General features: G+C 43.4%; 5 protein-coding genes across 8 annotated transcripts; all 5 read right to left on the bottom strand.

Moving 5' to 3' along the window:
• Nucleotides 1-35,529: 35,529 nt before the first annotated feature.
• LOC139477903 (protein eiger-like) lies at nucleotides 35,530-43,235 on the bottom strand. Of its 3 annotated transcripts, none has more exons than XM_071260338.1 (8): nucleotides 42,747-43,235; nucleotides 40,852-40,969; nucleotides 40,456-40,472; nucleotides 40,021-40,126; nucleotides 39,375-39,443; nucleotides 38,706-38,836; nucleotides 37,433-37,580; nucleotides 35,530-36,954 (listed from the first exon to the last, which is right to left on the bottom strand). In XM_071260338.1, the coding sequence occupies exons 1-8, from the start codon at nucleotides 43,131-43,133 to the stop codon at nucleotides 36,812-36,814; spliced, it is 1,119 nt and encodes a 372-aa protein (XP_071116439.1). In that variant the 5' UTR covers nucleotides 43,134-43,235; the 3' UTR covers nucleotides 35,530-36,811. The 3 variants fall into 3 exon arrangements, with proteins under 3 accessions (XP_071116439.1, XP_071116440.1, XP_071116441.1); XM_071260339.1 differs by having other exon boundaries at nucleotides 40,021-40,120; XM_071260340.1 differs by lacking the exon at nucleotides 39,375-39,443.
• Nucleotides 43,236-50,310: 7,075 nt separating this feature from the next.
• Nucleotides 50,311-66,970, bottom strand: LOC139477905 (tumor necrosis factor ligand superfamily member 13B-like). 2 transcript variants are annotated; one of them, XM_071260342.1, is made up of 8 exons: nucleotides 66,579-66,970; nucleotides 65,042-65,198; nucleotides 64,346-64,399; nucleotides 63,553-63,569; nucleotides 62,752-62,803; nucleotides 59,850-59,971; nucleotides 55,302-55,449; nucleotides 50,311-54,119 (listed from the first exon to the last, which is right to left on the bottom strand). In XM_071260342.1, the coding sequence occupies exons 1-8, from the start codon at nucleotides 66,885-66,887 to the stop codon at nucleotides 53,989-53,991; spliced, it is 990 nt and encodes a 329-aa protein (XP_071116443.1). In that variant the 5' UTR covers nucleotides 66,888-66,970; the 3' UTR covers nucleotides 50,311-53,988. The 2 variants fall into 2 exon arrangements, with proteins under 2 accessions (XP_071116443.1, XP_071116444.1); XM_071260343.1 differs by lacking the exon at nucleotides 64,346-64,399.
• A 30,331-nt stretch (nucleotides 66,971-97,301) lies between these two features.
• Nucleotides 97,302-113,067, bottom strand: LOC139477896 (kelch repeat and BTB domain-containing protein 8-like). Its single transcript, XM_071260329.1, has 7 exons — nucleotides 113,010-113,067; nucleotides 107,127-108,172; nucleotides 105,353-105,545; nucleotides 104,234-104,431; nucleotides 103,277-103,377; nucleotides 99,309-99,446; nucleotides 97,302-97,495 (listed from the first exon to the last, which is right to left on the bottom strand). The coding sequence occupies exons 2-7, from the start codon at nucleotides 108,154-108,156 to the stop codon at nucleotides 97,302-97,304; spliced, it is 1,854 nt and encodes a 617-aa protein (XP_071116430.1). The 5' UTR covers nucleotides 108,157-108,172; nucleotides 113,010-113,067.
• A 4,709-nt stretch (nucleotides 113,068-117,776) lies between these two features.
• On the bottom strand, nucleotides 117,777-128,356 carry LOC139477895 (ankyrin repeat domain-containing protein 50-like). Its single transcript, XM_071260327.1, has 2 exons — nucleotides 128,218-128,356; nucleotides 117,777-120,923 (listed from the first exon to the last, which is right to left on the bottom strand). Exon 2 carries the CDS (start codon nucleotides 120,885-120,887, stop codon nucleotides 118,683-118,685), a length of 2,205 nt encoding a protein of 734 aa, XP_071116428.1. The 5' UTR covers nucleotides 120,888-120,923; nucleotides 128,218-128,356; the 3' UTR covers nucleotides 117,777-118,682.
• A 1,980-nt stretch (nucleotides 128,357-130,336) lies between these two features.
• On the bottom strand, nucleotides 130,337-134,157 carry LOC139477885 (uncharacterized; the record flags this gene model as incomplete). Its single annotated transcript, XM_071260316.1, has 5 exons — nucleotides 130,337-130,435; nucleotides 132,085-132,343; nucleotides 133,073-133,085; nucleotides 133,749-133,903; nucleotides 134,087-134,157. Coding segments are annotated over 5 exons (597 nt in total), but the record flags the coding sequence as incomplete, so codon positions are not given.
• Nucleotides 134,158-144,179: the final 10,022 nt, after the last annotated feature.

The following is a 144,179-nucleotide window of genomic DNA, read 5'->3' as shown; positions in this document are numbered from 1 at the left end:
AATATTTGACAACACTAATCAACTTCCGATATTCTACAAGAAGCCTTAGATGAAGCATCAACGTTCAGTGTGTCAACATGATATCGGCATGTATATTGTGTTTGTTTGTTTGTTTGTTTGTTGTTTAACGCCGCACTCAGCAATATTCCAGCTATAAGAAGGCGGTCTGTAAATAATTGAGTTTGGTCCAGACAATCCAGTGTTTGACAGTATGAGCATCGATTCACGCAATTAGGATACGATAACATGTATCAAACAAGTCAGTGAGTCTGACTACCCGATCCGCTAGTCACCTCACAGACAAGCATAGTCGCCTTTTATGGCAAGCATGGGTTGCTGAAGCCCTATTCTACCCCGGATCTTCACGGGTACAGCCAAGGGTGCTTTATAATGGGACGTATTCCCCCACCAGGAGATAGGGGATCTTATGGGTGAACAATCAAAATTTGACTTTTCATTATATTTTAAAACTACAGTATCTTCTGTTGCAAAAATACAATTTGCAAGCTTCAATTCATATTATTACAGAGATACATGACATCATACATTTGGATTCATTTACAGACATAACTGTTTATGCAATAATTGAAGTTTTTAGTCATTGAATTAGTCTGATGAATTGTTTGTAGATCTGTATGCTGAAAGGTTTTGAAATAATGTGTTTATTACATTACGCACTAACGAGAGACAAATCAGATATTATTGTGCAGTCCACATACATGGCGATCTTCAATGAAGTAAGTTGACGTCTTTGTGACGTCACAGCACAATTGTATACAAGCACATATACGGTCCCCTTTCTCCGGTGGGTCCCACATTAACGCAGTGCAGCTTCCCTCGGCAGTGCATGTATCAGCGCGTGATATCTCACCGACAACCCGCACAGCATCCTACAATGTCGGCGACCCTGATGGACCAGGAAGTGTCACTCTGCATCTGCTATCTCTGTATTTGCATCTGTGTCAACCAAGCCACTCTTGACGCCAGGCTTTGTTCAACATGCTCTTTGTGCACAAGAGTAAACGGGAAACACCCGCGCCACAGAGACGTGGTTAGATAGACGGACGGACGAATGGATGGATGACGGAAGGATGGATGGATGGATGGATGGATGGATGGATGGATGGATGGATTGATGGATGGATGGATGGATGGATGGATGGACGGACGGACGGACGGACGGACGGACGGATGGATGGACGGACGGATTGATGGACGGACGGATGGACGGATGGATGGATGGATTGATGGACGGACGGATTGATGGACGGACGGACGGATTGATGGAAGGACGGATGGATGGACGGATGGATGGATGGACGGACGGACGGGCGGATGGATGGATGGATGGATGGATGGATGGATGGATGGACGGACGGACGGACGGATTGATGGACGGACGGACGGATGATGGATGGATGGATTGACGGACAGATGGATGGATGGATGTTACCTCTCCTTCTGATATCGGCCCAAGCCAATCTGTTAAATCACCCCAAATCCTCGATATATGGGGGCATCCACATTATATGTGAATTATTGTTTCTGGTTATTGAAAAATGTGCAAAGGTTTGAATCTATGTATAATTATAACATTATGAATGATTTTGAGTTGGGTCCTTTTTATACTTATTATGCCTCAAAGTACGGTTGACCAATCAGAGAGCAGAACTACTAACCCCATATGAGTCCGTATAGCGTCAGCAAAATCCCAAGATGGTTGTTGCTGACCTAATATGCGACTGTTTACCGTCAGTAACAGCCATCTTGGATTTTCAACAACCCACCACACGTATTTCACATAGACATTATGGTACAGAAATTCGCTATTCGACACTGTTTTCTATTATTTATATCATTAATTGTGATGACATTAATTTTAAAAGAAACCATGTTTGTGATTGAATTTAAAAAAATTATAGAGAAAAAAAGTTGACAAAGGAGGTCACTGATTTACAAAAAACAACGTCTTAGAACATACGAGGAGCGTTCAATAAATTTTGCAACTTGGGCAGTTGATTTTACACAAACAATGTCAACTTGTGGCAGGTGTGACACTAGTCATAACATCAGGTTGACACGTGTCATAACAAGTTCCAGACACAAAAATAGGGGTGGTCACAATCATTGAATCTCTCAAACATGAACAACGCGCTGTAATAAAGTTCCTTATCAAGGAGGGATGCAAAGCAAAAGAAATCCATGATCGCATGTGTAAAGTGATGGGTAAGGATGCTCCTGACTATTCCACAGTTTGCCGTTGGTCTCTACAGTTTAAAAGGGGTAGGGAGTCCATAGACAATGACCCAAGGTCAGGCAGCCTTCAGACGCCACCCAACCGGAAACCATTGCTGCTATAGAAAGAAGAATTTTGTCTGACCGACGAGTGAAAGTATCTGAACTTTCTAGGGAATTCCAAATATCAGTTGGAACTGTTGGAACCATTATTCATGAGTAGCTTGGTATGTCCAAGATGGGTACCTAGAAACCTCGGAGATCAAGATCGCCATCAGAGAGCTGAAAGTTGTCAAAACCTCCTGGATCTCTATACTGCTGATGAAGTCGGATTTCTTTCTCGTCTAGTGACAGGTGATGAAACTTCCATCCATCACTGGGACCCAGACACTAAATTGGAATCCATGCTATGGAAGCATCCCAATTCCCCGCCTCCGAGGAAGTTTCGCACTCAACCATCGGCTGGCAAGGTAATGGCCACTATATTTTGGGATGCAAGAGGCATATTACTGATTGATCACATGCCACCAAAAACAACAATCAATGGACAGTATTATGCTAATGAATTGAAAGAATTGCGAAAATCTATTCGCCAGAAACGTCGTGGGATGTTAACACGCGGTATTCTACCTTTACATGACAACGCTCCGGTTCACAGGTCGAGAATTGCACAGGCCGCCATATGTGAATGTGGATTCGAACAGTTAAATCTCCCACCCTACAGCCGTGACTTAGCCCCCAGTGACTATTTCCTGTTCCGGCAAATGAAATCTGCCCCACGTGGAAGACGCTTCCAGGATGACGAGGACATAAAGACTGCCACTGAGGCGTGGTTAGAGGGCCAGTCTGCGGATTTCTATAAAAGTGGTAGTAATTGCTTGAGGACAATTGGATGACATTCTGATGACATGCGATAATTCTATACATTTTCATACATAATACTTGCTTAAACGTTCACATTTCGTGCATTATGTATTCCATTTGTAACGTTTGTGTTGATATCAACGCGTTGTTGTCGGACACATATGTACTGGTCCTGTCATTTATACCGGTTGCAAGAGTACGTTTTCATTTTGACACCACGTGCGATAAAGATCTGGATAGTGTAATCTTTCAGAATAATTTATTCGTTATGGTGTTATTAGTGCACAAAGTTTGTTTTTCCCAACTGGCTGCCTTTGGAACCAGGATTCGCCAGATTTGGAACATCCTCCAATGTTTGTTCGAGATGGATCTTCCCTCCCCGAAAAATGGCTGGGTCTCTAGTTGCTCATGCCTCTCCCAATATTTTTCTGCTATCCTAATATGACACCGTATACGGCAACTAAGGATATCATAACTAATATTATCCTAACTCCAGTATTATTCAACATATCTAGACCGCCTCCGAGGTCTAGTGGTCCCTTTTCCTGGCGAGCAGTCGGTGAGGGGTTCGATCCCCGGCCGCGTCATACCAAAAGAGGTAAAAAGATGGTACTTGTTGTCACCCTGCCTGAACCTCGGCATTAAGGGGCTAAAACAAGGACTGGTCGGCTCACGGACTGTACTGTGTCTAAGGGGGGTATCCATGTTAAACTGCGGCATGGTATCTCAGTAGGCTAGCACTATAAAATGGGCATCCGGACTAATAAAATCAGCCACACGCAAACACCAAAACACTTTCGATATTCAACAGAAATCTCTGCCAAACATAGAGTCGATTGTACGATTCCGACTATGTTATGAGCATATATTTAATAAATCACTCTCAAATTGATGGACTTTTTTCATGTTTCACATTTTACACGCATAATTTCACCTTCAAAGGCAATTGCAACATTTTCAGATAATTCTGGTATAAAATTGGCCTAGTGGCTAAAGCATTCGCTCGTCACGCCGAAGACCCGTGATCGATTCCCCACATGGGTACAATGTGTGAAGCCATTCGCAGGTGTCCGCCGCCATGATATTGCTGGAATATTGCTAAAAGCGGCGGAAAGCCAAACTCACTCACTTGGGAGAAGCTTCATCACATTCTTCACTGGAGGATAACATGTTTTATTATCCATATGGGAACGGAGATGCTGGGATTTTTTTTTCTGTACACCCCCCCCCCCCCCCCCCCCCCCCCCTTAATGCCGATGTTGTTTACGATGATTGAATACACGAAACATAAAGACTTATTAAGATTTGTTTATTAAATCTAATTGAATAAATCGTCTGCCATACCTGCATCTTATGGTGGCCGAGAGGGGACATCGCTTTCTCGCTTTCTCGCTCTATCGCTTTATCGCTTTCTCGCTCTATCGCCTACTCGCTTTATCGCTTTATCGCTTTCTCGCTCTCTCGCTCTATCGCTTTCTCGCCCTATCGCTTCTTCTAATGACTAACCATAGTCATATGAAGGAATCGGGTGTTCTTTAACTTCTTTTGAATAGTATGTGCTGTAAATCTTGAAATTAACGTTAATTATAAATGCAAAAAAATTACCGTAGACATAATTACCGTATTCGATAATAAGTGCCCAGGGCGCTCTCAAGAATAATATTTTGGCGAAAAAAAAAGTTGAGTTGAAAGATAAATTTCATGGTTTATGCTGACAGCCTGAAATGTTTATGTACGACAGACATTTTTTTCCCGAATTTAATTGCCCATAATTAAGTGTGCATATAACGCACGAGTGTGTATTATACGCGAATAAATAAGTCTGGTGTACATTAATCAATCGCAAGGGGTGCTAATTGGGATTGTTCACTAGCCGATATTTTATCAAATGTCGCCGTGGGCGTTGATTAGAGCGGGGCGCTTATTACTTTCGAATAAGGTAATTATACTTTGCATTTATGTCTCAGAAATGACTGTTGATAAGACAGCCTCACTGAACACTTTGAATAGCCGAAATACCAACTTGAATATAAAACCAATCAACTATTTCCACATTACGGTTACTGAGAACAATATGTCATCCAAAAACTAGAAATTACATAAAGGACATCCGGTAGTATGAACCATTGCTTGGGTGAGAACTTCCACTTTGATGACATCTACTCCGCAAACAGAATAAACGTTGATATAAGCGTTGTTTTTATGAAAACACTATTGCTTTTTAGGAAGTACGTACTACTCAGCGCTATTGAGCGGTGTTATTTGCTATTTGTTTTGATAACTTGGCCTGGGGGCGGGGGATCCAATAGCTAAATAGAGTCATAAATCAATCAAATTAAACATAATTTGAAATGCGACTGGAAAAATCTCAGCTCTCTTTTATGATTAAAACCCATATACATAACATATCACAATGATAGCTGATTTAATATATGTTATAGATAATCATAGTAATGCATTTCATATTGTTATCAACCTTAACTATGTGGCCACACTAATTATGTCTCTCCATATGTGTAGTTTACACAAGTTCACATATCAACTGTGGTAACGCCACAGCGATGGGGGCAGTGGGATAGCCTAGTGGTTACAGCGTTCGATCGTCACGCCGAAGACCCAGTTCGATTCCCCACATGGGTACAATTTGTGAAGCCCATTTCTGGTGTTACCCGTGATATAACTGGATTATTGTTAAAAGCGACGTGAAACCATTCTCACTCACTCACTCACAGCGGTGTTTATCAAATTACTATATGCAAGTACATATATTTGTAGATTTGCACAAGACAAGAAACACAATTCAAGTCAAACATACATCAAATGTCAAAAAGAACATTTACGGACAACCTTATGACACACTGTAAATCATATACTACCGAAAACAAGTTATAGAACACCCACAATTATAAGATTGTATTTTCTGCAAAACAATCAGCCATGACTAATTAACCATAGTCTTCTTAACTTCTTTTGAAAAGTATATATTTAGATTTTAACCTGATTTATTTAGAGCGTATTGCCATGATCTGCCACGCGCTTTCGGCGTGATGGTCACATACAACTAAATAGGGCCATAAATAAATCAATTACATTTTACGCAAAAATCGGTGGATTGTTTTAAAATCACCTACGTCTGTACAGTTAAATTATGTTTTAAGTAAATAGTGAGAAAAGTTCAACATTACCTCCCAATTGCAGCAGATATCACATGCGGCCCCTGTAGTAGCAAAGGGGGGATACTGCTTAACCGCGAGAAAGCGATAAAGCGATAAAGCGATAGAGCGATAAAGCGATACAGCGATAGAGCGAGAAAGCGATAAAGCGATAAAGCGATAAAGCGATAGAGCGATAAAGCGAGAAAGCGAGAAAGCGATAGAGCGAGAAAGCGATGTCCCTTCTCGGCCACCATAGCATCTGTCATAGTTGTCCCCGATAAAAGGTAACGATCTTGTGAAGATTGACGGAAAATTGCTTTAAAGGGTAGTGAACATAATACAGACTTTGTGGTGAAAACGGACATGGGTGAGCAACAAGCCCCTCGTTATAGACTTGGCGTGATTCCTGAAACCGTGACTTCAATGTCTGCCACGCCCCAACATTCTGGTCTAAATCAACCATTTTTGGATGATTTGGTGGATACAGATTTCTTGGATGACCCAAATAACATTCCTGAAGTTCCATAAACAAGCAGAAAAATAATTTGTTGATGTACATGATGGCGACATTGACAAATTTCTGTCAGAAAATGAAAATGCAAACACTATAAAAAACAACAAATGTGCTCAACATGCGAGTTGTCAGACGGTTCTTTTTGGGAAAAAAATGAAGGAGCAACGCCCATCCCGCCAACTGAACTTAACACGATCATGTACCGAGTACCAGCCAAGTTCACGCATTGGATTCAGGGGCAGTTTAGATTGTCACTTAGGACGCAAAAATTATGCCTTCTCACTTACCGATTCAGTTGAATTTTCAAAACTGAGGGATGTCATCAAGTCAAAAACAAATTCACGGAAAAAACAGGGGTAACTTACCTTACAGAGCGGAAGGTATTTCCAACAAGAGAAATAAGACAACCACGAGATGCAGGCCAGCTTGGCACAATCACATCTGAGTCCATATTAAACACTCTATGGTGGTACAATACAATCATTTTTGTCGGCCCACGGTCTTTAACTCCAAACAGAAGAATGACTTGGAGGGGATGTTCAGTTGAAACGAGATTCAGATCATTATGAATTCCTCGAGTATGTTGAACGGCAATCCAAAACCAGAACCGGAGACGTCCCCGTGGGTGTTACTGCTGTGACACCCAGGGCCTGAGCCCAACCTGATGACCCCTCGTGTTGTCCAGTCGACGTGTATTAGGGGTTCCGCGACTAGAGACCCAGCAATGTTTCGGGGAGGGAAGATCCATTCTATCTCGCCACAAACACTAGAGGGTGTTCTAAATGTCGCCAAACCTGTTTCAAAAGGCAGAGAGTTGGGGAAAAAACAAACTTGATGCACTTGTGAAAAATATGGCGTCCAAAGCCAACGTTTCATCCGACAAACGCATTAGTAATCACAGCGCTAGGAAACACATGATAAACCGATATCTCTTACAATGTTGGAAATTTTAAGTTATTTGTAAAGAGAATATTTATGTGACACGATAATCAGAAATGGTTGTAGCCGGGTCATGACTAACAAATGTCAGCATTGCCTGTCAGGCACAGTCACGGGACCACCATAATATCCAGGGCTCGGAAAATATGTGGTATCAAAATGTATCACAGATACTAGAACATCATTCCAATAACTTCCGCTTGATAATTTGTCAGAGGTCATATATTTGGCACAGGTCAGTGGTCGAACAAATCAATCACAATAACAAACTGTGGACGCAGAACAGGTTTGATCGATAAGTGATGGATTTTCTCCATTATATCGAATTGATTGACGGTTTCTTTAAACAAGACAGCATGTAGTGTAATCCGATGGAAACCTTTGTCACGTGACCCCGTAACAATATACCAGGTAACACACATCCGTTCAGGTTGCCTAGACGACTTAAAGATAGCACATGGAAAACGAGAATGTTATTATGTCACCACCAAGAATTTAGAATTTAGTATAAACATTTAAAAATTTGTTAAACGAAACCGGAAAAGCAGATGCCCAATTTGTCACTATTCCTTTTAATGCCAAACATTGATCACGTAAGGTGATTCGTGTGTCATTAAATCCGACTGTGGTCTGAGCTACTCACGTATGTGGGGGACATCCTGTATGTAGACATCCTAAGTAACGGACGCCGTATACCGCCACAATCAGGAAGTTGTATTTATCTGGATTAATATACTGTTGTTGCAATAGTACGATATCCGATATGGCAGGTTGTTCCGTTATTCCAGAATAAACCAATCAGGAAGCGCGGCTTGTTCTGTTAACCAAGAATAAACCAATCAGGAAGCACGGCTTGATCCGTTAAACCAGAATTAACCAATCAGGAAGCGCGGCTTGTTCTGTTAACCCAGAATAAACCAATGAGGAAGGTCACCAAGTTTTGTTGTGTGCCTTCAACACATGAATTGTTGTATTTATTACTGTTAGAACAACTCTAGCTATAGACTACTGAAGGTGGAAATATGTACTGATACTCATCATAGAGGCCAGCATCTCTGAACGTTGCGGTTGAACCTTTCTTTTAAAGCCCGATCGTCTGTCAAACTAAACCTACCGCTCAGTTGTCCCCTGAGAGGGTACGTAAGACAACATAACAGTCATTACATTCCTAACACTCTTTTAATCTTCGGACATTTGTTTGAATTAATCTTGATGACAACCGCCAGCAACTAGAGAGATAGTGTAAATCCTGCTGGGGTACCATGCTGCTAGAGGGATGGTGTAAATCCTGCTGGGGTACCGTGTAGCTAGAGAGATGGTGTAAATCCTGCTGGGGTACCGTATAGCTAGAGGGATGGTGTAAATCTTGCTAAGGTATAATGCTGCTCGAGGGATGGTGTAAATCAAGCTGGGTACCAAGCAGATGGAGGGATGGTGTAACTCCTGCTGGGGTACCGTATAGCTAGGGGGATGGTGTAAATCCTGCTGGGGTGCCGTATAGCTAGAGGGATGGTGTAAATCCTGCTGGGGTACCGTATAGCTAGGGGGATGGTGTAAATCCTGCTGGAGTACCGTATAGCTAGGGGGATGGTGTAAATCCTGCTGGGGTACCGTATAGCTAGGGGGATGGTGTAAATCCTACTTGGGTGTCGTATAGCTAGAGGGATGGTGTAAATCCTGCTGGGGTACAGTATAGCTAGAGGGATGGTGTAAATCCAACTGGGGTACCATGCTGCTGGAGGGATGGTGTAAATCATGCATGGGTACCCTGCAGCTAGAGGGATCGTTTAAATCGTGCTGGGGTACCTTATACCTAGAGAGATGATGTAAATCCTACTTGGGCACCATATAGCTAGAGGGATGGAGTAAATCCTGCTGGAGTACCGAGTAGCTAGAGGGATGGTGTAAATCCTGTTAGGGTACCACGTTGTTAGAGGGATGGTGTAACTCCTGCTGGGGTACAATATGGCTAGAGGGATGGTGTAAATCCTGCTGGGGTACCGTGTAGCTAGAGGGATGGTGTAAATCCTGCTGGGGTACCGTATAGCTGGAGGGATGGTGTAAATCCTGCTGGGGTACAATATGGCTAGAGGGATGGTGTAAATCCTGCTGGGGTACAATATGGCTAGAGGGATGGTGTAAATCCTGCTGGGGTACCATATGGCTAGAGGGATGGTGTAAATCCTGCTGGGGTACAATATGGCTAGAGGGATGGTGTAAATCCTGCTGGGGTACCATATTGCTAGAGGGATGGTGTAAATCCTGCTGGGGTACCATATAGCTAGAGGGATGGTGTAAATCCTGCTAGGGTACCATATAGCTAGAGGGATGGTGTAAATCCTGCTAGGGTACCATATAGCTAGAGGGATGGTGTAAATCCTGCTGGGGTACCATATTGCTAGAGGGATGGTGTAAATCCTGCTGGGGTACCATATAGCTAGAGGGATGGTGTAAATCCTGCTGGGGTACCATATAGCTAGAGGGATTGTGTAAATCCTGCTGGGTTGCCATATAGCTGGAGGGATGGTGTAAATCCTGCTGGGGTACCGCATAGTTAGAGGGGTGGAGTAAATCCTGCTGGGGTACCATATGGCTAGAGGGATGGTGTAAATCAAGCTGGGTTGCCATATAGCTGGAGGGATGGAGTAAATCCTGTTGAGGTACCATATGGCTAGAGGGATGGTGTAAATCCTGCTTGGGTACAATATGGCTAGAGGGATGGTCTAAATCCTGCTGGGGTACCATATGGCTAGAGGGATGGTGTAAATCCTGCTGGGGTACAATATGGCTAGAGGGATGGTGTAAATCCTGCTGGGGTACCATATGGCTAGAGGGATGGTGTAAATCCTGCTGGGGTACCATATAGCTAGAGGGATGGTGTAAATCCTGCTGGGGTACCGTGTAGCTAGAGGGATGGTGTAAATCCTGCTGGGGTACCGTATAGCTAGAGGGATGGTGTTAATCCTGCTGGGGTACCGTGTAGCTAGAGGGATGGTGTAAATCCTGCTTGGGTACCGTATAGCTGGAGGGATGGTGTATACTGCTAGGGTACCGTGTAGCTAGAGGGATGGTGTAAATCCTGCTGGGGTACCGTATAGCTGGAGGGATGGTGTAAATCCTGCTGGGGTACCATATGGCTAGAGGGATGGTGTAAATCCTGCTGGGGTACAATATGGCTAGAGGGATGGTGTGAATCCTGCTGGGGTACCATATGGCTAGAGGGATGGTGTGAATCCTGCTGGGGTACTGCATAGTTAGAGGGGTGGAGTAAATCCTGCTGGGTTGCCATATAGCTGGAGGGATGGTGTAAATCCTGCTGGGGTACCATATGGCTAGAGGGATGGTGTAAATCCTGCTGGGGTACCATATGGCTAGAGGGATGGTGTAAATCCTGCTGGCGTACCATATGGCTAGAGGGATGGTGTGACGTAGATGACTTTAAGGGCATGTCTCATCACATCCACTCCTGTGCACAGCTTACGGGCCACAGATCAGGCGACGTCAAGCAACGTCGGCCGCGAAGCGTGATGGGTGACCGTGCTCGCCCCTGACCCCAGAGAGTTTCAATGGTTACGGTCCTGCCCTCACTGAAGCACATGTAACACATGTAACACGTGCGGTGCTCGCCCCTGACCCCAGAGAGTTTCTATGGTTACGGTCCTGCCCCACACTGAAGCACATGTAACATATGTAACACGTGTGGTGCTCGCCAGTCTGACCCCAGAGAGTTTCCAGGGTTACGGTCCTGCCCACGCTGAAGCACATGTAACACGTGTTGTGCTCACCAGTCTGAACCCAGAGAGTTTCCAGGGTTACGGTCCTGCCCACACTGAAGCACATGTAACGCATGTGGCGTCCCTTTGGACACGTGACTTTGTTCGAAATGTGCCTCTGTTGACACAGCAGTGAGTGGGTACCCGGTAGGATGGGATGGTAATATGACTGTTAACCTTTCAGTCCCTGACAGCCACCATCGTTTATATAATCCCCAGGGAGCTGAGAATGAATATATCGCGTGCACCCTTATGCACTGAGGGTAATCATGTGTTAGTGCTAACAGCATGATTATGCATGGAGAATAGCGCCATATAGAAATGGATTATTATTATTGCTCAAAATGCCGTGAAAAGAAAAGGAAAATATACCTCTGAGTTGAGTTATTTTTTCCATTGACAATATCTTACCGATATGACACCCATGCAATAAACTGTACCGGCCTCCTTATGGTTTTAGTTTTTTTAAATATAATTTAAAAACTATTAAAACTGCAGAAAATTCCAGTTCGCCTAATACACAACTGCTGATGGGGGTCTTAGACATGATGTCTTTGAAAGAATCTGCTTATTTTCCGGCACAATCAGAATACCATTTCAAACATGGTAGGGAGTGTGTGGTTGCAAATTCATTTCTTTCCCTTGTCATTAAACAATTTATTTTTACACAAAATTACCTAGCCACAGATTACTTTTTACAAACTGTAACTGGGATGAATGGTGGTTACATAGAATCAAATTTGGCAATTCTCGTTCAGGTATCATGTAGTTTTGTTGAACATAAACCACCAAATATCTACGTGATGTTCCTTTTATGTCAATAAAATTTCCGAATGAATTAATCTCCAGTAAGTTTCATTACAGTGGATGCGCATCCCCGCACCGAAACAGGATCTGCGCGTGTATACATTAAACAGCAACAGTCGACCGAATATAAGGTGAAGCACAACAATCACCGACCACGTGAAAACGAAACTTACGACTGTAGAATTCTGGAAATTCCGACTGCATACAGGAAGTGTTCATATTTAACTAGTGTGAATCTGAGGGGAATCCCCTAAGCTGTGTGGAAGCGTGGCGGTGGACAAGGGCCTACTCACCTACCCGGAAGGTGAAGAGCAACTGGGGGTGTCGGAACCCTAGTTGCGGTACTCTTGTCCCCCACAAAAGGACAACTCGACATCGCTTGGCACAGATACCCCGAAATTAAGCATGGATTGTACATTTCGGAATGGATCATGACTGAGAATACTGACTGATGCTGCTGTCGCATTGAGATGTCGAATCTGTCTGTCTGTCCCAAATATCCTGCTTTGGTACCATGCAGCTAGAGGGGAGGTTTAAATCATGCTTTGGTACCATGCAGCTACAGGGGTGGTTTAAATCATGCTTTGGTACCATGCAGCTAGAGGGGAGGTTTAAATCATGCTTGGGTATCATGCAGCTAAATGGGTGGTTTAAATTATGCTTTGGTACCATGCAGCTAGAGGGGAGGTTTAAATCATGCTTGGGTATCATGCAGCTACAGGGGTGGTTTAAATCATGCTTTGGTACCATGCAGCTAGAGGGGAGGTTTAAATCATGCTTGGGTATCATGCAGCTACAGGGGTGGTTTAAATCATGCTTGGGTACCATGCAGCTCCATGGGTGGTTTAAATCCTGCTGGGGTATCATGCAGCTACAGGGGAGGTTTAAATCATGCTTGGGTATCATGCAGCTACAGGGGAGGTTTAAATCATGCTTGGGTATCATGCAGCTACAGGGGAGGTTTAAATCATGCTTGGGTATCATGCAGCTACAGGGGAGGTTTAAATCATGCTTGGGTATCATGCAGCTACAGAGGTGGTTTAAATCATGCTTGGGTATCATGCAGCTACAGGGGTGGTTTAAATTATGCTTGGGTATCATGCAGCTACAGAGGTGGTTTAAATCATGCTTGGGTATCATGCAGCTACAGGGGAGGTTTAAATCATGCTTGAGTATCATGCAGCTACAGGGGTGGTTTAATCCTCCTTGTGTATCATGCAGCTACAGGGGAGGTTTAAATCCTGCTTGGGTATCATGCAGCTACAGGGGAGGTTTAAATCCTGCTTGGGTATCATGCAGCTACAGGGGAGGTTTAAATCATGCTTGGGTATCATGCAGCTACAGGGGAGGTTTAAATCATGCTTGGGTATCATGCAGCTACAGGGGAGGTTTAAATTATGCTTGGGTATCATGCAGCTACAGGGGTGGTTTAAATCATGCTTGGGTATCATGCAGCTACATGGGTTGTTTAAATCATGCTTGGGTATCATGCAGCTACAGTGGAGGTTTAAATCATGCTTGGGTATCATGCAGCTACAGGGGAGGTTTAAATCATGCTTGGGTATTCTGCAGCTACAGGGGAGGTTTAAATTATGCTTGGGTATCATGCAGCTACAGGGGTGGTTTAAATCATGCTTGGGTATCATGCAGCTACAGGGCTGGTTTAAATCATGCTTGGGTATCGAGCAGCTACAGGGGAGGTTTAAATTATGCTTGGGTATCATGCAGCTACAGGGGAGGTTTAAATCATGCTTGGGTATCATGCAGCTACAGGGGTGGTTTAAATCATGCTTGGGTATCATGCAGCTACAGGGGAGGTTTAAATCATGCTTGGGTATCGAGCAGCTACAGGGGAGGTTTAAATCATGCTTGGGTATCATGCAGCTACAAGGGATGTTTAAATCATGCTTGGGTATCATGCAGCTACATGGGAGGTTTAAATCATGCTTGGGTATCATGCAGCTACAGGGGAGGTTTAAATCCTGCTTGGGTATCATGCAGCTACACAGGAGGTTTAAATCATGCTTCGGTATCATGCAGCTACAGGGGAGGTTTAAATCATGCTTGGGTATCATGCAGCTACAGGGGAGGTTTAAATTATGCTTGGGTATCATGGTGCTACAGGGGTGGTTTAAATCATGCTTGGGTATCATGCAGCTACAGGGGAGGTTTAAATCATGCTTGGGTATCATGCAGCTACAGGGGTTGTTTAAATCATGCTTGGGTATCATGCAGCTACAGGGGAGGTTTAAATCATGCTTGGGTATCGAGCAGCTACAGGGGAGGTTTAAATTATGCTTGGGTATCATGCAGCTACAGGGGTGGTTTAAAACATGCTTGGGTATCATGCAGCTTAAAGGGAGGTTTAAATCTTGCTTGGGTATCATGCAGCTACAGGGGAGGTTTAAATCATGCTTGGGTATCATGCAGCTACAGGGGTTGTTTAAATCATGCTTGGGTATCATGCAGCTACATGGGAGGTTTAAATCATGCTTCGGTATCATGCAGCTACAGGGGAGGTTTAAATCATGCTTGGGTATCATGCAGCTACAGGGGAGGTTTAAATCATGCTTGGGTATCATGCAGCTACAGGGGTGGTTTAAATCATGCTTGGGATTCATGCAGCTACAGGGGTGGTTTAAATCCTCCTTGTGTATCATGCAGCTACAAGGGAGGTTTAAACCCTGATGGGGTATCATGCTGTTAAAGGGAAGGTTTAACTCCTTCTGTGTTATCATGGAGCAATGGGGTGTGGTTTAAATCCTGCTGGGGTACCATGCAGCTACAGGGATGGTGCAAATCCTGCCAGGGTATCATGCAGCTACAGGGATGGTGTAAATCCTGCTGGGGTACCATGCAGCTACAGGGGTGGTTTAAATCATGTTTGGGCATCATGCAGCAACAGGGGAGGTTTAAATCATGCTTGGGTATCATGCAACTACATGGGTGGTTTAAATCATGCTTAGGTATCATGCAGCTACAAGGGAGGTTTAAATCATGCTTTGGTACCATGCGGCTCCATGGGTGGTTTAAATCCTGCTGGGGTATCATGCAGCTGCAGGGGTGGTTTAAATCATGATTGTGTATCATGCAGCTACAAGGGAGGTTTAAACCCTGCTGGGGTATCATGCTCTTAAAGGGAAAGTTTAAACCCTGCTGGGGTATCATGCAGCAATGGGGTGTGGTTTAAATCCTGCTGGGGTGCCATGCAGCTACAGGGGAGGTTTAAATCCTGCTTGGGTATCATGCAGCTACAGGGGAGGTTTAAATCATGCTTGGGTATCATGCAGCTACAGGGGTGGTTTAAATCATGCTTGGATATCATGCAGCTACAGGGGAGGTTTAAATCCTGCTTGGGTATCATGCAGCTACAGGGGAGGTTTAAATCCTGCTTGGGTATCATGCAGCTACAAGGGAGGTTTAAACCCTGCTTGGGTATCATGCAGCTACAGGGGTTGTTTAAATTCTGCTTGGGTACCATGCAGCCACAGGGGAGGTTTGAATTATGCTTGGGTATCAAACAGCTACAGTGGAGGTTTAAATGATGCTTGGGTATCATGCAGCTACAGGGGAGGTTTAAATCATGCTTGGGTATCATGCAGCTACAGGGGAGGTTTAAATCATGCTTGGGTATCATGCAGCTACAGGGGAGGTTTAAATCATGCTTGGGTATCATGCAGCTACAGGGGTGGTTTAAATCATGCTTGGGATTCAGGCAGCTACAGGGGTGGTTTAAATCCTCCTTGTTTATCATGCAGCTACAAGGGAGGTTTAAACCCTGATGGGGTATCATGCTGTTAAAGGGAAGGTTTAACTCCTTCTGTGCTATCATGGAGCAATGGGGTGTGGTTTAAATCCTGCTGGGGTACCATGCAGCTACAGGGATGGTGTAAATCCTGCCAGGGTATCATGCAGCTACAGGGATGGTGTAAATCCTGCTGGGGTACCATGCAGCTACAGGGGTGGTTTAAATCATGTTTGGGCATCATGCAGCAACAGGGGAGGTTTAAATCATGCTTGGGTATCATGCAACTACATAGGTGGTTTAAATCATGCTTAGGTATCATGCAGCTACAAGGGAGGTTTAAATGATGCTTTGGTACCATGCGGCTCCATGGGTGGTTTAAATCCTGCTGGGGTATCATGCAGCTGCAGGGGTGGTTTAAATCATGATTGTGTATCATGCAGCTACAAGGGAGGTTTAAACCCTGCTGGGGTATCATACTCTTAAAGGGAAGGTTTAAACCCTGCTGGGGTATCATGCAGCAATGGGGTGTGGTTTAAATCCTGCTGGGGTGCCATGCAGCTACAGGGGAGGTTTAAATCCTGCTTGGGTATCATGCAGCTACAGGGGAGGTTTAAATCATGCTTGGGTATCATGCAGCTACAGGGGTGGTTTAAATCATGCTTGGATATCATGCAGCTACAGAGGAGGTTTAAATCCTGCTTGGGTATCATGCAGCTACAGGGGAGGTTTAAACCCTGCTTGGGTATCATGCAGCTACAGGGGAGGTTTAACTCCTGTTGGGTTTTCATGCAGCTACAGGGGTGGTGTAAATCCTGCTGGGGTACCATGCAGCTACAGGGGAGGTTTAAATTATGCTTGGGTATCAAGCAGCTACAGGGGTGGTTTAAATCATGCTTGGGTATCATGCAGCTACAGGGTTGGTTTAAATCATGCTTGGGTATCATGCAGCAACAGGTGTGGTTTAAATCCTGCTGGGGTACAATGCAGCAACACGGGTGGTGTAAATCCTGCTGGGGTACCATGCAGCTCCATGGGAGGTTTAAATTATGCTTGGGTATCAAGCAGCTACAGGGGTGGTTTAAATCCTACTTGGGTATCATGCAGCTACAGGGTTGGTTTAAATCATGCTTGGGTATCATGCAGCTACAGGGGTGGTGTAAATCCTGCTGGGGTACCATGCAGCTACAGGGGAGGTTTAAATTATGCTTGGGTATCAAGCAGCTACAAGGGAGGTTTAAATCATGCTTGGGTATCATGCAGCTACAGGGTTGGTTTAAATCATGCTTGGGTATCATGCAGCTTCAGGGTTGGTTTAAATCAAGCTTGGGTATCAAGCAGCTACAGGGTTGGTTTAAATCATGCTTTGGTATCATGCAGCTACAGGGGAGGTTTAAATCATGCTTGGGTATCATGCAGCTACAGGGGAGGTTTAAATCCTGCTTGGGTATCATGCAGCTACAGGGATGGTTGAAATCCTGTTTCGGTATCATGCAGCTACAGGGGAGGTTTAAATCCTGTTCCGGTATCATGCAGCTAAAGGGGAGGTTTAAATCATGCTTGGGTATCATGCAGCTACATGGGAGGTTTAAACCCTGCTGGGGTATCATGCAGTTAAAGGGAAGGTTTAACTCCTGGTGGGTTATCATGCGGCTACAGGGGTTGTTTAAATCATGCTTGGGTATCATGCAGCTACAGGGGAGGTTTAAGTGATGCTTGGGCACCATGCAGCTACAGGGGAGGTTTAAATCATGCTTGGGTATCAAGCAGCTACAGGGGAGGTTTAAATCATGCTTGGGTATTATGCAGCTACAGGGTTGGTTTAAATCATGCTTGGGTATCATGCAGCTACAGGGGAGGTTTAAATCCTGCTTGGGTATCATGCAGCTACAGGGGAGGTTTAAATCATACTTGGGTATCATGCGGCTACAGGGGTTGTTTAAATCATGCTTGGGTATCATGCAGCTACAGGGGAGGTTTAAGTGATGCTTGGGCACCATGCAGCTACAGGGGTTGTTTAAATCATGCTTGGGTATCATACAGCTACAGGGGAGGTTTAAATCATGCTTGGGTATTCTGCAGCTACAGGGGAGGTTTAAATTATGCTTGGGTATCATGCTCCTACAGGGGAGGTTTAAATCCTGCTTGGGTATCATGCAGCTACAGGGGAGGGTTAAACCGTGCTTGGGTATCATGCAGCTACAGGGGTGGTTTAAATCCTGCTGGGGTACAATGCAGCAACAGGGGTGGTATAAATCATGCTTGGGTATCATGCGGCTACAGTTGTGGTTTAAATCATGATTGGGTACCATTAGACTACTGGGGTAGTTTAAATCCTGCTTGGGTATCATGCAGCTTTAAGGGAGTTTTAAATCATGCTAGGGTATCATGCAGCTACAGGGTTGGTTTAAATCCTGCTTCGGTACCATGCAGCTACAGGGGTGGTTTAAATCATGCTTGGGTATCATGCAGCTACAGGGGAGGTTTAAATCCTGCTTGGGTATCATACAGCTACAAGGGAGTTTTAAACCGTGCTGGGGTATCATGCGGCTACATGGATGGTTTGAATCATGCTGGGGTATCATGCAGCTACAGGGGAGGTTTAAATCATGCTTGGGTATCATGGTTCTACAGGGGTGGTTTAAATCATGCTTGGGTATCATGCAGCTACAGGGGAGGTTTAAATTATGCTTGGGTATCATGGTGCTACAGGGGAGGTTTAAATCATGCTTGGGTATCATGCAGCTAAATGGGTGGTTTGAATCATGCTGGGGTATCATGCAGCTACAGGGGAGGTTTAAATCATGCTTGGGTATCATGCAGCTACAGGGGAGGTTTAAATCATGCTTGGGTATTCTGCAGCTACAGGGGAAGTTTAAATTATGCTTGGGTATCATGCAGCTACAGGGGTGGTTTAAATCATGCTTGGGTATCATGCAGCTACAGGGGTGGTTTAAATCATGCTTGGGTATCATGCAGCTACAGGGGTGGTTTAAATCATGCTTGGGTATCATGCAGCTACGGGGGAGGTTTAAATCATGCTTGGGTATTATGCAGCTACAGGGGTTGTTTAAATCATGCTTGGGTATCATGCAGCTACAGGGGTGGTTTAAATCATGCTTGGGTATCATGCAGCTACAGGGGAGGTTTAAATTATGCTTGGGTATCATGCAGCTACAGTGGAGGTTTAAATCATGCTTCGGTATCATGCAGCTACATGGGAGGTTTAAATCATGCTTGGGTATCGAGCAGCTACAGGGGAGGTTTAAATCCTGCTTGGGTATCATGCAGCTACAAGGGTTGTTTAAATCATGCTTGGGTATCATGCAGCTACATGGGAGGTTTAAATCATGCTTGGGTATCATGCAGCTACAGGGGAGGTTTAAATCCTGCTTGGGTATCATGCAGCTACAGGGGAGGTTTAAATCATGCTTGGGTATCATGCAGCTACAGGGGAGGTTTAAATCATGCTTGGGTATCATGCAGCTACAGGGGAGGTTTAAATTATGCTTCGGTATCATGTTGCTACAGGGGTGGTTTAAATCATGCTTGGGTATCATGCAGCTACAGGGGAGGTTTAAATGATGCTTGGGTATCATGCAGCTAAAGGTGTTGTTTAAATCATGCTTGGGTATCATGCAGCTACAGGGGAGGTTTAAATCATGCTTGGGAATCGAGCAGCTACAGGGGAGGTTTAAATTATGCTTGGGTATCATGCAGCTACAGGGGAGGTTTAAATCATGCTTGGGTATCATGCAGCTACAGGGGAGGTTTAAATCATGCTTGGGTATCATGCAGCTACAGGGGTTGTTTAAATCATGCTTGGGTATCGAGCAGCTACAGGGGAGGTTTAAATTATGCTTGGGTATCATGCAGCTACAGGGGAGGTTTAAATTATGCTTAGGTATCATGTAGCTACAGGGGAGGTTTAAATCATGCTTGGGTATCATGCAGCTACAGGGGAGGTTTAAATCATGCTTGGGTATCATGCAGCTACAGGGGAGGTTTAAATCATGCTTGGGTATCGAGCAGCTACAGGGGAGGTTTAAATCATGCTTGGGTATCATGCAGCTACAAGGGAGGTTTAAATCATGCTTGGGTATCATCCAGCTACATGGGAGGTTTAAATCATGCTTGGGTATCATGCAGCTACATGGGAGGTTTAAATCATGCTTGGGTATCATGCAGCTACAGGGGAGGTTTAAATCATGCTTGGGTATCATGCAGCTACAGGGGAGGTTTAAATCATGCTTGGGTATCATGCAGCTACAGGGGAGGTTTAAATTCTGCTTGGGTATCATGGTGCTACAGGGGTGGTTTAAATCATGCTTGGGTATCATGCAGCTACAGGGGAGGTTTAAATCATGCTTGGGTATCATGCAGCTACAGGGGTTGTTTAAATCATGCTTGGGTATCATGCAGCTACAGGGGAGGTTTAAATCATGCTTGGGTATCGAGCAGCTACAGGGGAGGTTTAAATTATGCTTGGGTATCATGCAGCTACAGGGGAGGTTTAAAACATGCTTGGGTATCATGCAGCTACAGGGGAGGTTTAAATCTTGCTTGGGTATCGAGCAGCTACAGGGGAGGTTTAAATCATGCTTGGGTATCATGCAGCTACAGGGGTTGTTTAAATCATGCTTGGGTATCATGCAGCTACATGGGAGGTTTAAATCATGCTTGGGTATCATGCAGCTACAGGGGAGGTTTAAATCATGCTTGGGTATCATGCAGCTACAGGGTTGGTTTAAATCATGCTTGGGTATCATGCAGCTACAGGGGTGGTTTAAATCATGCTTGGGATTCAGGCAGCTACAGGGGTGGTTTAAATCCTCCTTGTGTATCATGCAGCTACAAGGGAGGTTTAAACCCTGATGGGGTATCATGCTGTTAAAGGGAAGGTTTAACTCCTTCTGTGTTATCATGGAGCAATGGGGTGTGGTTTAAATCCTGCTGGGGTACCATGCAGCTACAGGGATGGTGTAAATCCTGCCAGGGTATCATGCAGCTACAGGGATGGTGTAAATCCTGCTGGGGTACCATGCAGCTACAGGGGTGGTTTAAATCATTTTTGGGCATCATGCAGCAACAGGGGAGGTTTAAATCATCCTTGGGTATCATGCAACTACATGGGTGGTTTAAATCATGCTTAGGTATCATGCAGCTACAAGGGAGGTTTAAATCATGCTTTGGTACCATGCGACTCCATGGGTGGTTTAAATCCTGCTGGAGTATCATGCAGCTGCAGGGGTGGTTTAAATCATGATTGTGTATCATGCAGCTACAAGGGAGGTTTAAACCCTGCTGGGGTATCTTGCTCTTAAAGGGAAGGTTTAAACCCTGCTGGGGTATCATGCAGCAATGGAGTGTGGTTTAAATCCTCCTGGGGTGCCATGCAGCTACAGGGGAGGTTTAAATCCTGCTTGGGTATCATGCAGCTACAGGGGAGGTTTAAATCATGCTTGGGTATCATGCAGCTACAGGGGTGGTTTAAATCATGCTTGGGTATCATGCAGCTACAGGGGTGGTTTAAATCATGCTTGGGTATCATGCAGCTACGGGGGAGGTTTAAATCATGCTTGGGTATTATGCAGCTACAGGGGTTGTTTAAATCATGCTTGGGTATCATGCAGCTACAGGGGTGGTTTAAATCATGCTTGGGTATCATGCAGCTACAGGGGAGGTTTAAATTATGCTTGGGTATCATGCAGCTACAGTGGAGGTTTAAATCATGCTTCGGTATCATGCAGCTACAGGGGAGGTTTAAATCATGCTTGGGTATCGAGCAGCTACAGTGGAGGTTTAAATCATGCTTGGGTATCATGCAGCTACAAGGGTTGTTTAAATCATGCTTGGGTATCATGCAGCTACATGGGAGGTTTAAATCATGCTTGGGTATCATGCAGCTACAGGGGAGGTTTAAATCATGCTTGGGTATCATGCAGCTACAGGGGAGGTTTAAATCATGCTTGGGTATCATGCAGCTACAGGGGAGGTTTAAATTATGCTTGGGTATCATGGTGCTACAGGGGTGGTTTAAATCATGCTTGGGTATCATGCAGCTACAGGGGAGGTTTAAATGATGCTTGGGTATCATGCAGCTAAAGGTGTTGTTTAAATCATGCTTGGGTATCATGCAGCTACAGGGGAGGTTTAAATCATGCTTGGGTATCGAGCAGCTACAGGGGAGGTTTAAATTATGCTTGGGTATCATGCAGCTACAGGGGAGGTTTAAATCATGCTTGGGTATCATGCAGCTACAGGGGAGGTTTAAATCATGCTTGGGTATCATGCAGCTACAGGGGTTGTTTAAATCATGCTTGGGTATCGAGCAGCTACAGGGGAGGTTTAAATTATGCTTGGGTATCACGCAGCTACAGGGGAGGTTTAAATTATGCTTGGGTATCATGCAGCTACAGGGGAGGTTTAAATCATGCTTGGGTATCATGCAGCTACAGGGGAGGTTTAAATCATGCTTGGGTATCATGCAGCTACAGGGGAGGTTTAAATCATGCTTAGGTATCGAGCAGCTACAGGGGAGGTTTAAATCATGCTTGGGTATCATGCAGCTACAAGGGAGGTTTAAATCATGCTTGGGTATCATGCAGCTACATGGGAGGTTTAAATCATGCTTGGGTATCATGCAGCTAGAGGGGAGGTTTAAATCCTGCTTGGGTATCATGCAGCTACAGGGGAGGTTTAAATCATGCTTGGGTATCATGCAGCTACAGGGGAGGTTTAAATCATGCTTGGGTATCATGCAGCTACAGGGGAGGTTTAAATTATGCTTGGGTATCATGGTGCTACAGGGGTGGTTTAAATCATGCTTGGGTATCATGCAGCTACAGGGGAGGTTTAAATCATGCTTGGGTATCATGCAGCTACAGGGGTTGTTTAAGTCATGCTTGGGTATCATGCAGCTACAGGGGAGGTTTAAATCATGCTTGGGTATCGAGCAGCTACAGGGGAGGTTTAAATCATGCTTGGGTATCATGCAGCTACAGGGGAGGTTTAACTCCTGTTGGGTTTTCATGCAGCTACAGGGGTGGTGTAAATCCTGCTGGGGCACCATGCAGCTACAGGGGAGGTTTAAATTATGCTTGGGTATCAAGCAGCTACAGGGGAGGTTTAAATCATGCTTGGGTATCATGCAGCTACAGGGTTGGTTTAAATCAAGCTTGGGTATCAAACAGCTACAGGGTTGGTTTAAATCATGCTTTGGTATCATGCAGCTACAGGGGAGGTTTAAATCATGGTTGGGTATCATGCAGCTACAGGGGAGGTTTAAATCCTGCTTGGGTATCATGCGGCTACAATGATGGTTGAAATCCTGTTTCGGTATCATGCAGCTACAGGGGGGGTTTAAATCCTGTTCCGGTATCATGCAGCTAAAGGGGAGGTTTAAATCATGCTTGGGTATCATGCAGCTACATGGGAGGTTTAAACCCTGCTGGGGTATCATGCAGTTAAAGGGAAGGTTTAACTCCTGTTGGGTTATCATGCAGCAACAGGGGTGGTTTAAATCCTGCTGGGGTACCATGCGGCTCAATGGGAGGTTTAAATTATGCCGGGGTATCATACAGCTACAGGGAAGGTTTCAATCATGCTTGGGTATCATGCAGCAACAGGTGTGGTTTAAATCCTGCTGGGGTACAATGTAGCAACAGGGGTGGTGTAAATCCTGCTGGGGTACCATGCAGCTCCATGGGAGGTTTAAATTATGCTTGGGTATCAAGCAGCTACAGGGTTGGTTTAAATCATGCTTGGGTATCATGCAGCTACAGGGGTGGTGTAAATCCAGCTGGGGTACCATGCAGCTACAGGGGAGGTTTAAATTATGCTTGGGTATCAAGCAGCTACAAGGGAGGTTTAAATCATGCTTGGGTATCATGCAGCTACAGGGTTGGTTTAAATCATGCTTGGGTATCATGCAGCTACAGGGTTGGTTTAAATCAAGCTTGGGTATCAAGCAGCTACAGGGTTGGTTTAAATCATGCTTTGGTATCATGCAGCTACAGGGGAGGTTTAAATCATGCTTGGGTATCATGCAGCTACAGGGGACGTTTAAATCCTGCTTGGGTATCATGCAGCTACAGGGATGGTTGAAATCCTGTTTCGGTATCATGCAGCTACAGGGGAGGTTTAAATCCTGTTCCGGTATCATGCAGCTAAAGGGGAGGTTTAAATCATGCTTGGGTATCATGCAGCTACATGGGAGGTTTAAACCCTGCTGGGGTATCATGCAGTTAAAGGGAAGGTTTAACTCCTGTTGGGTTATCATGCAGCAACAGGGGTGGTTTAAATCCTGCTGGGGTACCATGCGGCTCAATGGGAGGTTTAAATTATGCCGGGGTATCATACAGCTACAGGGAAGGTTTCAATCATGCTTGGGTATCATGCAGCAACAGGTGTGGTTTAAATCCTGCTGGGGTACAATGCAGCAACAGGGGTGGTGTAAATCCTGCTGGGGTACCATGCAGCTCCATGGGAGGTTTAGATTATGCTTGGGTATCAAGCAGCTACAGGGGAGGTTTAAATCATGCTTGGGTATTATGCAGCTACATGGGAGGTTTAAATCCTGCTTGGGTATCATGCAGCTACAGGGGAGGTTTAAATTCTGCTTCGGTATCATGCAGCTACAGGGGAGGTTTAAATCATACTTGGGTATCATGCGGCTACAGGGGTTGTTTAAATCATGCTTGGGTATCATGCAGCTACAGGGGAGGTTTAAGTGATGCTTGGGCACCATGCAGCTACAGGGGAGGTTTAAATCATGCTTGGGTATCATACAGCTACAGGGGAGGTTTAAATCATGCTTGGGTATTCTGCAGCTACAGGGGAGGTTTAAATTATGCTTGGGTATCATGCTCCTACAGGGGAGGTTTAAATCCTGCTTGGGTATCATGTAGCTACAGGGGAGGGTTAAACCGTGCTTGGGTATCATGCAGCTACAGGGGTGGTTTAAATCCTGCTGGGGTACAATGCAGCAACAGGGGTGGTATAAATCATGCTTGGGTATCATGCGGCTACAGGGGTGGTTTAAATAATGCTTGGGTACCATTAGACTACTGGGGTAGTTTAAATCCTGCTTGGGTATCATGCAGCTTTAAGGGAGTTTTAAACCATGCTAGGGTATCATGCAGCTACAGGGTTGGTTTAAATCCTGCTTCGGTACCATGCAGCTACAGGGGTGGTTTAAATCATGCTTGGGTAGCATGCAGCTACAGGGGAGGTTTAAATCCTGCTTGGGTATCATGCAGCTACAAGGGAGTTTTAAACCGTGCTGGGGTATCATGCGGCTACAGGGATGGTTTAAATCTTGCTGGGGTATCATGCAGCTACAGGGTTGGTTTAAATCCTTCTTCGGTACCATGCAGCTACAGGGGTGGTTTAAATGATGCTTGGGTATCATGCAGCTACAGTGGAGGTTTAAATCATGCTTGGGTATCATGCGGCTACAGGGATGGTTTGAATCTTGCTGGGGTATCATGCAGCTACAGGGGTGGTTTAAATCATGTTTGGGTATCATGCAGCTACAGGGGTGGTTTAAATCATGCTTGGGTATCATGGTTCTACAGGGGTGGTTTAAATCATGCTTGGGTATCATGTAGCTACAGGGGTTGGTTTAAATCATGCTTGGGTATCATGCAGCTACAGGGGTGGTTTAAATCATGCTTGGGTATCATGGTTCTACAGGGGTGGTTTAAATCATGCTTGGGTATTCTGCAGCTACAGGGGAGGTTTAAATTATGCTTGCGTATCATGGTGCTACAGGGGAGGTTTAAATCATGCTTGGGTATCATGCAGCTAAATGTGTGGTTTGAATCTTGCTGGGGTATCATGCAGCTACAGGGGAGGTTTAAATCATGCTTGGGTATCATGCAGCTACAGGGGAGGTTTAAATCATGCTTGGGTATCATGCAGCTACAGGGGAGGTTTAAATCATGCTTGGGTATCATGCAGCTACAGGGGAGGTTTAAATCATGCTTGGGTATTATGCAGCTACAGGGGTGGGTTAAACCCTGCTGGGGTATCATGCAGCTACAGGGGAGGTTTAAACCCTGCTGGGTAACCATGCAGCTACAGGGGAGGTTTAGATCATGCTTGGGTATCATGCAGCTACAGGGGTGGTTTACATCTTGCTTGGGTACCATGCAGCTACAGGGGAGGGTTAAACCCTGCTGGGGTATCATGCAGCTACAGGGGTGGTTTAAACCCTGCTGGGTAACCATGCAGCTACAGGGGTGGTTTACATCTTGCTGGGGTACCATGCAGCTACAGGGAAGGTTTAAACCCTGCTGGGTAACCATGCAGCTACAGGGGTGGTTCAACTCCTACAGGGGTACCATGCAGCTACAGGGGAGATTTAAATCCTGCAGGAGTAACAAGTAGAGGAATGGATGGTGTAAATCCTGCAGAAGTACCAAGTATATGGAGGGAAGGTGTAAATCCTGCAGAGTACCAAGTAGATGGAGGGATGGTGTAAATCCTTCAGGAGTACCAAGCAGATGGAAGGATGGTGTAAATCCTGCAGAGTACCAAGCAGATGGAGGGATGGTGTAAATCCTGCAGAGTACCAAGCAGATGGAGGGATGGTGTAAATCCTGCAGGAGTACCAAGCAGATGGGGGGATGGTGTAAATCCTGCAGAGTACCAAGCAGATGGGGGGATGGTGTAAATCCTGCAGAGTACCAAGCAGATGGAGGGATGGTGTAAATCCTGCAGATTACCAAGCAGATGGGGGGATGGTGTAAATCCTGCAGTAGTACCAAGCAGATGGAGGGATGGTGTTAATCCTGCAGAGTACCAAGCAGATGGAAGGATGGTGTAAATTCTGCTGGGGTACCAAGCAGATGGAGGGATGTTGTAAATCCTGCAGGAGTACCAAGCAGATGGAGGGATGGTGTAAATCCTGCTGGGGTACCAAGCAGATGGAGGGATGGTGTAAATCCTGCTGGGGTACCACATCACTTATAATGTGTGTTTATGTGAGATGCAGCACTGACAAATGAGAAGTTAGGAAGTTCCTGCAGATATCTCGACAAAATCCAAAATTATCGTAACAAATAATACGTTTATTAGGATCTTTGGTGATCACCAGAACACGTTTTCTTGATACAAACACTACCGGCGGATGAGGATTCCGTCGTTATATTCTTACTCTATGACAAACTGCCTTTGTAAGTAATGAATTCAGTGGATCTGTATACCGATCACGTTTACAGATATTGAATGTCTATTTGTGAAGTTTGTGCATGGATATTAAATAAATCACTTAATTATCATTAGACGAATCATTGCACGTGTCGTTGTGGGGAGTGTGAAGGGGTACTCGGGTGTATAGTCCACGGAACGCAGCTACGTTTAGTGCCTTTACTGAAGATACACCACATGTAGTCCTGAAGGACATGTTTGCGCATTATCAATATAAACTGAAAAATGCATTTTACTGAAAACTGCTTTGACCTGTTAAATCGAATATTGGTGATTGAAATACTGACATGAACTGATAAAAATGTCAACAATATATTTGATATGTTCTCGAAATAAAAAAGCTAAATGTGCCACACCGTACACATTATAATCCGTATGTAGTCCATGTGTATTTTGGTTTCACAGAGCTGGATAAATGGATTTTCATAAACTAACAACTTAACCACACATGATGATACCCAAGCCATCAAAAACGCATAATCAGCAAATATTCAAATGTTCTGATAAGCAACGTCAATATATATCACCATCCATCAATTAAAGCATTTGTCAGTAGGCCAATAGGACTGTGACTATCTCGGTTACACAGCCCTTGGTATAACAAGGTGGGCGGGACACGCCAACAGGCCCGGTCACGTTTATAAATCAAATAAACGAGTTTAGAATAAGATGATTTCATTACACTGGAATTTGGCATTAAAATCAGCTTCATTGTCAACAAAATGAGGTGCGCACAATAATCTCGCAAACAATACCCTACTTAAATTCGAAATTCATACAAATTAACTTGGCGCAATCAAAATAAATATTTGAAGCAAACATTTCAAACCTCCACTGACAATTAAAAACTTATATAAAATAAAACTTAAAGCATTGACTGGAAAATTAGATTTCGCGTTATTTGTTCTTAAATAGTTTTATAAAGCAGAACAGCCGTTGACGGAGGGGTGGTTTCAAAGTACGACATCGGAACGAAACGTCATTTATATACCAATGCTCCTAAGTATTGTCGCCCCGAGGTATATGCGTCTCAGTATAGGGGTGATATTAATTATGAGCATTGGTATATTTAAAAGGTGGACGCGAAACCAAGGTTCCGAAACTGGATCCCAGTTGGAAAATCCCAGACAAGAGCCACACAGATATTCATGACAAACATACATAAATAAAGATGATGAAAATGATGAACCCTGCTTCTGAGAACAAATATATCAATAGTTTTAGTTTTGCGAAGACAGAAAAATCCAAGAACCTACCTTTTGAGCTCTCAGTTTCGAACAGCCATAACATGCTCTAAATATTTCGATATATGCGGAACTTTATAATATCGTTAGGAAAGTCCAGAACAGTTCTGATTGGCTGGTGACGTCACTGTTCCGTTTCAAGGTGGGAATAACATGCGTTCGGCTTTTCCCAGAGCTATGAATAGATCGGGATTACCAGATATCTATAAAATTGCCTGACGTAGCATCGGAAATACTTTTCCCAGAAGATTTAATCATTCCTGAGACGCAGGAGGAGCGGAGAAGGTAGGACAAGTTTGTCTCTGAAAATATTATTTCTAGCGGTTCGATACATGTATTTCACTGATATCAAAAGTGCTGATTCAGGGAAACAGTAAACTCGCTATGTACACTGTGGCTATCGTTTTTACTAAATTTTAAAACATTTAAAAAATATTTGTAAAATATCTTAAATATTGTGAATATAGTGTGTCTAGTATTTTTTCAGTTTTTCGTGTACAATATGCATACAACTTTATTGATGTGTGTATTATGACATGTTAGATGTGGCATTACATTTTATATGAGGCTGAATAGTTTTTGAAATAGTTTTGTGTGTAGTTGGCATGTGTTCCTGATCAAGACACGCCCACATCAAACAATGGAGTTTGTGAACAAGGAATGATGAGTAATTAGTTTTGACTTCAATCTCATGTGTGATAAATGTTATAACGACGATACCTGCACATGCCAGATCGTAAGATATACGTTCAGGTGTAGATGCATACCTCTATGTAACACGTGTGACGTAAAAGATTATATACGGATTGAAATATCTAGGGTGCTTTTTTGCCATCCCATTTTGACCTCTTATAATCTTCTTGTAAATCTGTACATGAGGTTAAAGTGGTTCACGGGGTCACTCACGGCAGGGGTGTTTGTAACATCTCAGCAATAACCGTATTTCTTGTACAAGCACAATTACCTTCATCCCAACCCAAACCCCAGACGTATAGCACAACCGTAAAGAGGGTCTGATTCTTCTGAAGCTCAGTCACTCTACATATAGAGACCAGCCACCACACGAGCCACGCCCATGTCGACAGGCTGTATATCAACTGTAGTGTGTCGCCACAAGGTGCGCGACGAGGTCTATGCCTGCTATATATAGACCTCACAATAATACAGGGGCATAGTTCATCTTATCTGACAATTTGTATCAGCTATTGCTTCTATTTTACGTCCACCCTCTTCTGTACTTGTGTATACGTGGCCCTGCTGTTTGTGTTGACACACAGTCAGTGTTTAGCTCAGGTCTCCAAGCTGCGCTGGGATACATCTGCCAGACCGTCTAGTCATTCTAGGCTGGGGCCGTCGCTATCTGAACACCCCTCAATGTCACATGGGTCATGTGACGTCATCACCACCCGTCAGCTGGGTCACGAGGTCTGGTGCTCTACTCATGACCCACCTGTCTGTTGACGGTTGAAGGTCGTCGTCATGCCGCCAGCTCACGGTGTGTGCGTTTCAATGGTTGCAGTGTTACTAACTGTGAGAATTGACTTCACAATAGAGTTCCGAGAAAATTACTGAAAGTGTTTTCTCCCTGGGCATTTAGAAGGTTGGGAGATTTCGCGTTAATACATGCATAAAATCGTGGTGTGTCGACTTGTACTTTCTCCTCTCCCTCACACAGTCTCATGTACACGACACCTCAGTTCAGGAAACACTTAACGCAACAACCTTTCTGTAAAGTACACAACTAAAGTAACAGTTTATACTTTCATACTGCTGTATGTATTGTACACAACCAAAGTAACAGTTCATACCTTCATACTGCTGTATGTACTGTACACAACTAAAGTAACAGTTTATACCTTCATACTGCTGTATGTACTGTACACAACCAAAGTAACAGTTCATACCTTCATACTGGTGTATGTACTGTACACAGCTAAAGTAACAGTTCATACCTTCATACTGCTGTATGTACTGTACACAACTAAAGTAACAGTTCATACCTTCATAATACTGTATGTACTGTACACAACTAAAGTAACAGTTCATACCTTCATAATACTGTATGTACTGTACACAACCAAAGTAACAGTTCATACCTTCATACTGCTGTATGTACCGTACACAGCTAAAGTAACAGTTCATACCTTCATACTGCTGTATGTACTGTACACAACCAAAGTAACAGTTCATACCTTCTTACTGCTGTATGTACTGTACACAACCAAAGTAACAGTTCATACCTTCATACTGCTGTATGTACTGTACACAGCTAAAGTAACAGTTTATACCTTCATACTGCTGTATGTACTGTACACAACCAAAGTAACAGTTCATACCTTCATTCTGCTGTATGTACTGTACACAGCTAAAGTAACAGTTCATACCTTCATACTGCTGTATGTACTGTACACAGCTAAAGTAACAGTTCATACCTTCATACTGCTGTATGTATTGTACACAACCAAAGTAACAGTTCATACCTTCATACTGTTGTATGTACTGTACACAACCAAAGTAACAGTTTATACCTTCATACTCCTGTATGTACTGTACACAACTAAAGTAACAGTTCATACCTTCATAATACTGTATGTATTGTACACAACTATAGTAACAGTTCATACCTTCATACTGCTGTATGTACTGTACACAACTAAAGTAACAGTTTATACTTTCATACTGCTGTATGTATTGTACACAACCAAAGTAACAGTTTATACCTTCATACTGCTGTATGTACTGTACACAACTATAGTAACAGTTCATACCTTCATACTGCTGTATGTACTGTACACAACCAAAGTAACAGTTCATACCTTCATACTGCTGTATGTACTGTACACAACTAAAGTAACAGTTCATACCTTCATAATACTGTATGTATTGTACACAACTAAAGTAACAGTTTATACCTTCATACTGCTGTATGTACTGTACACAACTAAAGTAACAGTTCATACCTTCATAATACTGTATGTATTGTACACAACTATAGTAACAGTTCATACCTTCATACTGCTGTATGTACTGTACACAACCAAAGTAACAGTTCATACCTTCATACTGCTGTATGTACTGTACACAACTCTAGTAACAGTTCATACCTTCATACTGCTGTATGTACTGTACACAACTAAAGTAACAGTTTATACTTTCATACTGCTGTATGTATTGTACACAACTATAGTAACAGTTCATACCTTCATACTGCTGTATGTATTGTACACAACAAAAGTAACAGTTCATACCTTCATACTGCTGTATGTACTGTACATAACTATAGTAACAGTTTATACCTTCATACTGCTGTATGTATTGTACACAACTAAAGTAACAGTTCATACCTTCATACTGCTGTATGTACTGTACACAACTCTAGTAACAGTTCATACCTTCATACTGCTGTATGTACTGTACACAACAAAAGTAACAGTTCATACCTTCATACTGCTGTATGTACTGTACATAACTATAGTAACAGTTTATACCTTCATACTGCTGTATGTACTGTACACAACTAAAGTAACAGTTCATACCTTCATACTGCTGTATGTACTGTACACAACTCTAGTAACAGTTCATACCTTCATACTGCTGTATGTACTGTACACAACTCTAGTAACAGTTCATACCTTCATACTGCTGTATGTACTGTACACAACCAAAGTAACAGTTCATACCTTCATACTGCTGTATGTACTGTACACAACTAAAGTAACAGTTCATACCTTCATAATACTGTATGTATTGTACACAACTAAAGTAACAGTTTATACCTTCATACTGCTGTATGTACTGTACACAACTAAAGTAACAGTTCATACCTTCATAATACTGTATGTATTGTACACAACTATAGTAACAGTTCATACCTTCATACTGCTGTATGTACTGTACACAACCAAAGTAACAGTTCATACCTTCATACTGCTGTATGTACTGTACACAACTCTAGTAACAGTTCATACCTTCATACTGCTGTATGTACTGTACACAACTAAAGTAACAGTTTATACTTTCATACTGCTGTATGTACTGTACACAGCTAAAGTAACAGTTCATACCTTCATACTGCTGTATGCACTGTACGCAACTTGATACACTTCATATCCTGACGTTTCCAACAAGAACACATTTCGTGAACGATGTTTATACCTTTTTTTACATACTTTCTGAAAGTAAACAAGGGTGTGCCACTAACGTTGCTATATCCACCACTACACATTTTGACTCATAATAATACCTACATGGAATATTTCTTAAGAAACATAAATGAGATTAAAAAAGTTCATTTCATTACCACATTGATTAACATGCAAGGAAATAATAATAGTCACTTCAATATACTACACCTATTCCGTCACACCCCACACAAGATGATGGTCAGTGTATGGAACTGGACAGACTCCTGTTGAGATGGGCTCATTACAGAAGATCAAGTCTAGTGTACCCCCACAGGTGTGGGTTGGTTTGCTGATATACTGGGCGAATGTAAACTGCTCCATGAGGTTGGATAGTGCATTGTTGTTCACGGACAGGCTGGTACATATTGAAGTCCCCAGTGATAACAATCCTACACTGATTGAGTTTTTGGCATTTAAAGGAGAATTCATAAATTTCTAAAAGTTCAACTTGTTGCAATTTCCAAAAAAATTAAATAGCAAAAGGCACCAGTTGAGCATGTACCTGACAGACTTGCAAAGTGAAAATAAAAAGAACGGTTTATGAGTTATGCTCCGGAAACGAACCCTACCCTCACAGAGCCTAAGTCCATCTCGTTGCCATGGAAACGTAAAAAAATAAAAAATTCTTAAATGTCTAAATAGCAAAAGGCACCAGTTCAGCATGTACCTGACAAACCTGCAAGGTTTCATGAACAATTTTTGAACGGTTTATGAGTTATGCTCCGGAAACGAACCCTACCCTCACAGAACCTAAGTCCATCTTGTTGCCATGGAAACGTAAAAAATATAAAAAATTAAAATTTATAAATAGCAAAAGGCACCAGTTCAGTATGTATACTTGACAGACCTGCAAAGTTATGCTCCGGAAACGAAACTTCGTTGGGCTGAGGATAATTATTTGTTAGGAAACATTACTTTTCGGAATATCAAATGGTCCCCATACTCCTACTCCGTTAGACTACCCTCCAGCAGCCCCCTCTGTCAGCGTTGTATGACATGTATTCACATAATGTTCACCACTACGTTACCTTAACCAATGGATAATAGACAATGGTAATTCTCTGGCGTTGTATGACATGTATTCACATAATGTTCACCACTACATTACCTTGCTCAATGGATAATAGAGACTGATAATTCTCTGCGTTGTATGACATGTATTCACATAATGTTCACCACTACATTACCTTGCTCAATGGATAATAGAGACTGGTAATTCTCTGCATTGTATGACATGTATTCACATAATGTTCACCACTACGTTACCTTAACCAATGGATAATAGACAATGGTAATTCTCTGGCGTTGTATGACATGTATTCACATAATGTTCACCACTACATTACCTTGCTCAATGGATAATAGAGACTGATAATTCTCTGCATTGTATGACATGTATTCACATAATGTTCACCACTACATTACCTTAACCAATGGATAATAGAGACTGGTAATTCTCTGCATTGTATGACATGTATTCACATAATGTTCACCACTACATTACCTTAACCAATGGATAATAGAGACTGGTAATTCTCTGGCGTTGTATGACATGTATTCACATAATGTTCACCACTACATTACCTTAACCAATGGATGATAGAGACTGGTAATTCTCTGGCGTTGTATGACATGTATTCACATAATGTTCACCACTACATTACCTTGCTCAATGGATAATAGAGACTGGTAATTCTCTGCATTGTATGACATGTATTCACATAATGTTCACCACTACATTACCTTAACCAATGGATAATAGAGACTGGTAATTCTCTGGCGTTGTATGACATGTATTCACATAATGTTCACCACTACATTACCTTAACCAATGGATGATAGAGACTGGTAATTCTCTGGCGTTGTATGACATGTATTCACATAATGTTCACCACTACATTACCTTAACCAATGGATATTAGAGACTGATAATTCCCTGGCATTGTATGACATGTATTCACATAATGTTCACCAGTACATTACCTTGCCCAATGGATAAAATAGAGACTGGTAATTCCCTGGCATTGTATGGCATGTATTCACATAATGTTCACCACTACATTACCTTGCCCAATGGATGATAGAGACTGGTAATTCTCTGCGTTGTATGAAATGTATTCACATAATCTTCACCACTACATTATCTTAACCAATGGATACTAGAGACTGGTAATTCCCTGGCGTTGTATGACATGTATTCACATAATGTTCACCACTACATTACCTTGCTCAATGGATCATAGAGACTGGTAATTCCCTGGCGTTGTATGACATGTATTCACATAATGTTCACCACAACATTACCTTGCCCAATGGATAAAAGAGACTGATAATTCTCTGTAGTTGACGTTTTATATACTATGTTGAACATTAATACACCAACATGGGTGTCTTCTTGATATACAAGGACATAATTAAATAGTGCAATCAGTGTAATATTTCGGTGTATAGAAGATATGTCGCGCAGCTTGTTGTGTCAGTCATCACATCGATTGACCTGGAAACCTTGATTCATCTGTGTCGAGATAAGATAAATGCTACTTATCAAGTCAGGCCAAGTAGTAATGTTTTGTCTCATTGGTTGAGGTCGGAAACAATCAAGTTTTTCCAAGTTGTCCTTCAGTCAAAAAAACTGATTGTAATTATTCAGATAAAAATAATATGTATTCCATAAATACACAATATATTCACACGTTCGCACACGCACACGCACACGCACACGCACACATACACACATACACACTCACACTCAGGCACACACTCACACACATACACACACGCACACGCACACGCGCACGCACACACACACACACACACACACACACACACACGTCTACATAACAATAAACGAAGTACAATTTTCTTAGGTTTTATTAATAACAAAATATTTACAACAAAAACATTAGAGATGTATAGCCGACAGCTTCCTTCCCTAACTCCCCAGACAAGCACACGGCACTACACTATACCAACAGGGAGAGACAACACGCCATGACCATACTGTATTTGTCCATACTTGAGAGGAGAATAGTCGGTATTTTCATTTACATATTTACATAAAACTGTATACTGTTGCCAAGTGCCTTGTATGAACTCGGGACGATGATCCCTTTTAAAGTCTGACTCACAATTCAATATTTCAGAACTCCCGCCAAATGACTGTATGATATATGTACCTCCTCTGATATATGTATTAACAATGACTGTATGACATATGCACCTACTCTGATATATGTATTAACAATGACTGTATGACAGTTCTATGAAAATACTGACACGTCAATAAGCATTAGGTCAGGCATGACTATCTACAAGTATGCACATCAATATCATTCTTAGAGTCAGTTCACAGTGAACATCGTTAGAATAGTAAGTGTTCAATGCATTATGTAAGCGAGAAGTTACTTATATATTATACCGACAGTAGTACTGGTTAGTCCCTGGCGTTGACGTTTCATGGTTAATTAATTATTAGAAAATCATGTCAATGTGATTTTACATACAAGATGGATGTGAAGCTTGACGTGGAGAATGTCGGGTATATCACTCGTTCTACCTCTGTTTGTGGTTATCTTAGGGACGGGTGTACCACACTGAGTGACAAAGTGCACGTTATGACATTAATGAAAACAGTACAAAGTGTATGTTTTCCTTTAAGGTAGAACGAGAACGTCAAGATGGAGTAGAACTGTTGCATCACTCGTTTTATGAGTTGCTATGCAACATGCACGAGCCCTTATCAGCCTCTGTTGCTGCAGGGATGGGTGAGGTAATTACATCATTTAGAGTATATGTGCAATATAAATGCCTGAAGCAGGAATGAGTGTCAGTTAATCCACTGCTCGTCTACTGTGTGGAGGGATTGAATGTCAGGAGGGAGGAACCAGGAACACCTCAAACACTATGAGCGGAATGTACACAATGATACGAAGTCATGTTTAATGTATATACAGAGATTCTGAAATGTGACAACTATATACACGAATGATTGTTATATTTACAATGCAGATGGAATTGGCACGGTCAGTACAGATGGTGATGATGATGATGATGATGATGATGATGATGATGATGATGATGATGATTAAGATGACGCTCAAATGATTCTACAGTTCAATGCACACAGCGGGGTTCTGGCTAAGATCGGGATTTCTTCTTCTTTGACCCCGGAAGTAGTTGCACCAGACCAAAGAATGTAGAGTCGGCTGAGAGGTCAAGGACGGTGTTATCATAAAGGAGATCCACCGATATCTTGTCCCCCTTTTCCAGATATGTCACACCTGGAATATTTACAAAAAAATCAAATTCATTATTGAATTATTATTTGAAATGTTTTGTAAAAGAGTCGGGACAAACAAAATGGCTGCATATCTTCGCATATAGTTTATGCACTCTGCATGATTAATATCTCACGCGACACGAATACTAACAATAAATATATCCCAATGTCTTCCCAAGTCATTATCAATGATATCATGCTGTGAGATAAGTGTACAGATGTGTGTGTAACATCCTGTGGAGGGAGGCCTTTTTGTGCTGAGACTTTGGTCAGGATATTTACGGTAACACTGCGTTAAAACACAGCATTGTTTTTCTAAGAAAGGGGGAGCCGATACACTTTTCTGCAAACAGAACATGACATGACTTCTTGTAAACCCAGTGGCAAAATGGTACTGTCCAGTATTTTCTTGAAAATAGATATTATTCTGGAAAATTCAAAACTCCAAAAAGCAAATTGTAGCTCGTTGATGGTGTTACCTGAATTGCTACAAGTCCGGTACTTGGAGTTGTAGGTCTTCCCTGCCGTCATGTTGATATAGTCGACGCCCTCCATACACTTGAACAGACGCTGGTCGTTCTTCATAATGGCTTGACTCTGTTTCAGCTTACTGTCGTAAAACAGAATCTGGAAACAAACAAAATATTTTAATGTCTTTTTATTTTTTAAGTTTATTAATAAACGGCATTGTGTCTTCGCAAATACACACATGTAAAACTGTAAATATTGTATAACACTAAGTGGTTGTGCCATCTTTAAGTTAAGTAGAGACTGCGGGTTAGAAGGCAAGTAACATATATCCGCCAGTATGATCCGCTGGTTTGAATTTAGATGGACATACATCATATTACTTTGAGGAAAAATATGTTTTGGAATAGGTATGTTGTAGTTGATCACAATAATAAATAAAAGCAACAAATCTCTTTACATATTCATAATCTCTTTCAAAAGCAGAGTCCTTTGTACGATTCCGACCATATCACGAGCATGTGTTTGTGAATCACTATCAAATAGTGATGATACCAGTGTTGGCAAAGAGGTGAGCGTATCTTGCACCACGGGTGGCACCCGACACAATAAACAAGCAACCATAAACACCAGTTACTGGCAGTATGTAATTTACTGACAAAATATATTAATAAATATTATTGTTATGTCGATCTAAGACGCTTCTCGCTTCACGGTTCACGAGTTCTAAACCACGTTTTTCATTACTTGTGCGTGTGGTTACAGCAAGAGTGTTACTGATGCAGTAACTGCCTGACGTTACTGTACAGTCAGTCACACGGTGTCTTATGTTACTGGGTGTTACTGCGGCTTTCTATCATTCAACACCTGGCTTGGATGATCATCGAGTGAAGTAGGTATAACCTACCACTCATATCACCAGCAGCTTCGCTCAACTCCTAGATGTCACTGTTTGAAGAAGTTCAGCAAACTCGCAGTGTTCATTGGAGAATATGTCGTTCCACTTGATCATTTGATACAAAACGACTTTGAATGGTGCTTATTAATGTAAATACGAATGTTGTTCCTTGGTATAAACACAATCGCGTGCCCCAATCTACAATTACTGAGTCTTGTTCCGTTGTTTTCCAAATGATGCATGCCTATGTTACACATACGATGTTAATGGACATTTTGAAGTTAGTTTAAAACACTGACACTCCATACTCCACACTCCATACTACACACTCCACACTCCATCTCACACCTGTAACTCTCTCACGTGACACTCACACTAGCACTCACACTGCTATATAACAGGTAAAGGCCGCTCTCCGTGATGGTGAACTTCCCATTCTCGTCCTGCGTAGCTGGCATGTGGATATGGCGGTTCTTCTCTACCCAGTCGGCGGGATGGAAGAACTTCATACTCCCAGCTTTACATGGAGAAAAAAGCATGATATGTTAGAACAAAAACGAAAATGATTTTTAAAGGGAAAAAAACGTAAATTATTCCAGTTTAATTCGGAGACAAAAAGCTACATGGGTCAACACATTGATGGAAAACAAAACTTATTCATGCACGGTGACATTGTTATGAATGCTTACGAAGTAAACATTAAATCTCATCTCATCTCATCCCATCTAACCTTCGGGGTTTATTCATGGAAATACAATGTATATACAAATTTCGTTTCGTTTAGTGGAAAGATATATCAAACTTCAAACATTGAAAGTTATATCGGTGCAACTTTTCTGCAAATTAATGTGCAAATAGAAACATCTGTAAGTATACCCACATAAGTAAAACAACCCGTATCACCATGACATTCCAATGTTTACAAATATCTGCTAGCATTGTCAAGAACAGGATAAAACGATAACAAGCATAGGCCATTGTTTGGTTCATTAACACAACGTAAATGAACAAATGACTTTTACTTTTACATGATGGAGAAGTTAAGAAGAAATTACATTTCATTTCAAGAGTTCGGTTTCTGCAGGCCCGACCGCCCCATTTCGCCACATTAATGCACATTGTATCTGCAACGAAAGGAAATGACTCTACTTCAGACTAATTGTTTACTAATTTGTTTATTTTTATCTAAAAACACACAACTCAATGAATCGCTAAGTGATCCTTCAACACTGTTGTGCGATGAGAGTCCGCGGTCTTCATGACTCATGTATTTATAAAGAAGAGGTTTGCGGGTGGAAATAGGTCGGTCGACGCTACAAAAAGTATTTACATTCGAGTGATATTCATGTCTAGAATATCACAAATGAGGTGTAAATTGTACAAAGGTAACACTCAAGTTGGACAGACTAATCGTGATAAATACACTTGAAGCAACAACACTGTTTGTTGTAAGTCACATCATGTCATGAATATTAAAGAATAAAAAATAAATAGAAAAATAAAAAAAATTAAAAAATAAAAATATTAAAGAATGTCAAGTTGAATGGAGGATATATTTTATGAGAACAGACATATATTGGAGAACTCAGTGTTAATTGCAGACTTAAAAGTTCAATAGAGTTTATCAAATTGGAATAATGAACCAGAATGCAAGACGTTAAAAAACATTAAAGTACAATGGTAATATATAGTCACACTGACCAGTTCCAAATTCCTCTTCCTTTCTGTCTGTCCAGAACTTGGGTGTGTAGTGGGCGGCTCTGATGGACGCCTTAGACCTGGACCTGGACTTGGACTTGGACTTGGACTGTAAAATGACACTCAGTTACTAGTACTTCTTACTGTAGTACTTATGGAGATAGAGCACCTGACACTGTACTGTTAACACGAAACATTAATATGTCTTCAACTTTTAATTTAAGAAGCTCCAAATTTAATAATGAAAGAAAAATATAATTATCAGCGTATTCTGGACATGTTATTATTAACAATCAAAATGTTGATAATAATTGAAGACATATATTTCAGTACAGCAGCAACAGTACCATATTATATAATATAATGATGATGTAATTAATATCGTTTTAACTACTACTATGTCCTCAGACAAGTGTTAGCAAATTATGAAGGACTCACTTTTCCCCGCCGTTTAGCTGACAAGAAAAGAAAAAAAAAACATTAACAGTTATCAATAAAATAAACATTACTGATCAAATAATATAACAAAAAGGCAAATATTGTTTTTTACATTTTGATTAAAATAATGATTATTTTAATAACATTTAAGTTGTCAAACCATCGATGAGAAATTATACTCGTAATATAGATATAAATCAGAAGATTATATGTACTTTAAAAATGTCACGCGACAATTCTGTCAATACACAGCTGACTACAGAGGACTAGTATGACCAGTCGACTGCTCGGTCATTTAACATTGGCTGTATGCCATATGTGTTGAGTTGTTGAGCAGAGATAAAATGTCGAGACGCTCTCTGTCAAACATAGTCTCACAGACAATTAAACACTTACGTTTTCTGGACTTGCGTCGAGGAGCGGCCGTAGTATCTGCCGCACGTGCAACACGATGTAATAGTGGCAAGCCGCCCGCTTCGACGTCATTGGCGTCTGCCTCAACCACGTCGTTGACCTGAAATGGTCATAGACATAGATTCGGTTTAAGTCTGCATGAAGGCTTTAGGCGTGGTCTGTCCACTTTTTCTTGAAGCCACCATCTGGGGACTTTGTACATCAATATGTCTGACTGAAGAGTGTAGCCCCCGCACCTGGTCTCGATGTGAAAACGCAGGGAGTATATTCATGTAATTGTAATCTAAGTATAGATATATCACAGAATACACGACTAAAAGACAGACAGACAGACAGACAGACAGACAGACAGGCATTCATACATGCGTATGCATGTTTGTATGTATGCCTTTGTGTGTAAATGTGCTTGTGTATGTATGTGTGTGTGTGTGTGTGTGCATGTGTATATGTTTATGTGTGTATGTGTGTGATGTGTATAAGTGTGTGTGCGTGTGTGTGTTTATGTGTATGTATGTGTGTGTGTGTGTGTGTGTGTGTGTGTGTGCATGTGTATATGTGTATGTGTATATGTGTGTGATGTGTATAAGTGTGTGTGCGTGTGTGTGTTTATGTGTATGTATATGTGTGTGTGTGTGTGTGTGTGCATGTGTATATGTTTATGTGTGTATGTGTGTGATGTGTATAAGTGTGTGTGCGTGTGTGTGTTTATGTGTATGTATGTGGGTGTGGGTGCCTGTATGTCAGTGTGTGCCTGTGTGTGCATATATGTTTATGGTTGTGTATGTGTGTGTGTCTGTGTGTGCCTGTGTGTGTATATATGTTTATGTGTGTGAAGTGTGTGTGTACTTATTAGTAAGCAGTCATGGTATGAATAAATACACATTTTTCTTAACTCATATCCTAGTTTGTGGGGTAATCGCATCGGTAAAGCTAGCTACATTGTGAGGTATGCCACACATAGACCGATACTGACAGCCTGGTATTTCACATTTGACATCAGTGATCGAAATAGACTTCGGCCCGTAGGCCCGTGGCCGACAGATGTTTTGTCGGGCTGATAGATTTAAATGTTAGCAGGCGATTGCAGTTTATTTAAGTATTTATTGATTTAGCATTATTTGAGTAATGTGGTAAACGTAACTTTCATATTTATAAACTGTAGGATTAGACCTTTCAAATGGTGTATGACATGTAGTCACAAAGATATTTTTCAAACTGATAATTTCCTGATAAATGTAGGCTTCATCTAAAACCACTGAGTCGCTGGGAACACGGTGTGATAGCAGTGGAAGCTTCTGGTTGACTGGTTGTGTTTTGTAATTGATATTGCAAAAGTATGCCTCAGCTAAAATGTTTGGGCCAACATTTTTCTTTTCCACTGGGCCTACAGCTTTTGAAATGTACTGGCCCTTAAGGCTCTCGTGTTACTCTGCTGAGTTTCAGACACTGTTTGACACACATTGCAAACCAGCGTGAGCTACATCGGCCCCACATACTTATGACAACCGACCCTCGGTAATGTTTGTCTACAGTTTGAGTACAGTTTGAGTACAGTCTGCGTACAGTTTGTGTACAGTTTGTGTACATGTTCATCCACACTGTACAGTTGACACCGTACCCCGCTACCAGAGAGCTGCTCTAAGCGTGCTCCTTGACACCAGGAAGTGCACTGGCCTAGCGAGATTTAGTTGCCTGAACAAAAAGTAAGGCTTCGGCTGAACTCGCAAAGAGACACGGTGAAACTAATTCCTGGAAATACGAGCCCAGGGGGACATTATACTCGCCTGAGTTGCCTCCCCTTTGTTGATAAACACAAGATAAACAGAGACAATAAACAGACAGAACATATCGCGAAATGTTTGAGAAATATAACCTACCTGCTGAAAGTGATTTGTCAGTATCTCTTGTGGACTCAAGACATCCTCCTCCTCCTGGTCAACTTTGAGTAGATGTTTTAATGACTGTAATTCTTGTAACAATATTTTATCCTCTGCACTTAAGCCGCAGGTGTTAATCTCTCTAAAGTTTGCACGTGCAGCAACGAGAAGTCCCAGAACAGCAATAAGAAGAGTCAATGGTAGCAGAAAGTTCTGCAACCTGGCGTGGGCACACCTGCACCGACACTGACCGATACTGGACTTACAGACAGGCTGACGTCCATCCCCAGTCACAGGAGACGCAGTCCGGCTAATGGAAGAAGTCTCTGTAGAACTGGGAGACATTTTGACAGTTGCACCAGTATTTGAGCCCACTGGAACCCCCATTGTCAATCAGACATCGAGACCAGCGCTGCTTCGGGAACGGCTGTGTATGACGGTAATATTCCAACTTGTTTGTATATACAGCTGTAAACAGCCTTCCGGGAAACGGCCGTCTTCCGTGGATCGTCGACCCCCAAATATGGAAAAGGGGCGGAGTCACGGAGGTTAATGTAATGCAATCTCATGCAAGTGTAACTTCATATGGGTTACGCATATCAGCTGACAAATCGATCGGAGGTCACAACATCAATGTCAGAAAATTAAAGGTGCATATATACATTCTTGCATCGTGGGTCATTGCGACCTGCTGATGAATAGTAAACATTTTTATATCAATTAATGACAGTAATTAAGACCCTTTACTGTCATTCATGGGTAACAGTTGTTGCGTATGTATTTTAGAGATTTGCAATCTACTATCTTTAATCTCGAAATCGGTTCTGTCGAATCGAGGATTTCCGAATATCATACCTGAGCTCACGCTGCATCTTCTTGCCCCTTTTGTGTCGATATAACGGATAACACGAACCTATTTTATCTCTCTTATTCTGGGTTATGGAGAGGTACATGGGGAAACAGTTACTGGAACCGCACATACTTCCCTGTCTCGACCACAGCGGGGTGGTGGCCTATTGGTTCAAGTGTTCGCTCGTCACGCCGAAGTCCTGGGTTCGATTCGTCACATTTGTTAAATTTATTAAGCCCATTTCTGGAGTCCCTAGCTGTGATGTTGCTGAGATATGGATGAAAGCGGCGTAAAACCATACTCACCCACACGAACCGCGCCATGCCGAGTGCAATGTCCCAGGAGACATGCCGACCTATACTGTGCAATGTCCCAGGAGACATGCCGACCTATACTGTGCAATGTCCCAGGAGACATGCCGACCTATACTGTGCAATGTCCGAGGAGACATGCCGACCTATACCGTGCAATGTCCCAGGAGCCATGCCGACCTGTACCGTGCAATGTCCCAGGAGCCAAGCCGACCTATACCGTGCAATGTCCCAGGAGCCAAGCCGACCTATACCGTGCAATGTCCCAGGAGCCATGCCGACCTATACCGTGCAATGTCCCAAGAGCCATGCCGACCTATACCGTGCAATGTCCCAGGAGCCAAGCCGACCTATACCGTGCAATGTCCCAGGAGCCAAGCCGACCTATACCGTGCAATGTCCCAGGAGCCATGCCGACCTATACCGTGCAATGTCCCAGATTCCAAGCCAGCTAAATGTTATTCAGACCATCTATAGGGCGTCTGTTAATCTTCGCCATACTTGTGGTATTGACTCAGAAGTCCATCCATGGTACGACCCAGAATATATAGAGGGCTTAATGAAAGCATCTTCCCGAGGCAAGGGAGTTAATTGTCTAATAAAGTCCAGTTTCCACCCTTGCCGAACTAGGCTGCAATTACGGAGTTATATTTTGGCTGGACTAACGAGTCTATGTAGAGTTCAATCAAAATCACTCAACGAACTTGACATCCGGTTCGTAAACAACATGCATTTTAACGTACAGAGTCTTTTCATGTTTTTAACCAAGGTGCTCACGTGATTTGATGCACTTCGCAAAGTAAGACCCGTGTATATCTTGATTATTGATCAGATCGTCTTGACTGGGCGCCGCAATTTTGTTTGAAGCAAATGCAAGTAATATGAGAGGTGGATCTGACTGGGCATTCGGAGAGACATAGTAATAGCCACTGGTGGCGCTACAATCGAGCCCTGAAATTCCAGCCTAGTTTGGCAAGGGTGGAAACTGGACTTTTACAGTCAGTTAACTCCCTTGTCTCGGGAAGATGTCATGAAAATGATAATAATCAAATTCTTCGGAATAGGCCCGTATACAGCCCCAGATCTATCCAGGCCAACAAATTTGATCTTGTCGTTTTTGATAAATCCAATGAAATCATTTATTGAATGTTCTGTCCCTTTTGACATTAAGGTGATTGACAAGATTCAGGGGAAATATGCAGACCTCGCTTTCGAAATTTCACGCTTGTATCCCAAGTACCAAGTTGGTACCCGGGTTTGGTGCCAGGAAAACAGCCCTTCTGACAATCTGGGTAATGTGGAAAGCTGCAGTCTTGGGGAGTCTTCACATTTTTTCAAAGGTTCTGGGTGGGTTCGACGAGGCAGTGCTTCCTTGGAGAAGTCCCATTCGCTGTCTGGGGTGCGTGTAGAGGGGGCAAGGGACCTGAGCTGATGATGAGCCTAACCAGCCTGACTGTGCCAGGGTCACCCAAACCCTCTTTGTTGCATTTATTTATTTTAATCTGGAAATAATAAAACTAATAATGATACGGTTGCTTGTACCGGGCAGAACTCCATACAACGTGTGCCCAAAGCACAACGTGCACAGCGTTTACTCACAACACCTGAAGAGGTAGGTTTTTAAGAAACACTTGAACTGAAATATTGACACACCATGATATAACTGAAACATTGACACACCATGATATAACTGAAATACTGACACACCGTGATATAACTGAAATACTGACACACCGTGATATAACTGAAATACTGACACACCGTGCTATAACTGAAATACTGACACACCGTGATATAACTGAAATACTGACACACCGTGATATAACTGAAATACTGACACACCGTGATATAACTGAAATACTGACACACCATGATATAACTGAAATACTGACACACCGTGATATAACTGAAATACTGACACACCGTGATATAACTGAAATACTGACACACCGTGCTATAACTGAAATACTGACACACCATGATATAACTGAAATACTGACACACCATGATATAACTGAAATACTGACACACAATGATATAACTGAAATACTGACACACCGTGATATAACTGAAATACTGACACACCGTGATATAACTGAAATACTGACACACCATGATATAACTGAAATACTGACACACCATGATATAACTGAAATACTGACACACCGTGATATAACTGAAATATTGACACACCCTCCTATAACTGAAACACTGACACACCGTGATATAACTGAAACACTGACACACCGTGATATAACTGAAATACTGACACACCCTCCTATAACTGAAACACTGACACACCGTGATATAACTGAAATACTGACACACCGTGATATAACTGAAACACTGACACACCGTGATATAACTGAAATACTGACACACCCTCCTATAACTGAAACACTGACACACCGTGATATAACTGAAATACTGACACACTGTGATATAACTGAAATACTGACACACCGTGATATAACTGAAATACTGACACACCGTGATATAACTGAAATACTGACACACCGTGATATAACTGAAATACTGACACACCGTGATATAACTGAAACACTGACACACCATGATATAACTGAAATACTGACACACCGTGATATAACTGAAACACTGACACACCGTGATATAACTGAAATACTGACACACCGTGCTATAACTGAAATAATGACACCATGCTATAACTGAAATACTGACACACCGTGATATAACTGAAATACTGACACACCGTGATATAACTGAAATACTGACACCGTGATATATAGCTACAATACGGGTGTTACCGCTGACCCATTGCTTCAGATTTTTAATGAATGAGCTGTCAAGAAACCAGATATGGGAGACAAATTGACTGTTATACTTTTTTACCTCCAAATTTGATTATTGTTGCAACTAACATTAGTTTTAATCACGCCATCTGTGTTATCAATTATCAAAGTAATATTAACTGAAAAAAACTACCCAACCTAGGGACACATTTTGGGGGTCAATCTTACTATGTTACTATGGTTACATGAAACAAATTATTTTTCGTTGGGCCTTAGACACGGCAACAAAAAAGTAAAGGATGGTCTCATTTCAGGACAATGTCTACTCGATTCCTGAAAGAGGGAAGTGATAAAGAAAGATGCATGGTGATTTTCTGAGAACTGTTCGGCTTGCCGCCCCCTTTGTTGTATTTGTATTTGTGGCGTGTGAAGCAGATCACCAAATGAGAACAATTTGTCCGACCTCCACGCCAAGCAGACGCAGACAGGAAGTAACGGATCCACTGACACACATAGGATACCACACTGGGTACACAATACCCTGGAACACCCGTACCCTGGGTACACAATACCCGTGAACACCCGTACCCTGGGTACACAATACCCGTGAACACCCGTACTCTGGGTACACAATACCCGTGAACACCCGTACCCTGGGTACACAATACCCGTGAACACCCGTACCCTGGGTACACAATACCCGTGAACACCCGTACCCTGGGTACACCATACCCGTGAACACCCGTACCCTGGGTACACCATACCCGTGAACACCCGTACCCTAGGTACACAATACCCGTGAACACCCGTACCCTGGGTACACAATACCTGTGAACACCTGTACACTGGGTACACAATACCCGTGAACACCCGTACCCTGGGGACACAATACCCTGGAACACCCGTACCCTGGGTACACAATACCTGTGAACACCTGTACACTGGGTACACAATACCCGTGAACACCCGTACCCTGGGGACACAATACCCTGGAACACCCGTACCCTGGGTACACAATACCCTGGAACACCCGTACCCTGGGTACACAATACCCTGGAACACCCGTACCCTGGGTACACAATATCCCGGAACACCCGGTACAAGGTTAGGTGAAATGGGGTTTAACGTCTCGTCCAAGATTATTTCACTTATATAGCGACGTCCCGGCACAAGGACAAGCACATAAGAGTTGTTGCTTCATAGAAAGAGCAAGACAGGTGTGTTAACGACAAAAGACAAAAGACATTACAAGGAAGCAGATATGAATGATCCGTTATCTTATACTGTTAGTTTGTTTACCACCGCACTCGGCAATATTCCGGCTATATGACGTCAATTGTGTGATAGGCAATTCTTAGAAGTTGACGGACGACAAAGAACGTAATTATTGGAAAACAGCTTTTTTGTGATGACGACGTTTAAGGTTTAGATCCGTATTCCGTTGTAAAGGAACGTGTTATACATACATTGTATACTTTGTATAAGACATCAACATGTACATAATCAAACTGGGTCAGATAATCCAGTGATGGATATTATGAGCAATGATGCACGACGCGGGGGACAATGACTGGCTGTCGACTAAGTCCCTGAACCTGACAATTCGACTCATTTAGTCGCCTTTTGTGTTTCCCCGGGGACGCTTTTGCAGTAACTGTTTGGATAATGTTTATCTTTGCATTATGCGGCTAGATGAACGAACTGTTGATCAAGCCTGGAGTAGACACACCAAACATGCTTTGTGTCGGCAATACTCGGTGCGATAGACAAGATTAGAGTGAGTGAGTGAGTATGGTTTTACGCCGCTTTTAGCAATATTCCAGCAATACCATGTCGGGAATCGAACCCGGGTCTTCGGCGTGATGAGCGAACGCTTTAACCGCTAGGCTACCCGACCGCCCCGACAGGATTAGAACAAGTATGTATAGGTCAGACCACGAGGACCCAGTGTCAAATCGTTGAGACAGGTCCTCGTGGTTTTTAAGCATGTCAACGATTAGACACTGGGGTCCGAGTGGCCTAGCATACTTAAACCATGTCCAACATCTTGCACGTAACATGCTTCAAAAACATTGCTTTGTTAAAGTTATTTTGACAGATATTCAGGAACTCTATGGTCAGCTGTGAGAACACGGAGAGTCGGCCCTGCATGAAGCACGTGGAATATGTCCCCCGCGCCTTTCGCACGTGCACCTCGCGCTTTGTCCAAATGGGTTATGAAATGTATATCCCGGGGCAAGTATACCATTCAGTTTGGACCAAATCGAGCACATTTATCAATCACATAAATATTACTTGCCCATGTTGATGGGCCCATTATGAGCAGATATAGCCCTCGTCAAGATTATAGTAATTTCTTTTCTATCTTTTTGTTTCGTTGAACGAAAAGCTATCAAATCCCAAGAACATACACATACCAGAATGCCTAGAGTAACATACTGTATAAACATTACATATTACATACAGGACAGGCTTTGGACACTTTAAGACACCATGACTTTGCGTTGTGATTCTTTTATCAAGAAGATATTGATGCCGAAAATACGAAAGAAGGTGTCTATGGTCCCTCTGTCTGTCCTTTACGACCTCAGTTCGTTGGATGTGGGGAGGTGATTCACGACAAAATATAATCAAGTTTCAACAGTTTATTACAGAAAAATAAACAACACGAAAAAAAACTGTAACAAAATATAAATATGAACTCAACAACAATTACAAATCAGTCAATACTATTCCTAACTAAAATTTACATTATTAAGCCAAAAATCCTACTTACTTATACCTTAATAAAAACTCAAAAGCAGCCTAAAGCAAACAAACAAACCCCTCACTAACCCACTTTAATCCCTACAGCATCCTTAACACAGTCTACGAAGACAAACAAACCACACTTCCAAACCTCCAAACACAATCAGTCAATGTAGCTACATCACATAGCTTACATTATTTCCTAATTAAATCCACCCGTCCAACCCAGCTTTATATCAGTTTACCCATGAATTCTAAAGTTGCCACATAATTTAGATCTTTATTGCCTAAAATCACTAGGGATTGGGGGTGTGTGGTCTCCCTCACCTGTAGTGATCTTCCCGATCATGCAAAACAATGAGCATTCACGCCTATCTCTTATATACTCGCAAGGACACGTAACCTGCGGGTCAACACGTCTAAACGGTGCAGCCACTGGCTAATCCCGTCTGTCACCAACCAATCGGAGCGCTCTTACCATACGACCCACGACTGAGAGCACTAAATCGGCATGCAGCCGACAAACGCACGTGCCCGCACGTGGGGCAAGATCTGAAACGTGCTGTCCCAAGCGAACTACATTTCGGTAAGGAGCTATTAACCACGTAAATGCTACCATCTATCCTACATAATCAGAGGAAATTTCAATATTTCTACACATAAAACATATTATCTAGCAGTGCTTCTGCAGCGGAGAACAATGACCTAGAACGTATAACTAGTTCTAGGTGAAACAATGCGTGAATTAAAATATCTGTACGTAAAGGAATTTTGTGTGAAACCAACAAACAACCAACAAATGGTATACAATCAACACTTGTATTACACAATTAACTAGGTTTACAAATCAATACAAATTACTGCACAGTAATTACAATGGCAGTACACAATAGAGTGGTGGTGCAATATTTAATGTCGGTATGTAATATGATGGCAGTGGTCAGTATCAAATACAAATACACTGATGATGGCAACAGTCAGTGACAATAGTCAGTATTCACCCAGCAGTGACAGCGGTCACGCGTCCGAGATAGGCCTCGACTGGGAGTCCGGAGTGGTAATTGATCTTCAAGCGAAATCTGGTCTTGATGTAATGTCAGATGAAATGTGAGCTGATACATGCACGCGCCCGCTCTACTTTTATTGTCTAACTAGCGTCCATCATTTTCTGCACAGTGCTAGACCAGTCCAGTGTCATTATTCATCACGGAGTATTTCACGTTTCTATAACGCTATTCCGGAAAGTTACAGATAATTCTAGCATCAAAATATAATAACTTCCTGACCACTGCTTACATTAAGCAGTGCTACTTATCAAACTAGCAACTAATCGTTGTCCAAATACAATGTAATGAACTTCTACTGAATCTAAACAGAAACAATGCAATACTAGTATATTTACAATCATTGTTTTACAATAAATTACACTGCCACATAACATTACATATATAAAAAAACATTTGTATTTGCCACGCCATACACCACTATCTCCACACCATAACCGGACCAAGGACATTAGCAGGCAAGAAAAACGAACACAATGTAGAATCGGCGAAAGCTTTTCATACAGATAACTATTTCCCAACGGGTACACCGAATGTGGTGTGCCTGGAGGCTTTTCATGATGGACATGAAAATATAGAGTATTTCCTACGTGCTGTAACCTCCACAAACAGTACATTCAACATACAAAGCTACACCTGTGATTCTCATTCAAGGATCTCACTGAACCGTAAATGTAAATATTGAGCCAGCAATTATGTTTTTACGTAAACCGTTCTTGTGCAAAGCATTCGTGTCTATTTGGAGAACACTGTCACAATACAGATGTAGTCTTCATATCGCGATCAACAAAAGGGGGTATACGACAAGTTCATTGTGCACGAGGAAGCACTCAAGGACGACAGATTGTCATTTCCAAGAAACGTCCTTTTTTACTTTGACAATTCATTATACAACCTTTTTCTCAACCCGTCACGTGACTAAACGGTGGCTGGGCGTGGGACATTTAGCTCTACCAGCAGGTCAAGTCATTAAATACCACTTTGCAAGGTAATGCGACTTCGTGTATCAAATTAGCAGGCACGAGTACTCCAATTACCCAGTCAGTATCAATTTAACTCACGGAACTAAACCGCGGACTCAGACCCTGGCGCTTTACTCGTCTCTGAACTCGTCACAGAACATAAACCACATACTTTACTTTGAAAACATTGACAACATGGTACCTCTTGTGTTGCCCCTGACATATTACAGGTCTATTCCCAGCCACAAGTGGCACCTGTACCTGTCTGCTTTGTGCAGGTCACCTTCGCACCAGTATTTCACATACAAAGCCATGTGTTGACTTCATAGCGATTTAAAGGCTTTATGGTTAAATGATTATGCATCGGGTTTTTAATGGATCATAAATATAACGCTTTAAATCATGGCCTCGCGGTGCGCAGAATGCATTCTATATACAAAAGGAATGACTGCTAGAGCTTTAAGTACAGAGCTATCCATATACACATAGGTATGTCATAGTAAACGTGCAAACGGTCTGTCTGTCGTCTAAGCTCAAAGGCTTAAGGATTGAACGTATCTCAGTCTTGTGTAAGAGTTTAAATATTGCATCATAGCTCAACATTATATTGCAGGGAGCCGAAGGCAATATTAAGCCTACTTTAGTTGACATGGATAAACAGTGCGTCATGAAACACGACAACATGTTTCCGGTTATTTAATAAGTGCATAAAAGTGGGGAATATTTCATGAAAAAGGTTTATTGTCACACGATTCACAGTACAAGTAGCATGTACAAGCGTCAGTTCTATGTGTGAAAAATATTTCAGCAAATACATGTACATAATTGAAACATACAATATAACATCCACATTCAATGTCAACAAATCGTTCATGTTTGAGATACTTGAGAATAGCCCTGTGTCCCTGAGTTCAAAGCAAATGGTAGTTTGTGTTCATGATTAAATGCAAAAGAACTTTGTTCGCTTTTAACGCTGATCTTCCTACTTTAAAACCTCGCTAATCAGGACCTCGTTGTTTTCAGTCCTTGGCCGTCACGTGACCAGTCACATAGTTAGGTCCCAATAAAGTGTCAATATGCCTTAACTCTAGGACTGTTCAGAGGCGTTGGGGTAGCCTAGTGGTTAAAGCGTTCCCTCGTCACACCGAAGACCCGGGGTCGAATCCCCACATGGGTACAAAATATGAAACCCATTTCTGGTGTTGCTCGCCGTGATATTGCAGTAATGTTGCTTAAAGCGGCGTAAACCCATACTCATTCACTCACTGTTATTTTCCAAGTTGTAAGGAAAGAGTTTGGATTGACGAGGTTTGAGAGTGTTCACCTTCGTTTCTCTAGTCTTGTTGATTAGAGAAGGTGTCGTGTTTTTCAGACGGGTAAAATGAATGTAAAACTGCAAGTTTTATATTCAGATATTAAGCTGGGTTACACTTTAATTGCGATTAGTGACTATTTAGTTTTCGTGGTGAAAACGTGTTTTGTTTGGTTGTTGTTTAACGCCGCTCTCAGCAATATTCCAGCTATATAACGGGGGTCTGTAAATAATCGAGTCTGGACCAGATAATCCAGTGATTAATATCATGAACATCGATCCACGCAATTGGGATGATGACATGCATCAACCAAGTCAGCGAGCCTGACCACCCGATCCCGTTAGTCGCCTCCAACTACAAGCGTTGTCGCCTTTTACGGCAAGCATGGGTTGCTGAGGACCTAGAAAACGTGTTTTGAGAACTGTTGCATGAACAATGAGTTAGTAACAATGTATGATTAATTACCTCGACCAAACACAGGATGGGAACATGACTCGTGTCCCTGTTTAATTATCTTTGTACACGTCTCTATCCTCTTACAAAACAGGAAGAACAGTGTTCCGCAAATCAACAATACACGTTCACACATGACTCGCACAATACTTTTCTCTAGGAAGAGTATATTTTGATCACCATATGCGACAACATCAAAAGTATATACATACAAAAAAAATCGCGCATGCGTAGACAAACACTCTCTCTAAAACGTCTACAGGTCTAATTTCGAGATTTCCTGATAGGCGTAAAAATAACCTGAGGCTCGAGGAGATCCGGGTAGAGAATACATTTTCAGTAATCTATACTAAGAGGCGACTAACGGGATCGGATGGTCAGACTCGCTGACTTGGTTGATGCAGTCATCGTATCCCTATTGGTAGAGGGGGCACGGGTGGTCCAGTTGTCTAAGGCGCCGCGATTCGCTCTGCAGAGTTGCGTCCCTTGGGCACGCCAGAAACCTATGATTGTGGATTCGAATCCCTGTTCGCCCCGATTATATTTCTAGATTTGTCAGCACCATACCTGTGCTCGTGGGTTTCACCGAAGTGGTAAACGTCTGAGACCTGCATCACTTCGGGCTTTCCTCCCACATTAAGCTGACACGCCGTGATATAACAGGAATACTGTTAAAAGCGGCGTTAAACCCAACTCACTCACTCACTCTTAAATGCTGATGTTTTAAACAAATAGTCTGGTTGTTTGTCTCCTGAGAGATCTGTCTGTAATTAGTTCGGGTCTATGGCGGGTATCAGTTGCACTAAGCCGATGAATGTCGACCCTTCGTTGATGTCGATGTTGGTGTTTGGGTAGAGATTCACCATCCGCAGGTCGTCGCCCTTGGAGAGATACGTGATGCCTACAACGAACAGGAAAGAAATAGTCAGTTATCCTACAGTGGTCTCTCACACATCCAGTGATCACGGAGGACGAAGTGATACTCAGTCCTGGGATAGAATACATCCGCGACGGAACTTCTATTTTCAGTAACTGAAAACTCGACAAAACCAGTATCCGCAGTACGGTTCAGACTTCATCATAAGTATTTGTCTGTGAATCACGCCTGTTTAGTTATTGAAAACACGGTGCTTTGATGGGGGGTTGAGGTGAGGTGAAATGGGGTTTAACATCGCGTCCAAGATTATTGCACTTATATAGCGACGACCATGCACGTGTGTGTGTGTGTGTGTGTGTGTGTAAACCCGTGAAGATCCGGGGTAGAATAGCTCTTCAGCAACCCATTCTTGCCGTAAAAGGCGACTATGCTTGTCGTAGGAGGCGACTAACGGGATCGGGTGGTCAGGCTCGCTGACTTGGTTGAAGCATATTATTGATCCCAATTGCGTGGATAGATGCTCATGATATTAATCACTGGCTTATCTGGTCCAGACTCGATTATTTACAGACCCCCGTCATACAGCTGGAATATTGCTGAGTGCGGCGTTAAACAACAAACCAAATCATAACGTGTGTGTGTGAGCGTGTGTGTGTGTGTGTGTGTGCGTGCGTGCGTGCGTGTGTGTGTGTGTGTGTGTGTGTGTATGGCTGCTTGTACCAGTCCGGACTCGTGCCGAATTGTAGTGCTAGCCCATTGAGATACCATGGCGCAGGTTAATATGAACACCCCACTCAGACATAGTAGAGTCCGAGCGCCAGACAGGGTAACAACAAGTGCCATCGTTTAACGTTTATTGGTCTGGCGCAGCCAGGGATCGAGCCCCAGACCTTCCGCTTTCCGGGCGAACGCTGTACCACTAGACCACGGAGGATGCCGGATGGCCGGGTGAAGAATCTGCGGGTCGTAATGAATATAGGACGCCAAGGCTGTTTAAACACAAAAGACTGTTTTCTGTTGGTCGTGCACATGGTCAACACTCCAGGCTGGAGGCTGCCATTTTGTTACATATGGAAATTGGAGAATGGTGAAGGAAACGAAATAGGGTATAATTAAAGTTAAACTAAGCAACGAAACGAAATATAAGACATTAGGCATTAAAAGGCTTTCTGACACTTATTGTAAAGTTATTTCCAGTTCACAAACCTGATACACTGCATGTTTTGAACTTAAAGTTCTGCGTCCTCTCCTTGCTGTGATCGATGTAATCCACGCCATCGAAACACTTAAACAGCTCCACGTCATTCCTCGTCACCAGCAGCCCCTCGCGGTACTTGGTGTCATTGAACAGCACCTGGATAACAGGCAGTGAGGTTGTGTCAGAGAGGTTGTGTCAGAGAGGTTGTGTCAGTGAGGTTGTGTCAGTGAGGTTGTGTCAGAGGTTGTGTCAGTGAGGTTGTGTCATCTAGGTTGTGTCAGTGAGGTTGTGTCATCTAGGTTGTGTCGGTGAGGTTGTGTCAGAGAGGTTGTGTCAGTGAGGTTGTGTCAGAAAGGTTGTGTATGAGGGGTTGTGTCAGTGAGGTTGTGTATGAGAGGTTGTGTCAGTGAGGTTGTGTCAGAGAGGTTGTGTATGAGGGGTTGTGTCAGTGAGGTTGTGTTAGAAAGGTTGTGTCAGTGAGGTAGTGTCAGAGAGGTTGTGTCAGAGAGGTTGTCACAGTGAGGTTGTGTCAGAGAGGTTGTGTCAGAGAGGATGTGTCAGAGAGGTTGTGTCAGTGAGGTTGTGTCAGAGAGGTTGTGTCAGAGAGGTTGTACTTAATCAATATTTCAATGTCGCAATACTTGAAGACGTTAATGTTCATATGATAGAACTGGCCATTTATCGCCACATTACGTGTGACCGACCTCGAGTTGGAATTAAGGATATTATCAAGAACAGTAATAAAGTTTGAAACAAATCTTTATAATATTTTAAATATGTTTGCCGGATTTCTTCATGTGATGTTGATATTAGTAGTCTGGGAACTGCACAAGTTGAAATGAACATTTCTAGTGAATTTCAAAACAGTTTCAAAGACATTTGCCCATTTGTCGCGAAGTGTGCGGGTCAAGTGGGACAGGTCCCCAACCATATCGCGCTGTTACAGGTGAGACACTATTGCCGATATCCTGATATTCCTTGTACATCATATCTCTGTCACCTACTGATTACAGCTGAATAACAAGAAAACAGCCTTATCACCATCCCCGCCACGGGACACAATTGGATTGTTTTTTAGTTCATATGAGAAGTGTATTGAAAAGTAGGGATATTATTTTGAAAATATAATTAAAAACACTTTTACAATTATTGGTTTTGTTTATTAGGCTTAGAACTTTTTGCAGATGCCTCGTATGGTAAAGAATATTATGAAGTTAATTTTGAAAAGCATGGAGTAAGGACCTGGAGCCTCTTTAAATACAAGGCGCAAGGAACAACATAATCTTGATGGCAGCAATTGTCGAACTCAGCCTTCGTACGTATCTCATATAAGCTTGCAAAGTTCATTCATGTAACTTCAGTAGTTTCTGAGAAAACTTGCCTCCATTGGAGACACTATGCACCAAGTGAAACAGGGAAAACAGATTTTTAGAAACACCAAAACATCAAAAGGCTCCACAGTTCAGCATGTTCAAAATGGCATTATAACATAGTAAAAGATGTCCGAGGAATGCTCCGGAAACGAATGCTTCACGTATTTGAGTTTAATTCCAGTTTGTTGCAAAAAAAACCACAAAAGACTCAACAGTTCAACATGTATTTGATGCATCAACAAAGTCTCATCATGAAATAGTAAACGGCTTCCGAGTTATACACCGGAAACGTGAGTGAGTGAGAAAGTCAATATTTATCGTCACATCGGCAGTATTTCAGTCATATCGTGACGAGCCGGAAACGTGACGGACGGACGAACGGAAGGAAGGGCGGACATCAGCCATTCCTTTACACACACACACCCAAAACACCCCCCCCCCCCCCAACCCCCCCAACCCCCCCCCCCCCCCCCCCCCCCCCCCCCCCCCCCCCCCCCCAACCCGGGATGTCAATGCTACTCGGAGAGTGACAGAGCAACGTTTATTCCTCGAGAAGTCCTTTCCTCGAGAATTAATCCTAATTCCTTGGAAATGAATCTCGTGACCTATAATGCAGCGGCAATTATTAACGTGAGTGTGTGCATGAATGGTCTACGCGGGGCGGGCGGATTGAATGCAGGACTTGTTGGAAACATCACGTAACACACCACGTGACAATGACACTGTCACCCGTTTTTAAAAGGGAATCAGCTGATCAGGCATCAGGAACACTGTCTCCTGGTGTTTGAGGAAAACTCTATCTGATCAGGTAAAAATATAAAACACACACACACACAAACACACACACACACACACACAAACACACAAACACACACACAAACACACACACACACACACACACAAAATCACACACACAAAAATCACACACACACAAACACACACAACTCACACACACAAACACACATAAACACACACACAAACACAAACACGCACAAACCAACACACACGCACGCACACACGCACATACACACACATACATATATTTATACACACACATATACACACACGCACAAACATACGTTCAGACGAACGCACAAACCACATACGCACAGACACGCACACACATATAAAGACACACGGATGCAAATATACATATTCACACACGAACACGAACGCACACACCACATGCGCACAGACATGCACACATATAAACAAACATACACGCACAGAGATACAAATATACATATGCACACACGCACAAACACACGCGAACGCACACAACACATACACACAGACACGCATACACATAAACAAACACACAAACACACACGCACAAAAGCACACGCGAACGCAAACATCACACACGCACAGGTACCAGACACGCACACACACACGCACACACACGCACACGCCTTACACCGTAACGGATATAAAAGATTATAAAAGTAACATTATCAATGTCTGTATCTAGGACAGTGACCCGGTTAGGGCGCCTACGGTGGCAGTCTATCCCCTGGCTGGGCGGTGACAAAAGCGAGCGTCTGACACCTCTGGCACAATTATCGAATCCCCGGGAATCACCTCACGAAGTAACCATGGAAGCCTCAGACTGACGGCAGGAAACTTATCTTATCTTATCTGTAGATCTTATCTAATCTCGAGTGGTCTGTATAATCAAATGTTTTTTCATGAATGTGTTTTTTTAAACAGGCCACGTCGATGGCCAAATGAGATAAACAGGCTAATTTACCGAACTGTCCAAAGACTCTATTTATTTCAAACATCAAACTTAATGTGGCTGTAGCTGTGAGTGAGTGAGTGAGTGAGTGAGTGAGTGAGTGAGTATGGTTTTACTCCGCTTTCAGCAACAATCCATCAATATCACAGCTGGAAACACCAGAAATGGGATTCACACATTGTACTTATATGAGGAATCGAACCCGGGTCTTAAGCGTGACGGACTCGTGAAGATACGGGGTAGAATAGGTCTTCAGCAACCCATGCTTGACGTAAAAGGCAACTATGCTTGTCGTAAAAGGCGACTAACGGGATCGGGTGGTCAGGCTCGCTGACTTGGTTGATGCATGTCATCGATCCCAAATGCGCGGATCGATGCTCATGATATCAATCATTGGACTGTCTGGTCCAGACTCGATTATTTACAGACCGCCGTCATATAGCTGGAATATTGCTGAGTGCGGCGTTAAACAACAAACCAACCAACTTAAGCGTGACGAGCGAACGCTTTAACTACTAGGCTACCCCTAACAAGAACCACAATCCTATGCTCACGGGTTCGAATCCCAGACTCGCCGTGATGGTTCCTGGTTTGTCAGCACCATGGTTTTCAGTAAAGGGGTTAACGTTTCCTCCCATGTCAAGCTGAGATGTCGTGATATGACTGAAACACTGTTCACGATCATTAACTCACCTCGGCGATAACTGCACCTTCAGTCAAACCCGCGAGCATAGGTGCTGACTGGACGCGGTACCTAATCAGGCCGATTTGATCTCACGAGCAGCGGATCCTAGTACATCTGCGGGAGGTAACTCTTCACAACAAATAGCAGCTCGCTGAACCACGCGGCAAATAACAGTCTACGTTCGCGATACATAATTGATTCTTACAGATTTTCAAAGACTTTCTGAAAAAGTTCTTCAGGAGATAGGTCCCTGTGATTTACAAAAGAGGGTTTTTGTCTAGTGTTTGTTTGTTTGTTGTTTTACGCCGCAATATTCCAGCTATTTGACGGCGGTATGTAAATAATCAAGTCTGGACCAGATAATCCAGTGATTGATAACATGAGCATCGATCCACATGCTTCAACCAAGTCAGCGAGCCTGACCACCCGATCCCGTTAGTCGCCTCCTACGACAAGCATGATTTGTCTTGTGAACAGTTAACAGCTATAACACTAGTAGATTATATGATTTGGTTTTCTAAATGTATGTTCACCATCAAGTTTATGTTAATACCATATATTTTGTTTTCGATACTTCGACATTTTCGCGTGGATCAGATTGGGTGGACAGGCTAATTGACATGGCTGGATGCGCGTCCCCATACCCCGACGGCGTGGCCGTTATTCATACTATCAATCACTGGATTGTCTGGTTTTACTCGATCATTCATACGTCATTGTCATAATAAGAAACAAACAAGGGAGCAGAACGAATACTCACACTGGTGTAGACGAGGTACACGCCGCTCTCGACAACAGACACACTATTGTCACGTGACATTGCCGCCGGCGTGACATGCGCATTGACCCAGCGTGCTGGATGTAGCGACCCGATGGTCTGGCCTGGATACAGAAGGAGGGGGTTGTTAGGCGTTGTCCTCAGGCCAATTACATCCACAACATTAACTCACCGTGAGGTGTGCAACGTGCACCATTACTCCAGCTACATTCTGTGGGGAATCGAACCAGGTCTTCGGCACGACCACAGAACGCCTTGACCACTAGACTAAAGTACTGTCGTATATGCTAGAAAACTACTTTTCTGGCTCCATGTAATAAATACGAGTCATAGGACTATAAAAAGAGCATATATCAAAATAACGCGAATTGACCTAATCTAGCCTGTCCTAACTGACACTGTGATTACCCTTAAATTGTACTTTTACGGGTAAAATGATGATAAACTTATAATCGTGTGATGTCATGCATGTATGAAATGACCTATAACCCGAGGTAATTACCTCACACCTGTCTCGAGGTGATGACCTCACACCCTCCCGTGCATTCTCACAGGAGCAAATGTCACCAAGATGGGGGGGGGGGGGGGGGGGGGGGGGTCTCAAAATATTGCTGTTATTGTACTTAATTGACATGCGTTGATGGGATAGCAATGTAGGATATGTACTGCATTATATTTGCTTGGAAACATGATGGAATAGTTAAGAGCTATGAAACGGGATGAGTATTGGAAGGTTGCGGTTTTGGAATCCAGAAGTATTTGTTGTTCTACAGATGGTTTCTTGAGGTAGCATTTATCTCCGCTGATGACGTATATAAATCTGTACTTTTTAATGTTGTGTTATGTCTTGCCTAGAATCCGTTACACTCAGCCAAGATGGGCACAACGGGGTTGTGCTCACAATGTCTGACTGGCGTACGTAAGACAACGTAACCGTGTTGTGCCGCCAGCACATATGTCTTGTACTTTACTGGTTTCTTATTCAGCCGAATTTTCTCCATGAGTTGAACTTTCGTTTCATATAGTCTGAAGTCGACAATGTCATACATTCCTGTATGGTCGCCTTCAGACTACTCATTGTTTGGGCGACAGTATCTGATTCCCGGACGTCATATTAACTGGCGTTATCCATGACAATGACACTGACGTTGTTTAAAATGGGCAAAAGCTGAAGTTCCAACCAGTCTATGAGCACATCACCTCCTATATTTTCCTTATGAAAATCACCAGCTTTCTTTTTCGCCTCGACACACAGATAGCACACATCCATCAATAAGCCCCATATCATGGGTAGCAACGTGCCAAACAATGACACGATTACTTTTACCTGATGGTCTATGGGTGCTGTTTGTCCATCTGCCAATAGCCACATGTAGTCAGTGAAATGATTCATCAAGGTAAATTATCTGGACACCGTGACTGTGATAGTTATGAATGGTTCGGTGATAATGTGACCTCATAGACAGGATAAAATATTTTCCATGATAAATGCTCGGACAACGCCATGCGCAGTGTATCGAAATCCCATTTTTGGAGAGCAATAGTTAGTGCAGTACAAACTCCATATCGTGTACCATGGTTATGGCTATGCAAGTGTAATGTAACATGCATCATGGGAGCAATGTTAACCAAAAACAAACCCGCAGCGTCATTTTGTCTTTTTAGAAGATGCACACCTAGAATTTTCTCAAAATGATTTTTGTGTGTGGATTAGATGATCTATGTAGACTACATTATTATCATTATAACGGAGTCACGTGTGCATATTTCTATAGTCCGTTTCAGACTGTCATCATTGGACTTAGAATAAATGTCAACTTCCTGTTTTCGCTCGAATTTGTCTCCTGTAAACTTGTCGATAGGACTCCTTGCGACTGAAATACTTCACCCCACAGGTAGGCCGATCGGCAGTTACTCGGTATTTCAATAACAACAGATCTAGACTGTGAAAGATTCTATCCTTTTTTTTTAACAGGCAAAAAGCAGTTTTCTAGCATTTCCGACAGAACTTTACCTACCGCAACTCAATATGAATTTGACCTGGTCTTAACATGAGCAACACGTTGAATTGTTTGTGTGAGTGAGTGAGCAATATCGTTGTAAGCAATATTCGAGCAATATCACGGCGGGGGACGAGATAAGGGCTTCAAACATTGAACCCATGTCGGGAATCAAACCCAGGTCTTCGGCGTAACGAGCGAACGCTAGGCTAACCGACCGCCCCTGAACTTTTTCAAAGAAAACTGGTAATGGTTCTGCTCACTGGAGTTGACATAGCATGGGTTAATTACAGACGCAGAGGTCCTACCTGACAGGGTGGCTCCGCATGGGTTAACTACAGACACAGAGGTCGTACCTGACAGGGTGGCTCCGCATGGGTTAACTACAGACACAGAGGTCGTACCTGACAGGGTGGCCCCGCATGGGTTAACTACAGACACAGAGGTCGTACCTGACAGGGTGGCTCCGCATGGGTTAACTACAGACACAGAGGTCGTACCTGACAGGGTGGCTCCGCATGGGTTAACTACAGACACAGAGGTCGCACCTGACAAGGTGGTTCCGCATGGGTTAACTACAGACACAGAGGTCGTACCTGACAGGGTGGCTCCGCATGGGTTAACTACAGACACAGAGGTCGTACCTGACAGGGTGGCTCCGCATGGGTTAACTACAGACACAGAGGTCGTACCTGACAGGGTGGCTCCGCATGGGTTAACTACAGACACAGAGGTCGTACCTGACAGGGTGGCCCCGCATGGGTTAACTACAGACACAGAGGTCGTACCTGACAGGGTGGCTCCGCATGGGTTAACTACAGACACAGAGGTCGTACCTGACAGGGTGGCTCCGCATGGGTTAACTACAGACACAGAGGTCGTACCTGACAGGGTGGATCCGTCCACAGTGAAATGTGACGCTCGCAGAGAATGGGGCTGCAACAAGAAAACAGAAGGTTGTTGTTATATGGCGAGTCTTTAGTCTTTAGTCTTTAGTTATTCGTACACGTGTAGGCCAGCGGCCCATGGCACATTTAATGGCCCACAGCATATAATACAGATTCACGATAAGTAAAGGCGTAATACAGATACAATGCAATATTTCACATTGTAGTTTGGTCATAGTCCCACATTATAGTATTAAATGTATCTAGTGTAGGATGGACATATATCATGGATATATATATATATATATATATATATATATATATATATATATATATATATATATATATATAATATTCAGCCTAGTAACGTTCGAAACCGTTTGTAATTTTTGGTCAAATCCACTTTTCAAGTGGGGGCACGGGTGGCCCAGTCGTCTCAGGCGCCGAGATTCGCTCTGCAGAGTTGCGTCCCTAGGAACGCCAGAAACCTATGATTGTGGGTTCGAATCCCGGTTCGCCCCGATTATGTTTCTAGATTTGTCAGCACCATACCCGTGCTCGTGGGTTTCACCGAAGTGGTAAACGTCGGAGACCTGCATCACTTCGGGCTTTCCTCCCACATTAAGCTGACACGCCGTGATATAACTGTAATACTGTTAAAAGCGGCGTTAAACCCAACTCACTCACTCACTCACTCACTTTTCAAGTGTCTACTTCCTTTTGATCGGAGGTTTATTTTTCCTACTGACCCAATGCGTTATAAACGGGCCTATTACAGGGGGGAGTGGCGACGCTTACCTTTGCTGGAGTCGGAGCTGAAAAGAAAAATAGTGAAAGAGTAATACTACACGTTCTGTCGACTGTTTCATCATGCGCCGAGTACTTCATAACTGTGTCCTGCCTAGTAACTCGGTCACGTCGCTTTGTTGTGTTTAGTGTTTACTATGTGGCAGGAAGCACTACGTTGTTAATATTTGCTTTAACTAATATGTTGATACGATTATGACATTAGATCGACTATGAGTACATGTGTGTTTATGTGTGCGTGCGTGTGTGTCTGCGTGCGTGCGTGCGTGTGTATGTCTGTACATGTTCGTGTGTGTATACATGTGCCTGTGTGTGTGCGTGTGTGTGTCTGTGTGTATAAATGTGAGTGTGTGTGCGTGTGTGTGTCTGTACATGTAAGTGTATGAGGGTGTGTGTGTGCGTCTGTGCGTCTCTCTCTCTCTATATATATATATATATATATATATCTCTCTGTATGTGCGTGTGTCTGTCTGCCTGTGTACAGCAATATTCCAGTTATATGACGGCGGTGGAACCAAGACACCGAGCCTGACCACCCGATCCCGTTAGTCGCCTCTTACGACAAGCATAGTCGCCTTTTATGACAAGTATGGGTTGCTGAAGACCTATTCCCCACGGGTGCTGTGCACATGTAAGTGTGGGTGTCTGTAGGTGTTTACTGTAATTTATATAATTCCTTTTATCAACAAAATAACAAAACAGATTTGAGATGAAGGCAGTGATAGCCTTGTGGTCCCCCGTCATATCTCAAACACAGCCCGTGCGTCAGCACACAAATACACACCTGTCATTGAGGAGGAGGAGGAGGGAGCCTGGCACTTTGCAATTCTGTTACAAACTGAAAATACAATACCAGTTGTCACAATACGTTCTCCAGTTCTCCAAAAAGACACACAATTGACGCATTTCATCCCAGATCTTCATTTGAACCAAGTGCAATCAGCAATTGGAGTGAGTGAGTGAGTGAGTATGGTTTTACGCCGCTTTTAGCAATATTCCAGCAATATCACGGCGGTGGAACACCAGAAATGGGCTTCACACATTGTACCCATGTGGAGAATCGAACCCGGGTCTTCGGGGTGACGATCAAACGTTTTAACCACTAGGCTACCCGACCGCCCCACAGCAATTGGAATGACATATGCACTGGTATTAAAATTCCGCTGTCATTCCCAGATCAACATCTCCAATGGAAGACGATGCATTCTACCCCTAAATGAATCTTTGTAACTTTGACCTTCATCATCATACTTCCATCTCCATGTTCATGAAACCCACCGGCAATATTCTGTGGCGTGTCACTCGGAGTGTTTATGCATTATAATGGTGGTAGTTCAATTTTACATAAAACTATGCAACACAATTTTTGATGGGGCTATTCCTGATGCCCATGTTTGGATAGAATGCGACTGCTTGCTCGGATATGTTGTCATGTGAACAGTAGCTTCTGATACTGGCAACATCACACGACTGAACTTACATTTGCCACCACCCTTTCTGGAGCCTCTCTTTCCTTTTTTCCCATTTTGATTTTTTCTTCTCTTCATTTTAGGTTTCTTGGTATCTGAGTCAGCCTCACGCCGCACCCTCCGAGCTCCGGGGACAACGCCCACAGCCCGCCCCTCCTCGCCCGAACTCTGCAGAACATATACAAACATGACGCGAGACCCACCAGGAGAATAGCGCCCCTATGGGTGCTGGGATACAATTGTGCTGCGACGTCATAAAGACGTTTGACGTCAACTTACCTCTGTGAAGATCGCCATGTGTGATGTCATGTATCTTGGTAATAAATATGAATTAAAGCTTGTGAATTTTTCGTGTTCCGACGATGCTGTAGTTTTATAATATAATGAGTGTGTCAAAATGCGATTGTTCACCCATAAGGTCTCTTATCTCATGGTTGGTCACATATTTCTATGAAACTTATACCATTTAAACAACAGTTGCCTGTTGACGCTCTACTCAAGAAAAATAATAACAAAAATATCCAATACTCCAAGGTCACTGTAAATCTATAAATGTATTGATGGTGGACGATGGCAGTATCTGTGATGCCAGGGCAAGGCTGGCGCAGTTCGGTGGCGTCCTGAACACTGTTCTAGAATGGATATCGCAAATTGTCCTTGATGCTGAAAAGTGGGTATTGAGGAAGTGGTAGCCCTAAAGGTGCACGTGCATTAATTGAAAGGGCAAGAAGTAGTCCTGATTGGGCACGTGCACGAGGTGAAGAGTAAGAAGCAGCCCTGGAGTGGCACGTGCATCACGTGAAGGTGTAAGAAGTAGCCCTGTAGGGGCACGTGCATCGCGTGAAGGTGTTAGAAGTAGCCCTGGAGTGGCGCGTGCATCACGTGAAGGTGTTAGAAGTAGCAATGTAGGGGCACGTGCATCACGTGAAGGTGTAAGAAGTAGCCTTGTAGTGGCACGTGCATCTCGTGAAGGAGTTAGAAGTAGCCCTGTAGTGGCACGTGCATCACGTGAAGGTGTTAGAAGTAGCCCTGTAGGGGCACGTGCATCACGTGAAGGTGTTAGAAGTAGCCCTGTAGTGGCACGTGCATCACGTGAAGGTGTAAGAAGTAGCCCTGTAGTGGCACGTGCATCTCGTGAAGGAGTTAGAAGTAGCCCTGTAGTGGCACGTGCACCAGATGAAGGTATAAGAATGAAGGTGCACGTGCTCGAGATAAAGAGGTATGTTGAACGGACACGTCGTGTGTATGAAATAAAGAAGTTTCTATACATTCAGTCCTTGTCGTATATATTATGTCTGAATACGGGAAAAACCTCAAAACTAATTAAGAAGCGTGGAATGTTGAAGGTAGCCATCTTTGAAGGCTGTTGGTCTATGCTCCGACTCATCTGCATACATACTAGGTCCTACGACAAATACGACACAGCCGCGTACACCCCAACAGCCCCGGCGGTATTCTACCACGAGTTATCTACCTTTACTGGAACATACATCCCCGACATGACCCACTTTCACACATATACATCACGTGCACTTAACGTCTGCTTACCTGACCAGGGAGAAAGTGAAGGGTCTCGCCAGTGTCATCGTCAAATTCAATGTCACTATTGTGCACAAATGTCTGCAACTTCTGAAGTTGAAGCACCTGTTCTTTGACTTGCCGCGAACACACGACTGTGTACCAACAAGCGGCAAGCGTTGTCAGTGTCAGCACAACACAAACAACAACACCTATATTCACGTAGTTTCTGCACGTGCATGTGTGTTTGAGTGCAATGTCATCAACACAGCACTTAAGGTGGCGTTTATCGGATGTCGAAAATCCACTTCCTAATCGCGAGTCGTCTTGCCTTTCCATGGCTGTTTCTTCACAGGTATATGTAGTCGAGGTAGGATTTTGCACTGATTAATCATTAAGGAATAATTCTATCTGTTTTGGGGGACTTGTCGACATGGACAGATATCAATGTACACATTAGTATTATTCGCTTGTAATTTCCCGAAACTACTACCATAAAAGGACATATGGGCGGAGATTTTAAATGATTGGCAGATAGAGATTGACGACACTGTCCCGTAGTTCTGGGTTGTGACCTCATGTATACACTATGAACATACGGGTCGTTGCTTTGCAGCTCGTTATATCACAGGGAACGACTGAATGTTGTTTAACGCCGCATCAGCATCGTATTAATAGTAACAGAGGTTATGCTGCCGTATCATGTGACCACAGTGCTGATAAAGAGATGAGTTTCGGTACGGTGCATATGACCTCTGAAGGGTGTGGAGGTTATTCGGGTGGTGGGTGGGGTGGCGGACCGGCTTTGTTGGTGGTGGTGGTGGTGGGGGTGGGGGGGGGGGGGGTGGGGGGGGGGTTGTGGTGGTGGTGGGGGGGGGGATTATGTAGTGTAGGTATTCTGGCGTTATTGTGTAGTGTAGGTATTCTGGCGTTATGGTGTAGATGGTCATTGGGTGGAGGGTTTGTGGGTCGGAGGGGTTGTGTTGTGGAGGGATTGTCGAGTGGATGATTTGTGGATATGAGGGTCTGACTGCCCAAATAACGTGTTGCACGTGCATCAAGATTTTACGGTCAAAATCGTTTTGCACGAGATCCCTTGACTTTTGACTATTAATTGTTATTGTCCCCCCAAAATAAGTTTGTCCAAAACTCCCTGGAAGACGAAATGCTGTTTTCTAGAAAATCTTTATTTGTATCAAGAAACAGTTGTTTTTTCTGTTCACACACATATTTGTATTTGTGGCATGATAGCGACTCCTCAACGTCGTCCCCTGAAGTTTATTTATTTAGACTAGCACATCGAGATTTTCGTTATTCACATTCTTTACCTTGTTTAATTTCCCAGTTCATATTTTCATATGTTTGAAAGTAAAAAATCAGAAGATGCCGTTTCAGTCAAACACGAAAAGGTGTCCAATAAAAGATTAATTAGAAAAACTCCATCCACTCTGCATTAAACATAACATTGTTTTTTCTTTGGCAGTGGTGGGTTTGGAATTGGGTGAAGCGCTCGTAATGTATCTTGAGGAGGTGCAGTGATCCATGTCGGGAAATAAATATTTTACACTGATTACAGGCGGACGCTCTAACACTAGATCACGGAGGCGGTCCAAGATGTAGAGGTGCCAGTTTCCATTACGATCAGCGCCATTTGCAGAATAATGCAGTAAATCATACTAAGCCGAAAGGAAATCCCCAAATCCATTTCATGATCAACAAGTCGTCTAAGGCGCCGCGATTCGCTTTGCAGAGTAGCGTCCCTTGGACACGCCAGAAACCTATGAATGTGGGTTCGAATTCCGGTTCGCCCCGATTATGTTTCTAGGTTTGTCAGCACCATACCCATGCTCGTGGGTTTCACCGAAGTGGTAAACGTCTGAGACCTGCATCACTTCGGGCTTTCCTCCCACATTAAGCGGACACGCCGCAATATAACTGGAATACTGTTAAAAGCGGTGTTAAACCCAACTCACTCACTCACTCACTCAACACGGGAACATGTCTTGTTCTTATTTTACGTCCAAAGTTATCCCACACATGTTCCATTGGAGACATGTCAGGGGATCGGGCTGACGAGGACAAAATGTTCACATTGTCGGCGTTGAGAAAGTTCATGGTGGATCCCCGCCGTGTGTGGTCGGACGTCGTCTTGCTGGAACATGGTCCTTAGGTTTTGTATGGGTGAAAACCTGGGCGAAATGCCTCATCCACGAAACGTTGTGCCGTGGCACTGGCGTGAAAAGAACGAGATTCGCCTTCTGTTGTCCACAGATACCGACCCAAACTATGACGCTACTACCGCCGAATGACACCTTCTGCCGTCGACAGTGAATACAAATCATGTCTCACTAATACCAACAATATCACACGCGTCAAGTCTTTGTAGACAGATGTGTCCCTTGGACTCGCCAGAAACCTGTGATTGTGGGTTCGAATCCTGGTTCGCACTGGTTATGTTTCTAGGTTTGTCAGCACCATACCCGTGGGTTTCACCAAAGTGGTAAATGTCTAAGACCTGCACCACTTCATTAAGCCGACACGCTGTGCTGTAACTAGAATACTGTTAGACCGAACTCACTCACTCACTCACGGTGCGGGTGTCGGGACGAGAGCTGATTTTCTCTTAGCTTGCCTCACATGTAAATGAATCGTCCGTATCACGCATCGGAGACGCCACAGTTGGTGAATATTGTTTCTCGCCGCTTTTAGCAATATTTCAGCAATATCAAGGCAGGGGATACCATAAATGGGCTTCACACATTGTACCCTTGTGGGAAATCGGACCCGGGTCTTCGGCGTGACGAGCGAATGCTTTAACCACTAGGCTACCTACCCCACTTCCCCTGGAGTCGCTACAGAAAACAGGTGCCCTCCTACATAGAAGTCATGTCTATTCTGACTCATTTTCACACTTTCGTATTTCTTATCTTTGTCGACGAGACAAATACTTTGCAGCAACATAGCCTACATAGTTTAAGTATTCCCGTAAACTAACTGCATTTATTATATTATCCCAATGAGTGAGTGTGTGTGTGTGTGTGAGCGAGTTAAACTTTAACGTCTCGTCATCCCAATGAATCAGCCCTGCAATACCTGGGTGTGGTTTGACGGTCGTGGTGGGACGGGTGGCACCCGTGGGGCAGAACACGTCCACCTTTTCGCTAACACCTAGTGTCATCACCAGCTGATAGTGATTCACTGTCCCACACGTTCATCATATAGACGGACTTGTAAAATAGACTCTTGCTTGTTGCTGAGATTTCCTATGAATATGGAAAAGGGTTTTGTCGCTTTTATTTATTTGATGTCTGATTAGACAAATGCTAATACATATGAAGACAATAACTAAAAGAAAATCCCGATGAGTTTTACACAAATTGAGGGAGATGTATGTGTGTGTGTCAGTGGTGGGGTGGGGTTAGTTAATAATAAGAGTGTTTTCAATATCTTACAAAACGAGTGAGTGAGTGAGTGTGTTTTTTTATGCCGCTTTTAGCAATATTGCAGCAATAACACGGCGGGGGACACCAGAAATGTGCTTCACACATTGTACCCATGTCGGGAAACGAATCCGGGTCTTCGGCGTGACGAGCCAATGCTTTAACCACTAGGCTACCCGACCGCCCCTCTTACGATACCAATGACAGAATGAGGTGATGAAATATCGGTTTTCAGTCAGACAAGCGCGTATTCTATACTTGTGGAGTTTTGGTATGTTGATAGTGGTTTAAATCAATTTTATAAAATGCTCATAACGTGAAAGAATTGGACAATTGCAATTTGAAAAACAAGTAGTGTAGATTAGTCTAGTCATAAAATAAGGATAGCGGATGATAATTTGGACTGCTTCACGGCGTTGGCGCATCATAACTGATCATCTTTTAGTGAAGCATCAAAGAAATAATGTTTTATGTCTCCACATTAAATGACTAACTGTAACCCGGAATCCCCACCTGGAACAGCTGGGTGATATCTCTGCTACAAATTGCTTGTTGTTTGTTTGTCTGTTTGTTGTTTAACGACGCACTCAGCAACATTTCAGCTATATGAAGGCGGACCATATAACCCAGTGATTGACATCATGAGCATTGATCTACGCAATTGGGCTACGGTGACATGCATCAACCTCGTCAGCGAACCTGACCACCCGATCCTGTTGTTCGCCTCTTACGACAAGCATAGTCACCAATTCTACCCCAGCAAAATGGCAGTGTTACAAGATATTTGGTGAGCAGGGAAGCAGCTATTTTGACCATTCAATCCCCTATTGTAGCCGGCTCTCACGAGATGCATGATGTACTCGGGACATCATCCAGCCACAGTGCCTGACCACCAAATCCCCACTGTAGCCACTCTCACGACAAGCATGATGTACTCGGGACATCATCCAGCCACAGAGCTTGACCACCAAATCCCCACTGTAGCCACTCTCACGACAAGCATGATGTAATGGGGACATCATCCAGCCACAGAGCTTGACCACCCAATCCCCACTGTAGCCACTCTCACGACAAGCATGATGTAATGGGGACATCATCCAGCCACAGAGCTTGACCACCCAATCCCCACTGTAGCCACTCTCACGACAAGCATGATGTACTGGGGACATCATCCAGCCACAGAGCTTGACCACCCAATCCCCACTGTAGCCAGCTCTCACGACAAGCATGATGTACTGGGGACATCATCCAGCCACAGAGCTTGACCACCCAATCCCCACTGTAGCCACTCTCACGACAAGCATGATGTACTGGGGACATCATCCAGCCACAGAGCTTGACCACCAAATCCCCACTGTAGCCACTCTCACGACAAGCATGATGTACTGGGGACATCATCCAGCCACAGAGCTTGACCATCCAATCCCCACTGTAGCCAGCTCTCATGACAAGCATGATGTAATGGGGACATCATCCAGCCACAGTGCCTGACCACCCAATCCCCACTGTAGCCAGCTCTCATGACAAGCATGATGTACTCGGGACATCATCCAGCCACAGTGCCTGACCACCCAATCCCCACTGTAGCCAGCTCTCATGACAAGCATGATGTACTCGGGACATCATCCAGCCACAGAGCCTGACCACCCAATCCCCACTGTAGCCAGCTCTCACGATAAGCATGATGTACTCGGGACATCATCAAGCCACAGTGCTTGACCACCCAATCCCCACTGTAGCCATCTCTCACGACAAGAATGATGTACTGGGGACATCACCCAGGCACAGTGTCTGACCACCCAATCCCCACTGTAGCCATCTCTCACGACAAGAATGATGTACTCGGGACATCACCCAGGCACAGTGCCTGACCACCCAATCCCCACTGTAGCCACTCTCATGACAAGCATGATGTACTCGGGACATCATCCAGCCACAGGCGCTGACCACCCAATCCCCACTGTAGCCAGCTCTCACGACATGATCCAAAATCTCCACAGCTTTCTCCCACCGTCAGGACAAAACAGGTGACAGTAGGATACAGCAAGACATAGGACACAGCAGGACAAAGCAGAACAAAACAGGACACAGCAGGACAAAACAGGACACAGCAAGACACAGTAGGACAAAACAGGACACAGCAAGACATAGGACACAAGACAAAGCAGGACATAGGACACAGCAGGACACAAGAGGACAAAACAGGACACATGACAAAACAGGACACAGCAGGACAAAACAGGACACAGCAGGACCTAGCAAGACACAGCAAGACAAAACAGGACACAGCCCGACACAGCAGGACAAAACAGGATACAGCAGGACATCGCAGGACAAAACAGGACGAAGCAGGTCAGAGGACACAGCAAGACACAGCAGGACACAGCAGGACATAGCAAGACACAGCAGGACGCAGCAGGACACAGCAAGACAAAACAGGACGCAGCAGGACACAGCAAGACAAAACAGGACACAGCAAGACAAAACAGGATGCAGCAGGACATAGCAGGACAAAACAGGACGAAGCAGGTCAGAGGACACAGCAGGACATAGCAAGACACAGCAGGACACAGCAGGACACAGCAAGACAAAACAGGACGCAGCAGGACATAGCAAGACAAAACAGGACGCAGCAGGACACAGCAAGACAAAACAGGACGCAGCAGGACACAGCAAGAGAAAACAGGACACAGCAGGACATAGCAAGACAAAACAGGACACAGCAGGACACAGCAAGACAAAACAGGACACAGCAAGACAAAACAGGACACAGCAGAGCAAAACAGGATGCAGCAGGACAAAACAGGACAACACAACACAGCATGTTCAAACCCAGCTCACTCACAAGCTGCTTCACCTTCAATATCAGGGCTGTATTATTGAAGAAAATGCAAACACATGAGTAATTGTTCACCTTTTATTGCACAGCTTGCTTTGACGATTACATACATGTGGACATTGTAATCAGTAACAAACGACAAGTAGTTAGAAAACTAGTGCATGTCTAAATGGCTGGAAAAGTTCGTAAAAATTGTGTACATATAAACATGAAAATAGTTGAAAAAACATTTCTAAACAATGGAAGTAGAAAGTTCCGAATCACTAGCAGTGGCTGCCAGAGACATGAAGCAGAGAGATGGGTTAGAGTAAAGTGAGTGAGTGAGTATGGTTTTACGCCGCTTTTAGCAATATTCCAGCAATATCACGGCGGCGGACACCAGAAATGGGCTTCACACATTGTACCCATGTCGGGAATCGAACCCGGGTCTTTGGCATGATGAGCGAACGCTTTAACCACTAGGCCACCCGACCGCCCCGTTAGAGTAAAGAATGATGGTGGTGAGGGGATGGGTTTCAGGTCGTCCTTGGTTCGAGATTTTTTCACATATTCGCCGCTCTCAGCAATACTCCAGCTTTATAACGGTGGTCTGTAAATAATAGAGTCGGGACCAGACAATCCAGTGATTAACATCATGAGCATCGATACATGCAATTGGGATACGATGACATGCATCAACCAAGTCAACAAGTCTGACCAGCATGGTCGCCCCTTATGACAAACATGGGTTGCTGAAGACCTATTCTACCCCGGATCTTCACGGGGGAGACAAGCATGGGTTGCTGAAGACCTATCCTAGCCCGGATCTTCATGGGGGAGACAAGCATGGGTTGCTGAAGACCTATCCTACCCCGGATCTTCACGGGTTATGTGTATGGCTGCTTGTACTAGTCCGGACAAATGCCGGTTTTATGGTGACAGCCCAGCAAGTATTCTGTCATAGTGACTGATTTATGACACCCATTGTCTGAAGAACATTTAATTGCACAGGCTCATTACCCTAGAGCCATGACATCTATATGTTATTTATAAGATGCTAATCCTATTTGTTAATTCCCATTTTTGTGTACATCGACCGTCTGCCATCCTGAACGAGATGTGCAAGAATGTCACTGATAATTTACTGTTTACATTTATATTTATTACTTACTAAATGTCAGGTGACCTTGGCTATATAAGCCTTGGTCAAGGGAGAAAAGAAAAGAGGTTTTACCCTTAGCCTAGCTAGGGTTAGGCTTGGTGCTCCGGGGCACCTAGAAAACAACCACTACCACTATGTGCTGACCTGGCACATAGTGTCTTCTGTATGTATATATCTACATGTATAAAGTAAAACTGTATATACCGCAAGCCATCGTCTCCAAGTTGTCACTTCCTACAGGAACCATACGTCGGCCCCTTGCATATATACGAGTATGCAAATTATTCATTAATCAACGTCAGACTGCCACGCGTTGTTAATTGTGGGTCTGACGTATGGTTCCTGTAGGAAGTGACAACTTGGGATGTTGTGTACATGCCCCCGACCACCCAGCCTAACCCTAGCTAGGCTAAGGGTAAGACCTTTCTTTTCTCTCAGTCTCCCTTGACTAAGGCTTATATTATATAGCGAAGGTCACCTGACATTTAGTAAGTAACAAATATGAATGTAAACAGTAATTCATCAGTGAAATTCTTGCAGATCTCGTTCAGGATGGCAGACGGTCGATGTACACAAAAATGGGGATTAACAAATAGGATTAGCATCTTACGAAGAACAGCAATTAAGTGTTTCAAGGCATATAGATGTCATGGCTCCAGGGTAATGAGCCTTTGCAATTAAATGTTCTTCAGACAATGGGTGTCGTAAATCAGTCGCTATGACAGTTCCATGCAGTTTAACATGGGCACCCAGCTCAAGTGCCCCTAAAGCTAGCCAGGTTTTTTTAAAACTCTGTTGGTATGACAGGGCCAAGGGATTAAACCGACCTTCCGCTTTCCAGGCATTCGCTCTATCCACTGCACCATTGATGTATAAAATAATAACACTGCACCAAAGACTGTACAAGGACTTGTTTTTAAGTTGTAACTATTGCAACATATTACTCCCAAATTTGTAACATATATGGACAAGAATATGACAATTTACATACAACACAGCTGTGCCTTGTATAAAGAGTTCATAGCACATCAGAAAAATCTGCACCAGTAAAGATTGTGCACTTCCATTGTTTCAAGATGCCATTTCCTTCACAGCTACGCAGCTACTTATCATGCAAGTGTGTGAGTGAGTGAGTTGGGTTTAACGCCGCTTTTAACAGTATTCCAGTTATATTGCGGCGTGTCAGCTAAATGTGGGAGGAAAGCCCAAAGTGATGCAGGTGTCCTATGCTTACCACTTAGGTGAAACCCACGAGCACGGGTATGGTGCTGACAAACCTAGAAACATAATCGGGGCGAACCGGGATTCGAACCCACAATCATAGGTTTCTGGCGTTCCTAAGGGACGCAACTCTGCACAGATATCTAAGGGGGAGGAGGCAGAGATGTAAGGAGACCAGATACTTGTTCAGCTGCAGCTGTTTGTTTGTAGTTTATTGCCACACTCAGCAATATTACCTTATAGGAATGAAGTCACTTTGTGAGCCCCGAGCTCTGGTAGCTATGCATGACGGTTTTAATACCACTTATGTATGGCCATTGTTTGTGCAATTGATCGATGAATGTGTTTCAAGATATCAGCCCTATGTTTAGCAACCACTCTGGTTGCCAAGATGAACAAATTCAACACTTGTTGGCAGTGTTTTTGTCATCTAACTCATGACCACAGACACTGACCAATTATTGACTTTTTAGCATTTTGATTGTCAAACCTCAGTTTCTACCAACCATGTAAACAGATGTGATGTTTGGAGGAGACAATAAAATGTCTTCATTTCCAGGAGAAAAAGTTGGGCACTGTAGCTCACCTTCACCTGTAGCTCACCTGTATATGTCATCAACAGCTTTTTTCACTGTTTTTAAACTATTCTCTTGTACACAGACCTAGAACAATCGGCAGAGGACAAAGTCATCATTTTGGACGAGGTAGAGAAATTGTAGAAGGACAAATACGTTTACTCGACTGACCGGTGGGCCGTTTAGAAACTTTGGTGGGACACAAATCTATGATTGATAAGGAAAGTTTTGTGATCATACATGTTGATATAGAGTTTTTACTATTGTTGAATGTTGACTACTTGCACATTTACTTGTGTGAGGTTACCGTCCCCTGCTTGTGACGATTGTTATCTTACTTAAAAGATACAGTCCGTTACTACTTGCGGGTAGAGACTCGAGAAGAAGGCAGTCGGACAGTAACCAGGTTTCACAATGCAAGGAAACTGCAAGGTCATATTTTATTTCAAGGTAATATTTATGTTTATGAACGTATTTCTTTGAATTTTAGCATCCAGGATTCATCTTTGACCAATATGGGTCTTATTTATGCTGATGGCACTTGCAAGCATCAAGAACCAAGTTAACTCAGTGCATACAGAAATACACCTTCCATGAGGAGTTGTATTTGTAAGTATGTCACATATCGACATTTCGCAGAACAAATGGGTTCATATATTTCAATATAAATTGCCTGATATATCTGGAAAGGGCAATAGGTCCAAATAACAAGAGTTTTGTGGAATCCACACATCTCTATGATAGATGGATGTACAGAGAAGGCCGAACGTTGAGGACAAATCCCAGTAAAGACATGAAAGCATACACTGAATATTATAAGATACTACTTCATAATTCTTATAGGACTGTAGTGTGTAAGCAGTCCAAGATTGCTAGGACATAGTACAGGACTGTTCACTTGTATTAATGCTTAGTATTGTTTCACAGGATGACACAGGCTGAAGCATCATATTTTTATATCTATTAATGCTTTCTCTTATATATACGGGAGACCCCAAGTGCGGACGAGAGACTCCTCCAGTGGGAATTCGCTACAGTGACCCTGGAGGAGGACCTGCAAGGACGAGTCCCTCACATCGAAAGAAGCTTTCTCCACAACAGATGGAACTTGCGTGCCCTCCCTTGGACCGCACTGTATACAGAGGACCATTCACTATCCAGGAAAGCTCGCCTCTACGACTACCGTCGAATCAAGTCACCTCCTGACCTTCAAACTATCGCATGTCCTGGACATGGGGGTGTGTGAGTTTAGAGAGGTGAACAATCTTGTTCTAAATGAGGCCAAAGAAAGAACCAAGCCTTCAGAATAAAATCACCTACTGACTTTCAAACTATCGCATGTCCTGGAGATAGGGGTGAGTGAGGTTCGAAAGGTGAACAATCTTATCCTAAATGTGGGCAAAGAAAGAACTAAACCTTAAGAATCAAGTCGCCCCCTGACCTTCAAACTATCGCTTGTCCTGGAGATAAGGGTGTGTGAGTTTAGAGAGGTGAACAATCTTGTTCTAAATGAGGGCAAAGAAAGAACCAAACCTTAACAATCAAGTCACCTCTCAAACTATTGCATGTCCTGGAGATAGGGGTGGTGGAGTCAGGAAAGGTGAACAATCTTGTTCTAAATGTGGGTAAAGAAAAAACTTAACCTTAACAATCAAGTCACCTCCTGACCTTCAAACTATCGCATGTCCCGGAGATGGGGGTGATGGAGTCAGGAAAGGTGAACAATCTTGTTCTAAATGTGGGCAAAGAAAGAACTAAACCTTCACAATCAAGTCACCTCCTGGCTTTCAAACTATCGCATGTCCTGGAGATTGGGGTCGTGGAGTCAGGAAAGGTGAACCAAGGTACACCAAGGCATTTAAATGGTTTAAGGCAAAAGATTTTGAGAACAATTCTTGGGACGAGTTAAGACTGCTTTTCTGGTGAGATACCAGAAAAATTCCATGAAAATATATTATCGGCTTCATAGGCTGTATAACAGGAAGCAGAAGACTGAAATTTTGAGGAATATCAGTCAAGGAGCCTTAACTGCTGGGATGACACTTTGGTGAAGGATGCTGTCATCAGAAACTCAAAACCTCAGACTAGGCAGTTGATATTGACACGGCCTCATAGCACCAAGAAACAGGTCCATGAGAGTGCCAGGATGGCGGATGCTGCTTTTGGAAGCACATCTCCCTCAAATGTTACAAGCCAAACGATTGTAATTTTTAAAAATTATTTCATAAAAAGCAGACCGGCTCTGAAGTGAACTAACTGCTTGTATTCAATGTATGTGTCATTATCTACAATGTTTTTATTTAACTCTTTCATCACTGGCTGCCCCAGAGTTATGTCCCTTGAAACCCTGCAGTCCCTGACACTGACAAGGCCTGTACACTGGCCTCCCTGGCAGTATTATTGGAAAATCACACCATCATTTTTTATGCACTTTTTCTACCAGAAACTTGCTTTTAATATACATTGATCATATACCATTGTAAAGATGATTTAGTATACTTTAATATTCTTTGTTGTTATTGTCTCTAACCTTTGTCATTATCTAATTACAGGTGTTTACAAGTGAAATAAAACTTGAAAACACTGAAAAAATGAAAACAGACAATGAATTTTGGCTCAAGTTGTATTAAAAATCACAAAACTAAATCACAGATACAAGGTAAACATAACACAGTGGTCTTGTCATCTTGGACGGCACAGGTAATCCCAGGTGTTACAGGTAAATTCTCTTCATGCACATCTGTAAACAAATAAACAAGTTTACAACTCTTGGTACTGACTTTGTTTTCTATACTGATGTCACATATTACTTATGATACACCTACAGCCTCTTAGGTAAACTCGTTAACACAGGTAAACTTGTTAACGCAGGTAAACTCGTTAACACAGGTAAAAACAAATATTTGATTTATTTTGTTCTTTTTCAGGATTTGAAACAAAAATTAAGTATTTAAGTTTTTAAAAAGTAATTTATCACATTACATGAACATTGAACCACAGCTACTATAAGAATGACATCACAGGGAAGATATCACAGATTGATCTGAAGAGGGAAAGATTGTAAAAGGACAGAAAGATCGTAAATTCAAGTTCTGCAAATATAAAAGTTGTGATAACATATTTACAATACACTGCTATTTACAAATGCATAATAAATTAAATCAGTACTTTATTAAATCAATTAATAAATAAATAATTTATACAGTTACTAAAATTTAAATTAAGATGTAAAAAAACAAGAGAACAAACATGATTATAGAAATAAATTTTATTCAAATTGAGCGAAATATAAGGACATACGACAAACCGGCAAACTACAATTCGGATTGCGATCAGAAAAATAAATTTAAAAAAAAAAGAAACAAATACGTCATGCCACTCACCTTTGTTGTTGTTGTGATCGCTCGTTCACGTGTAGGCTGCATTCTCATTCGTCGCACTGATAATCTGTTCAAACACAGAATCATTGTAAAACAGTTGGAAAAAATCAATAGCATGACTCTTCACTCACCGTACGTGTCAATATATATATATTCTTGAGTCCGGTCGCCTCTTCAAAATCCCTTATGTCTCCACTGTTGTGGTCCCTCTGCCACTCCCATTCTTGAAAGTTGGCGGGGGGGACACCTCGTCGAAACCGTCAAAATCTTCACCAAAATATTCGCGAAATTCCCTCTCCCCTTCGCTTAAATTATTCAATTCAAACACATTATTATTCCCGATAGAGTCGTTGTTAATCATCTGATCGCTATCCGAATCGTAGTTGGCCGCCATTACGCTTGATTTACGATTCAAGCGAGAGAAATACCTGTCGCGAAAACAGGTGACATCCGCGATTTTCGCGCCAAAAAGACGGGGAAATTCCATAGAATGACGTGTCAATCACGTGTATATCTCGTTTCCATATTTAGAACGAGATTACACACGAGAAAGGAAGTAGAAAGAGCGATTTTGTAAACACGCTCGCGCCGCCCGATTTATCGGGCAGCCGGGTGTGGGGCTTGGACAGTTCTCGCCCGATTTTTCGGGCAGCCGGGTTCTGGGACACGGTTTATGCTGCCCGATAAATCGGGCAGTCGGGGCGAAAGGGTTAAATTTATCAGAGATTTCAAGAACATGACACTCTGATGTTCAGATCTCCCGCTGCTGTGACCAAGTGGAGGGTGGAGTTGTAGCACATTGTCAACTTCCAGTCACAACCAGAACTACAACCACTGCCACTTGTCCCCAGCTTCCTGAAGGCCAACCCAGGACCTTCCAACTCTGACCCATCCTGGAGGTGTGTGTGTGTGGGGAGGAACAGAGAAACATCAATTGTCACACAGACATTCTTTGTGTTCTGAGCTACCATTACAACACTGCCTGGCTCCTGGACAGTTCTGACTGAAGTCAGCATCTGACACTAGAATCCTAGATGTCCTGGAGATGGGGGTGGTCGAGTTAGGAAGGCAAACATAGACGTTCTGATCGAAGAGCAAAAGAGAAAACAATCCTTCAAATGTTCACTCAGTGCATACAGAAATACACCTTCCATGAGGAGTTGTATTTGTAAGTATGTCACGTATCGACATTTCGCAGAACAAATGGGTTCATATATTTCAATATAAATTGCCTGATTTATCTGGAAAGGGCAATAGGTCCAAATATCAAGAGTTTTGTGGAATCCACACATCTCTATGACAGATGGATATACAGAGAAGGCCCCGAACGAGAGTTGCTCACGCACTGGAGAAATCTCAGTAAAGACATGAAAGCATACACTGAATATTGTAAGTTAGTACTTCATAATTCTTATTGGACTGTAGTGTGTAAGCAGTCCAAGATTGCTAGGACATAGTACAGGACTGTCCACATAGTATTTTTCACAGGATGACTTAAGAGCTGAAGTGTCATATTTTTATATGTATTAATGCTTTTTCGTATATATATGGGAGACCATAGTGTGGATGCGAGACTCCTCCAGTGGGAATTCGCGACAGTGACCCTGGAGGAGGACCTGCAAAGACGAGTTCCTCACATGGAAAGAAGCTTTCTCCACGACAGATGGAACTTGTGTGCCCTCCCTTGGACCGCACTGTATACAGAGGACCACTCACTATCCAGGAAAGCTCGCCTCTACGACTACCGTCGAATCAAGTCACCTCCTGACCTTCAAACTATCGCATTTCCTGGACATGGGGGGGTGTGAGTTTAGAGAGGTGAACAATCTTGTTCTAAATGAGGGCAAAGAAAGAACCAAGCCTTCAGAATAAAATCACTTACTGACTTTCAAACTATCTCATTTCCTGGAGATGGGGGTGAGTGAGGTTGGAAAGGTGAACAATCTTGTTCTAAATGTGAGCAAAGAAAGAACTAAACCTTCACAATGAAATCACCTCCTGACTGACTAGGAGACCCCAAGTGCAGACGAGAAACTCCTCCAGCGGGAATTCGCTACAGTGACCCTGGAGGAGGACCTGCAAGGACGACTCCCTCACATCGAAAGAAGCTTTCTCCACGACAGATAGAACTTGCGTGCCCTCCCTTGGACCGCACTGTATACAGAGAACCATTCACTATCCAGGAAAGCTCGCCTCTACGACTACCGTCGAATCAAGTCACCTCCTGACCTTCAAACTGTCGCATGTCCTGGACATGGGGGGGTGTGAGTTTAGAGAGGTGAACAATCTTGTTCTAAATGAGGGCAAAGAAAGAACCAAGCCTTCAGAATAAAATCACCTACTGACCTTCAAACTATCTCATTTCCTGGAGATGGGGGTGAGTGAGGTTGGAAAGGTGAACAATCTGGTTCTAAATGTGAGCAAAGAAAGAACTAAACCTTCACAATGAAATCACCTCCTGACTGACTAGGAGACCCCAAGTGCGGACGAGAAACTCCTCCAGCGGGAATTCGCTACAGTGACCCTGGAGGAGGACCTGCAAGGACGACTCCCTCACATCGAAAGAAGCTTTCTCCACGACAGATAGAACTTGCGTGCCCTCCCTTGGACCGCACTGTATACAGAAGACCATTCACTATCTGCCGTGGAATCAAGTCACCTTCAAACTATCGCATGTCCTGGAGATAGGGGTGAGTGAGGTTGGAAAGGTGAACAATCTTGTTCTAAATGAGGGCAAAGAAAGAACTAAACCTTCACAATCAAGTCACCTCCTGGCTTTCAAACTATCGCATGTCCTGGAGATAGGGGTGGTGGAGTCAGGAAAGGTGAACAATCTTGTTCTAGATGTGGGCAAAGAAAGGCCAAACCTTCAGAATAAAGTAACCTCATGACTTTAAAACTATTGCATGTCCCGGAGATGGGGGTGTGGAGTTCAGAGAGGTGAACAATCTTGTTCTAAATGTGGACAAAGAAAGAACTAAACCTTCACAATCAAGTCACCTCCTGGCTTTCAAACTATCGCATGTCCTGGAGATTGGGGTTGTGGAGTCAGGAAAGGTGAACCAAGGTACACCAAGGCATTTAAATGGTTTAAGGCAAAAGATTTTGAGAACAATTCTTGGGATGAGTTAAGACTGCTTTTCTGGCGAGATACCAGCAATATTTCATGAAAATATATTACAGGCTTCATAGGCTGTATAACAGGAAGCAGAAGACTGAAATTTTGAGGAATATCAGTCAAGGAGCCTTAACTGCTGGGATGACACTTTGGTGAAGGATGCTGTCATCAGAAACTCAAAACCTCAGACTAGGCAGTTTATATTGACACGGCCTCATAGCACCAAGAAACAGGTCCATGAGAGTGCCAGGATGGCGGATGCTGCTTTTGGAAGCACATCTCCCTCAAATGTTACAAGCCAAATGATTGTAATTTTTAAAAATTATTTCGTAAAAAGCAGACCTGCTCTGAAGTGAACTAACTGCTTGTATTCAATGTATGTGTCATTATCTACAATGTTTTTATTTAAATTTATCAGAGATTTCAAGAACATGACACTCTGATGTTCAGATCTCCCGCTGCTGTGACCAAGTGGAGGGTGGAGTTGTAGCACATTGGCAACTTTCAGTCACAACCAGAACTACAACCACTGCCACTTGTCCCCAGCTTCCTGAAGGCCAACCCAGGACCTTCCAACTCTGACCCATCCTGGAGGTGTGTGTGTGTGGGGAGGAACAGAGAAACATCAATTGTCACACAGACATTCTTTGTGTTCTGAGCTACCATTACAACACTGCCTGCCTCCTGGACAGTTCTGACTGAAGTCAGCATCTGACACTAGAATCCTAGATGTCCTGGAGATGGGGGTGTTCGAGTTAGGAAGGCAAACATAGACGTTCTGATCGAAGAGCAAAAGAGAAAACAATCCTTCCAATGTTCACTCAAGAGGGAATTTCATAATATGCTACCTTAATGCTTTTACTGCTGCTTATTTGACAGGAAGAAGAACTGTCTGAGGTCTTGCTGAAGGAGAAGTTGTTCCAACTAGTGGTGTCTCATTTCTTAAGAAAGGACAAAACCTTAAGAATGAAGTCGTCTTCCAACTTTCAAACTACCACATGTCCTGGAGATGGGGGTGAGTGAGGTTGGAAAGGTAAACACTTGTGTTCTATATGTGGACAAGAAAAGGACAAACTGTTCAGAATGAAGTCAGCTTCTGACTTTCAAACTGTCACATGTCCTGGAGATGGGGGTGGCCGAGTTTGGAGAGGTGAACATTCTCATTCTTATTTTGGGCAAAGAAAGACTAAACCTTCACAATGAAGTCATCTCCTGACTTTCATTCTACCACATGTCCTGGAGATGGGGGTGGGTGAGGTTGGAAAGGTGAACACTTGTGCTCTAAATGTGGACAAGAAAAGGACAAACTGTTCAGAATGAAGTCAGCTTCTGACTTTCAAACTGTCACATGTCCTGGAGATGGGGGTGAGTGAGTTATGAAAGGTGAACAATTGTGTTCTAAATGCGGGCAAAGCATTGACAAAACCTTAAGCATGTTAGGAATGAAGTCATGCTATGACTTTCAAACTACCAGATGTCCTGGAGATAGGGGTGTCAGAGTCAGGAAAGTCAACTATCTTGTTATAATGGTGGGCAAAGAAAGGACAGAATCTGAACTCTTTCAACACAAGTCAACCAGAAGCTTTTACCTCTGACACCAAGTTTCCAGAGATGCTTGTGTGACAGATGAAGCCAACATTTATCAACGAAAATATCTGCTTATAAAACATCTTTGTTACTACATGTTATACACCCTTTGAAAGCTCTGATCCTACTGTTTGTATATACGAAAGTTATCTCTATCACAATATTTCAATAATGCATTTACAACTTAATTAAGTTCATTGTATAAAAAACAAGAGGCCCATAGGGTCTGTATCGCTCACCTGGATATTTACGCAATCATGACAAAATATACATCTGCATTGTACATAATACTGCAAATATTTCGTAATTTTGACTTTAAATTTTGAATTTAGAATGGCAAATCTGACAGCATGATACAAATGTAGCATAAAGATCTGAACCGTTTCCATGTGTTGATCCGGGATCTAAGTTTCCAGAGGCATTATTCTCTTCATAACATACAAATGTATACAATGTATCTGTTTATTATACAGGAGGGGGGAGGGGTGGGCAGGGGGGGATAACATCGGTTTGCAAGGTCAAGGTTCTAACTCCTTTGGGAGTGCCGGACAGTCGAACAGCAGGCCAGTCCTGGTAGGTTGGTTGGTTTGTTTGTTGTTTAACGCCGCACTCAGCAATATTCCAGCTATATGACGGCAACTGTAAATAATCGAGTCTGGACCAGACAATCCAGTGATTAATATCACGAGTAGCATATGTGTATTCCTCTTATTATACTCAGCACTTGCACATAGAGAATGTTTTAAGTGCTGCCGACTCATTCATGGATTTCATAAGTGAACATTATCTCCAATTGGTTGGCGACGAAACCACGTGTTGGAATCAACATATTGTGCGTTTGGACCAAGAGTGTTTGTCGAAATGTAAAAAGGTTAATTTGGTTCATTATAATCAAGCAGACGTTTTGCTGCATACACCTTGTAGATTTTAACAACACACCTATCAGGATCGTCAAGATTTTCCAACATTTTGGGAGTAACATCCCGGATATCCTTTGGATTTGTACCTGGACGTGTCATGGTTTGTTTTTCAATGAACGTGAGAAAATCCAACCTGTTTGAATCATGTTTCAACAACACATCTCCCCAACACATGGATCGATGCTCGTCTCCACCCCTGAGGCCAAAGTGGACTGTGTTGTGAAACCACAGTGTGTTAATGATTGCATGGGGAGAGTGTGCGCCAAACTGACCCGTTTCCCAAAGTTTATTCACCTCTTCGTCGGGTAACGGACAAAGGAAGCGAAAGTTTGACGATTTTCATGCAATTATAAGATTCCATAAAATCCACTTCCATATTTATTTTTTATTTTCAATGATTACCATGTTTACGCTATCAGAAAATTATTTTAAAATGAATAACAAACAATATCTGTCACTATCATTTTCCCGTAAAAAAACAACTTCTGTTTCTGAAGCTACGTATGAATAACAGGTGCATCGAAGACTGCCATTTGACACACCACTAGAAAGGTTATTTCTTCGTCTACACAAGTCTTTTTGTAGCTGTAACATGCTATTTTATTGGATAAAAATTGGTTTCTAAGGACGCTTTCTTGCTGAATCTGCATGTTAGTGAATAGTCAAATTCAAGCATGTGACCTAAAGCAGCTTATCAAATTACAGCGATGGTACCGTCCTCGTGTATGACGCATTTCAGATTTTGACAAAAGTCTTTTGTTAAATTGTTTTATTCTGAATGTTATAAGCAGGAAATTACAATCTACATCAAAAACTTGGATGTGGATGTATTGTGCTAGGTTACAAGCTGTGACAAAAGATTTTTAAGCAGATATTTTGGCACTAAACATCATGTCCGAGCCAAGAAATCAAGGTGACCGAAGCCGAGATGTCATTTGATTTACATTACACGCGACCGTACAAAAAGATGGAAATAATAACTAAGATGTTTGACAACGTTTAGATATATTTTTGTTGATTTTATTTATTACCTTGTATGATATGAAGGAAAAGGACTGATAGTTCAGAATGAAGTCAGCTTCTGACTTTCCAATGGTGGAGTCTATTATCCCCTACAGTGCACTTTGCCTACAGTCACTTTGCCTACAGAAATTGTAGCATGGTGTGGCAGTTTGCCTACACTAATAATAATACATCCCAACTGGATTAGTCCACTCACTGTCTCGTTACAGGTTAAAAGTTTCAAACAAAGATACTGTAAGTCACCAACCATACCCTTGCACAAGAAACCTTCCAGACAGACTTTGAAGCAGCAGCTATCCGAGCAGTGGAGGATTCATTCCCGAACACAGACACCCGCAGGTGTTTCTCTCACTATACCCAGTCCATTTGGAAGAAGGTACACATATGTTATTATATTGTGGTAGTTGGGCTAAAAATAGATCGTAATTTATCGGGTAGTATGGCAGCAAGTTTAAGTTTCATGTACGGTACGGGTTGTAAATTACAGGGCTTTGTAGTGCTTCAGCAGGGCTGGTGGAAGTCGTTATCTTGTAGTCAGTTAATCTATTTATTACTCACGTTTGGCAGTAAAATTCCATTGGAATTCCCTGTGACGGTTGCGAGGTCCGCATGTCTTCCTGCCGTAGCGTGTTTCCGGTTCTATAGGTGGCGCCGAGCACGCTATGTTAGGAATTATCATTTGACCAATGAGAAGCTTAGAAGATTGTATGACCCGTGACCTATGAATATGGTTAGCTCCGTGGGTATAAAAGCCTGATACGACCGAGATTAGTTGTCTGAAGTTTCGGGTATCCCGACAAGTAAGTCCACAACACCCACTACGGGGGAACATCCCTCTAGGCAATAAGGTTTTCCTTACGACTAGTTTTAGGTGTAGGTTTAGTTTATGTGATAGTCGGGTGGGGGAGAAGTAGTTGTAGGAAATACATGTAGAAATAAGGATTTAGATAGATTGGAGAGTAAGAAATAAGTTAAAAGGTAGGTTTTGTAAGGTATTTTTTTAGTATAGTTATTGGAATAGTGGTGTGGGGGAGAAGCAGGTGTAGGAGAAAATAGGCAGTAAATTAGGCAATTAACAATAAAGACATTTAGGCTAATAGTAAAAGTTTAACTGTGTGTGAGTGCTTTCTATTTGTATTTTTCTGATTTACTGTTAATTTGTGCATTTTTTTAAGTTTTAAAAATTTAATTTATGATTTTGTCTTAGTTTTGTTTTAGCAAAGTTAAGAACCTGACCAACCATAGAACCTCGAGAGAGTACACTGTTCAGGACTGATCACAGGAGAACACAACGCAAAGTCCGAAATTATATGAACAGGGTTCAAACTTAGTACTCTCCGATTACAATCCTGTCACTGGGCAGCCTGCCAGAGGGCACCTATTACAACATAATATTATTACATATTATATTTTATATATCATTATAAACATGAATATTAATTTTTACATGTTATGAATATTAATTTGTAAATATGTTATTATTTTCACATTGGTCCAGCAGCTTGAGATGGTGAACCAATACCGAGTCATGTCGCTTGTCCTGGAGATAGGGGTGTGCGAGTTAGGAAAGGTGAACAATCTTGTTCTAAATGTGGGCAAAGAAAGAACTAAACCTTCACAATGAAGTCACCTCCTGATCTTCAAACTATTGCATATCCTGGAGATAGGGGTGTGCGAGTTTGGAGAGGTGAACAATCTTGTTCTAAATGTGGGCCAGGAAAGAACTAAACCTTCACAATGAAGTCACCTCCTGACTTTCAAACTATTGCTTGTCCTGGAGATAGGGGTGTGCAATTTTGGAGAGGTGAACAATCTTCTAAATGTTGACAAAGAAAGAACTAAACCTTCACAATGAAGTCACCTCCTGACTGACTAGGAGACCCCAAGTGCGGACGAGAGACTCCTCCAGTGGGAATTCGCGACAGTGACCCTGGAGGAGGACCTGCAAGGACGAGTCCCTCACATCGAGAGAAGCTTTCTCCACGACAGATGGAACTTGCGTGCCCTCCCTTGGACCGCACTGTATACAGAGGACCATTCACTATCCAGGAAAGCTCGCCTCTACGACTACCGTCGAATCAAGTCACCTCCTGACCTTCAAACTGTCGCATGTCCTGGACATGGGGGTGTGTGAGTTTAGAGAGGTGAACAATCTTGTTCTAAAATTATCTCCTGACTTTCAAACTGTCGCATGTCCTTGAGTTGGAGGTGTGCGAGTTTGGAAAGGTGAACAATTGTGAGTAGTATATAGTGCACTTTTTCCCGTTTTGTGATTGCTGCCCTCTCAATGGCTGATTTCGGCACACAGGGGGTCCCACCCCACCACCCCACCCCACCCCACCCCACCCCACCCCACCACCCACCATTTTTCTGGATCCGTATTGATTTTTGCCCATTGTTATGTAACTTATTTATTGTTAAACCTAGTGAAAGCTATTCTGGACTTGGTGACACCCGTAATAACAATATTACTAATTCATCTACTCGCATACAGTAGTATCAAGTAAATAAGAGTTGGATACCTTGCAAACTCTATCTAAAACGTATAAAAATACCGCTCTCTCGATATTGGAACACATAATAAAAGATCCTAGATTGGGGTGGGACGAATTGGGAGGTTAAAGGTTGATGGTCAGACTTTAAGAGATCATACGGTTTGCTTATATCGTAAGAGATTTATCTCGCACGACCCCTAGGGGTTGGGATATCCGCCTGGGGTTATTAAAGGGACAGGGCTTAAATAGGGAAATTATAGGTAATAGGCGACGCAGTCTAAGTAAAAAGTGGACTGATTGGCTAAAAAGTTTATTACGATAGAAAGCATGTCGCAAGTTATGGCGGCGTTACGCCTTAAATGGATGATATAGGTCTGACTAAGAAACGCAATAAACCTACGCGTTGAATGGTACTAAACTGGTTAGAGAGTCAGAAGGCATATACACTGCACAGAGATGTACAAAATAACTTAGAGATTTGTTTAATTCATCTATCATTACCAGCGATCAGTTGTGGCAAATGGATTTGACCGTTTTGATGTCTTTGGCTAACGATAATGACGCGTATAAGTATATCTTCTGCGTTATAGACATATTTAGTAAAATGGTATTGGTATTTGAAATTAAAAAATCCTTCACACGTTCTCGAAGGGTTTAAATGCATTTTCAAACGCTCTGAACCTCGCACTCCTGAACGTATTCAAACCATTAAGGGGAAAGAAGTTGATAACAAAGTATTTAAAACTTTTGTAAAAAATGAAATGCAGTCCACCTATTATACTAGTCAGAATCCTCAAACCAAGTGCGCAGTTGTTGAAAGATTTCAAAGGACCCTAAAACAACGTATGTGGAGGTATTTTACTATAACACGTTCTTACAAGTATATCTATATACTACAAGATTTGGTGACGGCTTACAATTCAAGTTTTCATGGAACTATAGGCAGAAAACCTAGTGATCTATTTGACTACCCAAGAACCGGTTAGAAGACACATCAGGATAGATGTACCTATAATCATAATACGTTTCTTTCCTTTAATGGCTGTTCCATGCTGTCTCAACTGCTGAATTAGTCGTCCGCCCGTTTAGTGGTTATCCAGCTGGTCACGTGATTTTGATCGCCAGACTGTCATTGCAGTTTTATCATTTGCGGCTCGAGCTTTTGGAGATATCGTACGTGAAAATGGATTCTTCAGATCTAAGCACGGATTGCGACACTAGTGTCGACTACGGATGTAAATGTTTGGATGCGGATAGCTGTCGGAGTTCGTGGACAGTTGGATCAGATGTTATGGATATTCCCTATCATACTTCCTGCAGGTATTTTAGCAGACTCCTCTCGAGCTGGCCAGGTGCGGGTTATTCTACAAGGGAATGAACGATTGCGTTCAGTGTTATACGTGCGGTACTAAACTGTCCAAATGGAAATATGAAGACCCCTGCGGACAGAAATCAGCCAATGAGAGGGCAGCAATTAAAACACGGGCAAAAGTGCACTATATACTACTATTGTGTTTAAATGTGGGCAAGAAAAAGACAAACAGTTCAGAATGAGTAAGTGAGTGAGTGAATCGCCGCACCTAAGACGACTGGGCCACCTGTGCCCCCTACTTCAGAATGAAGTCATCTCCTGACTTTTAAACTGTCACAAGTCCTGGAGATGGGGGTGGCCGAGTTTGGAGAGGTGAACATTCTCATTCTTATTTTGGGCAAAGGAGAAATAAACCTTCAAAATGAAGTCAGCTCCTGACTTTCAAACTATTGCATGTCCTGGATATGGGGGTGATGGAGCCAGGAAAGGTGAACAGTCTCTGTGGGCAAAGAAAGAACTAAACCTTCACAATGAAGTCATCTCCTGACTTTCAAAGTATTGCATGTCCTGGACATGGGGGTGATGGAGCCAGGAGAGGTGAACAGTTCAGAATGAAGGGGGTGGTGGAGTCAGGAGAGGTGAACGTACTCGTTCTAAATGTGGGCAAAGAAAGAACTAAACCTTCAGAAAAAAATCACCTCATGACTTTCAAACTATTGCATGTCCTGGAGATAGGGGTGTGCGAGTTTGGTAAAGGTGAACAATTGTGTTCTAAATGTGGACAAAGAAAGAACTAAACTTTCACAATAAAATCACCTCCTGACTTTCAAACTGTCACATGTCCTGGAGATGTGTGTGTGCGAGTTTGGAGAGGTGAACATACTGGTCCATTTTTGTTATAACCCAGTTTTTAACAGCTCAGTTTAGATATTAAAAATAACCTTTTGAAAATGATTCTACACTACAATATTAATAGTAGAATATGGAGACAAATCACGTGATTTGCAAAAGTCAAACGTCAGAAGCGATTATCGCATGACACTGTGGTGAAATTGCACAAGAAAGTTTGTTCTTATGACAAAATTAATTACAAGATATTTGACAATGGCTTAAACTGAAATGGATCAGAAAATCTGTTTGTGCAAAACTTGTGAAAATATCAGCAACCAAAACACTACATGGTCTCCATCTAATCACAAAGTGTGGCCCACATCACCCATCACAAAACGGAGAAATCATGTTCGCTACTTGGGAAACATGCTCCAACACCTGAACACCCTGGATACGTCTTACAGCGGGTCACATGAACGAGCAACACTCTACACATGGAAATAAGCCTTTTGTGCAGTCGTCTCAGGGCTTTCAAGATTCAAGGCCAGATTTCGAGACGATGTAATAGTAACGGAACTAGTGACAGTGAAGTACATACGCCCTCAGAAGGTTGTTGTGGATGAAGTGGAGGCTGTCCACGGGATCCAGTCCATTGAATCCTTGCTGACATTGTGTTACAGTTTAGATCTCAGTAAAATCATAAAACATGTTTCGAGTGTCTATTGCTTTGATTTTATCTTTGGCGAAGAAGGTGAACAAGTTCACATGCGTGGTGGCTTGTCTGAGCAAGACAAAGTCAATCAGAACTTTCAGACAGGCATATCTGAGTTCATGTCTGATAATCGTGTGATTGAAAAGTGGATTCAGCTCATCTTTAACCCGCCCCCTTTTACCCGTGTCTGCATTCCCATTGTTCCCATGTGCAGATTATCACGATGCACACTTTCAGCCGGCACAGTGGATCAGTGACTTAAAGAAACGTGTTGTAAAAATGTTGCAATGAGAACTGGTGTTAACGTGAATGAACTTTCTTCTTTTATCACTCTCTGATTGCTTTGTGGTTATTGCGAATCATCCCCAGATAATATTTGTCACTCTGAACAGGTATTTATGTAACACTCATTTCTGGATTCTCACATTTGAATCGGATCAAAGAAAGATATTTACGTAAATACACCCTATCATTTTCGGGTGAATCTATCACAGCATTTGGCAAAGTCGACTTGAAAGATATTAAAGATGTTCACTGTAACAGTAGTCGGTATCAGTGCATAAATAGGATATTTTATTAGCGCTTTGTTATTTCTCTTCCGTTAGTGGCAAGTATTTATTAGCTCCCTTAGTTTTTAACTCCCCCAACTCCCTGTCGTCTACCTTGACTTCAAAGTCTTCCATATTCCTGTTACAAAAATAAGGAAAAATTTATTTTATCATATTGACACAATCCAACATCAATAAAAACATAATAAGAGTGTCATTTACGACCCTAATCTGTGTTCACCTACTTATATGTATATGGCCAGCATAATTGCCGACATTACAAATGTTAAGTTAATCAGAAATGACCAGCTAAGCAGAATAATAATCGGTCAGCTGCGTTTAAAAGCAGGCAGGTTGGGCAAGCAAGACAGAGCCAGCAACCATCGGAGCGCAGTCACCCCAGGAGAAAGGCAGACCAGGGACAAGGAGGCGCGAACAGTGCCCAGCCCAGCCCATCAGCTGTCAAGTGTAAAAGTGAATTCGCCGCCTTCCTCTGTCCGTTTGTAACTATTGATCGCCTGGTTCTGCAGATTTCTACTGTGTAAAGTAACCGTTCTTTGCCACCACCACGACTTGTTGTGTCAGGTGTCCTGACTTTCAAACAACCACTTGTCCTGGCGATTGGAGTGACTGTGTTTGGAAAGGTGAACAATTGCATTCGAAATGTGGACAACGTTCACAATCAAGTCACCTCTTGACTTTCAAACTATTGCATGTCCTGGAGATGGGGGTGGTGGAGTCAGGAGAGGTGAACAATCTTGTTCTAAATGAGGGCAAAGAAAGAACCAAACCTCCACAATCAAGTAACTCCTTCCCTTCAAACTTTTTGCATGTCCTGGAGATAGGGGTGGTGGAGTCAGGAGAGGTGAACAATCTTGTTCTAAATGTGGACAAAGAAAGAACCAAACCTTCACAATCAAGTCACCTCTTGACTTTCAAACTATCGCATGTCCTGGAGATAGGGGTTGTGGAGTCAGGAGAGGTGAACAATCTTGTTCTAAATGTGGACAAAGAAAGAACCAAACCTTCAGAATAAAATCCCCTCTTGACTTTCAAACTATTGCACGTCCTGGAGATAGGGGTGGTGGAGTCAGGAGAGGTGAACAATCTTGTTCTAAATGAGGGCAAAGAAAGAACCAAACCTTCACAATCAAGTCACCTCCTTCCCTTCAAACTATTGCATGTCCTGGAGATGGGGATGGTGGAGTCAGGAAAGGTGAACAATCTTGTTCTAAATGTGGACAAAGAAAGAACCAAACCTTCACAATCAAGTCACCTCCTTCCCTTCAAACTATTGCATGTCCTGGAGATAGGGGTGGTGGAGTCAGGAGAGGTGAACAATCTTGTTCTAAATGAGGGCAAAGAAAGAACCAAACCTTCACAATCAAGTCACCTCCTTCCCTTCAAACTATTGCATGTCCTGGAGATGGGGATGGTGGAGTCAGGAGAGGTGAACAATCTTGTTCTAAATGTGGACAAAGAAAGAACTAAACCTTCACAATGAAGTCACCTCCTTCCCTTCAAACTATTGCATGTCCTGGAGATAGGGGTGGTGGAGTCAGGAGAGGTGAACAATCTTGTTCTAAATGAGGGCAAAGAAAGAACCAAACCTCCACAATCAAGTAACTCCTTCCCTTCAAACTTTTTGCATGTCCTGGAGATAGGGGTGGTGGAGTCAGGAGAGGTGATCAATCTTGTCCTAAATGTGGACAAAGAAAGAACCAAACCTTCAGAATAAAATCCCCTCTTGACTTTCAAACTATTGCATGTCCTGGAGATAGGGGTGGTGGAGTCAGGAGAGGTGAACAATCTTGTTCTAAATGTGGACAAAGAAAGAACCAAACCTTCAGAATAAAATCCCCTCTTGACTTTCAAACTACTGCATGTCCTGGAGATGGGGGTGGTGGAGTCAGGAGAGGTGAACAATCTTGTTCTTAATGAGGGCAAAGAAAGAACCAAGCCTTCACAATCAAGTCACCTCCTGACTTTCATACTATCGCATGTCCTGGAGATGGGGGTGGTGGAGTCAGGAAAGGTGAACGATTGTGGAGAAACTGTTACACAAATCAGATTACTTTAGTTTGTTTTGTGATGGTTCAACTGACAAATCAGAGGTTGACTGACAGACGATTTGACGGCCGCATCACTTCGCAGGGTGATACACATAGTACATAATAGATACATGATACTCATTGTCATAGTCATTTACATTATGATTATCTTATGTCGGGGTCAAAATACGAAGTTGTGGTTACTCCAATATTCAAAGGATGTGTGGCAATACAGGTTGTGTAGAAAACACGATAGAAATCTACGAAGAGAATGAATTTCAATGTTTGGGGACATAAGGTAGCTTGGAATTTGGCATTTTCTCCTAACAACTCTGTTGTCTGTGTAAGGACAACAGTGGCATTTTCAATATGGTCGAATCGGACGAACAGACAACTGGACCGACAACATGCCGCAACATAACCTCACTTGACTTTCAGCCATGTGAGCTAATTTACCCTTGGGGGAGTTAATTAACCAGGTGAGCCAATTAACCCTTGGGTGAGCTAATTAACCAGATGAGCTAATTAACCCTGGGGTGAGCTAATAAACCCGGGGTGAGCTAATAAACCCTGGGGTGAGCTAATAAACCCTGGGGTGAGCTAATTAACCAGATGAGCTAATTAACCATGGGGTGAGCTAATAAACCCTGGGGTGAGCTAATTAACCAGGTGAGCTAAGTAACCCTGGGGTTCTTGATGGTCTACAATATTATTGTAAAATATGGACTCCAACATTACAACTGTTTACATCAGGGTTCTGAGAAGGACCATGTATGTTTTGTATATATATATGACTTCAAATTTGGCAATTCAATAATCAGTAGTGTCCATAACTGGCATAACTGCCTCTGGGAAAATAACACAAACTGACATCAAAGTAGTATTGAAAAAATCCAAAGGCTGGAACTGAAAATTGAATAGCGCACAAACACATTCATCATCAATATGCAAACAATCAAGACACTTCATTTGTGGAATGAGATTCAGAAAGATTCCAGTCCCGTCTTTTGACTTTGTTGACAAATACAAACCTTACAGACGGTGACAGATTAGTGAAGACAATCGGTGAGTGATCAGCTTCAGGTATATTCTAAAGGGGCAAAAGCCAATAAGTAACCATGGTAAAACGTTCATCAGAAATATATCAGTAGTAACTTGAACATGACTGTTTATGGATATGGAAGAAATCTAGAGTGGAGACATTGGAAATATGTGATCATGAGAAGACAGTGAAACACAATATTCAGCCATTGGGAAATGCCTAGAAAACCTTATCTTGACTAGATGCATAATAGATCTAGTTATGAAGTATCAAATGGCTAGACTGCCCTCGATACAAATGATATGTATAATATTACCAAACAATTCACTGAAAGACATTGGATATTTATATACAGGTGAAAACAAAAGCTTGGCAATAAGCAAAGTACTGGACCACTATCTGTGATCTGCACTTACACGATTGATAATACTGTCTGTGACACACAATCATAGCTGTAACCATGGTAATCAGTTAGCTATTGCATATAATACAATCTGGCAGACAAAATCAATTCTTGCACAAACACGCGAACATACCTTGTAAAGACAATAAGCAAACAACTCCCTTACACAGGAGTTATCTCCCTTGTCGTCCGATGGTAACACTTTCACACTAGTAACACACACTGCCCACAATGAAACAATAATCAGATCTCTACACATCTTACATGGTACAGTGATACAGTGGTACACTGTCACACCCACACACTAATCTTACCACACTGCTCTCATCACACACTTCTGTCAGTATGTGAATAGTTTGTGAAGCTGTAGCCATGGTAACCACGCTGTACTTGTGTTGCTGAGATTGATGTTGGCTGAGTACCAGGTGACGAAGGAACTATGTGGTGGGTGACATCTGAACAAAGACCCTTGCATCTACAGCTTCTGGTCCTGATGATAATGAGTGAGTCAGTGAGTTGGGTTTAACGCCGCTTTGAACTAGTTATGTCCGGCTGGTCAGCATGATGTGAAAGCCGTAAGTGATGTAGATCTCCAGCGTTTACCACTTTGGTGAGACTCACAAGCACGGGTAGGATGACAATGACACTGCCCTATATGACACTGTCCTGATAATGACAGTCCACTTGATGATGACACTGCCCTTGAAGACACTGTCCTGATAATGACAGTCCACTTGATGATGACACTGCCCTTGAAGACACTGTCCTGATAATGACAGTCCACTTGATGATGACACTGTCCTTGAAGACACTGTCCTGATAATGACAGTCCACTTGATGATGACACTGCCCTTGAAGACACTGTCCTGATAATGACAATGACAGTCCACTTGATGATGACACTGCCCTTGATGACATCATTCTTGAGTGCTGCCATCTACCTAAGAATAAAAGTGGTAGTCCACAAGTTAGTCCTTTCTGGACTCTACTCGATTCTATGACTCAATGATTGTGTCCATGCAAGAATGAGTCAAGGGCTCCACTGTGCTCAGTGCCACAGACTGCAGGTCGCTGGTAGGCATCATGAGTTTCACAAAGTCCTGCTTCATGAGATGAGTTGCAGTCAATGTTTCACACTTTCAGGTCGATTGTGACCACGTCATGTTTGTAACTCATTTCATGTCAGAAAGTCTCCTCGCATCACACTTTGTTTATAATCAGTATCAGGATTTCATGTTACACATCTTCACAATAAATGCCATTGTTAACAATGTTGCATTGTGTCATGAATTCATGTTGCACAACACCATATCAATCGCACAACACCATATCAATCGTTTCCACTGTGTTGGAAATACATGTTGCATGACACTCGATGACATGAGAACGATACAACTTCCACACTGCACAATGTCTGCTGTATTGACAGTCAAAGAGAACACTGTTCACACTGTGTCTGCACACAATCTGTGACCTGCACTCACAGTGTTATTGTGTCTGTTGTATGTATTTGTTGTGTCCGCTGTTTTACACCGTCTTGTCATTTTATCAGCAAGTGCTGTCTGCTAAGCAAGTGCCGTCTGCTCAGCATGTGTCGTCTGCTCAGCAAGTGTCGTCTGCTCAGCAAGTGCCGTCTGCTCAGCATGTGTCGTCTGCTCAGCATGTGTCGTATGCTCAGCATGTGTCGTATGCTCAGCATGTGTCGTCCGCTCAGCATGTGTTGCATGCTCAGCATGTGTCGTATGCTCAGCATGTGTCTTATGCTCAGCATGTGTCGTCAGCTCAGCATGTGTCGTCCGCTCAGCAAGTGCTGTCTGCTCAGCAAGTGCTTTCTGCTCAGCATGTTGTCTGCTCAGCATGTGCCGTCTGCTCAGCATGTGTTGTATGCTCAGCAAGTGCCGTCTGCTCAGCATATGTTGTATGCTCAGCATGTGCCGTCTGCTCAGCGATGCCATCTGCACAGCATGTGTCGTCTGCTCAGCATGTGCTGTCTGCTCAGCATGTGTTGTATGCTCATCAAGTGCTGTCTGCTCAGCATGTGCTGTCTGCTCAGCATGTACTGTCTGCACACTGTCGTCGTCGCTGTCTCTGGAGTGTGCACATGATGATGATGTGTCATTGTTGCTTGAGAACTTCGTGCGGGATGTTGGCGACCACGCAGCCGAAGGTGCTCATGACGGTGGGGAGTTCCTGCCCCTCCACCCACGACTCCTTGCCCCGGTCCTCCTTCAGCCAGCACAGCCCCGCCATCCAGCTCTTGTCGTCCTCACCACCCACGATCAGGATGGTGTTGCTGTACTTCACGATACCTGGCGGACCAACAGAACAGGCATGTGAGACGAGTGTGAGAAGAGTGTGAGAGGAATGTGAGACGAGTGTGAGAGGAATGTGAGACGAGTGTGAGAGGAATGTGAGACGAGTGTGAGAGGAATGTGAGAGGAATGTGAGAGGAATGTGAGAAGACAGTGAGAAAAGTGAGGAATGTGAGAAGAGTAAAAGGAATGTGAGTAGAGTGAGATGACAGTGAGAAGAGTGAGATGAATGTTGGAAGAGTGAGAGGAATGTGAGAAAAGTGAGGAATGTGAGAAGAGTAAGGAATGTGAGAAGAGTGAAAGGAATGTGTGAAAAGTGAGGAATGTGAGAAGAGTGAGAGGAATGTGAGTAGAGTGAGATGATAGTGAGAAGAGTGAGAGGAATGTGAGAAAAGTGAAGAATGTGAGAAGAGTAAAAGGAATGTGAGTAGAGTGAGATGACAGTGAGAAGAGTGAGATGAATGTTGGAAGAGTGAGAGGAATGTGAGAAAAGTGAGGAATGTGAGAAGAGTGAAAGGAATGTGAGAAGAGTGAAAGGAATGTGTGAAAAGTGAGGAATGTGAGAAGAGTGAGAGGAATGTAAGTAGAGTGAGATGATAGTGAGAAGAGTGAGAGGAATGTGAGAAAAGTGAGGAATTTGAGAAGAGTGAAAGGAATGTGAGAAGAGTGTGACAGGAATGGGAGTGGAAAGAATTCTGCCAATGATAGTGTAAGACTGAGGATAGAGACCCCCTGATAATAAATTATGCATGAGTGGTTTTATGATGCTGTTAGCAATATTCCAGCAATATCATGGAGGGGGCACATTGTGCCCAAGTTGGGAAACTAACCCATGTCTTCAGTGTGACAAGCAAACACTTTAGCCTCTAGGCTACACCACCGGCCCTTATTAAATATATGTGGGACATTTACCTCTTGAATTTACAAAGCTCCAGATAAGCTTTTGGTGTTGTGGGCATTTTACCCATAAATTTTAAAATCACTGGGTATCAGTAATTCTATGTGCGTATTCAAATTTCTGTTACCCACTAGTTTTTACACATGTGGGTTATTTAAGTTAGATATTTAAAAACACTATTCATCTAGTCGTGGTGTCGCGTGGGTTCGAGAGCTTTATAGAACTCAAAAATACCACGATACTTCCACAAGAAAGTGTGATGGCAAATGATCATGATGTAACTGTCATCGTGGAGTTTGGCAAGGTTGACGGAATGCCCATTTATAATTTCAAAATAAGTTGCTGATTTGCTAATCCAATACGCAGGGTGACTTCACGATATTTTGATGATACACACAAGTTTTATTTTTGTAGCGTATCTGTAATGTTCGTTGCGTATTTCATTTTATTGGATTATATTTTACTGTGTATTTCTGCATTTCTGATGCGTATTATATACGCAGCTTATCTGGAGCTCTGATTTAGTATGAAATGCAGTAATACACTTTACCTACTTCAAAAGATTTTCAAAGTTGATGGAAATACAAGACACAATTATAAGGTACAATACAATGACAAATACTGTTAAATGGAAAACATAATTGTAACTGTCGTCAGTAATTAGAATAAGGGTTCGAGATCTTAGTCTCACTCAACTCCTGACTGAAGCCAGTTGTGATGCCGGTTTAAAGGTTACCATTTTGGTGAAACCCAGGAGTGCTGGCAAACCAATTAGAATAAGCAGAACTAATTTGGGATTCAAACCCATGATCATAGGATTCTGGCGTGCCTAGGGGAGACAACTCTACACAGGCATGACGTAGCCAACCCTACCCCTCCTTAACATTAAGATTTGTCAGAGGAGTCACTCACCAGCTCCACAGAGAGCATTAGGAAGCTCCGGTCCCCGGCTCCATGTCTCATCAGCGGGATCCAAGATCTCCACGGAGCTGACACAGTGTTCCGGCAGGTACTCCTTCCGCCACTTGTCACTGATGCAGGAGTTGCCGCCTGGTTGGAGGAAGCACATATCAACATCAACTATCAACATCAACTTCAACGTCAACTTCAACATCACAATCAACTCTTAACATCAACATCGAGTCATCGACTATCAACACCATCACTCAATGCCAACACCAACTCTCAACACAAGCCTTGTTTTAGGGAACTTATTTTAACTTGCACTAGGTGCATATTGACATGAAAACCTAGATGCACCCAAAAAACAGGTTGCACCCTGGTCCCATACAGTTATAAAGCTGAAACATAGTGTCCCATAAATAAATGATGCATGTATGATGCTGTGTGAGTGAGTTATATCACGGCGTGTCTGTTTAATGTGGGAGGAAAGCCCAAAGTGATGCAGGTCTCAGAAGTTTACCACTTCGGTGAAACCCATGAGCACAGGTATGGTGCTGACAAACCTAGAAACATAATCAGGGCGAACCGGGATTCGAACCCACAATCATAGGTTTCTGGCATGCCCAAGGGACGCAACTCTGCACAGCGAATTGCGACGCGGTAGACGACTGGGCCACCCGTGCCCCCGATACATTGCTGTTAAATGTAATAGGAACATGTGCACATAATCTTGAAGTACATCCTAAGAAAGCATGACAAATTACACGTAACAGGGATTAGAGATGTAGCATGGTAGGTATACTGTTGATCTACTGACTGTATCAAAGATGAACTTTGTGTTGGCCTAGGAACAGTGAGTAAGGGTATGTCAGAGACAAACTTGAATTTTTTTTACATTTCCTTGGTGCAAGGAGACACACATATAAGGCTTAAAAAAAAGAATTGGTTCTCAGGCAATGCCTTTTGAAAATATAGTGCAGGCTGGCAGCCATTTTTTCTTTTAATTTCGGTTGTTCAAACTAGTATGCAACCAAATAAACAGTTGGGTGTAATCATTGACAGTGTTGGCTGGAGAGTGCGTTTTTGCGTCTTGGACGCACAAAAATAAGTAATGCACCTGCGTAACATGTGTGGGTCTCGTGGATGCAGTGACTGGGGCTATTTTAATTTCATATCGAATTGACACTGTTATCGTAAATCAAAGACGTACGTCTTTGCGTAAAGGTATTTGTTGCCAAACAAGACAGCGGAGCATGTTGATTAACACTTCCGTTTGCTAAACCAAACCAGTTTCATAATTCTCTCCCTTTTTATGACAAATACCCAAACCGGTTTCTTGACCTATATCTATTGTCGGTTTTGCATGTATTAATTTTCGGTATGGTCTGTAGCTTTGCTTCAGCCAATAATGTGCCACATATTAAGCAAGTCGGATATAGTCGTAATTAATTTAGCTTGCTGATTGGTCGAAAATATCCTGACCTTGTGTCAAACTAAAAATAGCCAGGCACATCAAGGGTATACTTCAGAACGTGGTAACAGTGACCCGCGAAATCGAGCGACCGTGTAGAATGATACGCTATGTTATCGCGGTAGTTAATTTATAATGGATCGTAGTGGGACACGCTTACAAACTTATTAATATGTGATTCACAAAATGTTTGTTGTTCATTGGATTGATTGATGCTGATTTTCTTTACCGAGTTCGGTAAACAAAGTACCTGTCATTGGTGAATCTTACCGCAGTAAGTAAGGCTGTGTGGATTATATGATATATCACTTCCTGTTTTGAATTTTGCATGCGACCGAGGTTTGGTCAAGGAACTTCGTTTGAACAAATGGGTTCTTTTTCTAATCAATTTTGAATGGAGGAAGGGGTAATTCCACTTCAAAAACATCCCAGGAACTGTCATAAAAAAGTTAAGGTGTGTACAAGTAGCCGTGACATACCGCAACGAGTCCTGTATTCGATCATGTGATGAAATATATCGTGTTTAAATTTGCATAAGTAAACAGTCGACAGGTTGTGTGGATTACAAGATTTATCAATACCGAAATACTGTATATGATAAAGAATGAATGCGAACACTTGAATGTACAATGATGTAAGCATTGTTTTTATTTAGCGGACTCTGAATATTTAGTTATTCTACAACAGACTTATCAAGCTGATAATAATTCAATATCTTGTGAGTCATATTAAGAATTGCAAAACACATTTTGCCAGGACCGTTATTGGTGTAACTGACATGTTTAAACATTTATAGCACCTGAAACATGTTGACTAGATTTGTCAAGGAAATGCTGGATCCTGAACATACTCTTATAAAAAAAAACGTTCGATATGCCAATTATATTTTATGACTCATTGATCATTGTCACAGTTACAACATGAACTCACTACTCAGTACAGTAGCATCAAAACAGCCATTGAACTTAACTGAATCCATAACTTCAAATCATTGGTAGATCTCGGTAAAAACATTCACAAATGTCTGTCACAATGACCCCTTACCAATGGCTGACCCGTGTACTGCCTTTTCATATACGAAGTTAGATATTAACATGGATAATTTTGTGTTATAATATTCATTAATATCAAATGTCCCTTTTAAGAAATTGTTTGTCCCTTAATGTAAACCTCTTAGTTATGAGAGCAGGATGTGCCCTGATGTGGACCTTTCTCTCACTTTGCCTGTTTGTTGATATTTTGCAGTTGCTAAAAGATTTCTTATTTTTCACAACCACTGTGTTCTGTTGTTAATGTTATGTTATAATGCTATGAATTGGACCCCTCCATTTTTGTTTGGGACCCCTAATTTTATGATGAAGGGGTCCAAGTGACCCCAAGAAAATTTAAGCCAGAGCAGACACTGAATCAACCTGGGAAAGGGCCTCCCTTCATAAGTGTCTTCCTTGATGAGTAAAATACTGGAATACAGTATTTGGCTGCCGTTGTACTACCAGTGTGTGAACAATACACACTTACAGTGAGCTTCCATTTTATTTCACAATGCGAAAACATCATCGTGAGCACACAACACCAGAAGAAGCATGTCAACAAATCTGTACCGAAGTATACAAGTTACTCCTGTCATTACACTATCTGGCTATACAAGTGTTCATTGTGTATCTGGACTTAAGTTTGTAATCCATCATATTACTTTTCTCCAAGATTTCATTCGATTTTGTTCAATTAATTTCAGGGGATATCGTGCATGATCTGATCGGCAAATCACATCAACTCACCATAAACTCGACCTGAAACGAACATTAGTCGTTAGAGATACCAATCTTCAGTCTTCCTCTTCCTATGAATTTTCTTTTCAGTTAAGATATTGGCCATGACATTAAGTATTCTTTAACTAAAACTCCCATAGATCGGGGAGAAAATGCGTCAACAGCTGATTGGTCTATGAAACATTGTCCGACAGTACACAAATACCACTGAATTTGTAAATCATCATGTCTGGTGATGTTTTATCGTAAATTTCATGTTGTCATTGACACAAACTCCTATTGCCTCCATGACCATAACACGAGATGCACGGTAAAGCAGTGTGCATGTAAAGGGAGGTAACTGTGTGCTATACTGGTTCACATTGTTTTTACTGCCAGGGTCGTGTGTTCACTACGCGGAATATTTAAGGATTTGTGACTTTGTGATGATGTGGCTGTGCCTGAGAACCAACACTATTTAAAAAAAATAATTTTAGCCATAGGTTGCATTTTTCGGTTGCACTTGTGCATATTTTATATAGCTAAATGAGCCCTGTGCCATCAATATCAACATCAATTTTAACTCCAAACATCAACACTCAACATTACCACATCGACTCTCAACATCAACTCTCAATTTACATCCAAACTGTGGAAGAAACATTCAAAATCAACAACATCAACATCAACCATCAACCCTCTAAATCAAAGCAAGACCCAACCCTAACACCGACCATCAACCTCAACTGTGTACCCACCGATGACGTAGATCTTCTCCTTGTACACAACACTGCCAGCAAGCACGCGCGGCTTCTTCATGGGAGGTAACTCCACCCAGGCATCCTCCGCGGGATCATATCTACGACAGAACATATATTTGATTTAATGGATGATCAAGAGCTTTATATATAGTAGCTCTCATCTTGCTTGTTATTCAACTTCTTTTCACATATTGGATTTTGCTTCCACTAACAGAAAATGCTACACTAAAAACTGACTGATCATAAATGTCATGTCTGGACCGGCACCATCACCAACACTGGAGGCAGAAGACATTCAAAGCTTTTTAATGTGCCACATCATGGCTGTCAGTATCTACCAAACGTGCATGATCTAGGGAAATATATAAATTGTGGATCAATACAGCTGAAAGGAAAAATGTTACAATTAATACTTATTTCTAGCCCTGTAATATAAATCTGTGAGATGCGTTAATTAACAGAAGAAAACATAATGTGGAAAAAAGCAACCAGCGCAACAAGCTAATTCCCGTGACTTTCAACATTTACACTGTTTGAACAGTATTCCAGTTATATCACGGTGTGTTAGCTAAATATGGGAGGAAAGCCCGAAGTGATGCATCTCTCAGATGGGTACCACTTTGGTGAAACCCACAGGCATGGCGCTGACTAACCTAGAAACATAACCAGGATTCGAACCATAGGTTTCCAGTGTGCCCAAGGGACACAACTCTGCAGCACCTACGACAGCTGGGTTACCCATGCCCCTGCATCAGTTATGAGTTTCGCAATGAGTCACTAAAAATTGAACGTTGCATCGGCATTATTTCACCCATATAGAGATCTTTCACAACCAAAGAAATAAGACAAAAGTATCTGTATGACCGACGTCATTTTGCATGAAAACCTGTTAATCCGAGGGAGAATTTGTCAGTGACAGCAAACTAAGGACTAAAGGTACAAACAGATAGCGACCTGTATGCACTGCTGCTGATCTCCGAGGTGTTCTCCCCGCCGAACACGTACAGCTTGCCGCGGTAGCTGAGGGAGGTGGTGAAGCGCAGGGGTTGTGGGAGCGGGGCCACCAACATCCACGTGTTGGTGTGGGGGTCGTAGCGCTCCACGCTGCTCAGTATCTCCGCACCATCCTGGCCTCCGACAGCAAAGGCGAACCTGGGACATGGAACAAGGAGACTGGTATTTCAAACTAAATGTCCTTGGCAGGTTAAAAAAGAATCGGGAAAAAATATTTTGTTTGTTCAAAATCATGATTTTTGTTCTGAATTCATATTTTCTTAAATTCAGAGGTATTTTCTGCTTCTGAAAAACCTGTTCCTTTCCATGCGCATTACGTACGGGTGAAGCCAAAATCGTTTTGAACATTAAAAACTGATTCCGAGTTTTCTGATTGACAAACAGACTTTATAAAGACCAATGAAATGTTCTCATAAAATATCGTCTCATTCTGAGTAACAATACCATTGTCCTGTTTTCGATCAGTGTTTCAGCATCCTGCCTTAATCATGTTAATAATTGTTCATGACACAGTGATATTATGTCTTATATTTACAATGTTGTCTTGTTTTTTGCCACAACAGGTGAGTGGAAGACCTGCCGGGTAGCAGGGTGCTTTGAAGCTATGCCCAATGTTATGGAAGTACTGATTTAACTTTATTAATTTAATCTTATAAATGCTGCAGTAATGCACATAGATGCACAAAAGTTTCCTTTTGAACAAATACATTTTGCAGCTCAGCTTCATCTGTTCTTTTTTATGTTTCCAGGCATCACATTACTACATAGCCACCATCTTCAAGGCAGGCCCTCTACTGGTAAGGTCTGGGGGATCTCGGGCCCACTATAAACAATCCTAGGTTTATCACAGCACATTTACTGTACCTTTGGGAAAATTTATTTGTCTAGACAAATTTTGTTGTGAAAAATGATCTTCCATTTGCAAAACAAACACTGTATGTGTTAACGTTGTTTGAAGGCATCCTGAATCTGAATAAATTCTAAAGCTGTCCCCCACCCCTCCCCTCTAATACTTAAAGGTCGGTCCCATGAGCTGTACATGTGTGGCTATAAACTCACCCATCAACGACTGTGAGGGAGAACTGGGAACGAGACATGTGCATCTTTGCCTTGGTCTGCCACGCCCCCTCAATCTGGTCGAACATGTACAGGTTGTTGGACACGCCCTCTGTGGTGATCGACCCCCGGTAGTTGATCTTCCTGATCGCCCCGCCTGCCAGGAAAATCTGGTTGTCTCCTGATATAGCGCAACCTGTAACCATGGTAACAATTATAGCAATTTACTAAACAATGGCATATGTGAAAAGAGGCACAACAAATAGTGTTTTTTAAACTGTTTTTTAAATTTGTTTAATTTACCTCCTGCATTTCTACAGGCAGGGAAAAACAGGCTACTGATTGTCTGGTTCAACACAATCTGCTACGTAACTATAGACATCAAAGGTGTGAGTGAGGGAATGAGCTGGATTTAACACTGCTATGATGTGGGCAGAAAGACGAAGTGATGCAGGTCCCAGACATTTACCAGTTTGGTGAAACCCACAAGCACGTGCATGGTGCTGACAAACCTAGAAACATCATCGGGGCAATAAAAATTTGAACTAGCATTCATAGGTTTCTGGCATGACCAAGGGACACAACTCTGCACCTGTGCCCCCTGAAAGGGAAAAAGGAATGATTTAACCTATATTCAGTTAATCACCTGATAATGATACAGATAGCATCTTCCCCTTCATGTGGGAGACTGTGGCAGCATTCCCCCCATTCAGTTGTGTTTTACAATTTTTTATTCAATAAGAATTTTGAAACCAGACCATGAGTTCTATTTGAAAACACTGTCACCACGAACACCAAACTACGCCAAACTACATCAGACAGTCAGTCATGCAAAGACAACAGTTCCCTCAATGGGTGACCCACGATGTGTTGTATTTCAAATCAAATCCCAAACACAATTTTATATTGCACTGAGGAACATGTATCGAAACACTATGAAAACGCAGGGGAATTTGGGAAAGTTTTCAGCGAGCTGAGACACAGAGACATTGGGATGTTGTAGTGAGGGCTGAAGGCAAGCTACACTGTAATAACGTTGTCCAAGTTTGAACCCTCACTCACATTGTCACATCTGGACAAAAGCTTCCAGTCACTTGCTATAGAGTCAAAATCCACAAGTGCTTCAGTTTTGTTACTAGTAGTGAAACGATATGCCGATGGGTCGCGATTATTTCCTTCTTGACACAAGTATTGATCACAGCACACCAAGTAAAAAATATTCATTCTTACTTTAAATGTTTTCTTATATAACTGTTACACCAAACACTAATTAGTAGTGAAAACTTAAATATTTTCATCCATTGTGCCATACTTGACACTGCCAACTGTAAATCGTCAGTGTGGCAGGTATTTGGCCATCTTGGCCATAAATAAGATGGCCTACACACAACATGGCCTACATACATATCGGATCGTGACCAAGGTATGGTGATGCATATCGGATCGTGACCAAGGTATCGTGATGCATATCGGATCGTGACCAAGGTATCGTGATGCATATCGGATCATGACCAAGGTATCGTGATGCATATCGGATCGTGACCAAGGTATCGTGATGCATATCGGATCATGACCAAGGTATCGTGATGCATATCGGATCGTGACCAAGGTATCGTGATGCATATCGGATCGTGACCAAGGTATCGTGATACATATCGGATCGTGACCAAGGTATCGTGATGCATATCGGATCGTGACCAAGGTATCGTGATGCATATCGGATCACACAGTTGGTGTATTGTCCCAGGCCTAACTGTTACACATGAATTCTGCTCACCTGGTGTGTAGAGGCTCTGTGGCAGTTTGCAGATATGGATTACCTCCCCTGTCTTGGGCATCAATAGTTCCATACTGTTGTATTTCTTGAGAGCGTCTTCTGTATAAGGGTTTGCAATGATCATGACACCTCTCTCGTACGCCATTCCCCGACGGGGCATCAAACTCAAGTCCATTTCTTGTTGCCGATTTTTCAACATGTGATAATACCTAATCATGTCCAATGTCTTGCGTAGCTCCTCTCTCTCCAACAACAACGAACACGTGTCGATTCGATCACAGAAGTAATAGGAGCTGATGTTGGCAAAACGTACGCAGTTCATGATGTCAACGAGGTGCACCAGCCTGCCGTCAGTGTCGTGCTGCAACCACTCCATGCACGCCTCGTACACCGTCTCCTCCGTCGTCACGTTAATGTCATCATCGCTGATGATTTCCACGAGTTTGTCCGCAGGGAGGGAGAGAAACTCTTGCTGTTTGCACAACGTGGAAAACTTATTATTAATTATTTCTTTGGCTTTCATTGCAAGGACACCACATTCATGACATTTGGCAAAAAAATACACCCCGATACAGTTTGTGACCGTGACGTGATTCATCATGAACTCCGCACAGCCATCACGTAAAGATATCAACTGAAAAAGATTGGACGCGGAGAGAAGGTTCTGAACGGATTCCTCTGTCAACACAACCTGTCCTGTGTAAATATAGTCCAACACAAGGGCGAGCGTCTGGCACTCCATGTCCTTCAGAGTTATCTTCTCCTGGTGGCTTTCGGCCATGTTGTTCGAGAACATCGCCATGAAGAAGGGGCTGGAGACTGCGAGGACGTTCTTGTGGCAGGGAAACTCCTGCGTCCCGACACATAGGATCACATCCACAAACTCCTTGTTCTTGTAGAGTTTGGAGAATCCGATGAGGAGACTTGGTGCTCGATCCTGGTCAACAAACCGATCTTCACCCACGCTGGAGCAAGCCTCACTGGTCTGGGAGATGACAGACTCGGGGATGCTGGCAGCGCTGTGGTCCATCCTCGACTCTTGTCACCTGCACGGAGAAAACACAGGTGAATACACAGGTGAATACACAGGTAAATACACAGGAGAATACACAGGTGAATACACATGTACCTTAAGAAGAGATGTGTCCAGTGTGTACCACTTAATGACAAAACTAACAATCAGTTAAGTGTTAACACAGAGTGACTATAATATTTTACTTATTTCCAAACTTTACACGCTAATCATGCTTGAGACAAATGGTGCATCTCGAGTGATGGATCTATGTCACATGTCATGCGATCATGAGGATCGGGTTCACACAACAGCTCTATGTTTGTTTCTGCTTCAAACCAATCTAATATCTCTTGAATGTGAGTAAGTCTTTATATCTTATAGCTAAAATGGATAGACTTATCGTTAAACCGCCCAAGCGTTATCAGAAATCGACTGGCCACTGTAACTTGATAATGCCCTCATATTGCTTGACGACAGGCCATTTTCAAGCCCGTTGTTAGGTGACGCCATAGGGTAGGGATAGTGGTTTGTCTGATGCATTGGTGGATCGCGATTTTTTACTTCTCAGTATAAGTATGGACCACAGTCGCACAGTAAGTAAAAAGTATCCATTCTTATCGTAAATGTTTGCTTTAATAACTGTTAAACTAAACACTAATTAGTAATGAAAGTTTATAGTGAAAACAAAACTATTTTCACCCACTGTGCCATACTTCACACTGCCAACTGTACATCAAGTACTTAGGAATCCTGTCTATGACAAAGATGGCTAAGGGACCACAGATAAGAGCCATGCAAGTATCATGATACACATTGGACCGTAAGTAAGGTATCGTGATACGTATTGGACCGTAAGTAAGGTGTCGTGATACGTATTGGATCGCACAGTTGGTGTATCGTCCCAGGCCTATTAATCATTGTCATTTTGTTAATTTGTTAAATTCATTGTACATGCAATCAACTATCAGGACGTGTTTGATTTGCAACTTTACAAATTCCTGCCAATGGCATACGTACCTGATCATATTATACATACAGTAAACTAAGTTAATAACCGACATGCTTATAACAAACTGACGCATATAACAAACAGTTTGGTCCCGGCCATTTGCTGTACATTTTAACACATAACATTGATGGATATAACGAACACGCTTATAATGAAATAACTGACAGAGCAAGCTCTTTTTGTGGTCCTTTGTGTACTCTGTCAGTAGGCGAGGTGAGATAGGGTTGTCCTGTGTGTACTGTCAGTGGGTGAGGTGAGATAGGGTTGTCCTGTGTGTACTGTCAGTAGGCGAGGTGAGATAGGGTTGTCCTGTGTGTACTGTCAGTAGGCCAGGTGAGATAGGGTTGTCCTGTGTGTACTGTCAGTAGGCGAGGTGAGATAGGGTTGTCCTGTGTGTACTGTCAGTAGGTGAGGTGAGATAGGGTTGTCCTGTGTGTACTGTCAGTAGGTGAGGTGAGATAGGGTTGTCCTGTGTGTACTGTCAGTGGGTGAGGTGAGATAGGGTTGTCCTGTGTGTACTGTCAGTGGGTGAGGTGAGATAGGGTTGTCCTGTGTGTACTGTCAGTAGGTGAGGTGAGATAGGGTTGTCCTGTGTGTACTGTCAGTAGGTGAGGTGAGATAGGGTTGTCCTGTGTGTACTGTCAGTAGGTGAGGTGAGATAGGGTTGTCCTGTGTGTACTGTCAGTAGGTGAGGTGAGATAGGGTTGTCCTGTGTGTACTGTCAGTAGGTGAGGTGAGATAGGGTTGTCCTGTGTGTACTGTCAGTAGGCCAGGTGAGATAGGGTTGTCCTGTGTGTACTGTCAGTGGGTGAGGTGAGATAGGGTTGTCCTGTGTGTACTCTGTCAGTGGGTGAGGTGAGATAGGGTTGTCCTGTGTGTACTGTCAGTAGGTGAGGTGAGATAGGGTTGTCCTGTGTGTACTGTCAGTAGGTGAGGTGAGATAGGGTTGTCCTGTGTGTACTGTCAGTGGGTGAGGTGAGATAGGGTTGTCCTGTGTGTACTGTCAGTAGGTGAGGTGAGATAGGGTTGTCCTGTGTGTACTGTCAGTGGGTGAGGTGAGATAGGGTTGTCCTGTGTGTACTGTCAGTGGGTGAGGTGAGATAGGGTTGTCCTGTGTGTACTCTGTCAGTAGGTGAGGTGAGATAGGGTTGTCCTGTGTGTACTGTCAGTGGGTGAGGCGAGATAGGGTTGTCCTGTGTGTACTGTCAGTAGGCGAGGTGAGATAGGGTTGTCCTGTGTGTACTCTGTCAGTGGGTGAGGTGAGATAGGGTTGTCCTGTGTGTACTCTGTCAGTGGGTGAGGTGAGATAGGGTTGTCCTGTGTGTACTCTGTCAGTAGGTGAGGTGAGATAGGGTTGTCCTGTGTGTACTGTCAGTGGGTGAGGCGAGATAGGGTTGTCCTGTGTGTACTGTCAGTAGGCGAGGTGAGATAGGGTTGTCCTGTGTGTACTCTGTCAGTGGGTGAGGTGAGATAGGGTTGTCCTGTGTGTACTCTGTCAGTAGGTGAGGTGAGATAGGGTTGTCCTGTGTGTACTCTGTCAGTAGGCAAGGTGAGATAGGGTTGTCCTGTGTGTACTCTGTCAGTGGGTGAGGTGAGATAGGGTTGTCCTGTGTGTACTGTCTGTAGGCAAGGTGAGATAGGGTTGTCCTGTGTGTACTGTCAGTAGGCCAGGTGAGATAGGGTTGTCCTGTGTGTACTCTGTCAGTGGGTGAGGTGAGATAGGGTTGTCCTGTGTGTACTCTGTCAGTGGGTGAGGTGAGATAGGGTTGTCCTGTGTGTACTCTGTCAGTAGGCAAGGTGAGATAGGGTTGTCCTGTGTGTACTGTCAGTAGGCCAGGTGAGATAGGGTTGTCCTGTGTGTACTCTGTGTGTACATGTATACCTCACTCAGACACAGTATACCGACTCAGAGCTGACCAGTCCTTGCTTTATCCCTTTAATGCCGCGCCCTAGACAGGTAAGCAAAAAGTAACATCTTATAACGCCTATTGGCAGAGCTCCAGATAAGCTTTTGGTGTTGTGGACATTTTACCCATGCATTTTAAAATCATTGTGTATCAGTAATTTGATCTGGGTATTCAAATTTCTGTTACCCGCTAGTTTTTACACATGTGGGTATTTAAGTTAAATATTTAAAAACACTATTCATCTAGTCTCTGCAAACTGGTGTCATGTGGGTTCGAGAGCTTTATAGGACTAAAAAATAAAACGATACTTCCACAAGAAAGTGTGATGGCAAATGATCATGATGTAACTGTCATCTTGGAGTTTGGCAAGGTTGACAGAATGCCTGTTTATAATTTCAAAATAAGTTGCTGATTTGCTCATCCAATATGCAGGGTGACTTCACAATATTTTGATGATACGCACAAGTTTTATTTTTGTAGCGTATCCGTAATGTTCGTTGCAAATACCATTTGATACGCTTGGATTTTATTTTACTGCGTAGTTCTGCATTTCTGATGCGTATTTTACGCAGATACACAGCTTATCTGGAGCTCTGTATTGGTATGACACGCCTGAGTATCGAACCACCGACCATCCACTTTCTGGGCAGACATTCCATCTATTAAACCCCAGTGGAGATCCCAATGATCATTATGTGAAGTCAGTAACAAATGAACTTTCTCAGAAATAAACATGACAAAACACATGAAATGAGATGTCTCAGACAACAAAACTTGTGGATGTGACTATCTTTTAGTTTGTTTGTTTGTTTGTTGTTGAACGCGTCACTCGGCAATATTCCAGCAGTCTGTAAACAATCGAGTCTGGACCAGACAATCTTGTTAATCACCTCATACAACATGCATTGTCACCACAGTCACCTATCATCGCAAGCATGGGTTGCGCAAAACCTAATCTACACAGGATCGTCACTTGTCTGTAACAGTCATATAAATAATGAGTGAGTGAGTGAATACCGCTTTTTGCCCATTTTAGCAATATTCCAGCAACATGACGGCAGGGGGACATCAGAAATAGCTTTACACATTGTACCCACGTAGGGAATGGAACCGGGGCCTTCGGTGTTTATATTTACATATATATATATATTCAGCTTAAAGTGGAAGGCACTGCAAAGTGATGCACCTATTTTGAGTAAGGGTTCAAAATTAACATCAGTCTGCTTGTCCAAGATAAGCAAAATTCAAGAAGGCTGAATAACACTTCCTTGTAGTATCAGGTAGAAACCGCTCTGTAAATATTAGGTCGCATTTTTCAATAATAGATTGCACTGGTGAATGTTTTGTACTTGTTTTCTACATGTTATATAGATCTAGCCAAATCAACCCATGAATATGTCAGTCAATCAAATGCAACAGAAGTCACTTGTCTGAGACTAATAATATCTAGGAAGGTCTAGTGAGATATTCACCTAGCTGTCTATCAATTTATCATCAGACAGAGTCGCTCTGTGACAGATCAAATTTGTGGACTAGTGAAAATGTAAAATATTTCTTAGCTAGGAGTCAATCAGAGTATGCCTCAATCGTCAATCGAAGGATATATATATATAAACTGTATGAACGTAGGATCTTGCGAGATAAGTTTGAACCAACAAGGCTTACCTAAAAATCCCACGAAAACCACCAACGAATGTGTGTGCAACATGATTTTCCTTAAACACACAAAAATATAACAGAATCACTATATAAGTGTACTTCTGCAGATGGAATATCCCTGTTCTCTTTTTAATCTAACCGTGCTCCGCCTTCGCTGGCAAGTGATCGAAAACTGAACATTTCTTTCAACGCAGACAAAAATGTTAATGCATGCCCAGACAACACAAGGCTATTGCCGACCTTGAGTCGTCTATTACACAGATAATATTGGTCAGTTATGCATATTTACCCACAACAGCCCAGGCAATCAGGGAAATGGGACACTCTATCTTCTTCTTTGCACCACCTTTCTTCGACGTTGAAGTTTAGCTGACCTCAGCCCATTATCGTGGAAGGTGGTAACAAGTTTCCGGAAGTACCTCTGCGCAATCGGATAATCGGAACGACGTAGTATGATCTCTGTTTTCGCGTCCATGACACTGAAAGAGGACAAATAGACCACACAAATCTTCACTATAGGATTAGGAGCATTTTATGCACGTGCTTAACCTCACAAAGCATTCGCAGCCGGTACTGCTATGTGTAATTTTTCAATCTGCTTCGGATCCATGCATGATACTTAAATATACAACCAAATGCCGATGTAATCCGAATGACAAACGGGCGTGCACACGCGAGTTTGCACGACGCGTTACTTTTGTGAGTACTTCCGAGGTTGGCTTTGAAATGACTTGCTGGGGTAGAAAACCTAACCGTGGGGGTGTTCTCTCAACCGGTTCTGAAGGGCAAGCCATTTGATATTCTGAGAATGGCCTATCTGTGATCTTTCTTGAAGTAATCTGTTCCCCTCCCTTCGCAAATAAACAAACAAACAAATAAACTTACTTTTTAAATATTATATAAATTCAGTTAATCATAATTATAAACTACCATAATTTCGATATATAGTTTAATGCTATGTTATTAAATTGATAAGTAACATTATGTTTATAATGATTTTATAATATTACTGATTCAGATAAATTAGAATCATGCACTCACTCACTCTGGTCAAAGCGCACCATGTTTTTACCTGATTTGTAATATTTTGTTATGAAGTCAAGAAAATATAAGTAAGAGGCTCCTCAAGAAGCTGTTATAATCAAATCGTCTTGTCCATAACATATACATACAGTATGTTTTTATCTTTGTTGTTGTTGTTGTTGTTTTACGCCGCAGTACTCAACTCCAGAAATAGTTTATTTATGTGGCACGCGTTACAGAAGCTATATATATATATATATATATATATATATATATATATATATATATACAATAAAGTAACGCCATCAGGCTTATGAGACGCAATAAAACAATAAACACATTTCAAACACATAGGAAGGATACTGTTCGAATCCTGGACAAAACAGTATTATATATATATAGGCATGTTAATATTCAGAGCTAACATAATGTTCGTGAATTAAATAAATGTTTACGTTTCTACGTTTCATAAAGTGTGCTTGCTGATAGGACTTGTACATTTTCTGACTTTAATATAAATATAAGTTAAATATAATATTTAAATCATTCATTTTAGTAAAGGTAGGACTTAATAACATACATGTTTCAAAAGTGCGCGGGTTACTAGGGAAATATCAACTGAGGGGCAAAAGGAAGTGGACCGAGTTTGAGTTTTATGTCATTGAACATTGAATGAACTGTTGTGAAATGCGATTTCGTTCATTTAACCATCACTCACTCGTTTGTGAAAAGTAATCTGTGGCTGAGTATTTTTGTGTAAAAATAAATTTGATCAATGAAAACTGGTGTAAGAAATAAATTTGCAACCAAATGACCCCTATCATGTTTAAAATGTAAATTTGTGCCGAAAATAGCAAATTTACTATTTTTCATGCGTAAGATGTCTGTCTGTTCGCAGTTACCTGTATGCAATGAACTGCTTCTCTTCATTTTTTTAATGTTTTAAATCAATCATATTTTTAAAAATATCGCCATGCACAATTAGTCTTTGAATGCCGACAAAGCGCTAGAACAGTTCATTAAGGGGATATATGAGGGCTGGCTGAAAAGTTCTATACCTAAGTGGGATATCTCAATCGGATTGAAACAAACTTTTGCCACCAACAAGTACAATCAATCATTGAATGAATCATAGACATAAGACTGCAACTAAAGTGTGATCATTGTCTTTGTACCAGACCATCTTGTGAACCTACCCATTGAAATCACCCGAAATGGACAAAACTGGCTATAGGGCAGTCATCAAGTACCTGCAACTCCAACACAGATACATGCTGACATGGTCTCCACTTTAGGGGATGATGCCCCTTCCTTTTCCACTGTAAAGAATTGGGCTGCGGAATTCAAGCGTGGCAGAGAGAGCCTTGACGATGACCCGCGTCCAGGAGGGCCTTCAACAGCAACCATTCCGGAAAACATTACCTGGGTGCATGACATGGTGATGGGTGATCGACGATTGACCACTCGACATATTGCCAGTGTTGAGGGCATCTCTCATGAGAGGGTTGAGCACATTATCACCAACGAGTTGGGAATGACAAAAGTTTCTGCAAGATGGGTGCCAAAGCTCTTGACAGCGGATCAGAAGCGTGTCAGATTCCTGACGTCCCGTGACATTTATGCCATTTTCAAGCAGATCCCGATGATTTTTTGGCCCGATTTGTAACCATGGATGAGACCTGGATTCATCACTTTCAACCAGAAACCAAAATTCAGTCTAAACAATGGAAGCTTCCGGAATCATCAACCCCCACCCCCAACCCCCACATATTTCTAGGTTTTTCAGCACCATACTCTTGCTCGTTGGTTTCACCGAAGTGAGCGGGTCAACCAGAGAGTTGGGGTTTAACGCCACTTGGAACAGGTTACTAGTATATCCCGGCGTGTCAGTGATGTGGGAGGAAAGTGATGCAGGTCTCAGGCGTATTCCAACCATGCGCATGGCTGCACGTGCGTAATCAGGACCTGACTCAGCAAACCAGTGGTTGATATTGTAAGCACCGATCCACACCGTCGGGAAACGATGCACGCCAATAAGTTAACGTTTATAACCACCCCATCCTCCTTCGTCTTCTAAGTTTTCTTCGTCTAATTTTAAAATCATGTTAAAAATCAATAATTTGCCAAAAAAAAGATGTACAACTGAATATGAATGAGGTGCATTGTTTAGCAAATACATATTTTTCAAAAGGATATATCTATATCAGAGAGCATTGGGGTGTGCGTGTGTGGGTGGGGTGTGGTGGTGAGGGTAGGGGGTGTTGTAAAATGACCAGCCCTCAAAGCTAAATGTTCAAATTAAAATATTTTGTATATGAAAATATGGAACTGTAATTTCTTCCATGTGCACGCAACCCCACACCCCACTCTACGGTTGTGATACATTTTGGTAAGGATAAAATGTGTCCAAAAGGCTACTTTTAGTTGTTTATAGGAAACGTTTTTTTTTGTAATTCGAACACAAGCAAGTCTTTTGCCCATGATCATGGTGGTAAAACAGTATCAACTTGGGTAAAGAATGTATGTTCGGTTACGGAATTGCTAATAGTCGGATTGCCATTGGAAGTTTGATAACTGGATACCTTTCACTCAAAATAGCGGGACTTTTAAATTTCAGAAATCCAAAACTTGCAAGAGTAAGAATAAAAGGTTTGATGTCAGCCATCAAAGTTTTTTTCAACTTTTTAATTTGACATTTGCAGTGACCCTAATAGGGCATTTGTCCTAACCTCTCCTGTGAACGGGAAGCTCGTCTGACAAAGTGTATTAATGGAATGAGTATGGTTTTACGCCGCTTTTTGCAATATTCCAGCAATATCACGACGGGGTACGCTGGAACGGGCTTCACACATTGTACCCTTGTGGGGAATCGAACCCGGGCCTTCGGCGTGACGAGCGAACGCTGATTGCGAAAAATACAAAGGGAAATTCTTCATTTTGGAAACAAAACTTCATCTTTTGTACAAATGTTAGTTGCTCCTCGCGTACCGCACTCCTACATCTTGACACATACATTAACGTCTGGAGTATATGACGTCAATGAGTTCAAATATAACGTTTCATCGACATGGTTTGAGACTATATATATATATATATATATATATATATATATAGAGAGAGAGAGAGAGAGAGAGAGAGAGAGAGACAGAGAGAGAGAGAGAGAGAGAGAGAGAGAGACGATCCCCAAATGTATGAAAGTCACACTTGCGACGTTCGCATACGCTCGTCTATTCCCAACCGATTGTTTAACGCCAATGTTCGGGAACACCTCTCCAAAAAGCAAAGATTAATCTAACGTATATGGACTCGTGGATTAACCTGTGTTGTGTATTTCAGTGACTTTCATGTATCAGCATGTTCTCATGTTACGTGTCGATTCCCAAATTGAAACAATAAGTTAAAAAAGAATCTAGTGTGAAACATGTATTACATTTATCAGCATGTTCTCATGTTACGTGTCGATTCCCAAATTGAAACAATAAGTTAAAAAAGATTCTAGTGTGAAACATGTATTACATTTATCAGCATGTTCTCATGTTACGTGTCGATTCCCAAATTGAAACAATAAGTTAAAAAAGAATCTAGTGTGAAACATGTATTACATTTATCAGCATGTTCTCATGTTACGTGTCGATTCCCAAATTGAAACAATAAGTTAAAAAAGAATCTTGTGTGAAACATGTATTACATTTATCAGCATGTTCTCATGTTACGTGTCGATTCCCAAATTGAAACAATAAGTTAAAAAAGAATCTAGTGTGAAACATGTATTACATTTATCAGCATGTTCTCATGTTACGTGTCGATTCCCAAATTGAAACAATAAGTTAAAAAAGAATCTTGTGTGAAACCAACAAACAACCAACAAGTGGTATACAATCAGCAAATGTATTACAAAATTAACTAAGTTTACAAATCAACACAAATTACTGCCCAGCAATTATAATGGCAGTACACAATCGAATGGTACAATATTTAACTGCAAAATATATGATGGCAGTGGTGATAACAAAAGTCAGTGAGGACAGTATTTTCACCCAGCAGCGATTGTGATTAATGTTCCGAGATGGGCCTAGGCGGGGAATAGGGTGTGATCTTCACACGAAAGCTGGCCTTGATGTATTCTTAGATGACACATGTGTGAGAGATACGAGAGGCGTGCTTTTGTCCCCCTACATACCGTCTAACCAGCACTGAAAATGTCCACACAGTGCCCTTACCAGTCTAGCGGCATTAGAACATTACAGAATATTCTACATCAGTCCACGATATACCGGACGTTTACATACCACCCTTGCATCTAAATATAATAAGTTCCTAAAACTGTTTACATTAATCAATACTATATTCCTGACAACTGATCATTGTCCAAATACAATGCAATGAGCGTCTGCCGAATCTCAACAGAACAATGTAACACAGGCACAATCATTTTTCAACAATAAAGTACACTGCCACATAACACTCAAAAGATGCGACCTTTATTGACTACAAACAACATCTACAATACACGGCGGATATCTGCAACTGGACCACATGTGGGTGAGTCAGCAATAATACAGGGAACAAGTCTACAGAAAGTCAGCCAGACTCTAGAGGCAGACGGTGGCCTAAATCACCATTCACTCACATTCATCACCAGCAGTGTAGTTTCCACATTTGTGAGAGAGTCGCCCAAGCTGCCGCCTTAATCCCGTGATCGTGGTTCGAGTCCAAGTCTCGTTTTCGCTGTTATTGTGTTTCTTGGTTTAACAGCAATATGCCCGAACTTCTGTGTTTTGCCAAAGTGAATAACTTCCGGCTTTCTCCCCAAGCTGACACGTCGTGATATAAATTAAGTATTTGCTCCGCAGAGTAAAATTCCAAACGACTTCATATTGATTGTATGATTGTCCATAAGGTTAACGTATTATGCATATCACTCTGAGTTTGTCTGAAACTATTCAGTCACTTGTCATCTTGACCGTGGACGACAGTACACCCACAACAGCTTTGTGCTTTTTCTCTTTAGCTATCATAACTGCTGTTAGTCCTTGATTGTCCATCGCGTCCATGTCTGCAACGTCTTTCGACAGGAGATACGCCACCATGTCCGCATGTCCTCCACGACAAGCCACATGGAGAATGTTGTTACCTCCATCATCAACAAGTGACACGTCGCTACCCACACTCACAAGGAGTTCAAACACATCTTGGTGCCCCATCCATGCCGCTAACATCAAAGGGCTCCGCCCTTTCTTACCTCTGGCGTTGACGTCGACGCGTGTCGTCGAGAGAACGTGGAGCACCATCTTGACGTGTCCTCCCAGACACGCTGCATGGAGGATGGTGTTGCCTTCAGACGACCTGAGGTTCACGTCACCGCCTTCCCTCACAAGTAGCTCGAGTACATCAGCATGTCCAAACTCCGCTGCAACCATCACTGGCGTCCTGTCGTACTTACCTCTACTGTTGATAGCAACGACACCTTTGGAGATGATGTAGTTGACAATGCTCACGTCTCCACCCACACAGGCCTCGTGAAGGATGTTGTTGTTGTTGCTACTCACGGGTGACAAATCGCTGCCTTCAATTACAAGAAGCTCAAACACAGCGCTATGTCCCTTTAATACAGACATCATCGTCGCCGTTCTCTCGTTCGCCCCTCTGCTGTTGATGTCAACAATATTCATCAACAGGAGTAACTTTACCATCGACACATCACCTCTAGTACAGGCCACGTGAAGGATATTGTTACCGCCATTGGTCACATGCGACATGTCACATCCTTTCTGTGCCAGTAAGGTGACCACTTCCTTGTGTCCGCGTTCTGCCGCCATCATCACGGGCGAATACCCGTGGTTCCCGCGACTGTTGATGTCAACATGACGTCTAGAGATGACACACTGTACCATGGCCACATTGCCCCCGTGAGACGCCCAGTGAAGGATGTTGTTCGAATAAGCATCTTGGAGTGATGCGTCAGCACCCCTACTCACAAGCAGGCCAAACACCCCCCGACGACCCTTCCACGCGGCCACAATCAGGGGTGTTTTCCCCATGTCGTCTCTCCTGTTGATGTCAACTAGTTCCTCTAAGGGAAGACACTGCACTCTCTTCTTATCACCTACAGCATATGCCACGTAAAGGTTGAGCTCGTCAATATCCTGGAATGACACCCTCCCTCCTACCACAGGATCATGCACTGTTGAGGGTCGGGTCCAGCTGTTTCCTGGAGTGTCAGGGTGTCTTATGTCCCCTGCTGACACCGGGTGTCCCAGTTCACCTGATGCGTGTGTTGTGGTGCTTGTGTTTTCCATGTCACCCGTAGCACGTGGTATACCGCTCGTGTTTTCCATGTCACCCGTAGCACGTGGTTTACCGCTCGTGTTTTCCATGTCACCCGTAGCACGTGGTATACCGCTCGTGTTTCTCATGTCACCCGTAGCACGTGATATACCGCTCGTGTTTTCCATGTCACCCGTAGCACGTGGTATACCGCTCGTGTTTTCCATGTCACCCGTAGCACGTGGTATACCGCTCGTGTTTTCCATGTCACCCGTAGCACGTGGTATACCGCTCGTGTTTCTCATGTCACCCGTAGCACGTGATATACCGCTCGTGTTTTCCATGTCACCCGTAGCACGTGATATACCGCTCGTGTTTTCCATGTCACCCGTAGCACGTGATATACCGCTCGTATTTCCCATGTCACCCGTAGCACGTGGTATACCGTTTGTGTTTCCTATGTCACCCGTAGCACGTGGTATACCGCTTGTGTTTCCAATGTCCACCTTAGCACGTGATAAACCGCTTGTGTTTCCTATGCCACCCGTAGCACGTGGAATACCGCTTGTGTTTTCCATGTCACCCGTAGCACGTGGTATACTGTTTGTGTTTCCCATGTCACTTGAAGCACGTGGTATACCGTTTGTGTTTCCCATGTCACTCGAATCACGTGGTACACTGCCTATGTTTCCTGTGTGGTTGTCATTTAGTCCTATCCCCACTGTAATAGTGTCATTGTGTGGACGCTCAGCTGACCCCTCGTTTGCTATCCCGCCAGTGATGTGTTCTGCAGTGTAGGTTTGTCCTACGCCGCCTTGCACACGTCCCGCCACGTTGAGCCTCTCAATGTGGACAACCTCCTTGGAACAACACTGACCCATTGGACTAGAGGTCCCACACTGAAGCTTGGGGTCCTTCTGTAACAAACCAGAAACAAAACATCCTTGGTCAAACCGTGTGCGTTCAACTACAAGATGCCAATAATCAGATATGTGATGTTACACTTTCAGATTACCTTGGGGCAGTCTTTTTCCAACACAGGCTATCTTTACTAAAAGATTATTAATATTAACGTAACTTAGATGAGATAAAATGATATCGAATAATGCATTGATGTGAAGTGTATGATTTTCAGGTTTGTTCGTTTGTTGTTTGACGCCACACTCAGCAATATTTCAGATTTATGACGGCGGTCTGCAGATAATCGAGTCTTGACCAGACAATACAGTGATTGACATCATGGGCATCAATCTATGCAATTGGGATACGATGACATGCATCAACCAAGTCAGCGAGCCTGACCACCAGATCCTGTTTTTCGCCTTTTACGACAAGGATAGTTGCCTTGTATGGCGAGCATGGGTTGCCGAAGCCCGGATCTTCAAGGGTCTTACGTTTGTTCAGTCAGATAGGTTCTAGGTTACACATAAACGCATTCAAACCAGCTAGTACCAGGTTTTTTAATAGGTTTTACGATACAAAATGTATGAGACCTAGTGCTGATGTAACCCAAATTTCCTTCTGTTATATCTTATCTTAACATGTTATCTTACAACTCAATCATTCCTTGTATGGATGTGGCCGCCTGGCAGAACTGGGGAGCTGTGACCAGGGGAAGAGACAGTATAGAGAGCTCCGAGCAAAAGGACAATAAGGGTAATTTGTTCATGTTTGTAGCATCATATTTAAAGCTTTCAAGTCAGAACTTGAGTCTGAGTCTTGGTTTCTGTCACTGACCAAAACAAGCACGACAAATGTTACTGAACATGCCACACACATCAGAAAAATGCCATTCCAAACCCTATGACCATTTTGGCAGGAGTTTCTTTTTCTGTTTCCACCTTTCACATGTGAGAGCTGAATACAGCACTTGGAACCTGAAGCCAGCCAGCCGGACTACCGCCATTTAATTGTCACGTGCCCTGGCTTCCAGGCAGGCGCTTCCTTCGCTATGAAACAGATGACTGTGGTACCTTGTCTGTTTTACATATTTATTCTTTAGGATACATATTAATGGGTATATAGAGGATATTTAATGTGTTTTCTCAAATACCACTTTTATCTCATCGAGTGAAGTGGGGAGAGTCTAATATTTTCACTCGTGACTGCTATATAGCCAAATTTCCCCCGGAAAACTGGCTATATATTCATACTTACCACGGAAAGCACAATATATGGCCATATTTCCCACTCGGAAAATACACTATATAGCCAATTTTCCGCTTTGGAGTCAGATTTGCCCCATAATTAAACATATGTCTATTATCAAAAGTACCTAGATGTACAGTTGGCTGATGGAGTAATTTACAAGAGAAACCATGATTAAAATCTTGTTGTTTTTTTGCGCCATACATCCTTAATTCTAATAAATAGAGGATAGTTCATTTCGACAGTGAGATATGGCGGATCTGTCACTCGACAGATCAGATAAGCCTTTTGTCACTGACGAAATGAAATGTTTTATTTATTATATATTTATTTAGTAGGGTATGTGTTTTTTAATTTTTTTATTTTGTTGTTGTGTATTTGAGGTAAATCAGCGAATCTAAAATCTTCCAACTGTCTTCAGTAACAATACGTCTGTATGCAGATTCTGTTTAGTGCACAGGGTTGTGAACTGCAGGCTATGCTTGCGACAACACTTTTAGGACCTGTACTAATGTCAGCCCTTAGGTTAAATAACTAAAATAACTACAGTGGCTAACAAAAATCCAAGGATGCAAATTCAACAGTCTGGACTCTCTTTACAATCAACGTGTTTTAGAGCTTGCAAATAGAATTTTAGACCAACCAAATCACTTTTTACACCCTTGTTACGTTTTACCATCTGGAAGAAGATATCGTGTACCTTGTTTTAAATCAAATAGAGTCAAATCTTCATTTGTTCCCGTTAGTATTTTATTTTTAAATGATGAACCAAGTCAACCTGTCTCTTAATCATTGTTTAATTCTTATGTGCTAGTGTTAATCCATATTTTATCTTCTTTAATAGTGCATATTTTGTTGCTTTATGTTATGCATGTATGTTCTGTGTGTATGTTTGTTTGCATGGAGTGTTATGTAAGTTTGCATGGAGTGCTATGTATGAGAGCAGATATATGTGTTGGTCTGAAATTGTATTGTTCGTAATGAGTGTATGTATACTCTTTTCACTTCAAACATAATCCAAATTCCCTTGGGGGTAATAAAGCTTTATTCTAAAAAACACAATCGGGGCTCGAACCTGCGACCTCTTGCTCTTCAGCAGTGAAGTATTTACTAGTATTCAGCAACAGTTTATAAATAAGTTCTCTGGCACGAATAACAAGTGGTAAGTCGGAATCGTCTATGTTTTCAACACTAAAAGCTTCTTTTTAATTGAGACACGTTTAACTCAAATTTCTCTGTCAAATATGGCATGCAAGAAGTTCGCTTTTGCCATTGCTGTTTGATCAATGTTTGTTAGATGGTGCAGTAGGTTATGTTTTTTAATACTGCATCGAAAAATCTGAGGGATATAGGGGAAATTACTGCTATATAGCCATACTTCCCCTTGTGTTAAGGGGGGAAATCTGACTCTAAAGCGGAAATATGGCTATGTAGTCATTTTTCTCCGGGGGAAATTTAGCCATATAGCCTTTTTTTTCCGGGATGAAATTAAGCTATATAGCCCCTTTTCCGGGAGGAATTTAGACTAGGGGGGAAATCCCACTATCTGACACCGGCTTGAATTTTCCGAGAATTGAACTTTCCTAATTTAATTCATGACAGCAAGCAACAATGTTTTAGTTAAAATGTTCGGGGTTGTATAAATGTGTTTATGTCAACGTTCATACTTATCTGTGAGAAAATTTGATCAAATTTGGCGGATTTTGTAAGCCTGGAGAGCGCTCAGCTCATCGTTCGACATGGTCACAGTACTACTTGTATAATTATATAATCCTACGCCAATGAAATAATCGCTGTTTGAAAATGATTTCTGTTTTCATTTTAAACAGGAACGTTTAATTATGACAAACAAAAATGTCCACGGAACTTAATACTCGATATGAAATAATATATTTCGCATAACATATATTAACAGGGCTAGTTTTATTCACGAACTATATTCTTTTCGCAAACCCCCTTTATACGGCGGTGGTAAAGGGGCGACAGGGAGAACTTAGTAATTTATCAGACACTGTTTTCGAAAAAATATATAAATTGCAAGTAATAAATTCCAGTATTTCATTCATATGTATATAATAAAACATTGCATGCGTGACCTCATATATATATGCATACGTTGTATATCTATAGACTGCCGCCCCTCCCTTCACTGTACCGATCCAACACATTATGACTCTACTGAAGAATCAGCTTACAGCGGACTTTAACTATACATTCCCAGAAATACATAGAGGATTCATCACGAGTGTTTTTTAATATGGGAAATATCAACCGAGTCTTAGTTAATCGGTATTTGCCGAGCCTTTGGCGAGGCAAATACCGATTAACGGGACGAGGTTGATATTTCCCATATTAAAAAACACGAGTGATGAATTCTATTTATCATTTTCACATTTTTGCTTCCCAATTAAGGAATAATTGCATTAAACATTAACATCAGCAACTTGTCGAAATCTTACGTATAGATCGTGCGTAGTGATACATGTTTTCCATAGCCGTGTAAACCAAAATAAACAACCTCTTAACTCCTTTATGGCATATTCCTTCGCCGAGAAAAAAAGTTCCTCGGATTATTTTAAACAAAATACTTGAACAGACTTTTGCAGAATAATTGAAACTTTAATAACGGTAACAACAACGATTCTGTGTAATCTGATTATATCTCTGGTGTAACTTCACTTATAATATATAGTTTCAAATCAAACCGCTCTCTCACTTGAAGAATGTCTCGCGGCTGAGAGGTCAGAGTTAGATGCATTAGTCGGTGTCACTATCACTTTCGATGACAATCCGGCGTCTTTTGACTGGGACCGGGCTTGGAGGTTTAACGAGATTAATCGTTATGTTTCCACCAGTAATGTTGCCAGCAAACATAGTGTTGACACCACCAGAAACATGTATTATTTGAGACCGCTGACTGTGTTTTCTACTGTCGATTTGGACATTACGCGAGGGGCCGCTCTGCATGACGGGAGTTTCACCAACAAGCTGGGATGTCATAGTGTGGGATGGAGTGTTTCGTGAAATGATGTTGGATATTTGCTTGTGCTGGTCAGGATTGATATGACAGTAATTGTTCACAGAATGGATGTTTTTGTGGCCAGTTATCTGCATTATTTGATTTGGCGGAACATTATTGTCATTCAACTTTTGCACAAGGTGTTTGCGCGCAGAGTGATTTGTGAGTCGTTTCGATGTTTGGAGACTGGCGGCATCACACATGTTTTTCATGAGAGAGGAAAGTTTGTTTTTCCCAATACGATAGCGGATAAACCACTGATCGCCAGGTTTAGGCATACCTAAAGTGTGTGTGCCGATGTAAAAGGGATCGTCATCTCGACAGAAGTCGAGTGGACGCGTGGAGGCATACAACTTATACACATGCACAGGGCACCGAGAGGGATCAGCAACATTAGCCCACATTTTGGGCCTAACGTCGCGACAATCACGAGGATTCTCACTGGACCTATTCTTTTCTTGTCTCATGGACAGTTCAAGATATTCGTGATCGTCTCCATCAACATACAATGTGATGTCCCCCCAACACATGTTGTAGTGATCACTGAAACCTCTTAACCCGAAATGGATTGTGTTGTAGAGCCATAGACAGTTTATTATGCTCATTGGATTACTGATTCCAATGGATCCGGACTGCCACAGGGACTCGATCTCTTCATCACCAATCGGGTCGGCTCTCCTTGGTAAGTTGCCACGCCCTTCTTTCTTTAGTTCAATTTTTCTCCCCTTTAATACTTCCCGTGATCGTGAAAATTCTAAAGATGACGTGAGTGAATAGCCATACCCCCTTCGTTTTAGTGATCTCTCGATGCTGCTCTGAAAACCCGTGAGACTGTTTGGTTCATAATTTTCCCCATTTGTTTTTCGAACACTAATGAAAAACTTGCAGAGAAGTGTGTCTAGTTCGTTTGGGGGGATTTCGTGCATTTGGCGAAATTCATTTTGTACTTTTAGAAAGTTATCGAACAGTTTCAAGTCGTACAAAGTTTTCTTGGCTGTGTTTTTGTTTTGATTGTCTAGGATCACACCATCGATCATGCCGTCCTCAACAGCCACAAATCTTCCTTGGGCATCTTTCGGCTTTGTGTTCGTCGTCTGCTTCGCCGTGCTCGACGATGGCGTTTCGATGATGAAACTTTGGCCACAGGGAATTTTTGATAATCTGCCTTCATCACAGTCAAATTCAAATTCAGTACCATCAACCTGTAACCTGTAATATCCATTTGTCAACACGGATATCACTGTAGCACTTCCCCTTTGATCTATTAAAACATTGTCTCCAACATCAAAGGTATCCATGTTGTTTGTAAACACCTACTCACGTGCACCGGCGAAAAAAGTCCCACTTCCGGCTATCTAATTTGCATATCTAATCTGCATACTTATGTCATTGGGGTATGGCATACATGTTTTTATGTCATAAGCTTATGTCATGGATAAATGCTTTAGTTAAATGATAAATGTACATATCAGTGATTGCATTGGTATTCAAAATAATGGGGTCTCCGCGAAGCTATGTAAGGGGGCTTGGGGGCATGCATTAAGACTACATTAAGGGTGTGGATGACTTTCTGACAGTTACAGCGGGGGAGTGTGGATGACTTTCAGACAGATACAGCGGGGGAGCGTGGATGACTTTCAGACAGATACCGCGGGGGAGTGTGGATGACTTTCAGACAGATACCGCGGGGGAGTGTGGATGACTTTCAGACAGATACAGCGGGGGAGTGTAGAGGACTCTCTGACAGATACAGCGGGGGAGAGTGGATGACTTTCAGACAGATACAGCGGGAGAGTGTGGATGACTTTCAGACAGATACAGCGGGGGAGAGTGAATGACTTTCAGACAGATACAGCGGGGGAGTGTGGATGACTTTCAGACAGATACAGCGGGGGAGTGTAGATGACTTTCAGACAGATACAGCAGGGGAGTGTGGATGACTTTCAGACAAATACAGCGGGGGAGTGTGGATGACTTTCAGACAAATACAGCGGGGGAGTGTGGATGACTTTCAGACAGATACAGCGGGGGAGAGTGAATGACTTTCAGACAGATACAGCGGGGGAGTGTGGATGACTTTCAGACAGATACAGCGGGGGAGTGTGGATGACTTTCAGACAGATACAGCGGGGGAGTGTGGATGACTTTCAGACAGATACAGCAGGGGAGTGTGGATGACTTTCAGACAGATACAGCGGGGGAGCGTGGATGACTTTCAGACAGATACAGCAGGGGAGTGTGGATGTCTTTCAGACAAATACAGCGGGGGAGTGTGGATGACTTTCAGACAGAAACAGCGGGGGAGTGTGGATGACTTTCAGACAGATACAGTGGGGGAGCGTGGATGACTTTCAGACAGATACAGCGGGGGAGTGTGGATGACTTTAAGACAGATACAGCGGGGGAGTATGGATGACTTTCAGACAGATACAGCAGGGGAGTGTGGATGACTTTAAGACAGATACAGCGGGGGAGTATGGATGACTCTCCGACAGATACAGCGGGGGAGTGTGGACACAAATATTACTACTCTTGACAAAAGTATCCTAAACGTTTGAAACAAGTAATGATATAGGATTTCTCTCGTCCATACCACTTATCACATTTCATCAGAGAGCTGGTTTCTGATAAATGCGTTGTCTGGATAAACTGCCTGTTGATACGGCATGTATATATATGGAGGACGGTTTCCGTGAACAGATAGACAAAGGCAGGAAACAAACACTCACACATAACCTTGCACTGAAGATGTCCATATAAGGTCAGGGCGGAAATAGAAGTTAAAAATACTTTATAAAATGACAATACACCTAAATCAGGACAATATTTTTAAGATTTCAGGCTATCACAGTCTTGTTTGCACACGACAATAATAAACCGAGGCGGGTACAACTTCAAAAGGTGACATCACGTGCAGTTCTAGTGTAGTTAGGTCATGGTGACCCAGGTCATTCCGCCCTGTCTCTTTCCCCGGAGTTATAATAATGTATATGATAATGAAACGGGTAGATACAATGAGACAGACACTTCGGCCTAGTACTTACAATGATGTACGCTAGCCCGTACGTCGGTTACAGTATCGTCATCGTGACAACGACACATCACGCCAACATAGTTCATACAGTGTTACATCCTGTGACATCGAGTTGAACGTTTGTTCATCCGGAGATCGCAGCTAGTCCATGTACGTCGCCAGGCTGTGGCATGTCCAGTTGGAGGGGGAAGGCTGTGCAGAGTTATGCCCCTTAGATACTGGGAGCCACTGATAACAGTGGGTTTGTCTGCGCCATAGCCGTGCTCTCCGTGTTAACCATGTAGCTAACGTGTCTCTGGGATATCGAGTGGTACTTGTTCATTTTTTAAATAAATTTTGTAACCCCGATATTTGGAGCGTAAACGAAAGCTTGCAAACAGACGCGTACAAGAAGCTGGCAACGATATCTACAGGGATTCAACATGTCATGCTCGATGTAGAGTTGCGTCCCTAAGGCGTGCTCAGAAAATTACGATATTGGGTTCGAATCCCGGTTGGCCTTGATGTTATTGTATTTTTATGAAGTTTTGAACTTTCAACATTTGTCCTTACCTGACGTCTCCGTGGTCTAGTGGTACAGCGTCTGCCCGGGGAGCGGAAGGTCGGTGGTTCGATCCCCGACCGCATCATACCAAACAACGTTAGAAGATGCCTGCCTGATACTCAGATGCCTAACGCTCGGCATTAAGGGGCTAAAACAAGGACTGGTCGCCTCGGAGTCAGTATACTGTGTCTGAGTCGGGTATTCACGTTAAACAGCGGCATGGTCACAAGAAAACCGCTGAGGATGCCTTGGTCAAGATCTATATATAATTTCTATGTTTGATCTTGCCTTAAACAAGTTATTTCCTTCTCTTCTAACAATACCTATAACTCTGGACTGAGTTTCACAAATGAGAAAATATCAAATATTGTTACATCTCCGGCAAGTACTGTTGTGTAAAACGTGAGTCACTGCACCGCATCCACTGCTACTTCCAGAATAACTATCATCATACAACAAGTTGGACAACAGACCAGGAAGCTCGACTGACTCACTGTAACACGTCCGACAGGAGACCAAACCCGTGCATACAGTCATCGACCCCTGCATATACCATAACCCCGTGAAAGTCAGGGTTAGGTCTTCAGCAACCCATACCCATCGTCAGAGGCAACTGACGGGAAGGATGGTCAAGATTCGCTATCTCACTTGGAGCATGTCATCGTATCCCAATGCGTAGATCGATTCCCGTGATGTCCATCACTACGTTACTGGTCTGGACTCCATTATTTACAGACAGTTGGAATATTGCTGAGGGTGCGGCTGAACAAAAGAAAATCATAACAAAATAATAACGAAAATCCCATACTTCACCTCCATGCATTACTCGATATAACCATATCTTATCTAAGTTATGGTAATATTAATAATCCTTTAATGAATGCAGTTATGCTCGAAATTATTAACATGTTGTTATTTGCACATATACTGGAAGGTCACATGCCTGCACGACACTGCATGGATTGTATGTTATTAATTAATCTTCAACATACCTTTTCTAAAATGTATGAAATGCATACATGCATGATGTCACAGGTCTGTTAACACGTTAATCTTTTCAGAAGACATCAGTCCAAAATACTTGAAAATATTTGGTGGTTGGTACATGTAAGGCGATACATATTCAGGACACAAGTGATCCTATACTGGACACACACAGACAAGATGGGTCGTCTTCTACTTCCAGCTTATTGCACAAGATCTCTGAATACCTGTGTGTATCTTACCTGTCAAATGTTAAGAGTATGCGATAAGCATCTTATATGGACAAAGACATTCTACTCTTTAGTGCAAGAGAGGTTTCCAAAGATATTTTTTAGTTCTTAATTTCGTCTTGAGCATTACATTGTATTTACATTATGGTGATATAACTATGGTTTCATTTCTGTATATACCCATCCTTTAGTCATTGAGTGACCATGCTAAGAAACTGTTCAGGATATTCTACCTTTCTGACTTAACATGGTCAAATGCAGGTTCTTTAATATATTTCTTGACAGATGAGACCCGCTTCCCGAACTGTCATACAGTGACAACATTTCTTAACATTTTCTTGGATATTTATAAGAAGACGTACGTACTAATGTTACCCAATACCATATGACTTCAACCTGTACACATACAGCCAGTGGTCATCTACCACATTCATCAGGCACGACACCATTCTGTTCATCTCCACAGACATCTGTGAGACGCATGGTCTAACTTGTCATACTCCATACATAAGCACCATTTAACAGAAAAGAATTACTTTTTGAAACTAAAATCTTTAAAAAATCAGTTAAAGCTTTCGTCACTAACGTTATCGATTTTCTTAAGAATGCCTATGCAGATTTTCGCCTGGACAGCAGCTTTTGTTGAATGTAGTTTTCATGAAAGTTTAGTGAGAAATATTTGTATTTTGTAACATCTAGTACTTTGTATTTATGAAATCATTTCTCCCGTATTGGTAATATAGCTCCGTTTTCAACACAAATGCCTTATTTTCCATGTTGACTTTTTTACAAAACTGCTCTAATACATAAATTTGATGTTGTAATCCAGTTATGGTGCAAGAAAACACAACAATGACAAAAGCAAACAGCAGTAAAAAGACTTATATATCAATCGTAGAAAGTACAATATCTCACTATTATTACATGGCTAATTTGTGAACAAAGAAAGAGAAGAGGAAAGGGCTTAATATGCATCCTTGTCTTACTCCTATATTACATTGTCGATATCGATATCGTCTTATCATATCTTATATCATATAACTAAATTATGATAATTTTTATAATCCTATAATAAACACAGCATATGCTGGAAATAGTAGACATCAAATATTTCTCCAAGGTAATTTGAAAGTGTTCATCCTATATCTGATTATTGACATCTTGTAGTTGAACGCACACAGTTTTGTCAAGGATGTTTTGTTACTGGTTTGTTACAGAAGGACCCCAAGCTTAAGTGTAGGACCTGTAGTCAAATGGGTCAGTGTTGTTACAGAAGGACCCCAAGCTTCAGTGTAGGACCTCTTGTCCAATGGGTCAGTGTTGTTACAGAAGGACCAATAGCTTCAGTGTAGGACCTCTAGACCATTGTGTCAGTGTTGTTACTGAAGGACACCAAGCTTCAGTGTAGGACCTCTAGTCCAATGGGTCAGTGTTGTTACAGAAGGACCCCAATCTTCAGTGTAGGACCTCTAGTCCAATGGGTCAGTGTTGTTACAGAAGGACCCCAAACTTCAGTGTAGGACCTCTAGTCCAATGGTCCAATATCACGTGAGTCAACTGACATGGGAAACATGCACAGTACACCACGTGATTCAATAGGCATGGGAAATACCTGGTGATTCAACAGAAATGAGAAACATGCGCAGAATACAGCGTGATTCAACAGACAGGGGGAAACATAGGCAGAATACCACGTGATTCAACAGACATGGGAAACATAGCCAGTGTACCACGTGATTCAACAGACATGGGTAACATAGGCAGAATACCGCGTGATTCACCAGACATGGGAAACAGAGGCAGAATACCACGTGACTCAACAGACATGGGAAACAGAGGCAGAATACCACGTGTGTAAACAAAATGGGAAACATAGGCAGAATACCACGCGATTCACCACATATGGGAAACATAGCCAGAATACCACGTGATTCGACAGACATGGGAAACACAGGCAGTGTACCACGTGATTCACCACACACGGGAAACACAGGCAGAATACCACGTGATTCAACAGATATAGGAAATATAGACAGTGTACCACGTGATTCACCACACACGGGAAACAGAGGCAGAATATCACGTGATTCACCACACATGGGAAACATAGCCAGAATACCACGTGATTCAACAGACATGGGAAACAGAGGCAGAATACCACGTGATTCAACAGACATGGGAAACATAGATAGTGTACCACGTGATTCAACCGACATGGGAAACATAGACCGTGTATCACGTTATTCAACAGACATGGGAAACATATAAAGTGTATCACGTTATTCAACAGACATGGGAAACATAGCCAGTGTACCACATGATTCAACAGACATGGGACACAGAGGCAGAGTACCACGTGATTCAACAGATATGGGAAACTTAGACAGTGTACCACGTGATTCAACAGACATCAGAAACATAGGCAGTGAATCACGTGATTCAACAGACATGGGAAACATAGATAGTGTACCATGTGATTCAACAGACATGGGAAACATAGATAGTGTACCATGTGATTCAACAGACATGGGAAACATAGACAGTGTACCATGTGATTCAACAGACATGGGAAACATAGGCAGTGTACCACGTGATTCAACAGACACGGGAAACAGAGGCAGAATACCACGTGATTCAACAGACATGGGAAACTTAGACAGTGTATCAGGTGATTCAACAGACATCAGAAAAATAGGCCGTGTATCACGTGATTCAACAGACATGGGAAACCTAGATAGTGTACCATGTGATTCAACAGACATGGGAAACATATAAAATGTATCACGTTATTCAACAGACATGGGAAACATAGACAGTGTACCATGTGATTCAACAGACACGGGAAACATAGGCAGTGTACCACGTGATTCAACAGACATGGGAAACATAGATAGTGTACCATGTGATTCAACAGACATGGGAAACACAGGCAGTGTATCAGGTGATTCAACAGACATGAGAAACATAGACAGTGTACCACGTGATTCAACAGACATGGGAAACATAGGCAGAATACCACGTGATTCAACAGACATGAGAAACATAGGCAGCGTACCACGTGATTCAACAGACATGGGAAACATAGGCCGTGTATCACGTGATTCAACAGACATGGGAAACCTAGATAGTGTACCATGTGATTCAACAGACATGGGAAACAGAGGCAGTGTATCAGGTGATTCAACAGACATGAGAAACATAGACAGTGTATCACGTGATTCAACAGACATGGGAAACATAGATAGTGTACCATGTGATTCAACAGACATGGGAAACACAGGCAGTGTATCAGGTGATTCAACAGACATGAGAAACATAGACAGTGTACCACGTGATTCAACAGACATGGGAAACATAGGCAGAATACCACGTGATTCAACAGACATGAGAAACATAGGCAGCGTACCACGTGATTCAACAGACATGGGAAACATAGGCCGTGTATCACGTGATTCAACAGACATGGGAAACCTAGATAGTGTACCACGTGATTCAACAGACATGGGAAACATATAAAGTGTATCACGTTATTCAACAGACATTGGAAACATAGACAGTGTACCACGTGATTCAACAGACATGGGAAACAGAGGCAGAATACCACGTGATTCAACAGATATGGGAAACTTAGACAGTGTACCACGTGATTCAACAGACATCAGAAACATAGGCCGTGTACCACGTGACTCAACAGACACGGGAAACATAGGCAGTGTACCACGTCATTCAACAGACATGAGAAACATAGACAGTGTACCACGTGATTCAACAGACATCAGAAACATAGACAGTGTACCACGTGATTCAACCGACATGGGAAACATATAAAGTGTATCACGTTATTCAACAGACATTGGAAACATAGACAGTGTACCACGTGATTCAACAGACATGGGAAACAGAGGCAGAATACCACGTGATTCAACAGATATGGGAAACTTAGACAGTGTACCACGTGATTCAACAGACATCAGAAACATAGGCCGTGTACCACGTGACTCAACAGACACGGGAAACATAGGCAGTGTACCACGTCATTCAACAGACATGGGAAACATAGGCAATACACCACGTGATTCAACAGACATGGGAAACATAGGCAGTGTACCACGTGATTCAACAGACATGGGAAACATAGGCAGTGTACCACGTGATTCAACAGACATGGGAAACATAGGCAATACACCACGTGATTCAACAGACATGGGAAACATAGGCAGTATACCACGTGATTCAACAGACATGGGAAACATAGGCAGTATACCACGTGATTCAACAGACATCAGAAACATAGGCCGTGTATCACGTGATTCAACAGACATGAGAAACATAGGCAGTATACCACGTGATTCAACAGACATGGGAAACGTAGGCAATGTACCACGTGATTCAACAGACATGAGAAACATAGACAGTATGCCACGTGATTCAACAGACATTGGAAACAAAGGCAGTATACCACGTGAGTCAACTGGTATGATACAACACGGTTGTGCTTGGTGTTGTAAACCCTTGGCCCCGGTCTATTTTTCACTGGTGCTTTACCATCCCAAGCTTAACGTCGGAGTCTTTTAGTGTCTGCTTTTCTTTCTTACTTAGTTGAAATTTCAAGATACATCCTTAGTTAAAATTTCAAGATAGTAAGTTGCAATATTTAGATTATTACTAGAAATTTCAACTTATTATCTTGAAATTGAACTTGCAAGAAATATTTTAAAATTTCATGATTTATACAAAGTTGAAATTTTAAAATACTGATCTTTAAATTTTAACATAATAAGATTTTAACTTGAAATATTAACGCGTGTATCTTGAAATTTCAAATTACTATCTTGAAATTTCAAGAAGAAAACTTGTGTCCCTAAAAGGCTTCCGTCGTATTTATGATTTCTTTATGCGAATTAATTACCCTTTACCATTTATATGTTATAGTGAGCTATCTCCTTTATACAACCATCGAGTTCCCGGCAGAACAGCTGTGCTCTGATCGCCTAACTTCACTGACAACAAACACATGATTTACGGCGGCTGACAATGACCAGTTAACTATTGACAAACGAGGGAAGCTAACGTACAACAGCAAGTCTATTCTTCCCATTGAATAACAAACAAGATTAAACTACATTTATAATTAAATACTAAGTCCTACCAAAAGTGTATTTCCATTTAACATACATCAAGGCTTGCTTCAGTAGGTATATGCATGAATAACAAATGAATTATTTAATGTCCCCATCAACGACCGATATGCTGAATTCTGATTATACAACACCACCTGTTGGTCATAGAACTATTCAACCTGCTGAAAGCTCGACATCCTGTAACATTGCGGCCTGAAGTGCACAGGTACGTGCATGTTGTTGTGTTATATATGCATACCGCCCTGTGTGTTCATGACTTGTGTCTGTCGTGTTATCTATTTAGTCAGTGTTTCATGTGCACCAGTAACATCGTGTAACGACATTCCATGCAGTTACATATACTAGTACTTGATCTGTGGTGTTCGCAGCTGGATGTGTAGTTTGTTAGTTATGTCTCCCTGGCGGAATGCTGGATTTGTGAAATATATTCTGTTAGTCCACTATCTGCTTCAGATATTGCAGTTATTTCGAGATACTGGTTACCATGGTGAAGAGGTTGACACAAACTGATGTTTCAAACATGCATGTGTAGATCACAACAAATCAAGGACACGTGTGACGAAATACACCCGTCACACTCCACCCCTCACTGACACACCCATCACACTCCACCCCTCACTGATACACCCATTTCAAACATGCATGCGTAGATCACATCAAATCAAGGACACGTGTGACGAAATACTCCCCGACAAACATGTTTGTGAAGGGGATTCTCTGTCAGATGAATGTTTGTGTGTCATAAGTTTATTCCGTTCCTGCATCCCGTATTACCTACAGACGTAGTTGAGTTGTTTGTTTGTGTGTTGTTTAACGCCGCACCCAGCAATAGTCCAGCTGTATGAGAGCGGTCTGTAAGTCATCGAGTATGGACCAGACAATCGAGTGATTGACATAATGAACATCGATCCTCTAAATTGGGATAAAATGACATGCATCAACCAAGTCAGCGAGCCTGATTCACCCGATCCCGTTAGTCGCCTCTCACGACAAGAAGTCGCCTTAGTTAAATAGTCGTGACATGCTGAGATGTCGCATCTCCAGGATATGGTAACAAACAGACTGATATACACGTAGAGGTCTCGACATTCTTCATGTTTGTCACGTAGACTAAACCCCTCATTGCCATTTGCCAATTCGTACGACACAAAACAAAGACATGTCCTTACTCTGACAAGCAAGCAAAACGACAAATCACCTGACACACCGCCCACACCTAAACCCCCCAGTGACACACCCACCCACCCTGCTCCACCCATCCCCTTCACTGACACACTCACTCCATATACACCCCGCACCCTACCCCTCACTGACACACGCGCAACCGCCCCACCCCTCACTGACCCACCCAACGCACTCCACCCCTCACTGACACACGCCCAACCGCCCCACCCCTCACTGACCCACCCAACGCACTCCACCCCTCACTGACACACGCCCAACTGCCCCACCCCTCACTGCCCCACCAATCACACACCTCCCCTCACTGATGAACACACAACTGCCCCAACCCTCACTGCCCCACCAATCACACACCTCCCCTCACTGATAAACACGCTACTGCCAACCCCTCATTGATACACACACAACTGCCCCACCCCTCACTGACACACACGCAACCGCCCCACCCCTCACTGACACACACGCAACCGCCCCACCCCTGACTGATACACCCATCACACTCCACCCCTCACTGATACACCCATCACACTCCACCCCTCACTGATACACACACAACTGCCCCACCCGTCACTGATACACCCATCACACTCCACACCTCACTGATACACCCATCACACTCCACCCCTCACTGATACACCCATCACACTCCACCCCTCACTGATACACACACAACTGCCCCACCCGTCACTGATACACCCATCACACTCCACCCCTCACTGATACACCCATCACACTCCACCCCTCACTGATACACCCATCACACTCCACCCCTCACTGATACACACACAACCGCCCCGCCCCTCACTGATACACACACAACCGCCCCGCCCCTCACTGATACACACATCACACTCCACCCCTCACTGATACACCCATCACACTCCACCCCTCACTGATACACACACAACCGCCCCACCCCTCACTGATACACACATCACACTCAACCCCTCACTGATACACACATCACACTCCACCCCTCACTGATAAACACACAACCGCAACGCCCCTCACTGATACACACATCACACTCCACCCCTCACTGACACACCAATCACACTCCACCCCTCACTGATACACCCATCACACTCCACCCCTCACTGACACACCCATCACACTCCACCCCTCACTGACACACCCATCACACCCCACCTCTCACTGACACACCCATCACACTCCACCCCTCACTGACACACCCACCACACCCCACCCCTCACTGACACACCCATCACACCCCACCACTCACTGACACACCCATCACACTCCACCCCTCACTGACACACCCATCACACCCCACCCCTCACTGATAAACACGCTACTGCCCCACCCCTCACTGATAAAATCACAACCGCCCCACCCCTCACTGACACACCCATCACACCCCACCCCTCACTGATACACCCATCACACCCCACCCCTCACTGATAAACACGCTACTGCTCCACCCCTGACTGATACACGCGCAACCGCCCCACCCCTCACTCATACCCCTGTCACACCCCACCCCTCACTGATAAACACGCTACTGCCCCACCCCTCACTGACACACACATCACACTCCACCCCTCACTGATACACCCATCACACTCCACCCCTCACTGATAAACACGCTACTGCTCCACCCCTGACTGATACACACGCAACCGCCCCACCCCTCACTGATACACCCATCACACCCCACCCCTCACTGATAAACACGCTACTGCCCCACCCCTCACTGACATACACATCACACTCCACCCCTCACTGATACACCCATCACACTCCACCCCTCACTGATACACCCATCACACTTCACCCCTCACTGATACACACTCAACCGCCCCACCCGTCACTGATACACACATCACACTCAACCCCTCACTGATACACACATCACACTCCACCCCTCACTGATAAACACACAACCGCAACGCCCCTCACTGATACACACATCACACTCCACCCCTCACTGACACACCCATCACACTCCACCCCTCACTGATACACCCATCACACTCCACCCCTCACTGATAAACACGCTACTGCCCCACCCCTCACTGATACAATCACAACCGCCCCACCCCTCACTGACACACCCATCACACCCCACCCCTCACTGATACACCCATCACACCCCACCCCTCACTGATAAACACGCTACTGCTCCACCCCTGACTGATACACGCGCAACCGCCCCACCCCTCACTGATACACCCGTCACACCCCACCCCTCACTGATAAACACGCTACTGCCCCACCCCTCACTGACACACACATCACACTCCACCCCTCACTGATACACCCATCACACTCCACCCCTCACTGATAAACACGCTACTGCTCCACCCCTGACTGATACACGCGCAACCGCCCCACCCCTCACTGATACACCCATCACACCCCACCCCTCACTGATAAACACGCTACTGCCCCACCCCTCACTGACACACACATCACACTCCACCCCTCACTGATACACCCATCACACTCCACCCCTCACTGATAAACACGCTACTGCTCCACCCCTGACTGATACACGCGCAACCGCCCCACCCCTCACTGACACACCCATCACACCCCACCCCTCACTGATACACACACAACCGCCCCACCCCTCACTGATACACACACAACTGCCCCACCCCTCACTGATACACACACAACTGCCCCGCCCCTCACTGATACACACACAACTGCCCCGCCCCTCACTGATACACACATCACACTCCACCCCTCACTGATACACACATCACACCCCACCCCTCACTGACACACCCACCACACTCCACCCCTCACTGACACACCCATCACACCCCACCCCTCACTGACATATCAATCACACCCCCCCCCCCCCTCACTGACACACCCATCACACCCCACCCCTCACTGACACACCCATCACACCCCACCCCTCACTGATACACACACAACCGCCCCACCCCTCACTGATACACCCATCACACCCCACCCCTCACTGATAAACACGCTACTGCCCCACCCCTCACTGATACACACACAACCGCCCCACCCTTCACTGACACACCCATCACACCCCACCCCTCACTGACACACACATCACACTCCACCCCTCACTGATACACACACCCCACCCCTCACTGATAAACACGCTACTGCCCCACCCCTCACTGATACACACACAACCGCCCCACCCCTCACTGACACACCCATCACACTCCACCCCTCACTGATAAACACGCTACTGCTCCACCCCTGACTGATACACGCGCAACCGCCCCACCCCTCACTGATACACACACAACCGCCCCACCCCTCACTGATACACCCATCACACTCCACCCCTCACTGATAAACACGCTACTGCCCCACCCCTCACTGATACACACACAACCGCCCCACCCCTCACTGATACACCTATCACACCCCCACCCCTCACTGATAAACACGCTACTGCCCCACCCCTGACTGATACACGCGCAACCGCCCCACCCCTCACTGATACACACACAACCGCCCCGCCCCTCACTGACACACCCATCACACCCCACCCCTCACTGACACACACATCACACTCCACCCCTCACTGATACACACACCCCACCCCTCACTGATAAACACGCTACTGCCCCACCCCTCACTGATACACACACAACCGCCCCACCCCTCACTGACACACCCATCACACTCCACCCCTCACTGATAAACACGCTACTGCTCCACCCCTCACTGATACACACACAACCGCCCCACCCCTCACTGATACACCCATCACACTCCACCCCTCACTGATAAACACGCTACTGCCCCACCCCTCACTGATACACCTAACACACCCCACCCCTCACTGATAAACACGCTACTGCCCCACCCCTCACTGATACACGCGCAACCGCCCCACCCCTCACTGATACACACACAACCGCCCCGCCCCTCACTGATACACACATCACACCCCACCCCTCACTGATACACACACAACCGCCCCACCCCTCACTGATACACCCATCACACCCCACCCCTCACTGATACACACACAACTGCCCCACCCCTGACAGATAAACACGCTACTGCCCCACCCCTGACTGATACACGCGCAATCGCCCCACCCCTCACTGATACACACACAACCGCCCCGCCCCTCACTGATACACACATCACACCCCATCCCTCACTGATACACACGCAACCCCCCCACCCCTCACTGATACACCCATCACATCCCACCCCTCACTGATACACACACAACTGCCCCACCCCTGACTGATAAACACGCTACTGCCCCACCCCTGACTGATACACACACAACCGCCCCGCCCCTCACTGATACACACATCACACCCCACCCCTCACTGATACACACACAACCGCCCTACCCCTCACTGATACACACATCACACCCCACCCCTCACTGATACACCCATCACACTCCACCCCTCACTGATACACACACAACCGCCCCGCCCCTCACTGATACACACACAACCGCCCCACCCCTCACTGATACACCCATCACACTCCACCCCTCACTGATACACCCATCACACTCCACCCCTCACTGATACACACACAACCGCCCCGCCCCTCACTGATACACCCATAACACCCCACCCCTCACTGATACACACACAACCGCCCCACCCCTCACTGATACACCCATCACACTCCACCCCTCACTGATACACCCATCACACTCCACCCCTCACTGACATCGGATGCAAGCCTTCTGGGATGGGACATCCACTGGGAGGCGACTCAAATGGCAAGTTACAATCACATGTAGGACCGAGGATTATTTGCACACCGAACATGTCCTGACGCGCCGACAGTCAGGTCACATGGAACGGGAAACTGTCAGCATACACATTACCACCTTGGTACAGAATATAGCACTGCTGAACCAGTTAGCCATCCAGCGTAATCCACAGACAAGGCCGGGCTCCACTGACACGTTCGTGTGAACCTCAAGCTTCAGGGAAGTGGACCACGGACACGCCCGTGTGAACCTCAAGCTTCAGGGAAGTGGACCACGGACACGCCCGTGTGAACCTCAAGCTTCAGGGAGGTGGACCACGGACACGCCCGTGTATAGCTCAAGCTTCAGGGAGGAGGACCACAGACACGCCCGTGTGAACCTCAAGCTTCAGGGAGGTGGACCACGGACAGGCCCGTGTATACCTCAAGCTTCAGTGAGGTGGACCACGGACACGCCCGTGTATACCTCAAGCTTCAGTGAGGTGGACCACTGACACGCCCTTGTATACCCCAAGCTTCAGGGAGGTGGACCACGGACACGCCCGTTTATACCACAAGCTTCAGTGAGGTGGACCACTGACACGCCCTTGTATACCCCAAGCTTCAGGGAGGTGGACCACGCCCTTTATGAGGTTGGTGGCGGTGACGTTACATCAAACTATCATATGTAATGACTTGCCAGGACTAACTGATACAAAGACAGTCATCACCTGTCTGTCCAGGGTGTGTCACGTGCCACTGGGACGCTATTCTGTACAGAATACATACTGAGGGATTACTGAGCGTTTTCACGTCACACACACAACTCCCCCGCCCCTCACTGATACACACACAGCTGCCCCGCCCCTCACTGATAAACACGCTACTGCCCCACCCCTCACTGATACACCCATCACACTCCACCCCTCACTGATAAACACGCTACTGCCCCACCCCTCACTGATACACACACAACCGCCCCACCCCTCACTGATACACACATCACACCCCACCCCTCACTGATAAACATGCTACTGCCCCACCCCTGACTGATACACGCGCAACCGCCCCACCCCTCACTGATACACACACAACCGCCCCACCCCTCACTGATACACACATCACACTGCACCCCTCACTGATACACACATCACACTCCACCCCTCACTGATACACCCATCACACTCCACCCCTCACTGATACACACACAACCGCCCCGCCCCTCACTGATACACCCATCACACCCCACCCCTCACTGATACACACACAACCGCCCCACCCCTCACTGATACACCCATCACACTCCACCCCTCACTGATACACACACAACCGCCCCGCCCCTCACTGATACACACACAACCGCCCCACCCCTCACTGATACAACCATCACACTCCACCCCTCACTGATACACCCATCACACTCCACCCCTCACTGATAAACACGCTACTGCCCCACCCCTCACTGATACACCCATCACACCACACCCCTCACTGATAAACACGCTACCGCCCCACCCCTGACTGATACACGCGCAACCGCCCCACCCCTCACTGATACACACACAACCGCCCCGCCCCTCACTGATACACCCATCACACTCCACCCCTCACTGATACACACATCACACTCCACCCCTCACTGATACACCCATCACACTCCACCCCTCACTGATACACCCATCACACTCCACCCCTCACTGATACACCCATCACACTCCGCCCCTCACTGATACACACACAAGCGCCCCACCCCTCACTGATACACCCATCACACTCCACCCCTCACTGATACACCCATCACACTCCACCCCTCACTGATACACACACAACCGCCCCGCCCCTCACTGATACACCCATAACACCCCACCCCTCACTGATACACACACAACCGCCCCACCCCTCACTGATACACCCATCACACTCCACCCCTCACTGATACACCCATCACACTCCACCCCTCACTGACATCGGATGCAAGCTTTCTGGGATGGGACATCCACTGGGAGGCGACTCAAATGGCAAGTTACAATCACATGTACGACCGAGGATTATTTGCACACCGAACATGTCCTGACGCGCCGACAGTCAGGTCACATGGAACGGGAAACTGTCAGCATACACATCACCACCTTGGTACAGAATATAGCACTGCTGAACCAGTTCGCCATCCAGCGTAATCCACAGACAAGGCCGGGCTCCACTGACACGCCCGTGTGAACCTCAAGCTTCAGGGAAGTGGACCACGGACACGCCCGTGTGAACCTCAAGCTTCAGGGAAGTGGACCACGGACACGCCCGTGTGAACCTCAAGCTTCAGGGAGGTGGACCACGGACACGCCCGTGTATACCTCAAGCTTCAGGGAGGTGGACCACGGACAAGCCCGTGTGAACCTCAAGCTTCAGGGAGGTGGACCACGGACACGCCCGTGTATACCTCAAGCTTCAGGGAGGTGGACCACGGACACGCCCGTGTATACCTCAAGCTTCAGTGAGGTGGACCACTGACACGCCCTTGTATACCCCAAGCTTCAGGGAGGTGGACCACGCCCTTTATGAGGTTGGTGGCGGTGACGTTACATCAAACTATCATATGTAATGACTTGCCAGGACTAACTGATACAAAGACAAACATCACCTGTCTGTCCAGGGTGTGTCACGTGCCACTGGGACGCTATTCTGTACAGAATACATACTGAGGGATTACTGAGCGTTTTCACGTCACACACACAACTCCCCCGCCCCTCACTGATACACACACAGCTGCCCCGCCCCTCACTGATAAACACGCTACTGCCCCACCCCTCACTGATACACCCATCACACTCCACCCCTCACTGATAAACACGCTACTGCCCCACCCCTCACTGATACACACACAACCGCCCCACCCCTCACTGATACACACATCACACCCCACCCCTCACTGATAAACACGCTACTGCCCCACCCCTGACTGATACACGCGCAACCGCCCCACCCCTCACTGATACACACACAACCGCCCCGCCCCTCACTGATACACACATCACACTCCACCCCTCACTGATACACACATCACACTCCACCCCTCACTGATACACCCATCACACTCCACCCCTCACTGATACACACACAACCGCCCCGCCCCTCACTGATACACCCATCACACCCCACCCCTCACTGATACACACACAACCGCCCCGCCCCTCACTGATACACACAC

This window comes from Haliotis cracherodii, unplaced genomic scaffold, assembly GCF_022045235.1.
Source record: "Haliotis cracherodii isolate W230 unplaced genomic scaffold, xgHalCrac1.p SCAF_37, whole genome shotgun sequence".
NCBI classification, from domain to species: Eukaryota; Metazoa; Mollusca; class Gastropoda; order Lepetellida; family Haliotidae; genus Haliotis; species Haliotis cracherodii.
Note: the sequence above shows the minus strand (reverse complement) of the source record. Positions and strands in the feature narration are given on the sequence as shown.

What these genes read in the sequence shown, in the direction of transcription:
- LOC139477903 (XM_071260338.1), bottom strand. Translation starts at nt 43,133, where the DNA reads ATGGGGGTTCCAGTGGGCTCAAATACTGGTGCAACTGTCAAAATGTCT. An exon ending in TGACAAATCACTTTCAGCAG is followed by an intron (nt 40,970 to 42,746) that starts GTAGGTTATATT and finishes TGACCATTTCAG; the next exon opens with GTCAACGACGTGGTTGAGGC. An exon ending in CCGGACTTGTAGCAATTCAG is followed by an intron (nt 36,955 to 37,432) that starts GTAACACCATCA and finishes TAAATATTCCAG; the next exon opens with GTGTGACATATCTGGAAAAG.
- LOC139477895 (XM_071260327.1), bottom strand. Translation starts at nt 120,887, where the DNA reads ATGGGTCAGTGTTGTTCCAAGGAGGTTGTCCACATTGAGAGGCTCAAC.
- LOC139477905 (XM_071260342.1), bottom strand. Translation starts at nt 66,887, where the DNA reads ATGGAAAGGCAAGACGACTCGCGATTAGGAAGTGGATTTTCGACATCC. An exon ending in CAGAAAGGGTGGTGGCAAAT is followed by an intron (nt 64,400 to 65,041) that starts GTAAGTTCAGTC and finishes TTGTATTTTCAG; the next exon opens with TTTGTAACAGAATTGCAAAG. An exon ending in CAAAACATGCAGTGTATCAG is followed by an intron (nt 54,120 to 55,301) that starts GTTTGTGAACTG and finishes TGTTCGTTGTAG; the next exon opens with GCATCACGTATCTCTCCAAG.
- LOC139477896 (XM_071260329.1), bottom strand. Translation starts at nt 108,156, where the DNA reads ATGGACCACAGCGCTGCCAGCATCCCCGAGTCTGTCATCTCCCAGACC. An exon ending in ATCAGCAGCAGTGCATACAG is followed by an intron (nt 103,378 to 104,233) that starts GTCGCTATCTGT and finishes GTTCTGTCGTAG; the next exon opens with ATATGATCCCGCGGAGGATG. An exon ending in GGAGAAGATCTACGTCATCG is followed by an intron (nt 99,447 to 103,276) that starts GTGGGTACACAG and finishes TCCTCCAACCAG; the next exon opens with GCGGCAACTCCTGCATCAGT.